The sequence below is a fragment of the Centroberyx gerrardi genome, chromosome 5 (genome assembly GCF_048128805.1).
Source record: "Centroberyx gerrardi isolate f3 chromosome 5, fCenGer3.hap1.cur.20231027, whole genome shotgun sequence".
In the NCBI taxonomy this organism is placed as follows: Eukaryota; Metazoa; Chordata; class Actinopteri; order Beryciformes; family Berycidae; genus Centroberyx; species Centroberyx gerrardi.
The window spans coordinates 30,136,260-30,280,438 of record NC_136001.1 but is presented as its reverse complement, the minus strand read 5'-3'; the positions used below and the strand labels follow the sequence as shown (position 1 = coordinate 30,280,438).

At 42.8% G+C, this 144,179-nt stretch overlaps 2 protein-coding genes across 6 annotated transcripts in view; one reads left to right on the top strand and one right to left on the bottom strand.

Moving 5' to 3' along the window:
* LOC139927715 (band 4.1-like protein 1) overlaps positions 1-18,243 on the top strand; it is a 61,351-nt gene extending 43,108 nt beyond the window's left edge. Inside the window, exons 7-21 of one of the 5 annotated variants that reach the window (XM_078283641.1) lie at positions 224-442; positions 825-912; positions 1,043-1,195; positions 2,048-2,145; positions 3,122-3,297; positions 3,957-4,210; positions 6,366-6,515; positions 11,641-11,691; positions 13,181-13,309; positions 14,343-14,420; positions 15,189-15,248; positions 15,740-15,835; positions 16,490-16,570; positions 16,717-16,833; positions 17,886-18,243. In XM_078283641.1, the coding sequence (XP_078139767.1) occupies positions 224-442; positions 825-912; positions 1,043-1,195; positions 2,048-2,145; positions 3,122-3,297; positions 3,957-4,210; positions 6,366-6,515; positions 11,641-11,691; positions 13,181-13,309; positions 14,343-14,420; positions 15,189-15,248; positions 15,740-15,835; positions 16,490-16,570; positions 16,717-16,833; positions 17,886-17,891 (1,756 nt within the window). In that variant the 3' untranslated portion in view covers positions 17,892-18,243. Of the gene's footprint in view, positions 1-223; positions 443-824; positions 913-1,042; positions 1,196-2,047; positions 2,146-3,121; positions 3,298-3,953; positions 4,211-6,365; positions 6,516-11,640; positions 11,692-13,180; positions 13,310-14,342; positions 14,421-15,188; positions 15,249-15,739; positions 15,836-16,489; positions 16,571-16,716; positions 16,834-17,885 lie in introns of all 5 variants that reach the window. The other 4 variants (XM_071919957.2, XM_078283642.1, XM_078283643.1 and 1 more) reach the window with 4 other exon arrangements.
* A 6,030-nt stretch (positions 18,244-24,273) lies between these two features.
* Positions 24,274-105,977, bottom strand: cntn4 (contactin 4). The gene is made up of 22 exons (XM_071919939.2): positions 105,818-105,977; positions 103,741-103,873; positions 98,564-98,739; positions 88,446-88,541; positions 72,851-73,054; positions 67,346-67,448; positions 66,837-67,021; positions 61,430-61,569; positions 56,804-56,933; positions 55,706-55,856; positions 39,571-39,698; positions 32,553-32,728; positions 31,207-31,327; positions 30,447-30,605; positions 29,360-29,509; positions 28,673-28,743; positions 27,022-27,256; positions 26,601-26,716; positions 25,510-25,696; positions 25,307-25,419; positions 25,050-25,218; positions 24,274-24,630 (listed from the first exon to the last, which is right to left on the bottom strand). The coding sequence occupies exons 1-22, from the start codon at positions 105,975-105,977 to the stop codon at positions 24,539-24,541; spliced, it is 3,195 nt and encodes a 1,064-aa protein (XP_071776040.1). The 3' UTR covers positions 24,274-24,538.
* Between the last annotated feature and the right edge of the window lie 38,202 nt (positions 105,978-144,179).

The window sequence follows — 144,179 nt, the reverse complement described above, 5'->3', positions numbered from 1 at the left end:
ACATAGAAGTATTGTAACAATTTATATGGCATATTTGCCCCCATGTCAAAGAAGTCCAAATCCCTCTCCTTTTTAGAGGATTAGAATTGGAATGCTACTAACTGCCATGGATTAACTACGCTGAATACTTGTTGGAGCTCGCCTTTGCTGAGGCCCGTTTGACTGCCAACACCCTCCTCTCCTCTCCTCTCCTCCCCTTCTCCCTCTCTCTCTCTCCTGACAGATACTACCTGTGTCTGCAGCTGAGGGACGACATGCTGTCGGGCCGGCTGCCGTGCTCGTTCGTCACCCACGCCCTCCTGGGCTCCTACGCCGTCCAGGCCGAGCTGGGGGACTACGACCACGACGACCACGGCTCCGACTACGTCAGCGACTTCCGCTTCGCCCCCAACCAGACGCGCGAGCTGGAGGAGAGGGTGATGGAGCTCCACCGGAACTACAAGTACACACACACGTGCGCGCCGTGCTATTGTCGGATTTTGACGCATCTGCATATTCCCAATGAGTTATTAGTCAGCGGCGATAGATGCCGTCACATACCCTGTCGTAGCGCCTGTCATTACCGTCACACAGTTGGAGCCTTGCCAATGCGTCAGCACTTACTCAGTTAGAGGGTCTTCGCCATGCTCTGATTTGGCATTGTTTGTTTGGCATGCGCCCAAGCGTTATGCTTAGGGGATGCAAGGGGAGATTTTAGAATGGAATATATCAAGCTTATTACCGAGATAATTCAGCTCCCGCTGTGTAAGATCATGGGTTTATTATTTGTGATTTAAGAAGGCCTGTGGTTGTTGGTTACAGATATAATCTTTATTCTGCCACAGGGGTATGACTCCAGCAGAGGCTGAAATTAACTTCCTGGAGAATGCTAAGAAACTGTCCATGTATGGGGTGGACCTCCATCACGCTAAGGTGAGCTGTTGCCTTTTCTTATTTTAATCAACATGCAAGCGGGTTTCAAGGATGAATACGGTGTTTTCATCTTCTCTACATTCTGGTCACAAATCATTTCTGCCTCTTTGTTGTCCTTTGGCCGCCGCAGGATTCTGAAGGGATTGATATTATGCTGGGTGTCTGCGCCAATGGCCTGCTGATTTACCGTGATAGGCTTAGGATCAACCGCTTTGCCTGGCCAAAGATCCTCAAGATCTCCTATAAGAGGAGCAACTTCTACATCAAGATCCGGCCTGGAGAGGTAAGCGAACTGGCCGAGGATAATTAGGCCACGGCTTCAAATGTTTGAGAACTATTATGAGTGTTATTGTTGAGAACTGGCAGCACAGCCAGTGCAGAAATGGATGTGTGGTCAGTTGGGCTGAGCAGAAAGCTGGAAAATCCTCCTCCTTTCACCTCCAGTTTTGCTGCTCTGCAGGGTCAGGGTCTATAGTCCGGCCCTCCGCGTTGTGCGGTGCGGCGCTGCAGCTTATCCTCCATGCTGAGCCTCGGTGTGACAGGCTGTCTGGGCCAGACCCAGTCAAGTGACAGAGCCGCACAGTGAGCCTGTGATCGAGCCAAATAAAGAGCCCCTTTAACAGAGCTGGTGCAGCTGCAGCCACAGCCAGAATAGAGGGATAAAGAGTATAAATATAGAGCCATGAAATGCCTTCCTCCTGTTTGCTCCCAGTGTCTGAAAATTGGATGTTATCCTCCCTCTGCCTTGATCTGCTCCGTTCTGTCCAGTCGGCAGTGGGTGGCTTATTGGGAAGCAAAGTCTGTGTTGTAATGTAAATGCATTTTCTTATTCACGGACATTCATGGGTTTAACTACATTGTGGCAGTAGTGTTTATGCCAGCTCACAGAATGGTCTGGGGTGACAACCAGACTGATTGCTTTATAGACTCTGTGCATGTGGATAGGAACGGGACGCAATAGGTTTACTGTAATTTTTATGAATGTGTCAGGTTGTCCTAAGCTTTATTCTTTGTCTTGTACCAAGAAAGGATTGAGGACAACACAATAAATGCACCTCCTGCTAAATACCCCCCCTCCTCTTTCTTCACTCACACATTTCTTTCTGTGTCCCCCTGTTCTCCCTCTCCTCTCCAGTATGAACAGTTTGAAAGTACTATCGGTTTTAAGCTTCCCAACCACAGAGCTGCCAAGAGGCTGTGGAAGGTCTGCATCGAGCATCACACCTTCTTCAGGTAAGGATCGATCTGCTCTCATGGTTGAATGGTTTTCCGTTCAATGCCTATCAAGGCAAAGAAAACATTTCCATTTCCATGTGTATAGCTTCATTAGTTCACCGAACAGTGCGCTGCTAAATGTAGTTTCTGTGAAAATCCTAGTGCTGAAACTGCCACCCTCAGGATTACTAATAATCACCTGATGAATACTGATTCTGACAAGTTTAATTCAGCTACAGGTGTGCAGTAGGTGCAAGACTACAGTTCACCCACACAACAACAATATATTGCTAGCATGCCGTGGGTACATTCAGTAAATCGTCATACTATGTTAAAGGCCGATACAAATCCAGCTTGAACGGCCTCAAGATGTTGCTGCAATTCAATTGCACTTACTTGCATCCTGAACACAACCCGTTCAGAACCTTGGAGGAAATGTTGACCACATACCGTGTGGCAATAAATAGCTGGACAAAGATGGGATCAGATGACATTGCTTCTTCTGGGAGCATATACAAAACAGATAGATGTGAAAAATACACACTCAAAATTTTGGTTTTGTTTGTCCCCTAGCCAGTCACTAGTGACTGACGTATCCGGACGCCAGCGTATTTACCAACTTTACCAAGAATGTGGGTCAATTTGACAAAAATATTGTTTTTGCAAAGACAATATGTTGGTTAAGGGGGTGATTTCAACAAATCTATCCTGCTGAAACACCAATGAAAAACCGTTGCACGAATGGTTCAAAAAGGCGCTGATTGGCTCGATTGTTTCTCTGAGCGAGAACAAGCCGTTGACTAGAGCAACACCAGACTCTCTGAATCGCTTGAAAAATCTGAAAAGTGGGCGGGACGCCATTCAAGAGTCTGGAACCAGGATAACTTTGAGTGTCTCAGAAACAGAGTCCACCAGTCACTTCTTGCCGCACGGTATGTGGTCAAGAACCTTTGCTTATTACAGCACACCAGAATGTATCTTTTATTGTCTCCAGGTTGGTGTCTCCAGAGCCTCCTCCCAAGGGCTTCCTGGTGATGGGCTCAAAGTTTCGCTACAGTGGGAGGACACAGGCCCAAACCAGACAAGCCAGCGCTCTCATAGACCGGCCTGCTCCGCACTTTGAGCGCTCCACCAGCAAGAGATACCTGCTGTCTCGAAGCTTGGATGGAGGTAAGCACCACTATTGTTCCCCACCAGATCTGTTTAAACTTTAAATTCAAAAAACAGTCTGTATCTTGTTTAAGTGTAACATTTAAAATGCCTCGTGAGTGAATTTCTGCTTCAGGATCTTGTTTGGTTTTGTATATGAAAGCACAGGCTCCATTTTGAACGACGTTATACGTGGAACATAATGTCAGATGCTGTCTTATAGGGTTTGACTGATTTATCGGATCAGATATCAGCTTGTCAGTGTCCATCCATTGCCAAAATGTGAGTTTGAGTTTCTGCCCTGAACATCAACAACCTCGACCAAATAAATCGTTCCAGTGTGCTGTGGGAGGATTTTACTCAGCCCACTTCAGGGCTGCGTTCAGAAGCTGCCAACTCACCTAAAGGAATTTCATTTTTCTGGGTATTAATGGAGAGTTTTAGTGTTACATGATGGTGTAAATGCTATTTCAGAGGCTTCTCCACACTGACAAGAATAAACGTCTGGGGGGAAACACTGAATACTCGTAATTTTTCTTGATATTACATATTGGTACACAATAATAGCTATCAGCAGCTTCAATCCAAAAATATTGGCCTTTAAAAACCCATATCAGTCGAACCCCACTGTCTTTATCCTGACTTGTCTCTGAGAATAATTCAACTCGTGTCACCAGCAGAGTTCTCGCGGCCGGTGTCGGCCATGTGCGAGAACCACGACGGCCTGTCCCGCCGCAGCGTCAGCGAGCAGCCTCGCCTCCGCAGCCCCTCTGTGGACGAGCAAGAGACCGAGCTGGAGCCCAGTCTGGACCAGGACCAGGATCAGGACCAGGACCAGGACGAGGAGGACCAGGACCAAGAGCGGGCCCAGGAGACGGATCAAGACCAGGAGCAAGACGGCGATATCACCCCCAGCAAAAAGAAAGAAATCAAGGTACTCTAGATTTCTTGATGGAGGCGTTTAGGACTCTTCGTGGGGGTCTTTACAGTCAAACTAGTATGAGAAAGGGGTTTTAGTCAGCTGGTCGTTTAGCGTGCGCAGAGACGCGGCGGGGACTGCAGGGGTGCCGATGCAAATGGATGCAGCGCGAGCTCCTCGGGCCCGCTGAGGCTTATCCTGCAGGGCTACAGCGCTGTGGTGGCTTTGGTGGATTTAGCATTACTAACTCTTCTCCTTTCACTCCTATTCACTCAGGCTTATATGCTTACACTACACTGCTCATAAATCCCACTAACAGCTTTACAGTTTTTAACCCTTTACCTCATTATGCTGAGACATGCAAACTCGACTTTCCCAAGTCCTCTGTCGCTAACACGCTCTTTCTTTTCAACTCTTTGCTGGCCAAAAGGAGGAGGCTGGGTCACCGGCTGACAGTAAACAGGAGGTATTTGGTGTCTGGTGACCTCTGTCTGTCTGTCTGTCTCTGTTCATCCATCCCTTTGTCTTTCTCTCTGTCAGTCTGTTTGTATCTCAGTCTCTCTCTGACCGTCTTCCGCTGTAGTGGGCATTTGTCTCTCAGAATGTGGCAATTACAATCTGGCTTATTATCACTGTCATAGAAAAGCAAAAATGTGCTGCCATGCACCACATACATGACTGAAGCTGCAAAGGCCTCATTTGGACTTGTGTATATTATGTATATTATGACATGGCACAGTAAAAACTAATATTAAAACAGCTTTAGAAACTGCTCTGAACTGATATCAGAAAGATATTTAGGTCCTGATTTCACAACAGCAGCTATGGATGACTACCGACATCGTCTCAACTTTTATTTTGGTGCTATATTTACCCGGGTTTTCAACATCCATGCAGGCCATCGTGTCAACATCTATTCAGTGCCAAAGTGTTTGCTTTGATGGCTTTTTAAATTTCCAAATTGTCAAATTTGACTTGACACGGTCACCATTCGGCTAGCTGACGCTAGATGAGCATGCACTCTCTCTGTCTGGCAGTGACATCATTGGACCGCTTCAGTAGATCAGCTTGATGTTGGTTTGTGGCTGGCGCAGCGGCGTTTCTGGCTCCACTGCTGTATGATTAAAATTTTAAGCCAGCCATCCTGTCTGTCTGCCTGTCTCCCTCATTGACTTACCTGCTGCCTCTCTGTCTCTGCATTTTACCCCGTCCCTAAACCCACTGACCCCGCACCCTTCGCCTCTGCCCCCCCTCCCCTCGTCCTTGCCCCCTCTCCTGCCCCAACTCAGCTCTCTCAGTTGGACCGGGAGGCCACTCCTCGGCACAAACAGGAGGTACAGCTCCCTGTCTTCAGCCCTTGTGCTCCGTGATATGTGCCGCCGCTCCTTTGTCTCTCCAGTTCAGCCTTTTACCGACAGCACTTTGCCTGCGTTCCGCTGCTTTCCAAACGCCATAACGATTTGTAACAGCACCTGGCAGCCGTGAGCGCAGAATACTAGACGCGGTTTGACAGGTGTCCGGCGAAATACATGATTCTCTGTTGAAAAGGGAACACTGCAATTCGATGGGTGCTGTAAGAAAACAGAGTAAATTGAAATTCTCTTTTCTCTTAAAGAGCCTACAAAGCACCAGTACATGTTCCTCACTGTTGTGGAACATAATAACTGTTATCACTAAATAAATATATAATTAAGTCCCGAAATTTGATTAACAAGCGCAGTTAATAAATGTTGCATATTCATTAGCTCATCTACATTAGCAGTTGTGTTCATTTTGCGTTTGCGCCTCAGAAAATAATTCATATGGTTAATGTAATTATCCTTTGTTTGCAGAGGGATTCAGTAGCATCTTAAATGCCGTTTCCCTCCATAGACGGCTGCACAGAATAGCGATGCAGTGACAGCGGCCACAACAGTCCTCAGGAAACATAAGTGTAACCAATTCATCCCATGGCATCCCCTCCTGTGCACATCCAGTATTATCTCACAGCCCATTCAGTCATGCACATCAGGTGACAATGTGGTTTGACTGCGTCGAGTCGATGTGATTGCTGCAGTCGAAAATTATGTTGACGCCCCTGTTAATGCATATCCCCCCCCCCCCCCCCCCCCCCCCCCCCCCCCTCTCTCTCTCTCTCTGTTTCTTTGTTGTTCCACTCGTCCTCCCGTAGTTCCTGGATAAGTCGCAGGACGTCTTGCTGAAGCACCAGGCCAGCATCAATGAGCTGAAGAGAGCCTTGCGAGAGCCGAACAGCAAGCTGATGAACCGTGAGAAGCGTCTGTCAGGGACCTCCCCGAGTGGCACGCCCGAGAAGAAGGCAGTGAGTGGGGGATGAGTGTGTGTGTGTGTGTGTGTGTGTGTGTGTGTGTAGAGGGGAGGGGGGGGCTTGGGGTCCACTCTGGCTGATATCTCAAATCCAACAACCTCTGATGTTTGATATTCCATAAAAAGTGCATTGATATTCCAGTCTCGCCGCTGTCATGTTGAATCCCTCTCTCTGCTGCTCGGAGGTTAAAAGCAGGCATGTTTGGGTCATATTTTGGAAACGCTTTTGTCTCGTAAGTGTTTTGTGTGCTTTGTCATCGTCTTTGAATAATTCAAGCTTGAAGAGATGCCAGTGTGATCGTAGACAACAGAGCGAATGAGCGTGATTAGGGAAAGTAGTTTGGGTTAGAAGATGTTTCTCATGCAGGCGGTGCAAAGACTTTTATCTCCTGCGCCAAGGTGTTACAGTACGATAGGGCTCACAGGAGCAAATAGACAAATCTGTGATGTGTTTTAAAGATGTGTGTGTAATGAAATGCATTCTATCCATCCCTGGTGTACAAGAATAATTCTGGCAGCATCTCAGAGGTACTTGAAGATGACTGACAAGCGGCTCATGAGGAAACAACTTGAATAGATAAGATGCGAGATATTTTTTGAGATTTACACAATGCAAGGCACTTGAGAAACAATTATCTGTTATCTGTTTTTTTTTCCCCCTTGATTGCCTAACAGCAATGTGCTTTCTTTATGCCGGATCACAAAAGCTCCCAGAGCTTTGATCACTTTTTTGTAATTATGCTATTGAAGATAGAGTACTAAGATTGTAGTCTTCAGATAGTATAGTTCTGACATTGCTGGTGCCCAAGATGTCGACAGACAATCTCTCATCTGTTGTCTGGGACAATCAGATTATGCCCATAGAATGTCAAACATTCTCTGCGGCAGAAAATGTAATCTGCCATTTGTCTGATTCCAGGCATCGGTGGGTATTATTCTGTTTGACTGACAACAGTTAAAGGTCTGAAAAATCTCAGCGCTCTTGACTGTCTCCCAGGGAATCAGTGGAACTTAGCCCTTTGATGTAGTTACAGAAAGAAAAAAACATGTTTGCATTGCAAATATGTGCTGATTTGGTTATGTGGATTCGGTCGCTGTCAGGTACAAGCGGAAAGCGCCGGAGTTCTCATGTCTTTACCTTCGAGTCCTTTCATTAAAAAGTTCGTACTGAATAGCTCAGTCAGGTCCTGTCAGTACTGATTCTGTCTGCCTTTACCCTTTTTCTCTCTTTCTCTCTTCCTCTATCCCTGCTGCATGAAACGGTATCTTATGCATCTTCCTAAATGACTCTCTCATTTAGAGTCGGAGCGCTAATGGCTGTTCTTCCTTCTCTTCTAAACTCTCTCCTCTGCCCCTCGTCGGCCAGTCGGTGGGCCGAGCGGTGGGAAAAGACCCTGTCAACAGCCTGTCTGTTGAGGGTTTCATCCAGAAGACTGTGGTGGCTTCACCTGAGGTTGCACATCTCTCAATGCTTTTTTTTCATCATATAGTATACTTAGCATTTGTGGTTTGATGAAATGTCGTGTACTGCATTCTGTGCATTGTAACTTTCCCTCATATGCCATTGATGTAATATCCAAGAAAATACAACCACATATTCTACAATTAATCCCTAAATGCAAGCGCATGTTTACCAAAACCTGAATATGTACCTGTGGTACCTTTTGTACATTCTTCTGTAATTCAAGTTTCATTATTTGCAGTAGGTCTGCTTGGCATGTCTAACTATGTTTAATCTATACCAACATGTAGGGCTCTGAGGAGTGGGTATTGATTGAAAAACAAGACACTTATCAACAAGACCATGACTGGAAGGCAGAGGAAAAGAACAAATCTCTCACCTCGCCCCCATTCATGTCTGATTCCTCTTGGGAGAAAAAGAAGGAGCTGGAAAAAGAGATAGATGTTACCAAGATGATACATATTGAGGTAGGGGATGACAGAAAAAAAGAAATGAAAAGCCATATTGATGAGTTTCCATCACCAAAATCATCTAGGGAGGCAGATGAATCCTGTGAGCCTTGGCCGACGAACAGAAGTCGTTTTGTGGTTCAATTATCTGAGAATGCAGACTCGTTTCAAGACAAATCTCAAGGTAAACCATCTCAAGCCTTAGACCCTGAGGCAAACAATGATGTGGCCCCAGGCTCACGCCAGATAAAGGAACATACAACCTCTAAACAGAGGAAAAAGAGGAGACCCCAGAGTTTAAACCTGGGAATACCTGCAGAGCTCATCTACAAGGAAGAAAGCGACGGCTCTACCGGGGAAGAAGATGAAGGTTCGGACTGGGAGGACAGTCCAGAAAAGACGTCTGACGCAGGAAATCATTGCGAGTCATCTCCGGTGGTGATGATGAAAGATGGATCAGGGAAGGATCAGTCTGTCAGGGTGTGTAAAGACAGCAAGCAAGAGGATATATCAATAGGCGAGAGCAGCGAGGTCTCCATTCAAGGAGCAGACCAGGTGAAGAGAAAAGTGAGTCACGTTGAGCTGGCAGATATAGACTCAGGCTCAGTGAATGGACCGGGAAAGGTAGAAAATGATTCATTAGCGGAGGTTAAGGACGAGTGCATCATGAGCCCGCAGGTGCGAGGGAAGAGCCTTATTGACAACAAAGAGCTGGCAGAGGTAAAACTCAGACAGGTCAGGACACACGAGCGGAAAATCAGTAGTTCTGGGGGAGAGGATATTGAGGGGTTGTTGGGGGACAAAGTTCAGAGGAGGTCGTTTCACCGGCTATCAGGCAGCAGCTACCAGTCGGAAATCACCCGGATCGTTCCTCTCAAGCCGGAGAGGTCAAAGAGCATAGCGTGCAAAGATGAGAGGGACAGGCCGGGGCAGGAGGAGTCCGCGAGGGTCCTCAGAAGGGAGTACCGCTGGTCGGTGGGCTCTCCGGAGGGATCGTCCGACCTCAACTGGACCGACGTCTCCACGTTCCATCAGGCGTTCGCCACGGATCTGGAGGCCATGGCTAAGTTTGAGACTAAAACGGAGCAACACGATGATAGTTATCAGTCTGCTAGGGGAGCCGCAGAAAGTCAATTGTTCGGCTCAAAGGTTTCAGCGCTGCCCAAAATGGCTCCGCCAGCCCCGCCAGTGAAAACACAGAAGGCCAGGGAGTCTGGGCTAATACTGCGGAACAGCCGAAATGCCGGCAGGGAGCCTGGCCTGGACGCAGCCAAGAAGAGACACTCGGTAACTCTGCTTGGCATCTGCTATTCAGTCATTGGAAATAAAAGCATCGCATGAGCTTCAGACACCAGACTCGCACACCATTTTTCCTCTGTTTTTTTTTTCTCCGTTTTCAGTGACTTGAAATGCTCATACACCTTCCCTATACGTGCCTGTAGGAAGAGCAGGCAGCGTTACTTTTGGCTCTGTCTCGGAGTCAAAATCAGTAGAGCAGCCATCAGTGCATTTGCCCCTAAAAAGTTTGGACTTTTTGGCAACTCAATTTATTCCCTCCCCTCGCCTCCACCCTCAACATGTACCACAATATCTGGCAAATCTGTACAACTCACTACTGGCTGTGAAAGAACTTGTTAAAAAAGAAACAATGAATATCTCATGTTTTGGTTGTTGGCTTGTCTTCCCCTTCCCTACTTTTCTGAGCCTCACATTTCCTTCCAACTCACGTTCTCCTCTGTCAGAGGGTTGCAAGGAAAGAAAGGCTCGCATATTATCATCGCCGTGATGATTTTTGCACATCTCCATGCTGTTTCCAAACTGAAAACACAAAACAAATGATTTATTTCATACTAATGTTACAAATGAAACCACTTGTTTGCGGAAAAGGGAGAAAAATGTCATCATCATCCATTACTTTATGCTACAGATAGCTATCATCTCACACAAATGTAGATAGTTTATTTGCACACAAATCATTCTGAAACTAGATCAAAATGATTAACTGGAACTTAACAGAATTCCCAAAATGTTGCTTGATCCTTTTGTGCGGTGATGATAATTCATAAATCAGATGCGTTTCTATCCACAACCTGAACTGGATAGAAAGCTGACCGGTGTTATGAACACATTGGCTCCTCCAAATGTGAAAAAGCAAGCGGGCAACGACACAGCCAGACACCACATCCCAATGCCCTGGCTAGAGTCAGATTTGCCGCTTTCATTTCACTGTCGGCATCATTAGGAGCTTGCACGCATTTGGCACTGGAATGAAAGGAATTTGAAGTGAGCAGATACGACAGCTTTCATCATTGCCCACCTTTTCATCTGAGTCAAGGTCTTGCACCTATTGGATTAAACAGGCACGAGAAGAGGTGTTGTCACCTCAGTGACAATCATAACCTGCGTCAGATTGAACTCTGGGTGTGGAAAACATTACGTGGTCTTCCAAACATGTGGAATCACTTGTCTAGTCATTTTGACTGGCAGCGCTTTGAAAGGCACCTTGATAGCACTTGTATTGTGAATCGCACAATATCATTTGACCATTTGAATGTTCCCCTGTTGAAATTCAAGGTGCATAGTATTGCAACACTTTCTGATTCGCTTTTTTTCGGGGGGGCAACGAGTGGCTGTTGCTATGCTGAAAACCTGCTCATAATACAAACTGCATGACTCTCTCCTCTGGTCACTGCTCATTCTAACAAAGAAACCTGGCTGTAGATGATGTTTTTCTGTTGCGATAAGCTCACCTCTTTTCTGTCTTCTAAACTGTATTGCTATGATGCTATGCCGCTGTAGAGTAGAGCTTGAAATTCACGCCTGAGTCCATTAGGACCCGACTGGATCTGCATGGACCCAGTGGGCTCATGTCGGGTCAGGCTGAATTTCTCACCTAAACTTGGGTTTGGGTCGGGCTGCATTTTAAAAACATATTAAATTATTGATTTATTAGCTCTTCACTCTCAGCAAATTTGCAATTTTAGGCTGTTGCCAGATTTTGGCTCCCAAGCAGAAATACACCAGGATCCCAGTTTAGGTTTGGACTGAAATACTTTGGGTTCAGGTTAGGCTGGGCTCAAATTTTCAGGCCCCACTGAAGCTCTACTGTTAGGATATCTGCTCTTCTGGTAGTCTGTTTGTCCAGTGGCTATAGTTGAGCTTGTGCTAACCTCAGTGTGCTCTGCCCTTTCCTCTGCTTCCCCCTGCAGGAGCCTCTCTCCACTCCTGCCATTTACGAAGAGCCGTTCGCTGATGCCAAGGTTGTTCATTTGTATTTAAACTCTTCACACGCCCATCTCATCTCCTGTTTTCCTCTTCTCCATTGTTTACCCAATGTTAGATTGCTGCGGTCTTCCTCTTTGCATCCCTCACAGGTAAACCGCATGCCTCCTAAGTGACTGTGCTAGCCTCTCCTGATATATGAAAAGGTGTCACATATCAGGAGATACTAGAGCAATGCAGCGGGGGATTTGCAAAGATCAAAGCCAAGCCTCATCAAAGCCAAACCTCGTCATTGAAATGCTTTCGGTTATTTTTAAAAACAAACACAACTTCATTTTGTGCCAAAATGCAGAATGAACCGTGTCACTTCTCTGCTTCATTGGCAGCTCATCCATCACCATCCTACACAGTCATTAATCTCTTCTATTCATTTTGACATGATTGCATGCCAGGTGATTTTGTCACTGCGTAAACACGGTACAGTATGCCGCATGCTTTATGGCTTTCATTTCGGATCCTCCCCGAACCCCACCTTGAAACATCGGGACGATACCACCCATCCCATCCCATGTCTCGGCCGCCGTCAGTCCGCCCGCGGTTGTGTGACGTCAGAGCGGCGCTCCTCTTTGTCTGTGCCCGCCCCCCCCTCCCCTCCCCCCAGAAGGAGCCGGGGGACAGGAGGCCCCCGCCCGGCGCCGCCTCCGAGGAGGAGCAGGAGCGGGACACCGTGGCCTGCATGAGGGAGACCCACCTGGGCATCGAGCGCAAGTGCTCCAGCATGACGGTCAGCTCCACGTCCAGCCTGGAGGCCGAGGTCGACTTCACCGTCCTCATGGACCTGCACTCCGGCGCCGAGGACTTCTCCAAGGGCGCGTCGGAGCCGGGGGACAGGGAGCAGCAGCAGCCGGAGGTGGGCCGCGAGGACTTCGAGGAGATCTCCCGCTTCTACTCGGCCCGTCTAATGGGCTCCACTGACAAGTCTCCCGTAGAGGAGAGGCTTCCCGAGGAGCGGACGCACCATGAGGTAGACAGATACATGTGTCCGTCCCCGCTTCATCACCATCACCCGCTGGATGTTTCCCCTGCCTGGCTGAGTCGAGTTGGCCATAACTACCTGCAGCCTTTTTTTAAGTTGGACCATTTCTTGTCGTGATTGGATTTTTCTTTTTTATGTTTTATTCATGTTTAATTTTTGTTCTAAACCGTTTTAGCCGTTGATTTATTCATTTCTGTTTCATCCATTGTGATTTGTTAATCGTTCAAGTGTTTCTTGAAGCTCCCCTGCAGCTGCACCATCATTGCTATGCTTTACTGTAATCAAGCAGACCAATATAATAAAAAAGTTCACAAGTATTTCACTGTCAAGTTAACAGTATTCAGGTGCTTTGTTCTGAAATGTATGCTTCCCATAAGCGATGCACCATCTTTTCAGTGATGATCCTCAGTTCTCTCACCACAGAACATCCAGTAGAGAACAGTTTTGCTTGATGCTGTCTGACTGTACCGTACCGGTTGTGTTTCCCTCAGCCCCCGGTGGCAAAGAAAGACGCCAGTGCTGTGAGCATGGCCCATATGCTGAGGAAGGCCGATGCCAAGATGGAGACGCACACCAACGGATCAGAGGTCCACTCCAACATCATGAATGTCTCACCACAGGTAAAGCAAAGTGAACAGTAAATTCACATATCTGCTTCCTTCACTTTCCCATTTCCCTCTCATTGTCACATGCTGCATATACTGTATACTTATACCTATACTGATACCTTTCACAATGGTTGCGTTATTTCATTTAGTAATTCATATTTAATTAAGCAGTTGATACTGTAAGTAGGAAACTGTGAGAAAGCCATACATCTTAATAATCCATACTTTTGTGATATTTCCCAGTCGTACAGACTAGTTAACATGTTGAAAGTGTCAGCTGCATATGTTTACATAACCCCACGTTTGTTTCTTTTTTTAATTGTTTTTATTGTTTGTATACTATTTTTATATTTATATTCTATTTCTCCCCACTGCTGTATCTGATTGCAGCTTGCAGCAACGCAATTTCCCCACAGGGATCAATAAAGTTTTGTCTTATCTTATACATTAATGCTGTTACATTTTTACCGATTTTTAACCCACAATATATACAAAAGGGAAAGTGAGGAGAACAGGACAGTTGAAGGTCATTTCCCTCACTCTTCTCATTGTAGGAACGATCCCATCAATCACCCATTCTTTTCCCCGATATTATTGGAGACAGCAGGAAATAGACTTATCAATTTGCAATGGAGAACTTTGACGCCGTATTTTTCCGCAGCTCTGGAGTGGGTCTTGATTAGAGCAAGTGCCATATTCTTTGGCCGTCAATGACATAATGGCCACATTCACCAGACTTGAATGACATAATAGCATCATTATGGAGTGATTAAAGTATTGACAGGAAATTAATGAGGGTGATGAAAGCGAGTGGAAATCCCATTCATCTCCGGAGGCAAAGATTTGAGCGGAGGCTGTCCCACAGGTGCCTTATTAAAGTTTAATCATTGCCAGGCTATTTTGCCATTCGGCTAATGGCGCGGATGAACTCTGGCAATGATGTAGAGGGGGAGGGGGGGCTTTTGAAGCGCCGGCTCCGAGTTGAATCAAATTTCCAAAGATGTCAAGAGTAAGCCCCCGGTCGCCTCTATGTGTGTATCTGCAGCAAACGGAGGATGACGTCAACTGTGGGGAGACAAAGGTCTCCGGCACTGACGTAACTCCGCCAGCAGAGGGAGACATGGTACGTCTCTCCGGCTCCTCCTCAGCAGCACAAAGGCTTGGCTGTTGCTCTGTGCCAGCTGTCTGCATGTCAGTGATGGCGGATGAATTTGGACACTATTGCCACCAAATTACAGTAAAAGGAATTTGTTGGGCTTTAGGATTGCCTTTATAAAGGATTTAGTAAGTATACACAAGCTGTTAATGGTAAATCCTAACAGTGGCTAGATGCTTTATGTGTTGTTTTCATTGCAAAACCTTTTTGAAGCTCATGGAGGCAACCTTGCTGTGCAGTTTGCGCATGTGCTGCCCTGAAATGAAGCTAAAGGTCTCTCTACTGTATGATGCAAAGCTTACTGCATCAGGCATAAGGGTGGACATACACTACATGACTTCGACAAGAGTGAGTTTCAAGAAATGAGAATATTTCTGGTGAAGTGCCAGCGAAATTTGACTAGGATCGCAAGGTCGGAGCTAATTAGTCACATAAATATCAAAGAGATCTTGTCGTGTGCGTCCACTTTCACATACAGTAGATGTGTTCAGATTTTGCTGCGCTGTTGCATTAAGTGGATGGGATGTTATTCTGCTGGGCTGCCTTTTGACTAACAGCTGATGTATACCTCCCATGCGTCTTCCCAAAGCAGTGTTGTGTGATCATGAATTTCCCGCTTCCCTGATGCAGATATCCTTTTCATATTAGGGAGTTATCTTGATTTTTTAAAAATATGATATACATGAATCTCAAGCAAAACCAGAATTTTTCACTCTGTTTCACTCTGTCCTTCAGAACTATGGCGTTGTCAGCCAGAGGGAGGCACCTGCTACCCATAAAGAAAATGGCTCGCCTGTAAGTATCACACACGTTTGTTTGCTTTCTACTGTAGATATTCAAATTGGTCGCAGAATAAGAAAGTCCGGCCGATGTGTCGTTGCTGCCTTCTCTCTCATATCCTGCTGAATAACTGGAACAACCAATAATGTTACAGCACAACATGTCCACATTGTGATCCATGTGTGTGTGCATAATGCTCACAGAGTAATTGTGTTTAGTGCTATGATAATGGCTAATTGTCCTGAAACAAAGCCCTTTGTGTTGCGAATATGAACATTTGCGTGCATGTGTGCTCATCACTCCATGACCACCACTTCAAAGCCTTTCCACCCCTGCACCACTGCATAGACTGCTTCCTCTGTGCGAGTGTGTGTGTGTGTGTGTGTGTGTGTGTGTGTGTGTGTGTGTGCCTTTGCCTCGTGTCCCTGTGTCTTTGAACAGTGCAGCTGGTTGTAGCGGCGGTATTGATTACTCAGAGTATCTGCCCTCTAATGACTGCGCTCTAGGTAAAAGCAGGCACCCTGGGGAGAGAGTCTGTCGTGTCCCCGCTGACCGTCACCGCCGAGAGCGTCACCTCAGCAACTACGACTCAAGTTACCAAGGTAGCTTGTTATCTGTTCCCACGGTTACCGTTTAATAGCCGGAGTTTGGACTCGGCCCACCACTTCCACATCTACATTCCAGGTTTAATTACGGCGATGACAGTTTAGAGCAAGACTATTCCCCAGCAGAGGGGATCAGGTACCGCGGGGATCAAATAACATTCACTAGACTGACATCATTTGGCATTTTGTTTGAATCGAAATGACAAGGCAAAAATGTGTTAAGTAATTAATTGACATGCAATATAATGGAGCTGCTGGTATTGAAGTTTTTCATTAACAGCCACAACCTTCTGCCATGATTTTCCAGACATTTAAAGTAATGATCAGTAACATTTTCAAATTGCTCCTCACTGTTGAACACAATAGTGATCCAACCTATATCCAATTCATGAAAGCTTTTACATGTGCTGTTCTGAACACCTGGTGTCTGGTAGCTCTTTCCTGGGATAAATCCTCTGCTGATGATGCATTTTATGTTTCCGAGTTGTTGGAATAAACAAGAAGAAGGGTAGAAGACTGGGTAGTTAGCATGAGCAGTGATAGCCACCATGGCTGAACAGACAAAGAAAAGAGCATCAACTAAACTCAGCATTAGTCACTGGGTACACTGCCTACCATATAGGCTTGTCACTTACTGTATGTGTCTTCCAGACTGTGAAAGGAGGCTACTCTGAGACCAGAATCGAGAAAAGGATCATCATTACGGGAGACGACGATGTGGACCAACATCAGGTAGGGAACAATACAGCAAAAATATTGAAATACCTGTGTTTTTAAGCCAGCTGGTCATGAAAACTACTGTGGATAGATAACTCAGTAGCAGGAAACTACCAGCTAATGTAAAAAGTGAACGATCCTGTGGTGATATGCTTCCCCAGGCCCTCGCCATGGCCATCCAGGAGGCCAAGCAGCAGCACCCCGACATGCTGGTGACGAAAGCAGTGGTTATCAGGGAAACAGAGTCTCCCACCGAGGAGCAGCAGCGCAAAGCAGAGGTATGACGAGCTCAGCGTTGAAGATTCATATCACCGGCATGAGATGGTCATCTGGCAAGACCGCAGGCTGCAAGATAACTCTGTTCAGTGCTTACAAAAAGTAGTAAACTTGAAGTGTATTTTTTAAAGTATACTTAAGTATAAGAAGTGTACTACCTTTGTACATAAGTATAAGAAGTGTAGTAACTTAGGCAAACTATTAGTGTACTTTTCAGTGTACTATTTTGTTACTTGTTGGGATTAAATTGGCCCATATTTTAGTTTATAAAATGTATACTAAGTTTATATCTGTATACATTTAGTGTACTTGAGGTAGACTCGCATAAATACTAGAGTGTACTAAGGTATATTTGAACTTCTGACTTAATTGAACCACTTTCAAGTTTATTTAAGTATACTAGTATCATTTAAAGCAGTGATTCTCAACCTTTTTCATATCAAGGACCCCTAATTTAGTCCACATTAGAGCCACAGACCCCCATTTGATGAGATTTTGTCTCTTGGATCAAAATCTGAGAATATTTGTATTGTTAGATATGATTTTGTCCAGAATCCCATGACTATCTGTATTGCAGGTAGAGAGATAACAGTGAAACTATGATCAAAACAGTCATTATTCTACATTCTCTAATTGTGTTAACTTCTTGTAAATTAAATAATGCTGAAGTTTATCAATTCATCAATTTGCTGGGGACCCCCTGGAACCCCCTCAAGGACCCCTGGTGGTCCCCGGACCCCACTTTGAGAACCACTGATTTAAAGCACAAGTAAGCCTAAGTATAGACTGCTATTCTCAGTACCTTCTGCAGAAGTGTAAAAAGGTATTCAACAAGTCTAAGTAGCATTAAAAGAACAAGTATAAGCCTAAGTACACTGTTCTCAAGTGCAAGTACAGCAAAAGTAAAATAAAAGTATACTCTCTTATTTGTAGTTTTAAAGAAGTATATCAACAGTGTAGTAAAATGAACTTTTTTAGTATTGATACTCTGAGGAATTCATGTCACGGGAGTTTAGCTTTCCTGTTTTGTGATTAGCGCTTTCTTGTGCTGCAGTCCTGATCGGCCATGGTGGCTCCTGAGACGGGGTCCGGGAGAAACGCCCCGTCCGTCCGGCCGTCTCGTCTCCTGCCCCGCCCCGCGGCACGCCACCGACCCAGAGGACGTCCTACCCCACTGTGTATACGCCGACACGAGAGCAGGCTGCGTTCGAGCGACGCGGCGGACCTCCACTCCTGTCCCTTTAGCCAAACCGACTGTGACTCCGACCGGCCTCCGACCCGGCCTGCCGCAACCCCCTCCCCCGCCCCCGCCTCCCACCCTCCCCCGGCACGTCCCGCCTGTGGAATAACAACATACCTTTTTGGTTTAAAGTTGACCCCCCCCCCCCCCCCCCCCCCCCATCACAGCTATTTACCCACGTTACAGTTCTGCTACAGACAGACACGGCGGCTGTTTTTCATTTGTCTCCAACTTTTAATTGCGTATTATTTAATTTAACAGGCGCCGGCTCCCTTGAACTCGGGGGGTTCACTTGAATGATGAGTTTCGATGATGTAATTCTGCCTGAGGTGAAGCCAATTGACTGACTGAGCCCCCCCCCCCACCCACCCACCACCACCCCCTCCCCCCACCACACACACACACTGATCAGTATTCCTAGAGGAAGTCAATACCCCAACCCCCACGAACGGCTTCCTATCTTACGGTCGCCTCCGCCTGCACCCGTTGCTGCCGCCATACATGAAATACTACCTGAGAGCAGAGGTGGGTGGAGTCCGAGGAGCGGGGTTGTGGGGGGTCGGGGTGGGGGGAGAGGGGGGGGTGCAAGTGGCAAAGAGGCAGCCTTTAACGCTCGCCGTCACCTCCCGGCGCGACACCTTCAGTATAACCGACGGCCGGTCCTACTCGCTTTTTACATTTTTAACAATTATAGAGGATCTAATTTATGTCCAGTGTTTGCTTGTTTATGAGATATGTATAATACTAGATGATTATAATCTGCATGATTCAGCTCAACGACAAAAAAAAATAGCCCGAGGGAATGAAAAATACTCCGTAGAAGGAGCGCCGAGACGACGGGGGGGCTGAGAAACTGTTCCTCTGAGAAACTGTGCGGGTCAGGAGGCGACTGAAGGAGACTTGAGGAGACTCGAGGACGGCGGTTTTGCTACTTCAGCGGACGGGATCGGCTTGGACTCTCGCTCTGGTCCCAGTCTCCATCACTGTCCTCGTCCCATTTTACCCCCTCCCCCTCCCCCCCCCATCCACAGTTACCGTTTCATTTTGGTGTCATCCTCCTCCTCCTTCAAAAAAAAAAAAAAGCTGGTCACACGTTTTGGGCACAGTTTTACGATTTTTAGAGCAAATTTAATATAAATAATATTTTATCTAATAAGTTTCCAAAATGTGATGATATGTTTTTACTTTTTCTTACTTGATTTGTTTGTTTTTTTTCCCATCATAAAACAGAATTCATGTGCGATTCCTATGATCTTGGGCAATTTGGTCTACATGCGACTACCATCTCTTGTCATGTTCATTTATCTAGTGCTGTGTTTTGACTGGGGATCTTCAAAAATAGACCGAGATCTCGCCTAAAACTAGAAACTGGAGTGCCAAGTTGCGAATACGTGATGTAATGAATAGAAATCATCTGGAGCTGCTGCACTGACGGTGAATTGGAGGCTGACTTTTGGACTTTTTTCGGCATGCCCAGAGTTTTCTGGCTATATGGATGCAGTTCATTTGGGTTTTAAAATCTTAAACAGTGTTCCTATAAATCCTTAAAATCAGCCTTCCATTCATTGTTAATGGACGGCTCCAGAAAGCGTCTCTCCAGATTCTGGCTTCTCTCTCTTTTCAAGCTTCGGGAAGATAGCCGTGTGTGTGTGTGACTGAATTGCCCAAAAATCATAAGGATAACGTGGGTACATTTTGTTTTCTGTTGGATTCACTCTTTTAAGTTATGGTGTATGAGTTTGTATTTGTATTTATAGGAGTGGTGAACGTGAGGCCTGTGCTTTCCCCCCTCCCCGTTTCCGTTTCTACTTCCCTCACAGACAAAGCCGGGATTCATAGTGTGACGCGTTAAAGCCCCGTCTCTATCCACGACAACCCCCCCCCCCCCCCCGCCGGCTCTCAAATATATTCTGGATAACCTTTAATACTATACTATGCATCGCTTATCATACATACGAAGCCCTCTGAGGGAGCCTGGCTCACGTTCGCAGTGTTGCTGTCATTGTCGACTTTGTGCTACTGTTAATCAGAGCAGTGAAACCGCACTGCTTGTGAGATTTGCAATAAGCAGCCATTCTCATTATCTGTCCTCTAAAGGGAGAAAACTGTGAACTCTCATGCGTATAAAAAGCATAACCAAATCTTACCAACACAAGAGTTAGTGATATTTAAAGGAGCTCTCCAACACTTGTGACCATGGCTTTGTCCCCCTTGTTGTCTAAACCCCCCCCCCTCACCCCACCCCCCAACCCCCCAACCCCCCCATCCCAAGGTGGAATACTTTGAAAACTGTCTACCTGCTGTCGATGTGTCCGTAGAAACAACAGATCCCCCTAACAAATGATTTGTACATTTTATTCTGCTCTATTTTATTTTACCTGGTCATATGACACTGGATTGTTGTAAAGGCACTTGCTTGCAATGATAGCAGCACAAATACTGTATTACTGCTGGGGAAGAAATCCAACGGCCTGATCGTTGTTGTAGGATTGGAAAATGCGACTATCTGCTGTGGGCATCAGGAAAGACGCCGTGTGCTGTAGGCAGTGTGGCGAGTTGAAGGGTGGAAGGCCTGTACTGTATATAAATATCCGTACTTCTGTGTATTATCCTGTAAATTATGTAGAAATCGACAGTACAAATATAACAGGAGCGGGGGATGTGGTTGAGTTAAGTCCATTTCAAGTGATAGGCAGGGCGAGGCAGTAAGTAAAACCCCGAAGGACGGCGGTGCAATAGAAACGTCACATGAACGGGTGCCTTATGTTTGGAGTCATTGCTATGGGAGCAGAAGCCACAGTTATCTGTGCTCAACTGAAAGTGCTGTTAATCTCCATGAGGTGGATGTAGAAATGACCTGTCCCGTAAGTCCAAGGTGAGACGAGGCCGTCCTGGAAGTGAATTACAGTCTTGTAAAGGCCGTGACATTGGAGCGGAGTGAGAAGGAGTCCCGGGTTTGAACCGCAGTCCTCTACTAGTAACGGGACGAAAACATTTTATTGGCCCCATTAACGTAGAACCCGAGCGTAGTGCAGATGATGGATCTGAGCGTCTTGTGAAGAGCGTGAAGAACTGCTCCAGTTTAGCCTCCACCTTCAATTCTCCACAGCCTTTTGCTCTACATTCCCCCTAGTGCTTGGTGGTGTGTATTTGCTGTATTTGCATTCAGTCTAAATGGAAAACATACATGCATAAATAAATGTCTCAGTATGATTAAAAAGCCGTCTCTGATTTTGAAAAGATGGGGAAGAGGGATTATGTTTTGAAATCATGGCCAATACTGAACGGGGTGAGTTCATGCATCAGATCATTCAGTATATGAAATAAAGGTCTTTTTTTGTAATATCAAAGGAATGGAGGCATTATTGCTGTAATGAAAAAGAAAAGGGAAATCATTTTGTTTTGTATTGCCATCTTGCAGTCACATAGAACCAGTGGGTATGAGCATGAACACTGACTCAGACTATCTGTGTGCTCTTAGTGCCACCTAGTGCATTTTCTGTGAGCAACAAAATCTGGAGAATATCAGGAGCTTCAACCTAAAATGATAGGAAACGCTGTGGATTTTCAGCATTTATGTTAATGTAGCTCTGTTCTCTCAAAAGATTCACTACTTTTACCTCTAAACATTCATAAAAGAGAGAAGCATTTATCCAGACCCCTTTATCTGGGATAGGGGTGTCAACAGTTTGATGGGAAAAACTGATCGGGGGGCGAATGGCCGCACATTTTCTGGTTCAAAAGAAAATATCAGAGCTTATTTGTTTGAATGTCAGACATCTGAACCCACTAAGTGATATTATTGGGGACAAAAAAAATCGACCTTTCTAAAAATATATATTGTTTGCTGTTGTGATTTTCCTATTGATACATGCATATAATAGCAGTTCTATGTTCAATAAGACTGAAGCGCTCTGTGGGTTGGTGGGATAAGGTGCACCCGATAGACTTGAGTCCAGGTCTCGACATGACGTCATCCCTTCTCTCTTGCCTATGTTTCCCATCAGTCTCTCTCTACTGTGCACTAAACAGTGGAGCAGAAATCAGGCCAAATAAAAAAAAAAGAGATGAATAAACTAGAGGCACATTTTGAACAAACCCCCCAACCTTGCCAGAACACATCTTTGCCGGAGCCAGAGGAGAAACATCACTGTGTGGTCAATTCTCAAATCGGTCGGTATGCGTCGAGGGATGGGTCAATAGAGTTTGACATTGTTCTATAAATCAATAAACTTTATTAACACAGTATAAACAACAAACAGCAACAGAGGAAACCCTCATGTAGAGCGTATATGGACAGTAGACCCAGTATATCTCAGAGGGTGCGTAGGAGAACACCTGACTGAGACAGAAGCACAGACATGGGCTGATCATGATTCCAATTTCATGGTACACATATACACAAACCTATTAAATCTTGCATGTTTCCTAAAGCCATTCAGTCAGTTTGCAGATGGACAGAAGAGAGGGGACAAATTACAGTCATGCTGAGCAACAATTGGCTACAGTATGAAACAGAGTTATTACATAAAAACCAAGTAAACCAGCTCTTTAGAAAGGTTCTTTTATATAAATGATTTGAAGTGTACAAAACAGTATATTACACATTTCTTGATGCATGATTCTGAGCAAGACCCAGTAGCCGACAGTACACTTCCCTTCAAAGTACTACAAACTACCTGCACTTAACTGGATTACAAGCTACATACGGACTGCACTGTACCACTGTACCATAGCAGTCTCACATGGCATCAGAGGACTATGGGAAAAGGAAAAGATCAGCAGCATCGTCTTTAATTAAGAATGCACACCCATAAAAATGTACCAGGCTTCGCATATTGCCAATAACCCATGCGATACAGCAAAATGCCGTTCAAACTAACCTCAGTAACCTCAGCATCGTACAAAGGACGCCGGCCCCCGCTCCCGACGACGTATAGTATCTATCAACACAGCAGCATGTAAACATCACCGCGGCTGCTTCATAGTTCTATGTTTCTAATGTTTTTATATGATAAGTTAAGGCTCTTTAAGGACCTGAGGATTTTGAACATATGATGAGGCACACAGAAGGCAAAGAATAGCTCTAGACACAGGGCTAACTGAAAGAATGAGGAGCATGAGACAGCCACAAGGGTCCGGTCACCAGTGCAATTCAATGGCCAAGGTAGAGGAACCCAGGGGAGATACTCTCCTAAATGGCGTGGTCCTATTTCTGATGACAAGTCCAGTATTTGTCATATGGATGGCTTAAAGAACTACTCTGACTTTTTGGGAGTTTGGCCCGTTGGTCACCCAATATCTGAAGAGAGGATTGGCACCAAAATCATCTCTGCGTCTCCGGTAGATAGCTCTGCGGTTAGCATTACCCAAAGTATGAAGATACATCTTTTAGTCAACCAAAGTTGGTATTGGTCTTTATTCTATGGACTGTAGATTCATAACTTCTGAAAACAAAATCTCAATCTTCGTCGTTAGTGAAGTCCGTCACGATCACGAATCAACAGCGCAAAAAAACTTTAGCTTTCTAGCTAACTTCACTCACAACAAAACACTGAAGTCTTGTGGGAAAAGAGATCTTCTGCCATTGAAAGTGAGTTCTTTTCATCAAATTTCATGTCTATTTTACCAATCCCAGCCTCAGAGCTGCTACAAGTTCTAATGTTCTCACTTTTCGGATGATGCTAGTCGCCTGCGATTACATAACATACTGTATGCTAAAGTGTTAGCTTGCGCACCTGACAGAGCTATAGACAATTTTGTTGCCAATCTTCTCTTCACATACTGGATAAGGTGAGCAATGGGCCAAACTCCCAAAAAGTCAGCACAGTCCTTTAAGTGCAATGTTTTTGAAATATTGAAAAACAAAATATGCATAAATGTACGATTAAATTAACAGATAACAGTTAACAGTTCATTCACTTGAAAGAAAACTCTAACTCTGGTCGTTGACATAGAACCACAGTTACAAGTCTTATCTTGCTTCAGAAGACAGAAGGTGCGCTGTCAAATAACATTCTTAACCTCCAGACTTTAAAATTTGATCGTGTTATTCGCCATGCACTTAATTCCTCTCACACCGTTGCCTTTTACAAAAAGCCCAGACCAATTTCGAATTGATTCAAAAAAATCTATAAAAGCTCAACATGTCATACAAAAAGATGCATATAAGATGTTTTTTCTATTTCTTTTTTTTTTTTATGAAAGCTGCTTTGGTAACAACAGAGTCAAGACATCGGTCAATCTCCTTTACTTAGCCTGGGTGCTGAAGTGGGCTCTTTCCCTGTCATCTCAATGGCATGTTTTTTTTTTTTTGCTTTTTTGTTTTTTTTTCTTTTTTCGCCAGCGTCTTCCTCCTGCCTCTAAAATCTAAATGAATGGATCTAGTTACACCAGACTGGGCTGTGTTTGCGTTCCGCGGTAGAGCTGTCTCCACATCAGATGCAATGTCTGCTGGGAGCTGTTTGTCATAAAGATGTCCGCGCTGTGAAAGACAGTGCTATTGTACTGAGGGCTGATAGAGTGGAGACCTTGGATGCTGAGCCGATTGCGTTGGGACCTGAAAAGGTATTGAAAAGAATGAGGCTGTTAGTGTGTTCACAGTGAAAAAAAAACAAAAAAACAGACTTTTTGGCATTTCATTTCTCTAATCTGCCGCCTCTCCGGCGTGCTTTAAGTAATCAAGGCCTGAGCGCATTTGTTTCCAAAATCCTTGAGAGTTATTACTCGAGCTGTGGAATGAGGCATCGTAAGTATTCTAAATAAATTGCCCAACTTTTCATGCAACACTCGCATTACGGCCTCACGTAGAGGCCATAATTACACAATGTCTCATGTACCAAATTATTTCCCCCCCTCTCTCTGTGTTCCTCTGGAGATGATGATAGTTAATCTGTTCTGGCAAGCCGAGACAGCAGCATGGGAGTGGATTATTCAGTTCGCCCATGGGGGAGGTGCAGTAGCTCGCTCTCCACTGACCTGGTATTCTTGGGATGGTGATCTGCCTGCTACTGCTGCCTTCCCCCCCCTCTCCGAATGGTTTGATCTGGATGATGTACTCCTCATCAGTGGGCAAGGAGAGCTCCACTGAGGTGGTGTTGGTCTCCATGACGTTGGGGCGGCTGTGTCGGTTCTTCTTGTACAGCACCTGAGGACGGAGCGCACAAGCCAAATCAAAAGTCAGAAAGACGGCAGAAACTATTTTCTGACCAAAAACCACATGAGCGGCTCCTTACTTTGTACCCGGTGACCTCTGACTCATTCTCCAGGGCTTTGACCTGCTCCCAGTTCAATATAATCTTGGAGTTTGATGTGTTCCACATCACTTTGACCGGTGGCTGGCTGGGTGCTGAGGGGAGAGAAACGCATTATTCACATCAAACAAAAGTCGACCGCTGGCGGAGAGCGAGCGGTAGTCATAATTAGATCCAACACTTACGTGGCTTTTTGGTCGTGACATTGACAGTGGAGCTGGGAGGCCCCGTTCCAGCGGTGTTGTACGCCCTCACTGAGATGTAATACGTGGTGCTGCCTTTCACCCCACGGATAATGGTGGACGTTTGATTTCCTACAGTCCTCTGCACGCTGGCTGTGTCCTCCCTTTCACTTCTACTCCAGTACCTCAGCTGGAAAACCGACAGGGCAGAACCGCAGACATGAATGCAGAAACACGACGGACACTTTAAAAGCCTTCTGTTATGCCCCGTCAATGAACTGAAAACTGAAAACCGGACGCTAGCGCACTGTAAATTGGTCCAAAAACAACCTTTGGCAGTGTGTCACCTCATGTACCCTTTGCTCACCATGTCCTCTGTACTGCAGTTCTGCCTACCAGAAGCGTGGCGCGGTTTACGTTATGTGGTACAAGCCGAAGTCAAATATGCAAAAAACAGGGGAGGAAAAAGAATCCTCAAAAATCCCCAGCCATCATCTTCCACTGATAACAGATTTTCTTTGTCACCCGGGTGTCAGGGCTGAAATAGCTGGCACGCTTGACAGCACAAATATAATTTGTCTTTCCTCACAGGAACGGTTTGCTCAGGCCCTGCTCCTCTGTTGACATTGAGTGGTCAACAATTTATAATTCTGGCACTTTATGCAATCCGTGGATGAAAACAGGGCCTTTGTTCATATATTGAATTTCAATAATGAACAGAATTAAAATGACAAGAACTAACTGAGCACAAAGCCAGTGTCTGAAACTACTTTGTTGTGTGGATTAGAGGCTAAACGTTGTATCCCTCGGTGTATTGCATCAGCACGCTAATCAGGGTGGTTACAGTACTTAGGTAAGCAACAAGAGAAACACAACTAAACCCACAGGCATGGGACTAGGCTGGACCATTACGCATGCAGCAAGCTATTATCTCCTATGCCCAAGGTGCATGAGCCTGAAACGCTCATCAATAATAGAACAGAACAAGATTCAACAGCATTAGTTGCTATGTGCACACGCACACGCACACACACGCACACACTCGCAGCCCGCGTGGAAGCAAACACAAACAAGGGTATTTAGTTGTAGCTCACCTCGTAGCCCAGGACTCTTCTCTTGCTAGCGTTCCAGGGCAGAGCTTTCCATGAAACTTCAATCTCGGACGCAGAGAGGCTCTTGGCACGGATCCTGGTGGGCGCTCGGCCAGGCTCTGGAGTTAATGTATAAAGACTTTAAATGATTTTAAAAGTAATACTGAGCTTTGATGACCCCCTCAAAGTGGGACCGTCAGAGCTGCTTCAAAACAATTTGTTTCATCGAACCAACAGAGGGAGGGCAGTACGGGTGGCCGGGGGGGGGCATCTGCAAATACCGATAGAAGTACATGGGCAGCAAGATCACAGTTATGGCTGCAATGGCTCAGAGCCCGTTTGGATCTAGTTTGCGGTACACACACGGTGCAGGAGGTAGAGCTTCTCCATGACGTGTTGTGCGTGACATGACATTGTTACGCACCTTCTTCTGCCGAGTAGATGGTGGTGACGGCTCCGAACGGGCCCTCCCCCTCGTTGTTGTAAACCCCGACCTTCACGTGGAACGGCGAGAAGGGCTGGATGCTCTCGTTTTTGAAGACGTATCTGGAGGCCTCGGGAGAAGGTACGGCAGCCTGCATCCAGCCCGTGGCACCGTGGGGCCGAAAAGCCACCACATAGCCGAACCCCGGCCCGTTCTGCAGCTCCTCCGGAACAGGCTGCAGAAGAACAGATAAACACAGTGTCCCACATTAACTTTCTGGCTCGCCCGCCAAGGGCTGGTGAGCTACAAAAATGTACCTGCTAAGAATATGTTTTACCGGCCAAAATAATTAATCTACATTTCTTTTTAAAGAGTAGCTAACCCCCAAACCTAAATCTGTGTGAAGCCTGACATCGAATGGTGAAAAGTAGGGTACTGAACTGGCCATCTGCTATTGGCTGATCTTTGGTGCCAGGAGATGTCACCTTCTATAGAGTACAACAGGTGGTGACATCACCTGGTACCAAAGACCAGCCAATAGCAGATGGCCAGTTCAGCACTCTACTTTTCACCATTAGATGTCAGGATTTAGATTTAGGTTTGGGATACTCTTTAAACAGATATGTTTTCAATGCCATTTTGTGTATAGAATCACTTACTATGTGTTAATTTAAAACTTGCTCACTCACTTATACAGTGGCTGAAGTTTATAATTCATCTTGAAGGGCAACCCAGTTTGAGAAGACAACCAAGGCTTTCAAATGTTATTGTCTCAATGTACCAGTACTAGTAATGGGCACATCCACTAATAGCACAGTGCCCTCAGTGCGGTACCTTAACTCAGCTATTGTTAAGAGCCATAGCACACCATATATCATGCATTTATAGCTGCTGACTTCATTCTATAAACCAACCCTCTACACTCCCAGCCACTAAAAGATACATAGTCATATAAAAAGCATTTGATTTTCTTTTCACCTTGGGCTTTGAACTTTGTTCTGGGTTACAGCAACTACCCGAGTAGAAATGCCCGACATACATTTCTCCTTTTTGTGTAAGCACCATTTTAAAGCCATTAAAATACTCCATCTCTGCTGCTACGTCAAATGGAAAAGTGCCCGAGGTATCTTCAGAGCTGAGGCAAAATGAGCGCTTTGTTAAGCAGAAGTTAGACTTTAATTGAACTTGCATATTGAAACATCAACATTCATTCAGTGAAAACTTTCACAGCAGGGGCTGATGATTTCAAGCAGCCAGAGTAAATAAGCTTTTGGAGCCGGCTTGATAAACGGGCGCTTTGTAGAGGGAAAGAAAGAAAGAAAGAAAAAAAAGAAAGAAGGAAGGAAGGAAAGAATGGAGAGAGGGAAGGGAGGAAGAAAAAAAAAAGAGAGATTGGAAAACAATCTTTGAAAAAAGTTGCTCGGGACTTCGAAGGAACCATTCTGTTTAATTATCTTATTGAAACCTCAAAGGCATTTTTCTCTCCCCCAGGGTGACAGCAGCAGTTATTGCCTCTCTGTTCTTAAAAATGAAATGCCATACATTAAGCCGTTCAGCTGTTATTAATGAAACAAGGGCCCACATCTGCAGAGAATAATGACGTCTGGTTCCCTCCTCCATGGGTGAGGGGGTCCTGCGCCAGCTTGCTTACCTCCCATGTGATGACTAATTCGGAGCGACTGCCGCCGCCTCCGCTCACATTGGCTGGTGTGACCTTCGGAGCTGGGGGAGGAAGACGGATCGGCTTAGCCCTCTTCACACAACGCCTCAATCACTATTGATAACACAACTACTGAAAAGGCGCCTGCATATTTTTACACCATGACATCATGACAGACGTAAAGGAATAGTTCACCCCAAAAATGAAGATTTTGTCATTATTTCAGTGCAGTTCAGTTGTTTCACTTCACTTCAGTTGTTTTGGGCGAGGCCGACATGGAGCTGCTAGCTGACTCGCTGTGTGTTGTGTGGACACACAAACTTCACCGGTGTTTGGACTGACATGAGGGTGAGTAGATAATGATAACGTTTTCATTTTTGGGTGAACTATTCCTTTAAAGCTGCACTAGGCAACAGCTTTATACCAAAGGATACTAATAGGATATTAATAGGGTAGGCTTATAAAATCGCTGAACATTCCCTTTAAGATCGATTCATAATTTCTTGTGGGTGGGTCAAATAGGGTGAATCTATGGGGTCTCAATTAGAAATGTTGTCTGGTGCAGCTGTAAAACCCATTAAATGATGAAAATGATGTAATTCTCAGTGGAAAAAAACAGACATACTTGTTTGAAAGGGACACTGGGAAAGTTTTTTTTTCTGTTCATGCGGTACGTACAGGTCTCCTTTGTCCTTGCTTGTTTGGACGGCTTGCTGGGCTCGCCCGTCCCGATGGCGTTGCTTGCCAGGACGCGAAACTCGTACTCCACCCAAGGGCTCAGGTCTATTACTGTAGCTGTCAGCCGGCGGCCCCCCACCACCTCAGGAACTGGCATAAAACACACCGCGCCCTCTTCAGTATCACCCCACTTTGTGTGTCTGTGTGTGTGTATGTGTGTGTGTCAACTTAGCATCAACAGTCGACTGTCCTCCAGGCTGACAGGCCTGGTGAGACTCCACCACAGGTGCACAGGACAGGTGTAATCCCTCACAAGGACACACGATGCACATATGAACTCCAAAGACAAAACAATCACACCTTAAAGGGATACGCTGACAGTTTTGCACGGGAACTCTTCGATCAATGTAACATTGTGCAACAGCATTTATTTAGCTCTCTACAAAGCACGCTAACACACACGGTGTCTGTTTACTGAATGGTAGCTTGGCATCATCTTAAAAGCATCGTAATGCACAAAATATTGAACCAATCGAGGTGAAACTGCTACCATTCTACTCGTCACATAACAGTTAATAGGACTGACTTATTTGGCCAAAAGTCGATCTATGGAGGAGCTCCATTTACCTACAAGGTCATGAGGTAAATGCGTATCAAGGATATGATCCTGACGTGGTAAATCAATGACGCCGCTAAAACATAAAAGTATCCCTAATTCACAAAAATATCAATGGAACAAGGTATACAGTGCGGGATAATGCACATTACACCAACCATGCGTGAACGTTCAGGGCCCCATTAAAGAGGATGTAGGGAAAAATTACGCTCACTCTCCACCGGTACTATCACTTAACTACGCTATCAAATTACAGCCTTGGCAACAAGGTTCATCATCGGGATGAGATCCATGTTTCAGGATCTTTCCCCGGAGTCCGATAAAACGGCGGTCAATGGTCACGGTACAATTGCGTGCCATTTGGCGCCGGGGTAAAAATTACATCTCCAATATTCTCACAGGCGAGGGAGAATGAAGAGCGGCCTCCTCCATGTGATTGGAGGAGGCCACGGCTGGTTGGAGAGAGCTTACCTGTGGTGACAGCCTGCCACCCGAGGGAAAACGGTGTCCTGGCCTGGATGGTGTATGCCGTAATTGGACTGTGATTATCAGGACCAGGCCTCCAGGACAGAGAGGCTGTGGTATCGGTGATTTCTTCTACATGGATGCTGGTGGGGGGCCCCGGGGGACCTGATAGATGGCATAGCCAGGCAGGCGAGGGGAGAGAGAGAGAGATAGAGAGACAGATGGAGAGAAGGGAAAAGGGGGGGGGGGGAGTAAGGAAATGTAAATCGGGGAGATGTGGAAAGATGGTGGAGAGGGAGTCGTGTTCTTAGCAACTGCAGCGACTGTAGTGAAGTCGGTTCGATGGGAAACCTTGGGGAACTATTCGGTCTAATTAGACAGTGGGGTTTTTTTTGTTTTTTTTTTATCTCAAAGAGGGAAACATCTTTATCTGCCCATCTTTTCATGTGATCCCTTCATATCTTCATCAGCAAGGCACAACCACTCACACTCAAACTAAACATGGATCCCCAACAAATCCTCCTACCTCCTTCAGCAGTAGATGACTGAGAAATGAATCAACTGTTTTGTAATCTTAAATATAGGTAGCTGAAATACTGCGTCCCTTATAGCATGAATATTGTATATAAATCACTTTTCCAATTACCACATCACCCGGAGGCCTTTAAATTACAGTTTTAAAGATGAGCGTGTTCATTTGAACCATGCAGCATATCCATTAGTAGTCAAAGCAACGGTACAATAGGTACGGACTGTCATGGCTTACCTCTGACAACCAAGTCAGCAGCAATGGAAATGCTGTCCACCTTGGTTTGCACAGCACACGTGTATTTCCCTGCATGCCTCAGCTGGATGTTTCGAATCATAATGTCTCCAGCCGAATGCTGCTGTCATTCAACACATGCACAACCACACACACATATACACACACACACACACACACACACACACACACACAGTTTCTATGAGCAACATGGTATGGTAAGCTATTGTAATTCAAGAACAATACTGACTTGCCAACCGCATGGGAACAAAAACAGCCGAACAGAAAGCCCATTCTCATCTACGTGTATCTGGAACAATAAATCCATCACTCCTCACACAGCCATTCTTTCCACATTCTAAAATGGATACAGTATATTGGGCAGCCAGCCAGCGCACTTACACTTAATCACTATAATTATAAATTTTTTGGGGGGAAAAGTACCTTGATTTTGGTTGTGGTATAGCCCTTTTCACTATTTCAGCTATGAAGAGTAGCCTAATGGCTAGTTCAATAGCTAGTTATTTCAAGGACCCTTTTATTCCATCGCTAATTGCAATTCCCACTCCTACAGTATCATTTAATCAGAGTAAAGCAGGTTTTGTAATAAAGTGGCCATGGCAAAAAGCTGTGGCACAATGGCACTGAGATTTCTATTTAGTGGCTGGTAGATGTGCAGCAATTTATTAGGCCGACGAGAGTGTAAATTACAGTAAGAGAAAAACACCAAAAGCAGACAGGAAAGACACATCTAATAAATTCTGATTAAACACATTTTTTCTTCTTTCTTTTAATTCAGAAAAAAAAAAAAAAAAAAAAAAAAAAAAAGCTAAGCCAGAGTATCACATGCTGAGATGTAAGCTTTGAGCCTTTTAAAGTATACAGTGGCTGAGTGAGACTGGTTGCAGGCTGTATATGTAAATTTAATTTTAAAATAAACCACAGGCAGCAATTTTCTGGCCATAAATAATACACTTGATACAAACATTCCCTCTGCACTGCGGCTGAATTTATTATGACCCCGCTAAAAGAAGAGAAGTATAATATTGATGTACCAATGAATCTTCAGTGTCACCCCCTGACCTTTATTCAATGGAATCTCTGAAGGGGTTGAAAAATCAATGTATTTTGATGGTGGATTTTTATGAGGGCACCGTGGCACAAATAAAATATGCAGTAAGCACTCCTCCACACACACTACAGTTAGGATTTGTCTTAATTATTCATTATGTATTCCAGGGCCTCTGACAAGCACGGTGTAAAAACTGTAGCAATACGGCGCCGCTGTCACGCCACGCCGGCTTGTTTATAAATGAGCGTGAAGAACCTTGCAACCGTCATGGACTTACCCCGCCCACTTTTTCAAAGTATCCGCCGTGGCTGCCGAAGTGGATGAGCTGCTCGTTGAAGAACCAGGTGAACTTGAGCTCCAGGGACGGGTCGTGGCTCACTTGGCAGGGCAGGACCACGCTCTCGCCCACGGTGACGTCCAGCGTGGAGGCCGGGGTGGTGATGGCGGTCGGCTCTGAAACACAGCACACGTTCGCACCCGTTGAAACGCGCCGTTCGGTTCCCCTTTTTCTCGGGCATTAAAATTCTGTACACAAAATGGCTTCGTAAAAGCCGAGCCCTTCCATCATCCTTATGGATATGTCAGGCTCAGTTAATAGAAGGATATACGGGACAAAGCACACAGCAAACTAGGGCGCAAAGCTACAGTAACTGGTATTAGTTTCGGGCCTGAGCTCGTCTCTGCGGGGACTGAGAGACTTGTCTCTCCCGCATCCGGAGGAGCCTCCATGTGTCACTGTCAGCTCAGCCTTGAGCCCGGAACTCCCCGATCAACCCCGAATTCCCAAAACGCACCACTAGGAACTAGAAACGCACCAATAGTAAACACCAGTGAGCACTTCTTCAAGTTGTCACTACTCCGCCTCTCGAGCCTCCGCATGCGGGGCATTACCATGGCATCGCATGGGAACGAGGCGACATCCCTTATCGCCACTCGTGTGTGAGCGGCGGGGGAGGAACGTAGGTAAAAGGGACGTGAGAGAGGCGAGATGAGAGGAAAACGAGGAGGCTTTGTTCTGGTGGTGCACGACGCCGGTCTCCCTCTTGGGGGTGCTGTGATTACTTGGTTGAAATTGCCACTCTGAGCACACAGACTAAATTAACCATGGCAAATGATCCCTGGACAGGCATAGATTCATGTAGAAAGTGCCGGCAGTGCAGTCTTCATCCAGAGTGAATTCGATACCTTCATTGTATTGGCCCCCTCCACCCCGCCTCCCTCTCCACACACACACACACACACACACACACACACACCGCCATGCACTCCCAATGTGATTTATCTAGTCGTTTTCTGATATCACGCCAGAGTGCTATCAGCTGGTAGGTTTTGTTATATACACAATGAAAGGGTGTCTGAAAGCCCCAATCCCCTATTGTTGAGGCTAAATGCTGAGCTACAGCGGCACAGTAAAAATGTCGTAATAGCACACAGTAGGCATTCAGGCGTCTGTGTCTGCTCTGTTTCTGGAGCCATTCAAGGCTTGCAGATAGGACACCAAGAGGCGCGTAGAAAGCAACAGCTGCACCTTGTAGCATCAGTACAGCATGGACGTAGAAAATCATCCCTCCGACAGTAAGAATCCATTTCCTTAGCGTAAAGAAACGCACTTCTTTTAAAAGTGCCAGGTCTATTTTGCATTTGTCTCTATCGTGAGACAGGTGATGAGAAGAGGAGAAGGTAGAAGAAACAAAAGAAAGACGGTTCAGGAAGGATCTAGAGGGAAATACGTAGGAACAGTCATTATCTCTGGATGCAACATACTGTAAACATGTATTGGCTTTATTATTACTCCAGTGGGGTCGGGTGCATTTGCCTCCTTTGTGCTGTGAGCTCCGCTCCATGCTGCATGCGATGCCTGGTCTCTCGCCGCCCCAAGGGATTCATTGTGACAATGACGATGGGAATATGCTCCCTTATTACCCTCCTCTATCATCATTTGTGACAGATTATATGGACAACCAAGGTTGGTTACACAACCCCACACTGGGCTCTTGAGCATAATTTGATTGATATCTATCTTGTATAATGCCTTGTTACCTACTGCCACTGTAAACGGGAGGATAGTAGCCCGCTCACTTAGCAGGGTCAATCAGAGGCAAGACAGAGAGCATGTTAGCGGGCTGACAGACTCTCCGGCACTTTGGGGATCGCTTCCAGGTTGGGTCAGCCGGTGTCGCTACATTACTGTTCTGTTCAGCTACCTAATGTGTTTGGGTCCTTTGATTTCTCCGCCTGAGAATGGCGTTTTAGAAGGCCAACTGCCTGATCTAAGTACACCGATACAATATATATATATATATATCTGTATAAGAAACCAGACATTTTTCAATTCGGGAAAAAAACAACGCTGAAACAAACAATAGTACGCTCAGGAATTTAATTGAGTGATGCTCTAGCTTTTATGATTGATACGTTTGCTTTTATGAACCCATTTACTTTAGCTTGTTCATTTCATAATCGCAGATTAATATAGCAAATTAATAAGAAATGGATAAATCTTTTTTTTTTGCAAAATGCAGCAAATGGTTGGACTTCTAGCCTTGAAACATGTCGATCAAAGTTTTACAAGAATCATAAGGCGATACCTCTATATTAGGGATGGGACGATATATCGAAATTATATATTATTGTATTGCAATACAAAAATGTGACAATACGTATCGTGGGGCAGAAAAATGAATGGTGATATTATCTCCATTTTATTCTGCTGTAGTAATCAAGAATGAGACGGCTTGCCCATCACAATTTCACAAACTCTCCATCCAAATTATATTATTTGCACTTTGTAATGACTTTTTTAAATTGTTTACATTCTATCAAGCCAATGCCATCGCTAGAAAGATCTGTGGCTCAGAAATAAACAGAATTCTGCACCGTCATAGTTTGTTGATGTTGAACTTGTATTTATTACATCGTATCGTGGTTTTATCGGATCGTGAACCGCATATCGCGCATAGGAATCGTATTGTGAGATAAGCCGATCATCCCATCCCTACTCTACTCTATATTCTAAGGAGAAGAAATAGAAGAAATCATGGAACCACCACACACAGCCGAACAGATAAGGTACTGACACCGGCTCAGAGTGGGGAGACATGGAAATTGGGTAACAATAAGATTGTCTTGGGCGACCAGAAAACGGAGCGGGCCAACGGTTACTAAATCACCCCTCTCCAAGGCGCGCTGACACGCCTCCCTCAGCCAGCCTCACCGCTCTCCCCACAAACTGCAGCCATCATGAATAATGCTCACACACCCCTACGGAGGACAAAGACAGGGGGGCTGACCCCCTGTAGAGAATCTCTCCCAGCTTTAATGGTCTAAGGTGGGGTGTGTAAGCGCGTGCTCTCCCCTGGTGTATATATTCTATAGTTTTTTTTTCACACAAGGCGAGTGATGTGAGCTTGAATAATGCATAGGGCAGCGCACTGAAGAGCCACGTGCCGTGTGGAACTGGGATTTTGAAGACGGTTTACCTGAGCAAAGCCCTCGCCCTCCAAACCCTTCAAGCCGAGACTCACGCGGCTGAACCGTAGGCATGCAGGTTCAAGAGAACACGAATTTCTCTGTGAAATGGTTTTTTCGCCGGTGGGTCGACGCCTTTGCCCATGGAGAAAATCTGCTGGCACGGGGTCAGGCCAAGTTTCAGTCCATCTAACTGAAGGTAAATTGCTGTAACGTCTTATGCAGTGCATTCCACGGTGCTGAAATGGCCCTTCAACCCTCAGTGTAATCCCTCAGACGATTTTGTAACTAACATGAGTGAGCATTTTGAGAAATCATTCTAATTTCTGTTTCCTTGTCTTTTAAATCAACCAACCAAAGAAGGACAGTTCAGGAGTCTCTCAAGGACAAACTTGAACAGATACAGGCAAGCTGCTCTCGACGCTGCATTCATATGCTCCGCAGTGGCACATCTGTAACAACCTGCTGTTGATCACTGACAGACGGTTGCTCATTATTTTTCTATACGGCTCTCAGAAATCACACAGTCATAGTCGCTCTCACATAGCTGCTCCCGCCGAACGCAGACGGGAGGCTTTTGTTAGAGAAATACCTCCCAGAAGTTGGTATGAAATTGGAATGCTTTTTCGAGGTCGGTTTCTTCCACCCAGCCTGGTGAAAGAGCAGCACGTAAATTGATGCCACAATTTATCTTCTGTCCTACAACTGCAAAAAAAAGGAAAAAAAAGGAAAAAATCACACCAGGGAAAGTGACAAAAGCAATGGCCGGTGCCACCTTGCTGGATTGAGTGTTAGGCTCATTGCGATAACCTGCTGAGCCCGGCGAATCTTTTTGTTAAAGCATTTTCATCACAACAAAGAACAGCAAATGGCCTTAAATACAATTGGAAACATGGTACCATTCATTCCTTTGGCTCTGCTGTTGCCGTCTGTGTAGCTCCATAACAAGGGCATGCAAATCCTTTGTCAGACAGCTAGAAGATGAACCGCCTCGACGCTCTGCAGAAGTGAACTCAGTCTGTTCTCAGAAGTTTTGAGTTCACTGACCATCTGTAATGATCAGAGGCGAGCCTAATTGCAACAGCTCATCTCCGGTGTAATCAAAATTCAGAGAGCACATCTATAATCAAGTGCAATTAATCTGCTAATATCCCCCCAGTGTTGGAATAATGGGGACATTAACAGAGCTCATCTGTTGTGACTGCTCCTCCGCTGTTTGCTAGGTGGCTCATTCACAGCAGGAGACAATGAATGCTTTTTGACAGGTATTTTTCAGTATTCATATCACCAAAGTCAATTTGAATAAACTACTGTCATCTCCCATAAGGGCTGCTCCCGCAACAGAAATCCCCCCCCCCCCCCCCCCCCCCAAGCTAAACAGGTTTCCAATCCGCCACGAAACAGCGCATGTAAATTACCCCATCCCATCTTCCAAACAATATCGATTGTGACAGAGAGGCACGAGATCATATACAGGAACATTTGTACATCAGCTGGAGAAAACAGCTTTCTGCGTGTGATGAGGGGGAAGGAAACCGGTGAGAGAGAATGTCAAATAAGACCCGTATTCCCTTTCGCAGGAATAATAACTGGATAACAGCGGCGTCTATTTATACCGAGAAGACATATGTGAGTGTGTTTCCTTGCAGCTTGATTGGAAAATCACATATAGGCCATCAGGCTGAACCTACAGTGAGAGCAGCAGGTTTCAGCCCCCCCACCGAATACACACACACACACACACACACACACACACACACACACACCTACTCACACACAGTGGCTGGGGGTTCTGAACCGTTTTCATTTCACAGTGTGTGATAAATGGGTAAAGGAGGCTGGCAGATTGTGGCAATACAGCGCTTTTCATTATGTCAAGAAGCGGAGCTCCATGTTTAAAATTTCACAGCAATTAACATACATGTGCAAAAACACATATACAGTCACATTTTACGCTGTTAATGTCTTCACTTCAGGTACGCAAAGGTATTTTTATGTTTTATTTTCACATGGTTTTTAGGGAATGACAGGGGCATGAATGGGAGTCGGAGTGAGGCATCAGCATAAATCAGTGGCAAGGTGCACTCTAAGCTCTCTCTCCACATCCTTGACTGCTGCTGACTTTCAAGCATTTATAATATATGAAATCTGTCCTTTATAATTCAACAGAAAAAGGAAACACGCCTTGATGGTGATTTACAGGAGACAGAGAGCCGGTACAGAGTTTTTCTTTTTTTTTTTTACATTTTCCTACTTTTCGTGACGTGTTTTTCTGGTGAAAAGAGAAGATAGATATATCACGTCCTTCTCGTTGCTATGCTCAGAATAAAGATTAACATTAAATCGATGCTTTTCAAAGTGTCCAGAAGAAAGTCAATTAGTCCAGGTTTCTATAGCAACTACATGACAAAATGGACAAAAAAATAATAGCCAAATGCTATTTTAGCAGATCACTGTTCTGTTGACACGGCATTTCAAAGGCTTTTACAGATTGCTAACTTGTAGAGGGAAGAAAATTAAATGGATTGAACCTTTGAACAAACATGACAGACTACTACAGAGCAGAAGCTTTGTCTTCCAGGCTCGATGAGAAAGCGCATTAAACTTTAGAGGCTGGGGAAAAACATATAGCATTTCTCATCACACTGCAGGGGAATCTAAAGGATCTTGGCACTGCTTTATCAGTTGCAACGTTTGACTCGGGTAGTTCAGCAAGGACTGCTCCACATCAGCATAGACAAACTATTAATGTGTGCGCCGTGTTCGTGGGGTTATGTGGTGGTATTGAACCTCGCTACTCGACTGAGGTAGGTGGATAAGGATAGATTCCGTGTGAATTTGTCTTGCGCGAACCTGCCCAGGGGGGTTTGTCACAATGTCTAAGAATATATACTCACTCGCTTGTGCTGAAACGAAAAGGAACGGCAGCTGTCTGACTTCGTCCGACGGATTGGACGCGAAGCTTTCCAATAATCTATTGAAATATACATGTAAATCGATACCAAACCTTTTGAAATATGAGGCATGAACTCCCCCCCCCCCCTTTCCTTTCTCCCGAAGGCAAATACAGTGAAGATCAATAACTATAAATCTGCAAAAGCCAGCCAACAAAGAAGGTCAAAGCGGAGAACAAGAAACAATAACACAAATGAACCGTGCAACCTCTGCGAAAAGGGGGGTCACAGTGAGGGTACAGTTCACCGAATATGTCAGCAAATCCCCCAGGAGCGAGAGAAGGTGAGAATACTATCCCCAGTGGAAATAGGACAGAAAAAACAGCAGTGTGCACAGAATAAAGCCGCCCGATGCACAGCACCTTATACCCAGCTCCCATTCATTTTTAATGAAGTATAATAAGTCACAGCAACAGAGCAGAAATGCAATCCCCAGCCCCCTCCTCCAGATGATCTAACAACACTGGGCCCTTTTTTTTTCCACACGGCATATCCTCTGACAGGACTGGCGGTACCGAACAGAGTTGAATGTTCTCCACACCTCTGTAAATAGACGGGCCAACGGGGGTGTCTCTGTCTCTCCAGTAATGACAGCACAGTGAAAAATCTCTGCTGTTCGTGACTTATCAAAAGACAGAGAGGTGGAGGTGGTTGGATGCAACAAAAACGCGCGTCCTTCTTCCCCGTGTTGTTCATTTTTTATTTACCAAGGCGAACACTCAAGGACTGGAATGAAATATCAAGCAACTCTGCGTACCGCCGGAGTGAAAAAAAACATGCGTCAGACGAAGATGTCCGACACCAATATATCGGTCAAGGCTCCTACTGATCAAGCAGCAGAGGAGACGGAGATGAAATGTAAAGAGGGAATACCTTTAACTGTGACGCTTCCGGAGCTGCTCGCCACACCAAACTGGTTCCTCGCCACGCAGGTGTAGAGGCCTGCGTCTGATTTGGTTGCGTTCCATATCCGAAGGTTACCGCTGTCCAGAATGGAAACCCTGTGGTTAGAAGAACACAAACACTGTATTATAAGAATCATATAAATTAGTGCCATGACATTAGCCGACAAACACTGCCATGCATACATTGTGAAAATGTAGCTACTGTATGTGGCTTCGGGACATGACAGCAATGATAAGTGAATAATATAGAGCTGAGAACATTTCTCAGTATTCCTAATTAAGTTCTGCTTCTTTGCAGATGACAAAGATGAGAAATAGTATATTTTTTTAGGGGTGATTAATTCCCCACATGACTTCAAGATATCTAGGACAACAGTGGCTCCGTGCCCTTTACACAATGGCCACTAGTGCTTCAAAAAGGTCAAAAGGCCTTAACAAAACTTGACATTTTCTAAATAACAAGCAAAAATGGAAATTGTGCCCTTGAAAGCAAGGTACTGTGGGAAATCAAGGGTGGACCAACTCATCAAAGCATGCTGAATTTTAATTATCTGAAATGCTCTGCTGAATCTGCAAACTGTAAATATGAAAAGGCCTCGGCCTGATTGCGAGGGGGAAAATGATGTGTGGCCAATAAATTGCTCTGTTCACCTAAGAGCCGCGCGCCATCAAAGTCAGAGCAAAGCAAACGGATTCATCCACTGCACTGTTTGGACTTGAGGCAGCTAGGAAATTAACAAAAGGGGACAGTTATTTTTCTTTAATGATGGTTCTTCGGTAATGTGGACAAAGGTGCACGTCACACACACTCACACACACACACAGTCACACAAATTTTGGCCTTATACTCTACTCTCTCTGTGCACATAACTTCATTTGTTTCTTTGTTGTTTTTAACTGTTTAACACTAGACAGCCAAGCACTAATCAGTTGACGGCTGTTTTGTTTCAGAATTGAAATATCTCTGCTTTTAAGGTTTATAAAGTGTCTCTATGACTTTTCCTCAACCCCCTTTTTGTACAACCCAGTGTTGTCAGATTTTCAAAATCACACAAGAAGGTAGTAATTATATTTACTTCCCTTCAGTTGACGGCTTGTTAGACCCTAAAAATCCACTCCTCTTTCTAGTGTTAATTATTCTTCCTCTGCAAAAGCACTCTGTTACAAACCTGTTTTGTTAAAAGTAACACTGACTTAACTTGATCTGGTTATCTTGACTTGGTACAATGACTTCATGTGGTGAAACCTGCTTTTAACTGATAGTACTTGTAATTGATACACACGGCTTTTGCATTTAGATATCAACTTTTAAACCACACTGGAGCCTGCAACACAAACATAGTCACCACTAACGCTCCTGTAACTGTGTCTACTGTACTTCTAACAGCATGTAGGGACTCACCACTGGGCTGAGACATGGAGCGGTGAAATTCACTGTTTTCAGTGTAGCAGCTGACCAGTGCTAACTAGCTGTCATTGCTGCGCTGGAATAAATAATTGTATTAATTCACGTAGGATCCAAATTGGAAGCAGCGGACCATGTGCATAAACATGTCAGCTTTCTGGATTGATGCCGCTCAACCCTCCAATCGGTTACTATCCTCTGACTCATTCAAGACTGCTGTTGGACGGGTAAAGCCAGTGGATCATGCTGGCAGGCGTGAGCTCAAGGGTTTGAGACAGGGAAGAGTTTATTAGCCTTTGTAGTTAGCAGTCTGAATGACACTTGTTTGTTGGACACATGGTGGGAACCAGCTCATCAGCTTTCACTGTTGTCAGGTGCGCAGCGAGTTTTCTTGTTTGCATGAATGGCACATTTAACACGTCGTTGCGGATGTGCGGGTGTAATTTGGTCGACGTGGTGCGATTATAAGTTAAAGCATCCCCGCTTCGCCATGTATAATAGATTCGACTTCCATAGCCGCATGGTGCTGGTGAGTGGGGTTCATGGTTTGAGTCAGGCCGGGGGCAAGTGCTGAATGCAAAGTACCACCAGTGACCATCGGTTACACAAGGTGCACACTGCACTGTGGGATGCAGCCAGAGGATTTAATGAAACCACACCTGGAGGCTGATATATGTCAAGCACATGGCCCATTTAATGGGACAACAAATACCACTGACCACATCTCAGAGCAGTGTCAGCAAAATTACATCAACTACTACACAGTAAATGGTATTGCTATGGTGCTATGTGAATATTTCTAATACTACTAATATTTGTCTGATGACTCAAATTATCTTAAGGGAAACGTGAACTAAACCTAATAGTTCTGCATAATAGTGAGTGTCTACCACAGACACATCTATTATCAATTAACTAGCAGCACTTCTGCTAGCACAGTCATGGGTGAGAACAAATGGGCCGGGGTATTGTCTTAACTAGAACAAGCTCTGACCTAATTCAAGACAACCAGCGCAAGGCTCACAGCAATACCTCAATATAACTAAATACCTGCATTTGTGCACTGTGCTTTGTATATCCACAATCCCCTTATCCTCAGGGACAAAAGCCCTATCATGTGACTTGTGCACCATGCATCTTGTAAGAAGAGGCTCTGTGGAGTGTACAAGTGGTGCGGTGTAAGAACACAATGGTGCTTACAGGGAGTTAAATCCTCTCTAGCCCTCCTGGTGGAGCCAAGACCATTCCTGGTCATTCACCGCTTATTCTACCTTCTGTAGCTTTATATGAAGACCGGGGAGGTATTTCCCCCTCGCTGACATTCCAGAAAGAGAAATGGACTGGCTGCCTGCATAAAGTATTTGTCATTTGAGTCTGAAGCTAATGGAAGAGCGGCCGAGGTCAAATGGAAGTCAACGAAGGCGCAGCGGGGCTGAATAAGAGAGCGAGGCCTACTATTAACACGTTTCAGTTTTGCTCCTGCCTTCTCTCGTCTCTGCCGCGGCACCAGACAACATGTCTGCACATTCTGCCCATTATCTCAGGAGACATTTCCCACCTCTATCCCGAGAGAAGGCAGCGGAGGAGTAGGTATCAATAATTCACAGGTGAGATGAACACAAGTGCCACTCTTTTCATCCCAGCCTCACACAAGTTTAATGGCCACAGCAATAATTCTCCAAAGAGGAGGCGATTATTTTGAACATGGCGAGATGGCCGAATGCACTCGTGTAATCCTAAAAACACAGGTGTATTTTGGGCGAGATCAAGCCTCCCAGAGAAGGGGCCGCGCGGTGTTGATCTCCCCTGGTCTGTGACAAGATGAAAGAGACAAATAACATCAGTCACTGAGCAGCTATCACGGGCACTGTGAAGTGGAAATCGCAGGAAAGAGCCTGGTCCAAAATAAAAGCCTGTTTTTTTGTTATTTCCTTACATTCTCTTTGAGACACTGTTAACAGACGTAGGCATTGCTTTTTGTTAGCTTCCTCGCAATCAAAAGCCACTTGAAAGGTTTGTTTTGATCTTCGATTCAGACATATTTCGTCTTTGATCTGCTTGATAAATTCTACATTGTAAGAGGAAACTGTCACATCCCCAATAATGAGTCACCAAAAAGGAAAGAAAATTGCGTGTTGTGAGCAGCTTTGAACTAACGTGCGGGTCTGGAGCGTGGAGCGAGTTTATACCAATTGATGGCAGTGGTGGCGGCGGCGGCGGTGGCGGCAGCGGCCTCACGCTCAAACGTTGAAACCGCGTTAGTTCACATTCTACACAAACACACTAACTGGCTAATGCCATCTCAGAATAAGTGTGTGCTCCTAAAAATTCAAAATGCAAACAATATGCGTAATCACAGATCATACCGTGATTTGAGAGTGCCATTAGTAAACACATCCATTCACGAGTACAGTACCGACTCCGAGGCGCTCCGAGGCTGATTGGTAGCGTGACTGCGGGGTGTGGGCCTGTATGCATCTCTACTTAATTAACAGGGTAAATAAAACAGGATTGTGAAAATAGGGGTTAAGATTCTATCAGTGGGATTACTCAGCCATGAGGCCACAGGAAGAGAGACAGCCACAAGCTTACGGTGATTTCACCCAATAATTAGCCTCAGCTAAGGCCTTCTGTACACAAAGAGTATTGCCTCACTGCACACACCTTGTTCAGCCCACCGCTGCAGCCATTCACTTCCAAATGCAGGTTAACTAAATACTCCAAGCGAATGAAAAAGGCACTTCAGGGGTTGCGTTTGATATCGTGCGCTTGGCGGTGTGCGCGGCCACCACTGTAAGCTTACAGATAAGGCAAGGTGTGCATGTGTTACTATTTCTGATCCGCGCCGACCATCATCGACCTACCTGCAGGTGGTGTTTCTAATCATAATTGTATCAAAACGTCAGTGTTGCTAACAGCGCTGGAGGGAAGAGGCTATAATGTGGCGTCTATGGGGGGGGGGGGAGGCGAGGTCACCATATCCTCTGAGCCGGGACAAGAGGCGGGACCTAACTTCAGGTGTTGATCTATGCTCTTGACTGCTTTAAAAACCCTGAAGTGCGTAGGGGGGGAGGGGGGGGACGTCGGAGATAAATTGAAAGGCTGTCTCTCCAAAGGTTCCCCACAGTGCGCCGCGTCGCAGAGAAACGGCCTTGTCAGCGGCATAAATCAAGCCCAGCTGTGCGGCGTGGACCCCGGACGCTAAAACCTGGGCGAGCGCGATGCAAATGCGGTACGACTTCTCAGACGTCTAGTTAATGCAGCATCATGACAAAACTAATGTGCGCTCCACTTTCTTGTGAAGTCGTCAACATCAAGGTTAACAGTCAATTAGAGACCACAATAACAGGTGTGCGCTCGGTTTTTTTGTTCGCTCCGTCAACAAAGGGATTGGCTGACGCTGGTGGAACAGGGACACCTGGGCATTTACTTTTGACAATTCTCCGATATAGCTGTAATTGATATTGATTTTCGCCGTGCCCAGACCGGTGCCAATGACTCTCACCTTGTCACACGGATCATTAGCCGCAGCAAATGATCGCAGCATTATGCCCCTATGATAGGAGATGATTAACTTTGAGGTGATTTTACATGTAAAGTGGTGTGCGACCAGATTTAAACGCCATGATGGTGTCAGCCAAATCCCTTACTGTATGAAGCTTACTGTATGAAGGTAACTCTGCTGCATATTAATGACTTTAAGCATAATTTCCCCATCATTTTCCATCATACCGACCGATTCTGACCAAATCTATAACTGCTTTGTTATAGAGCTGCTTGTGTCTTGCTTAGCTGTGGGCGCAGCTCTCCAATACAGTCCTATAGGGTCATTGGCTACTCCAAAACCCCAAAACTACCCAAAGCATGTTATGACACTCACTCTGTAATGAGACATGCATATATTTAATTTTCAATTCATCCAACCAACTTTCACTATTTATTTTGCATTACTTTGTAGACAAGAAGCTGGCCACCAAAGAGTAAATAAGAACGTGTTAAAGCAATGGCTGAGGTAGTATTAAAAACTGTATGAGACAGGCTTGACTTTAGATCATGTTTGCTTACATCTCACATGCTTACATGTCTCACTACAGAGTGAGCAATCAATGTATTGAAAAAGACATGCTCTGGGGTTGATTTTGGGAGTGTCCATCGGCCTTATAGGACTGTACTGGAGAGCTGCACGCTCTGGCAAGCAAGATGTAGGTAGCTCTACAGTGAGGCAATGGACCAGGTTTTGGTCCGAATCGATCGGTATGATGGAATAAGATGGGGGAAAAAGGGTACAGGTTGAAAAAGGGACAGGAGTTATGCTTTAAATGTGCCAGTGACTCGAGGCTCAGCCTGATCCAGTTAAATGAATATTGCCTAGTAACAGAAAAAGAGCACAAATTAACCCCTCTATGTTAAAAGTCCCAACCAATCTTTATGCAGTAAGAAAGCACTGTACCTTGCCAACAATTACCACCAGTCGTCTTTAAAATGCCCGCTTGATGGGGATCTTTTGGAGGCGTCAATCAAAGCTCAACAATATAACAAGTGCCTTTGTGGCCACCGGTGCAGGGAGCTCTTGCTTTAAGACTGAGCAATGATAAAGAATGATTGACACTAAATAAGCACTCATTCTCCCAGTCTCAACAGAAGCATGCTCTGCAACTGGAAAGCGCGGCATGCCTTTTTTTCTATTCGGTTACATTAACAGTGGAGTGAGTTGCAGGCAATACTTGAAATGACATTTCCTTTTGCTTCACTGTGTGTTGACACTTGTCTCCAGGGCACTGGGTAGCATTAAAGCTTCTATGGCAATACTGTGCTTTATAAAAACATGGCCAGGGGACAGGGGTGCGAGGCTGTAACGCCAAGTATTAATCTCTTACTCTATGAAATGAATGCACACTACTGCTACCACTTCAGTATGTATTACCATAATGTAAGCAGAGAAATGACAAGTGTTTCCCCATAGCCTTAATAGGTAGGACGAATTTTGTTTTTTTCTTTCTTTTCTTGTATTTTCTTTTCTGATAAATGCAGCATACGCACTGAACACTTCTTGTTATATAACAGTAATAATACTAGCAGCGGTAGGTTATGCCATTTGAATATTGGATGCTCCAGTTGTGCAATTGGCCACTAGATTTATTTTCTAAATAACAGGAAAGCCGTCATATTCGTAATATTGAGATAAATGAAATTAAATATAAATCCCATTTTAGTATCTAGGCTCACTAAAACAATAACAGGAAAAAACTGCTCAGTCTCACCTAATGTCTGCAGGCATGAAGACTGTTAGCTTGTTATCAGGGCATATAACGACGCAACACAATGTGGAAACACACACACACACACACCCACAATCACACAATCACACATTCTACTGTCTAAGGACTTCTGTACAAATGAACCTCCTTGAAATAAATGTTGTGTGGAGTGTGCATTTTTTACAGGAAGCTGTCTTAATGAAGCAGGCTGATTGAGAATGTCTTAATTCCCGCCTGTGGAACATGATGTGATTGTGTTGGTAATTGCATTGCGAGGAGAGGGAGTTTATCGGCCCGGGCCGCAGAGGGGCTCGTGTATGTACTTCTAGAGGATTCCTTTAATCACAAATTGCTCTCCTGGTTTATTCCCTTCCAGAGATATTCATCTCTTCCTCGTGTGCTGAGGTATCCCTTCAGGAATAAAGAGCACACACATGTTCCAGAGGAAATTGTCAGAGGAACCAAGATGGATTACTCATGCTGCGCTGGCGGATTCTCGCTTTGAAAAATGATATCAGCCACAGTCTTCCAGATAAAAATAATCCCGGCGAGCAGTACATGGGATGCAGACGGGTAAAGAGGGTTCTGACCTAATCTCAGCAAACATCTTGGAATTCACTTTTGCTCTGGTCTGAGATTTATTTAGGTTTAGTCTGTCAACCCTATGTTCTTCACAGAAACATTCCCAAAAAAAAAAGAAAAAATGTATCATTTAGGAAATGGTGCAGTCATTGGAAATTCATGCTACTGCATGATTCTTAAAAACTTCAAACTCTTAATGGTTCAAAGCATATACTTGCGTAGGAGGCATGATCATAATGTCTGGAAGGTAAATTTTGCTTTGACACATCAGAATCAATTAATGCCCATAATCATGACTGAACAGCAAATGCCAATACTCCAATACTTTGCCTGCTAATGATGTATTGTTCAACATAGATTGTGGCCAGTAGCCAAAATGATTTCATTCATTTCATTTCATTCAAGGATTTCAGGCATGTAAGCAGTTCTGAAAGACAAGTTTCCATTTAGGAATAATTATCATCAAGGCTACTCTGTCTCTCTTTCCCTGTCTCTCTCTCTCTCTCTCTCTCTTACATCCTCTGCATGCTTACGTAGATTGGAGATTTACTTACACAAACATTTCTTGGATGAGGAGCTGCTCTGGAGGCAGAAAAAAATCTCATTGTTTGAATTAAACCTTAGTGGGCGGAGCCAAAGAACCACAGTATTTCTGGCTATGCAATGTTAGACTGAAGCCCAGTGAAAACGACAAGAGGTAAGAGAGGAGGAAGCTCATATTATTAAGCCCAGTGTTCTGGTACTTACTCAAATACAATATAGTCATACTAAGTTCTCTAAGCTAGCTAGTTAGCCTAGCTGATGTTCCAGGTTGAAAGTACTCTGCAGCTGTAGCTATCTAGGTAAGCTAGCCTGCTGACCTTCCAAGATGACATCGTCATGACTGAATGTAAAAAGAAGTCTTTGCCATTCATGCTTACATATATTCATACTTTGATAAGAGTTCTGTCTTTACCATTCAAGTCTGCCAGGTAGCTAGCTTGAAGTGTGAAAACTGCAGTTCTTTGGCTCCGCCCATTGAGGCTTAACTCAACCAATACGATTATTTTTGCCTCCAGAGCAGCTCTGGCTCAGAGAAATGTTTGGATAAATAAAACTCTAATCTGCCATGTGGATGTGTGTGTGCTAGCAGGCACCTCTGAACATAGTGTGGGGTGTTGTCTGGCGCTGCCAGGATCCCTCAGCAAAGCACTAATCCTCGGCTTGCTCCCATTCTCAGGCGAGGGGACCGTTCTCCTTCATGTGGCTTTTTAGCTACTGCCAGGGTGGAGAGGTGTAGGCTAAGACAAAATGAAAAGTACCAGTCAGCTGGTCACAGCAGCCTTGTCAGTAAACCTCTCCTCAAGGCAAGGTAATGAAAAAAGTCCTTATGGGCACATAAGCTCTCAGTATTCAGGCCTGGCGCCGCACACCGCCGCCGACCTCCACGGAGAGTCAGAACTCCACTTCACAAGCAGATGTTCAATTACAGGCAAATGAGGAAATTAGAGATTTGATGAGAAAAAATGTGAAGTGACATTTAAACATGATAAACAATGTTTTTTAATAAGCATAACAGCGTGCGGCCTGAGAACGAGGGAACCGAAATGGCTGTACTGGGCCGTCCATTCACACAGATCATTTAATCACCTCCTTTATTAATACACCTGTTTCCATACAGCGCTGATTAATTCCAGGACTTCATAAAATTAAGCCCAGAGGCATTTGACGAGACTCTTATTAAAATCTCCATGAAACAGAACGGTGTGACACAAAGGCGTCATGGAAAGATAGCAAGATTTGCGATAAGTAAATTAATACAAAGTTAGCTGCTCTGCCTCTTCCGCGGTTTTGGCTTTCTCCTGACACTGATTCTTTCTGGAGTGCGTCTGGCGGAGCAGATGGGCCTATAAATGGAGATCACTCTGCGAGACATCTCTTCATTTACGTGACGGCCATGCTTATTTGCTCTGCCAATGCGGGAGGGATATATAATATGCAGGAGGGATACTGTACCGATGGGTCATAACCAGGGAATCTGGCCAATCCAGCCACAGCAAATGTTGCTCTCTCTTCAGACTAATAGACTAATAAACATCCAGGCCACACACAGATTCTCCCTCTGTGCCTTCTCCACTTTTGCCGGCTGATCCACTCAAAAGCTTGTCACGGTGAGCCCGGACCTGCTGCTTAGACGTTAACAGACACCACTTAAAGCTAAAAACACACCTAGCGGATCATTCAAAACTGCTCAAGGCAAGAAATGAGTCAGAGAACATCTTAGACTGCGATGGTAATTTTTTATGCTCACTGATTCATGCGGCAGACGTTCTCGGAGAGTGTGTCAATAGTTTGGCAAAACTAAAAAGGATGCTTAAAGACGCCTTGAAGTGTAAATCTGAGCTCAATTCGTGACAAGTGGCTCGTAGAAAAGAAATGTGGGCAGGAGTTTTGTGGATTGATCGGTGGATACAGCATGTGCATGTTTTCAGTGATGATACTTAAAGATGGTAACTAATTACCTATGACTGAAACAATAAAGATATATCACTTCTCGATACCTGTGGGCTGTCAAGCTTCAAGAATTCTACAAGTCTACAAATGTCTGTTCTTTATTGAGCATTGTCTACCTGATAAAAGGAAGTAAACATTGTATTATTATGAAAATGCAATGAAAACTATGAATTTTCACACCTTAGCTGTGAATTTTCACCTCCTACAATCCTCCCACATTAAGAACTAGAGAGTTCCCAAAAGGTCTACTCTCACACTTTCAGAAATTACCCAAAAACAAATTATATTATTACTATTATTTTTTGTTCAAACTAATGGATTAGTCTCCTTTTGATTACCCTATTAACTGCAAAGAAAACTTGATATATGCTCACACAGATTCTTATTCCTTAATGTCAAAAAAATTAGATTAATGTAAATGAGTTGTATGCTATTCAAAGATTAACAGGACTGTTACCATCTAAGGAATCATTCAAAATTAAATTTGGCTCAATCTAGTGGTCATGAATTGAATTACGGAGGGAGGGAGGGAGGAGGGGGGGCTTCTTGCCTTGGGCTACCCTACATCATTGCCACACAGAAATAGAGTTTAGCTCCAACCCAGAAGCAAGAAGAAGGAAAGAAAGGCATTTTAGTGGTTCAAGATATGTGGATTTCACCGGTCTGGTGAAATCAGCATGTGTTATGGAGGACAAAGCAAAGATTTTGAATTTACCGACAGAATATGGGAAAAGTTATGACAAGAATATACGACTTTTAACATTGGCGTTAAAGGGGGAGACTTCTGACGCGGCGTCTCGCTTCCCCTTCTTTCCAGCAGCATCCTTCCTCTCTGTGTCTTTCTCTGCGCCGTGGGACTGCACAGAATCTGTACTTTGAAAGCGCTAATCTGGGGTAAAAAGGAACTGATAAAACTTTGAACAGATGTTACCTTGGAAACAAGCCTCCTGTACTCACCTTGTTCAAAGATGTCACTCAAACGGTTACACGCCCAAGTGCAGCGTAACTAGTGCAGCAGACACAAGTGCAGCTAACACTATTTCAGTAGGCGCTTAACGGTTCCAAATAGTAGTTTTTGGGTCGCAATCATGGGGGAAACACTTATGGTGCTATATAGAAACCATTTATGAGATGCTATGTTGAACATTTTACAGCTTTTTAAATGCTAAAAGACTTGCCAAGTTCAAGGGTTGGAAACTAGGTTGTGAGAAGTTAACCTTTGACACATTGCAATGTTACGTCTTTGGGTGCATTAAAGTTAAGAACCATCAAAAAACACTGAAGAACCATAGGAGATGCCGGTAGAACAAATTATTATTTTACCTTAAAGAACCATCATCACTATTTGGGGTTTTATATAGAGGTGTCACAGAACCACTTGGTTCTCAATGTAATGATTTGCTCTACATGGAAACACTTCATGGTGGTTGGTCAAACAGCAGTAAAAAAAAAAGCGGTAATCCTTTAAATTACAGGCCATTAATTACATAGTAATGCCTGGAAATAACTAAGTAATATCCAATTAAAATAGATCTAATAAGTAGTTATAGCATTAGAATGACTAGAATGACTGGTTTCTGTTGTTTTCTGTTATTTGAGTATGTTTTTTCTAAATTATAGAATGTATTATTGTATGTATTCTACGTAATAAGCAAATGAAAACCTAATGAAAAAACATTGATTGTCTCTGCACAGGTGTCGTCACTTTCTGTAATGACTGTCGACTTGATTATCCTTCACCAAGTGTGTGGTAGTGCCACTGATCTAATACCATTACTGGTGAAGGACCTGTTTTTTTACTTGTATTTTACTCATTCTAATGCTATAACTAGTTATTAAATCTATTTTACTGTAATTTAAAGGGTTAACTTCTAAAAAGTACCATTTAGGTCACAGAGATCCTCAGAAGAACCATCTATATACCACAGAGAGGCAGCAGAGACAGCTCAGTGTGTAATTGTTCCATGATTATTTCAGGGAAATGTGTGGATTCTAGGGGAATTTTTTTTAAACATAGAGGGGAATATAAAGGGAAATATTGGTGGAATCCTGCACGCTGTCTTCTGCAATTTTTCTATGACAGAGCAGATTTGGTTTTTGCAAGCCCTTCATTTCTGAATGTCACAACTGCTCTGATCATTGGTTGGCTCTGCCCAGAGCTCAGAGAGTACTGATGGCGATCCGCGTTGAATCTGATCCCATTTCTAAGACGAGACTTCTGAGCCTCCGAGGACAGCCATTTTATATTTTAGAAGCAAAAACATATTTAGCTGTTCATTTTGATTCGTTTGGTTGAAGGAGTATTTGTGATTTGGACAAGAAAAATACAAAATAAAATAGATGTTGATGTATTTTATGTCATCTCTGTTGGGCACATACTGACATTTTGACTGGGCAGCAGTCTGGAAAGTGTATTTTGCACTGTAACTGATATCTCCCTTCTGCAGAACATTTTCATTTTTTAATACACATAAAAGACAATATTAGCTTCCCTTGGAATCCACAGCTGCCAACAGAGTTCAGATTTTTTTCCCCCCACTGGAGGAAATAGTAATCACAAAATAGTCAAAAGAACTTTTTGAGAAGTATGATGCTGAACTCTGAGAAAAACATCACACAGTACAATACAATCAAAGGGAAAAAATGATACCATAAAATATCTGCCTCACATTGCCATAGCTCAAACCTGGTACATGCTGAACTTCTGACTGTCCATCTCCAAGGCGTACTAAAAAGTGAAAATACTGAAAATAGTGAAGCGAAATGTTGCTATGATTAGGAGAGAGTGGGCCCAGCACATGTTAAAGCAATATTGCACTTAGTCTTAACATGGGGGTTATTCAGCACTGGACCGCCATGAAAACCAGAATATAAACTAATCAGCAAGATCGGATGCAGCTGGACGAGCTTGTAGCGTTTGAATGAGGCCACGAAAATAACCTGAAAACTGACATTTAACAAGCTTCTGAACAGATTCAACAACAGATCCCGCTTTTAAGACAATAAAGAAGTCATTGGTATTTAAAAATAAAAGTAGATCCGGTCTCCCAAACAGGAACTATCTCTCCCAAATGGTATCCCTCCGCTCTGTTCTCTTCTATTAATAAAAATGCTATTTGGCGAAATGATGTTCTAAAACGTTGGACCAACAGTCAACTGAAAATCACAGCAGCAGGATCTGTTGTTGAGTCTGTTCACCAACGTGTTAAATGTCAGTTTTCAGTCTATTTTCGTGGCCTCATTCAAATGAATGGGAAGTAAAAATCTGAACACTACAAACCAGCTGCATCTGATCTTGGTGATTAGTTTATATTCTGGTTTTCATGGCGGTCAAGTGCTAAATAACCCCCATGTTAAAACTAAGTGGAATATATCTTTAAGCAGCAACTTCTGTCTTGACACCCATCATGATGTGTACCATCATACCACCCAGCTAATAACTTGCGTTACAAACATAATAGCCACTGCATCATGCATCATTCCCTGTATATCGGAGCGAGATGTGACCTCTGCGCAGTTCAGAAAACACACCGCTGCGTCAGAGCCTCATGAAAACAAACTAGCGGGGAGATTTGCCGTAGCCACACCCAAAGCAGTTTAAAGCCTCCCTCCAAGGGTAAACACCTTCTTCAAAGGATTTTAAAGATCCAGCCCAAATATTTGCATGAGTGTCACAACTGATAGAGATAAATACTCAAGGTCTTTAAAAGATCGGTGTTTAATCCAGGAGGGAGCGAAACGGGGCGTCAGCACATCCCGCTGCCGCCCGCGAGGGGGACGGCTGATGGAGTGTGTCTGGTGTGAGGGGCCTAACAAACTTGATTTCTTCCCGGTAGTGACATATTGAAATGGCATGTTTTTTAGGGCCGCTCTCACGCGGCTGACACGGCCCACTTACACACTCATCAGCAAGACCTGCTCTGCTCTGCGCTCTCAGCTGCTTTGTTCCAGCTGATGTCATCTAAACCTCGTCCCTGCAGGGTTGTCTGGGGTAGATAAGACATCCCCTCCCTCCACTGGTCTCCTGCAGGAGAAAAAAAAAAAAAAAAAAAGGGGGCTGCTGCTGCTATGAAGATGGATTACCCAGCTGGTGACACTAGTTCCCCTCACGCTGAAGCCACAGTGGAGCGCTAACGCAATTAAGGCAATTAATCTTCAACAAAAGGGGTTCACAGCTACCCTTTTTTTTTAATTTGCACCTTTCTGTACAGGTGCACAACCGAACGGACTTGCTCAGACATACACGCACATACTGTACACACGTACACACACACTTAGGTGATCGGAGCCAAATATGAACGTAACATTTACTGTACATCAAAACACCAATATGATTATTGGTTGTTACACGATGAAGGATAGCGTGTGTGCCATTCACACAGCCGATCTGTGGGATGCTGTTTGTTCCCTCATTTGCAGTTCGCTCATTTGCATCGGTGGCCTGGTTTCACATCAGTATATGTTATGATTTCCCAAACAAGCAGCGGCACAAGACTGAATATTAACCGACAGGCAGGACAGCCATTATGAGGGCAGCCATTTTAAAGACAATTGTGTTCTAACGATTACCGCAACAGATGCTAATCATTTTCATTGCATGGCATACTGCACAGGCGCGTGTGTGTGTGTATGAGATGGATGAGAGGAAAGGGAGATATTGGGAGGCTAAAAAAAGGCTCCGCCATGTGTTTCCAGGTTCTGTCAAAAGTTGCTTGACAATGATCCACCTACTTGCTGGAAATACAATTTGGCGAAGATTTCCTCTAATGCAATACAGCTGGGACAGAAGCGTCTTAAATACAAATCTGTGCGTTTTTCTTTTTAATTGCCTACCTGTTTGAGCGGCAGGACAGGTGGTTGGAGCCAAATATCATCTATTAAGTATAGGAATTACAGTCTACTTCAAAGAGACCCTCGACTCCTGCAGAATACAGATACTGTAAAAGTAATACATCTACAAACGGTCCATTATCATGATAGATTGTGTTTGTGACACCAAGGGAACTGGTCCAGGTATGATAATCTGCTTTTAGCCGTTCTCAGCCATGTAGTCCCCACAATCACAGAATGAAGATTTAACCTGATAGTATAAAGGACTGCAGTCAACAACAAAATGAATTTCAAGGTTTGAATTAGTAATTAGAATATATCATAAATTCATTCAAATCACTAATTATACTTGAATGAGTTTGCTCTTGAATAATTCATTGTTTGTCACAGCAACTGGTCAATATATGATTTAAGAGTTAGGAATCAGTGAGAATATTGAAAGACAACGCCGTGATAGCATTTCAGCATTCATTCAATACTGGCACAGACGCTGCAATTTCATTTATCACTTCACGACGATGTCAACTAGCGTCGCACCAAAGAAAAATGCGAAATCAATCACAACTATGAATTCAAAACAACAGAATCAGAACGATCCAGGTACTGCGGGGCGGGAGCCTGTGATGGAAGTGGCACAGGGCAAGTGAAGGGCACCGGCAGCGAAACCACTATGCAAATTCCCCGCCACTTTGTTTGACAAGCAACAACACCGCTTTGTATATATGCAAAGCCCGGCAAGACACTGTGCACACAGTCCTGCTGTCAGAGCGGAGTCATGCTAGAGTGGTGACACCCAATGGGTGACCCCTGTCTGCGTTGAGGCCGTCAGGGGCCAGGCTTCACACTTCATACGGACGGACGCACGCGCGCGCACAAGCGAGGCACGTAGCGCACGTCGCGTCTCCGGGGTCGAGTCGTCACGCGGAGCGGGAGGCAGAGATCGCCCTCTGTCCCCGGGAAAACTTGGACGCGCGGCGGCAGTTGAATAGTCGGAGGTCTGCGGCCCCGATCGTCCCCGCTGAGGTGAAAAGTACTTGATTAGCACTTTGAATTCTCCCAACAGCCAGTCTGTTAGGTCACCACTAAAGAGCTGGAGGAACACAGGGCCAACGCCACTACCCATTACTCAGCTAGGCTTCACGCTGCTTTTCCTTTTAGCTGTTTTGCAAGTGTCCTCAGTACATCAGCGGGTCGGCATATAAATACAAAAAATCAGAAACAAAAAAACAGAAATAAAACATGGCACCCTCATCCGAACCTTTCCTGCATGTTCAGACAGCAAGGCGTTACTCCAGCTGCTGTTTTTGCATATATTCCTGAGGTCGAGGCAAAGGAACTCCTTCGCCGTCAAGGGGCAAATTCTCTAACTGCGAGGAATAGATGGTCACGATGTCAAGCCTTACATCTGGAGAAGTGTGTATCAATACTACATTAGCGCCGCCTTAAGAGACGATGAGCAACGAGCGCAATGAGAAAACATTAAACCCCTCACAGCGGGGCTAAAAGAGAAGAAAGATGCTCGAATGCAGCGTTACCTGTTACTCTCTCGGAGTGGTTCGCTGCCCTTCCGCCAGGAGATCACACCCCAAGGAGACATCTTGGGCTTGCACTCGATGAGCACATCTCCTCCTACCTTCACCAGCGTCTGGCTCCTCAGTTGGTTGAGAGAGAAATCTGGGGCAACAGCTGAGACAAGAGCAGCATATTAAAGCCGGTGTTTGTAAAACCCGCACATCACTCACCCCTCACATCTTTTCCCCCCTCAAAATTCTCTCTTTAACCGCTATTTCTTCAATGTATTGACAAGTCCTCACATTAATAAATACATGGCGTTATTGCTACGAATGACTCAAAAACACTAGGTTACATTGTTAATATTCAGACTAACTAACATGCAGCACACATAATAGAATAATAGCGTTCAAAAATTACGCATACAGGTCTAATTCCAGAGCTAGGTGTCCGTGCTTGATTATTACCCTCAGTTAGGGCAGATGTGATTCATAGCTGAATTTCTCTGCCCTCCTGTAATTAAAAGGAAAGTCTTTTCTCGGCTATAAACAGCAGGAAATATCATGTTCTTCAGCTTTCTGCCACGCGGTTATGTCAACATAATCCTTTTCCCTCGCTATAAACCACTTAAAAAATGTGTGCCCTTTTCAAATAGTGTTCAACTGTCCAGTACTGTCCCTGACACTTTTATTTATCTATTTATTTTTTTAATCTCCACCTTGAATTTGACCGGTACAGTTGGATGTGTTTTAGCCCGATTCCAATCGGCGACATGATAAGGGTGAGGACATGTTGGGGGGATGAATAGTGAATGAGAGCTGCTGCCAGCCCCGAGTGCAGAGTGACAGGCTTGACAGGGCAGATGGGCGAGGCTGGTGAGCAGAGCCGCTCTGGCATACATCACTGTCACCCGGACGCATTCATCTTATAATTAATGCTTTTCAATTAGTGGCCAATAAGAGAGAGGGCCGGAGGTCATCGGCTGGTATCGAGCCGAGGAAGAGCGCGGTGCCAAATTTTGCGAAAACAAATATGGACGAATGCACTCTTGCGCGCGTGTTGCCATGCCTACACACACACACACACACACACACACACACACCATCTCATCTATGTCTTACCTATAACTCGGAGCTCTGCATTGGAGTAGACCTCGCCATGCTTATTCCCGGCCACACACTGGTACATTGCTATGTCGGACAGGGTCAGCCGGCTGATTGACAGTGCCCCATTGGCAACCTGTATGCGCTCCTGTGAACATAGAGACACATGCCTTTAATATGCCTTATTCCCAGCGCTCATCTACATAAAAACAGCCAGCCAGTGGGCCAGTGAATTATGGTCTGGAAGTGACAGACGTGGCAATAAATCTAGGTTTTCATCACTAATGGAGGGAAAGGCTTGGGTGGATGGAGGCAGGCTAGCAGAAAATGACCCTAATCAATCTGCATGTTTATGAGAGTGAAATAAAACCATGCCCTATTTATATCTCCGCCTGCACCACGGGGCCTGTTTCCCCTTCAGCGGGAGGAGGGGATGAGAGGGGAAGGAATATCGTAACATCTGAGGTACACTGCATTGTGAAAATTGCTTTTCTGATAGGTATGCCCTGCACATACTAAGTGCTATGTACACGGTCATACTGTACCTCTTTCTCATCTGTCTGGACCATCGTTTTGCCCGTCTGAAGGAGAAGTCTCGGTCGTCGCCGAGCCATCAAAGTAAGACCTATTTATGGACGGTTGGGCCTAATGAGCTAAAAAACTTACTTGGACACAATCCTCACTATATGTTTATCTCTCTGAACTTGCATCCTTGCTCAACTCCGTCACAACGGCATTAAAGCCGTGAGCCGTGTTTTTTCCTATACGTCTCTGTGCAACTTTGTCAGGTTCTGCCTCCTCGTGCCCTTCATCTCCTGTGTTTTCCGCAGGCTCACCCATAATGTCATTAGAGCCCGTTTCCATGGGGGTGTCTGAGCGGCCCCAACTCCAGTCGCAGGGGATTAAGGTACTGTCACATGAAAAGAGAGACTGTCCTCATTGAAAGATCACAAACTAATCCTGTGTTTGAGCAGGTTGTGCCTGAATTTCCATAACGCTTAGTGGCTCTGGAAGTGCAGGGGCGAATATCCCTGCTGGCAAGGGAGGAAAATGGTGGCGTATATCAGTCTGTGCATGGAAAGCACTCCCGTTTACGGCTGCTATTAATTAAGCATGACGTTCCTCTCAAATCAGCAGTTTTTCATGCGGGGACCTGGGGGGACCATCTGTACGCCTTATGCTGAATGAAAATGATTGGCAATGTCATTTGCCAACAACACTGGGTCGCTTCATTTGATATAGTGCAGCACAAACAAGTGAAAGAATAGATGTCATGAATGAATGCCTGTCATGGTTTAAAAACAAAGTTTCATGAGTTTGATTGCTATGTACAGCTACGCCCTCCAGAATTATTGGAAGCCTTTGGGAATGACCCGAAATGCCTGTACAAGATTAACAACAAAATTAATGAGGTATATTCCATGGTAAATTATCATATGGTTATATTTTAGGAACATTTCCAAAATTATGTGTTTATTCATATTCAATTGTTTAGAGGGAAAAAAACAAAGGCAATAAAAGATTAATGTGTAATTGATTTTATTCTCAAAGTCTGATCTCATAAGCATTTAAAGGGAAATTCCACTTCAGGGCTTAATAACATGAGATTATGACTGCTCACCAGAGTAGAACAGTGAGGAAATGGGCTAATTCCATCCACAGATATTCGATTAATCTATTGTACCTGCCTGAAAAAGGAAGAACTACAAGTAGGTGCGAACCAAGCTTGACAGTGGCTTTACAATAGCAACAACAAAAGCTCACAGCTCAGCTCAGTTTGCTTCACTTGATGCCTCCTTGAGACTGAACAGGGGCTCACACCTATAGTCGACTCGGAGCGGGACTATAGGCCTTCCCCCTCTTCCCCTCTCCTAATCAGAATGTGGCGGATTGCATTATAATTTCATCATCCATTCCTAAAATTTAAAGGCTGTGAAACGGGGGTTCTGATGGGAATAAACTCCACTCAGCTGTACTAAGCCATCTGTATGACAGTCCCATGCTCCACTAAACGGACTAAATCCTGTTTCACGGTGGAGTTTCCCTTTAATTGCATAGCTACTTAATCCTGCAGTCATTGTCAATAAAGATACGTGCACTTAAGAGTGAGGTTCTCACATTTTACCTAGAGATCAAGATAAAAATAGCCAGGAGAAACTTCAGCGCTCAAATAAACCATTGCTATTTTGAAGCATGGTGGTAGTACAGTTATAGTTTTCAAACTGCAGAGGCTACATGAGGCCTGAAAAAGCATCACCAAGGAAAATACCATATGCGTCTCATCATCAATAAGGGTTGTAGCCAAAGCAGTCATATTGGAAGTAAGTGGAACATGGCATGTTAACTGGCTGTCCAACAACGAGTCCCAATAACTATAAAATCTGTTTGAGAGCAGGGGTGGACTTAATGATTTGGGGGTCCTAGGAAAAGGCAAGAATGGGGCCCCCCTGAATCCCAACTCTTTCTCTTTTTAATCCATCCTTTCTATATATAAACTTAGGTAGTTTTGCTTATTTTATTTTTTTAACTTCTCTCTCAGATACTGATGCAGTGAGCTTAAAGTCAAGTGGTAAAATCTCACTAGAAGTTGTATAGCCCACTATAGTCTGAGAGAGTAGGAGGGGGTGGCCATGACTCAAGATTGAAATAATTTATTGTAACAAAAAGATTATTAGTTTTTTTTTTTTAAATAAATTGATTAAAAATAAGTTTGCATTAGTTCTATTCTTGTCTTTTGTGGGGGCCTCTGGCTGCTGGAGTCCAAGACAGTCGCCCATAGTTCCACACTGAAAATAGCTTATTTTTTTTATTGAAATTGAATAATGGAATGCACATATATTCAGCTATGCACAGTATATCATTAGCTTTGAGAAATACACTGTATTTATAAAATTGTCAATTTTCACTGCAAAGAATATGGCCCTTAGCTCATGTTCATCAAGGGTGCCAGTTACACCACAGTTTATCACCGAATACACATTGATCCCTCCATTACCGCAGCTCAGACTTAGCAAATCATCAGCAGAAATACGTCAGCTGAGATGTTTCAATGAATGGTACAATCAGAAAGGTCTCCATTGATTTACTGTAATGAATAACAACAAATGGGGCTTCCTCTTCCCCCTGCTCCCAACATCATTGACCTTTCCATCTTCCCCTGATTAAGCTACTGTGGTTAATGGTGGCATTTCAAACAATGTAGCACCTTTGCTGATTAATCCATTCACCCACGCATTTGAAATGTATCCATTTATGCTGTTCATATTAAGAGAAGTCTGGTGCACAAAAATAAACACTCATTGTAAACTTTAATCGTACATTCAGTGTTATGCATCCCCTGCAGGTGGCCAAGGATCTGACTGGGTGAATCAGTCTAGTCTATTTTTGAGGATATTTTTAAAGCAGTTGTGCTTTCAATTGAGTATGCAGTGGAGAGTGGAAGGACTGCTGCGGGACGGGGAGGTGACATGCAACAAAGGTCATTTAAATCCAATTCATGATATGTGCCTCAACTGACCCACCAGAATACCCCCAGTATAGACTATTTTAAGAAACAACAAAAGGCGGATTTTTTCATCCCGCACAGAAACAGATGGGTCGACTTGTTCTTTAACCAACAAACACAACAGTATGGTCTAATAAAGGTTTTGATAAAAATGTTAGCCATTGACTAGACAGATTGTTGATTATTCTTTCCTGAAAGCAAGCCAAATCTGCCTTTATGAGAAAAGGAGTTTGCTGTGTGGAGCGTTGCCTCTGGTAACAAAAACACCGGCTTTGTTCATTCCAACTACATGTGTAACATCTAAGGATTGATCTATATCCTCCAGTGTGTTTGTGCCCATTTTTGCATAGTGGAGAAAATTAACATAAAGTCTGTTTATTTATCAGGTGCAAGCTGTGCCTGAGTGCCCAATCAATCTCCTCCAAATAACCTGGCTATAGGGCCCGATGGATATGACGGAGGAATATGAAATCATGTTTTTGTAAATTTCATAATGGATACTTCACTTCATCAACTGAGTTCTATTGCAATTGAAGTCAGATGTAGTACGAAGTACGCTGGCTGCAGCCTGTGTTCTCCACAACAGGCCCATCTCTCAGCATAGCACTCATAATGGGAATTCAGAGAGGGCAGGGTGCTAAAATGAATCTAGGATACACAGTGTTTATATAGAGAATCTTACTTTTTTCTCCTTCGGTGGCACAGGATTAATAACTGCACTCCAGGAGGAGAGATTTAACAAAAGATTAGGGCAGCTCTTACATCATTGTGCTTCCCAGACTAGCGTGAAATACTTGGCTTGTTTGCAGTTCGGTCTTTTAACACAACAAAGCATAGTAGACACAGTGTAATTCCTTTCAAATAAATGCTGTTTTGCAGAAGTGAATAACATAATGCATTGCTGCACAGGAGGAGCTGCGTGGTAATGTAGATGATAATGCATGGTAATTAGGCAGAAAAGCCTGAACAAGCAGCATAACAATGCTGTGAAAATACAGGGTTCCTCATAACGGTGTAGGGACTCGGCAACATTGAGCATGCAGGAAACATGCGTGTCAAAGCCGCTGTCGTGAGTCTAACCTTGGAAGCAGAACTCTATCTTACATTATAAAGAGATGCTAGCGCTTGGCAGACCTCACCTCTGCAGGCTCCAGGTTCTCTCCATTTTTCATCCACCTGTAAGAGGGCTTGGGCTTCCCCGTGGCTTTACACTCCCACACCAGTGAGTCATCAATGGGCTTCTGGACATCTTGGGGCTTCTCAATTAGATGAGGAGGGGCTGCAAAGTTCAAAGCACCAGACTGATTAATTGAAAATGTCGATTGGGGATTTTTCGCATAGATAAAATAATGAATTCATAGTGAAACGATCAGTTCTCATTCAGATTCACCATCAGCGGATTGTGCAGAAAACCCTTTCACACATTCTGTTTCTTTTAGTTTCTTAGTGTGCTTATACAAGAACAAACGTGATGTATACCGCATCCATATACATTAAGGTGGCTATTGGTGGTGCCATAAAATACCGCCACTCAATACTATTTGAGTAAATTATGGTGTAATTATACAGGAACAGCATTGATTCTTACTGTGTCATGCAAGTAACTCAAGGCTAGTTAATGATTTAGCAAAAAAAAAAAAGAAAAAAGAGGTACATAAAGCTAGATGGATTTACTCTCTCCAAAGCTTATATACGTTCTGGATGATGTGTAGGTCAAACTACTATCATCTTATATCACACAAGGCCACTGGCGGGACAAGAGTAATGGCTGACCACGCTTTTCCATTCCGCAGACCTTACCTATAATGCCACACTCAAGGACTGACCTTTGAGGCGACTTTTCAGTAACAGTACGTACAAATCCTGCTCTAACTGGCTTCTGCTGCACCTTGCCTCCCAGTAATGCAAGATAACACAGTGAGAAATTCAATATTAATTACAAATGCATCCCTACAGTACCTCTGTTCAGCGTGCAGTCTGTGTACAGTATGTGTGTGAGAGGAGTGTGTGTGTGTGTGTGTGTTTGTGCGGGTGTTCACAAAGATGCAGAAAGACTGACAGAAAGAGGTGGATGTAAAGAAAGGCTTGCACTTGTGAGGTATTGTGTATTTATGCTGCAGTCGTGCACAGGTATGGAAGTTCAATGTCAAAATCAGTTGACATATCCGCCAGTACAGTATCAAAAATATTGGTGTTTGTAGAACAATACTATGGGCTGGTCAAAAAACCCTTTGGCAACCAAGGTTGCTGCACAAGGTTGGCTAAGGTCATTAACATTTAACTAGTTTGGAGGCTGTTCTCTCGCCATCCGTGAAAACAGTAAAAGGGCTGCAACTTCCTGACTGAAAACAGCTGAAAGGTGGATATTCTTTTTATTATTATTATTATTATTATTATTATTATTATTATTATTATTATTATTATTATTCTGTTATTTATTCTGGCTAAAGAGAGGACAAATTCAAGTTATTTTTATCTATGAGGTGTAACATCTACCCCAACCAAAATAGACATTTGGACTGAGAAAGCAAGCCATGTGTGGTTCACAGTGCTACAAAAGAGGCTTAATTGATATACTTAGGTATCCATTTTTGTACTAGTATCAGTCAACAGTGTCCACACTATGACTGTGTGTATATGTGTATGTGTGTGTGTGTGTGTTTTGGATAGAAGAACCCACTAGACGGGATGGCAGAAAGCTACTCTGAGACTCCATTATCACCAGTCATTTAGCATCACTTCCATCCATGCTACCGCAATCTTTCCACCGGAGCCTGGCCAGGCCGCCCCACCCCATTGCACCTTTCAGGACCGCATTGTTGTTGTTGTTGTTTTTTCCCCTCTCTGTCAGGGCCCTTCACTCTATCCCTCACCCGCTGTGAATGTATCGACTCTCAGTCAACGCTTACCAAATGAAAGCAGGCAGCCCAGCGCTGCTTGCACTGGGACAAGCGCGCACACAATCAGGCCAAACATCAACCGGCTAAAGCAGAGGAGAGATGGAAATTTCTCCTTATCAGAGATATCACTATAAGATAATGCAGCGGGAAGTCTACGGAAACCAAACGGTAAATACACCTGGGATACTAGCCTGTCACAATATATCAACAAGCAAGCAAATGTCCTTATTTTCTCTGTTTTTGTTTTTTGTTTTTTTGCTCTCAGTGGGTATGATTTGAATGAGGAAATGGAGGCTCAACAGCTCCACATGGGATAGAGGCCAAAATCCTCATGTTCCCTTTCTGTTCTCTTTTGCTTTAGTGATACAATTAATCTAATTTCACCACAGTCTCAAGTAAAAACCAGAGATGTGGCTTTAAAGCCCCAATCCAGTTGAATGTATTTTCTTATTTGAGTACATCAGGACAGGATGAAGCGATGTAAAATCCTTTCAATAGTCAGATGCCACCATAAGTCGGAATACAGGTCCATTTTGATCCAGTATGCAATACAAATGTATGCAAACAAATTGCAGCAATAAAAAAAAAAAACACTTTCAAATACATTTAATATACTTGCATTCCAGATTTGGGCTTTAAGACACACAAAAGCATTATTATTTTTTTGATAACATGCAAGATAATATTCAAATATTTAGCACAGAGCTTTTAGCTGGCCATCACTTAATTGCCACCATAAAGTAATGCCTTAATTTCTTGCTGGCTAACAAAAAGCCCGGCTTTCGTTCCACTGCGGATTGCAAGGATGTACAAGAGATCCCCTTATCGATTCCCCCATTGGCTTACACTGCTGACGAATGTCTCAAAGGCTTAATTCAAAGGGAGTTCAAAATAAGATTACAGATTTTTATCACCTGGCTGCAGACAGCAGGGGAGAGAGAGGGAGAGAGACTGACAAACCACATCAAAAAACAGAGTGGACCTGTAGCTCAAAAGGACAAATCAGCCTTGGTGGATCACAGCATGCTCCCAGGCTGTTATAGCGAATGAGGTAAAGAGCTTCCAGGGCTGTTGTAAATAATGGGAAATGGTTTAATGCCCCAAATGAGTTATTTCTGACAGCTGATACAGCATGAGTTAAAGGGGAGGAAAAGCAGCAGAGGGAAAGAGCCTAGTTTAGGTTGGAAGAAAATCAAGAGGTCGTAAATATGAAGCCAGATAAATAGACAAGGCATATAGAAATATGCCCTTTTCTGACTCATGCAGTCCAATCCACTGGTAATATATCAGCTCTTGTTTTAATATAGGCTACTCTACAATATACTGACCTTATCATATTATTCATATTAGTCCAAGCATCTTTGCAGGCTTTTGTATCTTAAAGTTACAACAACACAGACCGAAACATTCAAAGTAATAATGACATTTTGATTGATTCGGTAAATCCGATATGATGTGAACGCAGCATAAAAGTAAAAATCTGCCTCTATGCAATATGTTCACAAAAACTTCTGTTTGGCTCAAGTGATCAGGAGTGTCTCTTCTGCCTCTCAAAGGTATCCCCAAAGAAAAAAATAACTTCATAAGCACACAGAGTAGCCATTTCCCTGCTAGTCCTGTAGACAGAAATGGAGGGGAAGGACGAGACTGTAAAGAAGGGGAAGGCAGACACCATCAATGCACTGAAGCTGTCATAGCTTGTATTCCAGCAACAAATCCACCATTTTTGTGCCATATTTTCCTCTGTCACATATCTTGTTGTCATTTCTGAGAAACAAACGCACCACAAGCTAACCAAAAGCCGGTGGCATGTCGGGAGCGTGTTTTTTTGCCACGCCTATTTGTTGTATTTGTACCGCAGGAAGGTTCACAGCTGCTCATAGTCAAAGGACACGAACAGAATCCTACCAGTAAAGGTGGCATGAAGTTGTGAATTGAATCCTGCCATTGAATTGAAAGTTTTGCCACCCACACTTCTCACTAGGACTCCTTTCCTATATCTAGCATTTAATGCTGCAAACACAAGGTGACAGGTGGAAACTTTTACCTGCAGATTCAACGGCCCCATGTTCAATTCCAAACTCGAACAAAAGTTTTGCAAGCATCTAGAGAATAAACCAACTAGTTATTCTTGCCTAAAACTAACCTTTTCTACCCACGTCCCTGAAATGGTTTGAAACCTAGGTGTCAGAATGACGTTTTGAAGTCTTATTTGTCATAATCTTGAGACAGCGGCGGTTTTGGCGCTCGGTGTGGGTAAATGAAAGGATGAGGGCAGCAGTCAAAGGCGACCCGCAGCCCCGCTCACCAGTGAGCTCCCACTCCGTATCTGTGCTGCTGTACTGTGACTAATGTGCGGATGCCCTAACAAGGGAGGGCCAGGCTGCAGCGGTGAGGGAACACGGCGGGGGGGCGAGAGGGAAGACAGAGGGAAATGGGGTGGGGGAAATTCAATTGGACGTCTCGTTTGAGCAACTTAACAAATGTACGTTTTGTAGCTCGCAGTGAGTGATCCGCACTGTGTGGAAAATAAACAAGGGAACAACAAGTAGGCTTAAACATACAGAGAGCCCGATGCAGTATTTTTATAAATGGGTCATTAGGCATGCAGCAGAGAGAAATACCAGAAGGAAGACAGAAATCCCTAAGGTGTGGATATAGCCTACAGGTACATTCTTAATAGGACATCTTGTATGAACAATGCCATCACACAGCTACGACTTGAACATTAGTCACGACTATCCATTTGGGAGTCCATAATAATTGTTTAACTGCTAAAACATCAAACCCCCATAGTATAGGACTGTTCATTGAAATTCGCATCAGCTGCTATAATAAACAATAGAAATGCCATTTGCTATAGACAGAGGATAAAGCATGTTTACCACTGCTGGATTTAAGGAAAGCAAGTGCAATCCAAATGTCAAAGTTTTAGCTTTAGACTAGCATTTTTTCTTGATTCAATAAATCCTTATTCAGAGAACAGTGCACAAACAGTGCATGTACGAAAGACAAAGTAACAGACAGGAAGGTTTATAAAATATCCATCATCATCATTACTGTCAACTGAGGATTCAAGCTTCCTTTTTCAGATGGTGGATATCTCATTTTGGTGGACTGCACTTTCCAGGCAGTGGTTATCATGACTTCTAGCATCTGAACTTACTAGGTGTGACTCCGACCGCTGAACTATCAGTAACAATGAGTGACTCTACTAACCCTCTTCCCGTTCATCCAGATGCTGCGGTGCAGATTATGTCCCTGACATATGTGCCTCTGGTCTAAGTATAGTACATTTAACGGCTTTGATCTCCAGTCAAGTTGGATGTCAATCACGGTGCCATCTGGTGGAACCCAATACAAGGCTCACCAACAAGGTCACATCCAAGGGCTCAGCCTCATCCGCATCACTCCTTTAATCTGGATCAAAATATTAGAGGCATCATGGCTGACAGCCTTTAATCATTCTGATGCGGCGCTGCAACGAGCCTCCCTCTCCATGTACGCGGCGCGCGGCTCTGTCGATCGCCATCGACTGCGTTATGAGACCGGTCCGCGTCTGCCTTTGCCGTCTCCTCAGTCTGAGCGGATCTGACAGGTGCGGCGGCGCGCTGGTCAAATATTCATGCGCTACAGGATCACCTACCGTAGAAAGAGAGCTTTCCTTTTACTGTGTTCATTCCCCTGGAGTTCTCTGCCACACACTCGTATGTGCCGGCGTCCTCCTGCTGGAAATACGGGATTTCCAGGACACCGCTGGCTTTCCTCATGTCCACTTTCCTGGCGAACGGGACGCCGTCCACTCTCCTCCAGTTTATAGAGGGCACAGGGCTGGTGAAAAGACACATGAGGAAGCTTCAGTACAAATGTTTAATAATCTACCTTGGTCAAATTAGGATTATAAACCCTCTACTATACATACTCCTGCACTCTGGGATTCAGCAGACTGAGTTACACAACAGTGTTTTAACTAAAGACTCCTACACCACAACATATGCCCTCTAAGTAACTTCTTAGATGTGCAGCCTAGCTTGAAACACATGAGGATTGGCAGAGAGTGGTGAAACACATGAAAAATATCCCGCTGCTCATCTAGTAATATTTTTCTTTTCATGTGCTGGTGAGCATGCTAAGCCCGACATAGTGTGCGCTTACTTTCCTAGAGCGAAGCACTCCAGTTTCACAGTGGATCCTTTGGCAACGTGGACAACCTCTGGAAACTGAACTTCAATCTTTGGCTCGTATTCCCCCATCACACCTGAAAGAGGAATGCAAATGAGCACAACAGCGAGTGAAAAAAGCTGAAATACTTTCATACTACTCAGTGTTTATCAAGTTAAACAGCTCCTCCGAAAGCTTTAAAAGCATTAGTTGTGGCTTGTGCTGTTGCTATACAATTATTGAAAACCTGATTCAAGTACAGAACCTCTTTCGCTGAAAGCTGAAATATTTTTAACTTCCAACACTCGGCGATCTGAGCGCCGAAAACATGCCCTGCTCACAGTGCTGTCACGGAACGCTTTCCCATTGAAAATAATGAGAAAAACAGACCAAAATACAGCTCCCCAGTGGACATGCAACCTATTGATGATGAATGGAAAAACAACTTTGAGAATTCATAGAAGGTTTGAGCTGTTACATCCAGATGAGATTTATCTTGTTGTAGTGCTAACAGCTATGAACCAGAAAATGGGCCCATAAAATCCCCCTGGGTGCTGCCACTGTGTCTACAAAGCGTCCCATTCACTGTCGGCGGAGCAGCTCTGGTGGATTATAATACTGCCGCCATGCATGCTAAAAATCTCCGGGTAGACGGGAGAATGGGAATATCGGCTCTCTGGCATTCCAGCTTCGGGAGAGACGTATTCGTGTTCGCAAATCAAGACTGGAGTGTCTAAAAACAGAGCGATAGCACATGCGAATTTTGTTTTTCCCCTTAAATCACATTAAGGGGAATTATATCAACGCACTTGTAATTGGGTGCGCTTTTCATTTCCCCTACCGCCACCGATTCTCAGCCTGCGCTATTTTAAACCACTCTCGTCCAACAGCGCAACACAATGTGTTTTTCCCCGTCGCTGTAATTCAAGGCTGTGTTGCACAAATGGCTCTTGAGATGGAGGAAACAGGCCAATTTCATCTGGTTGATTTGGTGAGGCATGTGTTATCAGGACGGTTCCCTGACTGACTGTGAAAGCTAATTCAGATCCTTATCACAACTGTCTCACGGCGGAATGTAACCACAGCCCCTATCACCCATGTTAAACCAGACAGGTGGAAGCGGGCGGGTAATTGTCTCATACCATAACCTTTTGTAGGGGGCACCTGTTTAATGTGCCCCCCACCCAGCACCCCACCCCACCCCCCCAGCGACTGTAATGTAAGAGCTGATTATTGATGCTTTGTTGCTAGACCGCTAGTCCCGGTGCCTCGGTAAAATAAAGGTAGAATGAAAAAAAAAAGGAAGAGAGAAGGCGAGGAGGGGGAGCGCTCCGGAGTCGCTTGGAAAAACGATTTCTCAAATCACGCCGCATATTCCCAGCTGTGTCTCCCTCTGAAAAAAACAGTGGAGTAAGAAATTTGCAGAATTCATTCCCCAAGGAAGGAACTCTCTTGCCCTACATCCATTCATACATATAGTGACATATTTTAATCCATTCATACATATAGTGACATATATTAATCCATTCATACATATACTGACATATATTAACAGTATTAAATGATAGCAGAACAGTGACAGGCAAGTTGACTGTTTTTTAAACATTATAACGTATTGCTAGTGTGTTTAGTCAAATAAAGTAATAAATAAAATACAGTATTTGTCTTTTATTTCAGATGCTTAGGCTGTGATTTGAATGACTATAGCTAATTCTCCTCAAAATTGCCTGATCCTGTACAGCCTGTGGTCCCACAGGTTGCAGGCTGAGCCCTTTATTATTATAGCAGAACTAAACAATTGCATTTAAAAGTTAACCGGGGAAAAGTTGTGATTATGAGAGCAATGTTTTGTGATATTCTTCATTACTGCCTGTGGCAATATTTGATGAGACACCACACTGAAACTATTTCTCTTGGTAGAGTAAATATTGTCTTTCATAGTCTTGAGAGGTAATAAAAATAACAACAACAACAACAATAATAATCATAATAATAATCATAATAATCATTGTTCTTATCAAAGTTACAAGTGCTGTTTGATAAAAGAATAATTTATTCATGTATCCACTATGGAGTATGTTTTTATTGCACCAGATCAAATGCAATTAATTGGATGACAAAAGGCCATAAAAATAAAGCCATAAAAAACATTAACTTCATGTGTCTTCTGCTGCATTACATTAAATATGGGGAGGAACATCCTTCTGGGACAAAAGCCTACAATTAGATTACGTGCCGACAATGACCTTTCCTCCGGAGTGCCTTGATAAGGCCAGCCTAAAGCATCAGATCCACATGCTAAAGGACATGCTGAAATTAGCAAAGAAAGAGCTAATTAACCTTTACATTTCATTTGTATTCCTTAAAACCACTTGTCCTACTTTCAATTACCAACAAAACAAGTTTGGCTTTTTTTTTTCCATGGCCTTGAGCAGTCCAAGTTTTCAGCATCCACTGTATCAAGGAGCTATTCAAAGCATAAATAAAAACAGAGGGAAAACATCACCCAAAAAAAACATGACGAAATTGGCTACGAATTATGCATGCACAAATAAAACTATAGCAAATAACATGCACATTCAAGAGGCTTTGAAGTTGCGTCACAAATCTCCTAGCAGCCAATCTGGAGCCATCATGGAGGTCCAGTGGAGAATATTGACTGTACACATATAAAAGCCTGGCTAGAAAGAAGGAGATATTTGAAAAAGACTGTTGTGGTATGGGTGTAGGTCAAGTCAGTTATGTTTTAAGTAAAAATGAATATTCTGACAAGGTAGATTTGTTTCTAAATTTGGCTAACTGTCTTGTCTTTAGCCCTAGTCTACTCCAAAACACTGAGTTGCAGCAGGTATGTTACCTGAACAAACAGTTGTTTTTTTGGTAGCTAGCTAACTAGAATAAAGAATATAGAAATAGCTTCTTCATCAGTGTTTCATCAGGGAAACGCTGATGAAGGCTTAGTGCTGAAACACTTTTGTTTCTTAGGCAAGGCAAGGCAGTTTTATTTGTATAGCACATTTCATACACTGAGGCAATTCAAAGTGCTTTACAGAGTAATAAAAAATACAGTAAAAGATTTACAATGAAAAAGTACAAAAGTACAGACAAGAGATACAAAAGATAAAAGACTTAAAAAGTAAACTAGTGCAATTCAAATCAAGTGAAATAGAAAGATAAAAGAACACAACAAATATTCCCACTTTTAGATGCACATTGTGAGTGAACCCATATGTTTTTCTTTAATTTTCTTATCCCCTGTCCTTCCTGATTCTACTCTTGATCTGATATTTACGTCAGATCTCACTGCCTAAGGCAGACGAGAATCATAGATTCTCCTCTTGGTCCACATGGATGAGAATCATACAGGGTAAAGATAAAGCTCTGTCATCTAGCTCTTTTGAGTTTCTAGATACTCTGTCCCCTCCCCCCCCCCCCACATATAGTGTTCACTCATGTGCAAGTAAGCATTACCCGGACAAGACGAATGAAAATTCGTACTTGCCCGTGTCAGCTCTGTTGGGAACCTGAACAGAAGCAGTTAAAATGAAGGCTATTTAAAAGCTAAGCTGAAAAGATAAGTTTTTAGCCATTACAGGGTAGAGTAGGCAGTGTAAAATAGGAAAGTTTTAAGCTTTGACTTAAAAGTGGTCAGAGTCGGGGCTTGTCTAATATCATCTGGGAGGTTATTCCAGGTCTGTGTTGCATGATAACAAAACGCTGCTTCACCGTGTTTTGTTCTAACTCTTGGGACACCCAGATGTTCTAAGGGTGATCTAAGGGTCCTAGAAGGTTCATATGGCACAAGCATGTCAGAGATGTATTTGGGCCCAGAGCCACAGAGTGATTTGTAATTCTCTGAGTGACTGGTAGCCAGTGTAAGGATTTTAGAACTGGTGTAATGTGGTCGTATTTCCTAGTTTTCGGAGTTGCCGAAGAGCTTTTTTTGAAAGCCCTGTGAACAGACCATTGCAGTAATCCAATCTATGGGAAATAAAGGCGTGGGTAAGCCTTACTAGGTCTTGTTTGGACATTATTCCTCTGACTCTTGCAATATTTTTTAGATGGTAGTAAGCTGACGAAGTTACCGATGTGATGTGGCTATTGAAATTTAAATCTGAGTCCAGGATAACGCCAATATTTCTGGCTTGACTTTTAGTTATGAGAGACAGGGAGTCAAGGTGAGTGCAGACATTCTGTCTTTCTTTCTGTGCTCCAAAGACAATTATCTCGGTCTTATCTCTGTTTAGTTGGAGAAAATTTTGCCGCATCCAGTCATTGATTTGTTCGATGCAGTGACACAGAGATTCAACAGGTCCATAGTCACCTGGTGTAAGTGATATGTAGATTTGCGTGTCATCTGCATAATTATGGTAGGCTACTTTATTATTTTGTAGGATTTGGCCTAAAGGGAGCATATAGAGATTGAACAAGAGAGGTCCCAAAATGGACCCCTGTGGAACCCCGCAGGTCATGGCCATCTGCTTGGACACACAGTTTCCAATGGAGACAAAGTACTTTCTGTCATGAAGATCTGACTTGAACCACTTAAGGACAGTTCCAGAGAGTCCCACCCAGTTTTCAAATCTTGTGTCAAGGGCAGCACTAAGATCCAACAGTACTAGAACAGAGACTTTGCCTGAGTCATTGTTCAGGCGGATGTCATTTAGTACCTTTATGAGTGCAGTCTCAGTGCTGTAATGGGGCCGAAATCCTGATTGAAAGTTATCAAAGCAATTGTTCAGCGTTAAAAAGTTACTAAGTTGTTGGTGAACAACTTTTTCAATAACTTTGATATCAATTTGATATAGGTCGATAGTTATCCAGTACAGTAGCATCAAGACTGCTCTTCTTTAGGAGAGGCTTTTTGACTGCGGTTTTCAAAGCCTAAAAAAAAATGTCAGATTGGAGAGAACTGTTAACTACAAGTATTAGTTCTTTTACCAGGCTGCTCAAAACTGTTTTAAGGAAGCTAGTGGGTAAAACATCAAGGCAACAGGTGGATGATTTGAGATTGGAGACAATTTCTTCTTCGAGTGTTTTGTCGTTAATGGGATTAAATCTTAGCTTGCTGCTGTGTGTACAATAAACTTTTGTAATTCATTTGGTTGTGCAGACTTCCCTCCTTTTTTAGCTAGCTAACTAGCCAGCAGACTACTTAAGCAACGCAACGGATGTTAATGTTTACATGTTCGTTTTTTCTAGATACATTAGCTAGTGCGCAAATCATAAATGTTTACAACCGCAGTGGTTAACTGACCAGATACTACAAAATGGATCAGAGTGTTGAAATGATCAGTTCCCAATCAAAAACAGCAAAGAGATTAAACTATTTAATTCAGTTGGGACGGCCAAGCTGTACGTTTAGAAATAGAATCAGTTGTTCACAGGCACCGTTGCCCAAGAGCTGAGGACTTCCAATATGGCCGCCAGAGTCTGTGTTATGTCAGCTAAAAGCCTGATACAGCACTGAGTATTTTGTGGGTGCGACAAGCAGCTCACCGTCACTGCGCAGCACTAGTGGAGTGGGCGGGCCCTGGACCCGGGTCTTTGTGACTGTGTTGGTCACCACGCAGGTGTAGTTGCCCACATCAGAGGGCTCCACTTTGGCGATGTACAGATTCCCCGTCTCCTGGGAGATAAAGCGGCGAGTATCCTGCTTCACAAAGGTGGGGTACTCATTAAAAATCCAGGAAAACATCAGATCTGTGGAAAAAGAAGAGGGGAGAAGAAGTTTGAGTTCATGAGACGGGGGGGGAGGGGGGGGGGGGAGAGCTGGAAGATATTTTGGTTGTACGGTGTGAGGTGCAGGATATTTCCATAATTTGTAGACCTCCTGAGGGAAGTGAAAATGGCCACAAAGTTATATCACGCTAAGGTGAAAATTAATGACGGTCAGCGCCTGTGAGAGGTTACAGGCCTATGTAATTATCTGGACTCATTTCAAATTAACATTTTTCATGTGGATGAGGTCTGAATACACAACTATTGTGGATCTGGTCGACATTAGGGCCTGTCACTGAAATCTGATGTTGATTCATTGTCATTCTGCCCATTCATTTTACACTGAAATGCAACAAAACGGACACAGAATCCATGTACATTAAAGTTAATTTGTCAGTTTTTGGTATGATCTCACATTGAATCAATAAGAAACCAAACCCTGTGGTGTCTGCAGCAAGGCTTCTGTGGCGACATGCCAGTAAAACACCGTGCTAATTTCAGCTCCTCTTAGCCTGGAAAATGAAGGCTGAATGGGGTTGCAATTGGTTTTCAAGTCACCACCTTAACCAATTTCTAACAATGACAGCAAAACATTTAATATCCCTTAATATAACAAGTTTGCATGAATGGGTTTTTTAAATCAAGAGATACTGACATGATGGTCATGAACAGATGGCATATGAACAATAAAAGGGCTGTAACAGTTACTGAAACACACAATCAACATTATGTTGCTGTCCAGGGTTGATCCAGAATTGCTAATTAGAAAAAGTGACAATTTATACTTCATCCAAGCACTCAAAATTTGACAGAAGTTGTGAATATATGTCAAGATGTTGATTGGTCCCAAACAGAAGCATTAAACATCCTGCTGCAATCACAAAATGATTTGAATATCCGAAGTGTACCAGTATTTTCTAAAACGCTTGCTCAATAATGACATTTCAACCCTCTCGGAGAAAAGAGCAAAAGGTGTGACTTATGACTAACGGGATGTGGGGCATCATGTTGGCAAGTAGCTGTCAGGCTGCTAAAATCAATGAGCATTCTTGCAGTTGAAATGCCAGCATATCCCCGATGTCACATCATTGTGTCGGAGTATTTCAAAATGAGCAAAACATACATTTTGAAGTCTTGAGATCCATGTTTGAAGGATTTACTGACACTGACGAAAAATGATTCTCTTTTATACAGGACCCTCTGAATGGCTTCTGAGCATTCAAGGTACTTCTGACAAGGATGTCTGAATCATCATCATCATCATCAGTACCAACACCAGAACCTACATTTTCACGTGTCGAACAGGTGAAACTGCCGTGTCCAATTTGTACTATTGTCACATAATCCAATTTGTGGTGGAGAAACGTAATCTTCACATAATTCGTGAGGTCAGGCTCAATTTATATTAGATCTACTGCTGGTGACTTCTTCATGTTATCTGTGTCAGTTCATCAAATCTGAATGTTCTGATGTAATCAGCTCCCGCGGACTCCTGCAGCCAGTCTAATTGACAGGAATGCACTGTCGCCCTGCTGAGCCTAATCAAACCCTCCCACTTGTTAGCCCACTAGTAATTAAACAAAGCAGTCTTGGAGGATCCCTTCCCTTAGCCTCCCTGACTGCCTGGCCATTTATCACAGCGTGTTCCCAAACTCCAGCTGGCTGTTTGGAGCAGGTACCGTACGGGGGGAGCGTTAGAGGCGGCCGATCGACAGCGCTCTGAGCCCGGTCTTGGGTTTGGCTGCCGCGTGTGTGTCGAGCTGAACACAGTGCGACGGCGCAGGAGAGGTCCGAGGGGACGCGGGACACTTCAAGGCAGGATAAGGCATGTTGTTTGTGTTCGTTTCCTCTCCAGTGCTTTTGGGCTGAGGCTGCACCTGCTCTCGTTCCATGTTTAAAAGCCATATGACTATACGGCACGACATGAGCCGCACAATACCACAGAGAGCGGAAACATAATGAGATGCCTCACACAGCTGGCCGAACACTTGTCACAATATCATCAAAAGCATTGATTTTATGGTATCACGGGTTCTACAATATTCCTTAGTATGAATATAGGAATTCTCCGAGACAAGTCATAGTTAGAGAAGAAATCTAGCTGCCCTGGGAAATCAATTCTAATATATTAGGCCTATGTGTGCAGAGTAAACAGCATTACAATCATCGCCATGGTGACAGGTAATCAGCTTAATCAGTATTATGAGGACAGGAGCCTTTGCACATCAGCTCAAATTGACAGTTCATAAGTTGATTTATTAGTCTTTGTTTACTTAAATCTAAAACACTGATGTTGCCAAGGCATTTTCTAGGTGGAAGAGAAAAACTCTCTAAATAGTCTCAATATAACCTTCTTTCTAAAAGGTACATTTCCAGTGAATCTATTCGTCTGTTAGGTGTGTAAGATAACCTTGTGCATGTTCGTATCATTTGCAAAGTGTGGGCAGATCTTGATCCATTTGAGAGAGGTTTTGAGAAGTCCCTGAAGACTACGGTGTGGTTTTCCACTGGACTGCTGAGGTTACAGATCACTTTGCACAAGTCACAATGAATGAAGGGGCTTCAGTCATATGGACCTAGAGGCCTAGGAGTAGATTCACAGGACAAACCCGCTCACTGAATATGCAAAGTCTGAATAGGATGCGCAGGTCACATGTGCATGTCTCCTCCTAAGACCCCACCCAAATTGATTTGTGATAACGTAGACATGGTGCAGGAAGACAAAGACACTAAGCAGCTCGATCATACTTTATGATAGCCTGAAAAGTAAAAGACACACGGAAGCACACACTCCTCGACTGATGCGTCCAGTATGCACTCGATGCAAAGAAAAACAAGCAACGCTGAATCTGTTGACTGCAAATGTCAGTCAAAGGTGTGAGCAGCTTCATATAGAGACAAATTTAAATGAATAAATGAATAAATTGTTCAATTGTGAAATGTTAGCATAAATAAATAATTTATCATTAAATCAATGATAACCTTTAAGTACGTTTAACATCAGCATTTTTACTCACAATACTCTACAATTTTTTTTTTTTTTTTTTGGTACATTTATTAATTTAATTCATTGTTGCAAGATATGGTGTGTACAGTGAGATAAATAAATCTGTCAGCTTCACCCATCAAAGGCATCCATCAGAGGGAGGAATGATCGGCTAAGTTTCACAGAACTGCCTACAGGCCCTGCTACAGTCTTAATCAATTGGGTTTGTACATTTCGGTCTAATTTGCTGTAGAAGTTCCTCCAGGTTCACGAATGCGGCATCGTCGACGTCGACAATGAAACACGAATGCATGCAGTGCATCTTCAGCTGATAGCTAATTTGAAGTAGATAAACAATATAGATGATAACTGAACAGAGACGACTACAGTGCAGTGTCTATTACCATAATGGGTGCAATCATACAAATGGGCGATGAGAGCGAATGATTGGAAATGCTTATACTGGTAGCCCTCATGTATCTATTACTGTCAGTGACGTAGGCCAGCGGTTTGGAACCAGCCTTGGCTTTGCTCAGTGAAACTAATGTGATTAATATCTACACAATGCGGCCCTAGAACAAAGCCAGGCAGCGACAGCATCCCTGCAGGGTCTGCCCCAACTGCTAAAAACAATACATATTCATTTGAACACAGGCAATTATTATGACAAGGGTGAACAACAACAAAAAAATAGGTCTGTGCCAAAAAATCAGAGCAAGCCATCTATCAGTCCGAAAGGAGCAGCAGTGCAGCTTTATCGAATTGATATGTCAGCTTGTTCCTATTTACTGGCTAATTCAAATGAGGGGAAGGTTTGGCGTCATCATATGTTATCAGTATCAGCTTCCTCATCATTTGGTATAAATAATACATGTAAAGCACGCTGTGACAACAATATGCATATTTAATCAGCGAGTTAGTAGGACGTCGGCACGCTGCAAACAATAAACAAACTTAGAACAAAACGGTCCCCACTAGCCCCGTTCCAGGCTGAATAATTCTCTGATTACAGGCGGCGGTGCTGTGGCGTTACAGTCGTGAGTAGGAGGGGTTGCTGGGTAGTCAGGCAGGGGACAGCACACTGATCTGGTACAACATGAACTACTTTCTCGAAAATATTTCCCGATCCAGGGAAACGGAGCGCTCAGCGTGGCCACACACTCCACACGAGAACTCGATGGAGAGAACAAAACTCACAATTTGGTCCGATTAGAATCTACAGATTCGCCGAATTACGAGAGCCTCTCCGAAAGGCTGTCGCTTTGCGCAGGAAACAAGGTCCCGCACTGGCTTGTAAAAAAAAAACCCCCAAAAGAACACAAAAACCCTCCTCTGTTAAACTACTGTCACTCCACATTGTGTTACTGAGTGCAGTTACTCCAATATCTGCTGCAGGCTCCAAGAATCCTCCTTTCCAGTGTTTCCTTTACAGGACTGGACAGGATGCACATGCTCTGTGTTCTCAAAGCCCGGGGTGGGAGCGTAAACAGGGACAACAAATGCACGCACACACACACACGCACACACACGCGCGCGTACACTAAAGCATGTGTATTCTTAGTGGGGACGCACAAAAGTGATTTCAGTCTTGAGTGCGCCTTAAAGGTCTCTCCCCATTAGAAAATAGAGGTCAGCTGCGTTAGGTCCAAGACTAAACACCGTAATCATGTAATACAAAGACTAAGCCCGGGTCGCACAGGCAGCCCATTAATGTAGCGGGCTTTGAAAGAGAGAGAAACTGACAGCCTCTCAGCTCTCTCGCCCCTCTGATCCGTACTGACAGACGAGGGAGGAGAGAGCTGAACTCCGGCGCTGCACATTTGCGGAAACAGAAACATTTTCGAGACGCATTATACCGGTATCACCGATAAGCGTTTCAAAAATATTAACGATGCGTTCTTCCGCGGTAAGTGATTACCATATATCTCTGGCGTGCTCCCAAAGCCGGAACATCGGCCTGTCAGACGGGGGAGTGAGCGTGCGGCTGCTCAGCCGCTGGGCTCGTATCTGGCCTGGCAGGGTGTGTCAGCCCTGATCTGCTCTCAGCCTCTTCTCCCCGTCGCTCCGCCGCGGACTTTGAAGAGCAGGTAGGATCTCGCATGACACAGGTCGCATCAGAGGGAGAATCCCATGACTACTGCTGCTGTGTTGCTACTCGGGTTCGACCAATAAGGGTTTTTGAAGGCTGACGTCGATGCCGATTTTTAGACTGAAGTCGGAGATAGACGATATTTTGCGATGACATTGAATATCTTGTAATGTGATCATTTTCATGCAAAAAATGACAAGGATTCAGTGTTTCTTGTAGAGTTTTATTCAGGTGTCAGGGTGGAAAAGCCTCTGAATCGGCATTTAGAGCATCATGGGACACTAAAACTCTCCACTGAAACACAGACTAATGAAATTCTTTTAGGGTGAGCAGCACTTTAAAGCAGGGTGACCCACCACAACTATTCAATGATAGGGAAACTGTGGGATACATTACAGCCTTTAAAAGAAGAATTAATTTTTAAAAAAGCAGTATTTGAAGAGTTCAATTAATAATGCAAAGAAAATACATTTTTATTTAAGGTTTTACAGACTTTAAACAGACTATTTTACAGACTTTTTTATGTAGATGTGCTCAGCAAGCAAGGAACCTCCACCATGTAGGTGGATGACACGATAGCTGTGTTGTGTGTGTGTGTGTATATATATATATATATATAAGTGATTATGTGTGTGCGTGCATGTGTGTGCTGGGGCGTTATACACACATTTGTGCATGCATTTGATTTGTATGTGTGTGAGATAACTGACAGTGTCACTATCCTGGCTTGCTGCTTCTTTCCTTTCATTTCTCATTCATTTATCTGTGGGTCCATCACTGTCTATGATGTACTGTGTCACCCTGGTATAGATATTTCACTTTAAACAGTGACGTATGGTGATATGTGTTACGGTAAATGTGTTAGATGATAGTGCAAAACTATATTTTTAGAGATGCATTGTGATGTCTGTATTGTAACATATGATTTCAGTGGAAATAAAATAATAAAAATAAAATGTAATTTGTAATTTTAATAAAATGAACTCCCAAAGTTCATTCCTGACTCATCATGGCTCACGATGAATATGAAAGGATATTGAAATTCATGCGTTCGTATTTTGCAAAAAAGACCTATATATGCTTAATCAAGTTTTCAGGAGCAAAATTAAGTTTGCAGCTTTTGTCATCACATCAAATTAATTATCAGAACCTTTGAACCAAGAGAAATCAAACACTGCTGATAGAAACAGAAAAGCTGCCTTTATATTTGAAAAAATTGGATCAGTGATCAGCAAAATCTCACAATAAACAAGTTAAAGTTAATTAAAATCTGCCTGTCACTGTCACTGCACCGCGTGTGCAGGATCAGCTGTAGTTTGTTTTTAAATAGATAATAAACAGCACAGCAGAGACTCAGTCCTCTGAGGTATGTGGGATTGCAACATATACTACAGCATATCTATCTGATGCAGCTTTGGCTCCAGCTCAGGCTTGCATCATCCTTTCAACAGATAAAGCTGAGCGCTTTGAGACTTATGGGACAACATGAAACCTCAGTAGTGCTGCACACATGGGACAGGTGGTTATGGTACCTCACCCACTGCTGCAAGCCAAGTCAATAACCTCCGCAGCAGAAGGTAGGAAAATCTATACAATTAAAGTATAATATACATGACTAATACAAGAGCCACAATACACAGCTCCAATTTCATTAAAAGTGGTAATCTGCCAGATCCCCAGTTTTTTTTATTTTGGCGACATCTTTGTTGCTCAGCGCTCATCGCTGTGGTGTTTCTGCACTGCTCTTCCCAGAGATCACCTGTCAATCAAACAGTGTGTCCAGTACTGTGACGTCTTTTTCTTTGGTTTTTCTGTTGATGCAGTTTGAGTTTCTCTTTTCTTTGTCTGTTCAGCCATGGTGGCTATCACTGCTCACGCTAACTACCCTGTTCTTCTTCTATTTATGAATCGCTGAACGCATCACTTCCTGTGCACCAGAGGATTTTTCCCGGGAAAGACCAACCAGACACTGGGGCCCATATTCATAAAACTCACTGGTATTTTTTTATTTTATTTAACCTTTATTTAACCAGGAAACACAAAAGGAGACAAAATTAAAAAGAACTAACCAGGTAAATTAAAAACATTGACATCTTAAGAAAACTGCCTCTAATTCTTTCATTTTGGATTTAAAAGCATGTAATGAGTTTAATTCATTGAGTTTCAAGTCATTCTGCAACGTATTCCATGCCGAGGGTGCAGAATACACAAATGCCCTTTTTCCAATTTCCGTACGGGCATTTGGGACAGAAAGCAGAAAGAAGTCCTGAGAACGCAAAGAGTATTGTCCGGCACTTTTCTGCGTGATAAAGACACATAGGTAGTATGGGAGCAGACCAAGAATTGCCTTGTATATAAAAGTGTACCAATGACAGAGCCTACGGGTGGCCAGAGCAGGCCATCCTACCCGAGAGTATAACTCACAGTGGTGAATCAGAGCTTTACAGTTGGTAATGAACCTCAAGGAAGCATGGTAAGCTGTGTCAACCATATGAAGAGACTGAGCAGAGGTATGCATATATAAAAGATCACCATAGTCCAACACAGATAAAAAAGTGGCAGCAGCAAGTCGCTTTTTTACATTAAAAGAAAAACACAACATATTTCGAAAATAAAAACCCAGTTTTAGCCTCAGCTTTTTCGCCAGGTACTGCACATGTGACCACCGAAGGGATATTTTGTGGCCTATTTCTAGAGTTGGTAAACAACATAAGTTTGGTCTTATCTGCATGAAGAACGAGTTCCAGCTGAAGTAAAGTATGTTGGACCACAATAAAAGCATTTTACAAGTATTCAATGGCCTGTACAAGAGTTGACGCACAGCAGTATATAACAGTGTCATCAGCATAGAAATGAAAATTAGCATCTGACACGTTTTGACCGAGATTATTTATATAAATAGTGAATAAAAGTGGACCTAATACAGAGCCCTGTGGTACACCCTTGTAGACGGATACAATATCAGAACATAGACCATCATATCTAATGCACTGAGACCTATTACTAAGGTAGTAGCGGCCATATGTCAGAAAGACAAAGAAAGCCGTGTCACACAATGCAAAATTTATTAACCACTAACACCTGTTTCCAAGGACAGCACTGAAACACACCGACTAAACACAGCTTTTAGAGATATTAATGTTTTTTTTTTTAACATAGATAATGATAAGTTGGAACTATACCAAGCGGGCGGTGGTGCCAAAATAGTGCAAGCGCTAAAACTGAGGTGGTAAACCCTGTTTATGAAAAGGGAAAATGCCTATACTGCCACCATGTTGTTAACCCTGCCAGTGAGTTTTATGGCTGTTTAGAACAGCAAATGTAAAAGCTTTCATGAACTAGCTATAGGCTGAATCACTATTGTGTTACATCAAAAGAGATTTATTTACATGAAAATGTTGCGGATTATTACTTGACATAAACCAGGATATTACGCATCCCCAGTCCAAACCTAGTGTGAGTGCAGCCTAATTACACTATATAGAAAATAGCTTTCACAGCCAACAATAGGGATTTGCGAATCTGAATCCTTCTCTAATTGAACTGAATTCTTTGCAACAGCAGAAGCAAGAAATATAGCTGTACAGGCTGGCCGGCTATGAGGTGTTATGGATTCAAGTTAAAAATGCAGTCTAGTGCTCTGCTAAGCAAGCTAGGTGCCGGGGACGGAGCTGTCATGTTTTCGACAATTGTTATTTTCCCCTTGCACAGCAGGTGACAGCGCATTCCTCCTGGGATGAAATCCCCACTGGCATTGAGGGATTTGTGTTTATGTACCGGCGCCGGGGAGCCTAGGGACATGACGTGTGACTGTAGCCCAGCAGAGAGGAGCGAGGTGCTTACACACCGCCAGCCAGCAAGCAAGGACACAGGCCCCTGGAATTAAGTTCCCTGCACACACACACACACACACACACATAGACGGACACAGATGAACCCAGATGAACATATACACATGTACACCCAGGCTCTCTCTTTTCACGTCTTCTTTGGTTCTCCTTTTCTCGCTCTCTCTTGCTCGCACACACACACACACACACATACACACACACTTCAAACGCAACAATAACAACAGCTACCGTGCACTTTAAGGAGCTTAGAGGAGGCTTAGGAAGCGTGTCACTCACACACGTCTTCCGGGGAGCACGCACGCGTACGCGCTCTACACTCGTGACCTTTTCGTACGTGATTAGAAAGCAGAAGTCCAATCAACTTAGAGTGTCGTTCTCCGAAGACATACCCCGTTTCATACTGCCGTCGAGTCACTGAAGTTCCCCTTCGCTGAGGTAACGGTGCTGTATCATGTCATAACCGGATGGGTGTGGAGAAGAAGCTCTGCGCATTACATGGAGCTGTGACACTGACATGTGATATCATTTTAGAAAGATGAAGTCAGACAGATGAAGAGGGGGGGGAAATATGGCTGAATGCAGGATTTTGAAAGGAGATTATTCATGGAGATGGTGAAATGTGTCATCTGCTAATCAGATTAAGAGTAGAATAATCCCTGATGAAAAAGAAAAACTACTAAATATTGAGTCACATAATGTACATTATCACCCAGAAATACCACTGGATTAAATATGTGGCTCTTCATATAGACAGGTGAGAGCTCACACACCTACTACCACTCACCACCCATTTGCATCTATCACTAAACATGTAGATCTTTTTCAATCCAGAATTTTGAATGCATTTTCACATGAACAAACATTTTTGCAGCCTCAAAATATATGCTGCATACTATCAGGCATTGTCAAAGCCGCAGTGAATCATTCTGAGAGTGAAAAAAAAATAACTAAAAAAAATAATCCTCAATCCATCCATTGAATCAAAACATAAACAAAGGCAGTGTTCCAACACAGTGTTCCACAGCTTTGTGCTGCAATTACGGACCGGGCTTTCAAAACATGCTCTGCTTTTGTCTTTCTTCTCCTCGCACATACAGTACATACTGTACAGCGCAGCGACACGCACGGACGGAGACACACACACACGCGCGCGCATATTCACTCCCACTCACCCGCACGTGCACACACATTCATAAGGAGACATATTTACACACACACACATGCACGCACACAAATACACCCACGGCACTCCCCGCTTGCTGCAAACACACTCTCTCATACTTCCATATTCTCTTGTGTTTTCACTTTCCCCAGCCCTTTCCCATGCTCTTTCTTCTGTACGAACAACTCTTTCTGCATGGGCAAGCAGAGGGAAATTCTGGACAGCTGTCGGCTATAACATAATGTGTCCTCCGACGTCCCCCGCTCCCCTCCCCCTCCCCCCTCTGGCAGGTGGAAGCCCACCAGAGCCCCGGGCGTACACCGAGGGGTCCTCCGCTATTGTTAGGCCCGCCGACCATATGGCAATGAATAGGGATGTGCAGAGATTTTCCTTGAATGCGCCACCCACGTGCGGAATTTGATTAAAATGCAGTAAGGTCCATGCGAGGTGCAGTAGGTGGTTTAGGTGGCGTGACAGTCATTACGGTCTTGTCACAATCGTGATGACACACTGGGAGACATCTCCGCTACGCTGAGGAACTGACATGTTAATGCGACTCCTGATGGGTGAACATGGAAGATGTTCATCCCACCAAACCAATGCACACGATGTAGCACTCCGGTATGCATTCGTTGCATACATATATTTGTCAAATTGGTATATTTGTTATCCATTTCTTTCTGAAACTGCTACCTGTCTGTCTCTTCTAAATCCACACATAGGTATTGAAAGTTCAGCATGGTTGTTTCGCTTTATTATACTTCTTCAAAGCAACCTGATGCAGCATGAAGCTGCCATGTTTTCTCTCTTCACAACTGGCGAAATTGGCTAGTAGATGGGAACATGCAAAAGGCTGTCATGACTGACAGCAGGATGACGCTCCCTAAACAAACTTATTCAACAAAAACAACTTTAAAAATGGATTTTGATCAGTGGTGAACTGTCTGCTGGCCAAAATAATCCTCAGAATCAAGAAATGCCATTCATTTCATGAATAGGAAATTGTATTTTGTATCATTGCCAGTCTATTATCATCATCACTTCTCTCGCCCTTTCAGGATGGCTGAAGATTTTGAATTTTGGCCATCATCTTGCCTCTGTAAATTTCTGTGAAAACGTGCACCATCGCACATTTTTTTCCTTTTGACAGGTCAAACACATTAACAGCAACACAATAACACAATTCAACTTGACGACTGAGCTGCTCACTCAACTCTTCATGAAAAAAGCTTTTCATTGAGGCAGCCTAGGCTACACCTTCTGTCCAACATTATAAACTGTTTCTAATCATAATAGGCAGTGAAATTCATAACACCATGTCAGAAATGAATATACGTATGTGAGTGCTCAATGTTTATTAACAGCTGTAAATAATGACTGAATACAGTAATCAAATGGTCTGTATGTGCTGCGCTCCTGACACTTCTGAAATTAAAAACAGCAAGGCCACTTAACGAACGGATGGGCCCATTCTCTATAAAAAAATAATAACAATAATAATAATAAAAATCAATCACTGTCAAATGGCATATGAGCATGAATAACAAATGCAGGTTTATAACGTGATCAGGCCGCTGAAACGGCGCTCGGCCAATCACCGATGACATATTTAGAACATCTATCAGCTGATTATCATTGGTGGCCAATTGACTGGTGCGTCCCTTCCAACTAGCACCAGCAAACCAAGCACACAGTGATCACCGCGTTTTATTCAATTTAGGGAGACATACAGTATGCAGCATGGCCATCAATTCCCGTCTAGTCACCGCATCTTACAACCTAGAGAACACTATGACGCTATAGATGCAGCGTGACCAAGTACACACACAGCTGTCATGACCTAATTTAATTTCCTTTATTCGATATGTCTCATTCCATTCCTTTCCTTTCTAAAACACTGGCATATCAAAACCATGACACGGTTGCTCACTAGTCTATCAAGCAGGCTTGGGGTCAAATTGAATTCAGTTCATTCACAATATAAATTGAAACTTGTCAATTTGCTAATGACAGAGCCTTCTAGTCAATGGATAGCTTTGCCTAAATCTTCAAGGCAATTATATTGGTTTCCTAAAGCAAGTGGAAGAGCTGAATCCATGTTGCCAGATTAGCGGCAGTATTTCCTGCGACTAGTAGGGGCAAGTGACGTGTTAGACATAACAAAAGCAGCATATCAAGTCAACAAAGAAAACCAGTACCGGCAATACACTTAGCTCTTTGCTTGCTGATTGATTGCTTTTTCGTTGTTGCCAGTTTGAGTAGTCTGATGCTCAGACCAGCAGCCTGGCTGGATGTGATGCGTGGTTGTGTGTGTGTGTGTGTGTGTGTGTGTGTGTGTTTAGTGCCAACAGCCTGGCAAGGATGTGTGGGGAAGCCTGTTGAATCTTGATGTGTTGTTTGTTGTTTTCTATTTTACTCTTTTCTGGTGTTTGAATGGACAGATTTAAGTGGTACTGAATGCATTCTTTTTGTTGATATGGGGCAGGCATTGTGGAGTGGCTCTGTAGCCTAATACATACACACACACATATATATATATATATATATATGTGTATATATATATACATACATATATATATACACATATATATATAGATATATGTATATATATATATGGTGATCTGTGTGCATTTCCATGACGTTTCTTCATGCAAAATTCATCAAGCATGCAGCCAAACGAGTATCTTAACCATATTTCAAAACAAACTTTTAAGGCACGCTTGTGAGCAAAAGAAAACTCGGATTGACGACATATTCCAAGACTGTCTGTTTCAGTCTGTTTCACCGCATCTACTTTATGTAAGAGGGACAGTCACAGCCACCCACCGAGTGGTTAGTTTATCCAGAAGAATGACACGGTGACGGTACCTTTCATTACAGCTGAGACATGTAACTCACTAAAATGGACGTCTAATTGACAGGGTGTATTGGCTCTGTGTATCCGTGATGAGACGAGAGTCTTGAGGGGGCTTTTCATGTGCCTGCAGATGCCTGACATGTTACAATTATTTCCCCGTCGGTCTTAAAACCAAACCTAAATTGGATTACTACAGCGCAAATTGGCAGATATGAAAAGAGCCGCCTAAGCAACTGTTCACATTCGGCCCTACAGAGAACAATCAAATACAGGTGTCCCAGCCTAGTATTTGCAAATAAATCTGAAGTTCCAGATTGCCACCGAGCTTGCCAAGCTTTAACCAGGTAAAGTCCCGAAAGGATAAAAGTCCCAAACAATTAGAACCCGTTCCGGCCATGCAGCGTTTTTACCAAAGCAGACCAGTGCATGAATCAGTGATATCTGTTAGGCGGCTGTCAACTGGGAAATGTAATCAAAGCAGCTGCTGCATTTAACAGTTCCAGTAAGAGAAGAGAGGAAGCTACTAAAGGAAACATCTGTTGCAATTAGACAGAAAATATGAGGAAATATGAGGAAATATGAGGAAAACGTCTCCATCTATTACAGATAACACATTGCTGGAAAATGAATTTTTAACATACTTACAGCGTCTGAGTCATGCCGGCTACATGGCACGCATCCAATTCATGCCTTCATAGTAATGTTCGTGGAATATTTATGGCATTTTTTTTGCCAGCTGAATGGTGTATCAGTTTATTAGGTGAAAATTTCAAGTTCTCTCACTGGAAAACACCATGCCTCTGGGGTTAGCCGGGCAGCGGTGAGGGTGACACTAGTCTGGTGGTGGTGGCAGTGTGTGTGTGTCTGTGTGTGTGTCTGTGTGTGTGTGTGTGTGTGTGTGTGTGTGTGGGGGGGTAATTACTAAAGTGATTTGTAGTAATTTCTGAGATCACCAGTGATATTAATCCCGTGCGACTGCCATTTCAATAGTAAAAACTCCAGTGCAAATATACTGTATTTTGTTCCCCTAATAATACGAATTCCATGCAAATCGAGCTTTGGCTTTTAAATCAGAAAGTGACAAAGTGTAAAATCTTGACCTGATGCAATTGTACACAAGGCGCCACTGCTTTCAGCAATTTTCATTAACTCCTGCGAATGCGTTTCACGAAAGAGGTTGGGGGGTTTAATTCATTAATTACATGAGGTCCCCACGTAATATTAATCCTGTGCAAATAGGGCTGCAGTTTTATCCAGCTGCTGGTGAGATGAAGGAGAGTGATAGGGCTCTGATCCGGGGAGAATCACTCGTCGGCTCCTGACAGCGAGGGCATCGCACCTCCCGTGGCTAACAAAGAATGATCATACTTAGGCAAGGCAGCGGATTCTGCAATGAATCACATGGAAATCTCTCAGTACCCCACAGCGGCCGGTGCAAGGTGTTGGTCCCTAATCGCCAGGTGCCGCTCAAACAACTGGATCCCCATCTTAAAGTCCCAGTGAAAAGAACTCCCATTACTTCCAGGAGAACAGAATATCTTCAATGGTGACCTCATGCTGCACCGCTAGGCTTAAATCTAAATTCCAACCAATAAAACCATCACAGATTTTTGAACAGTCCCGCCCCTCCCATCAAATCAAATGGGGTCTTTAAATAAGCAACGGGCCGACCAAGATAACTGCTGATAAAGAACTGCAAATACTCAAACTACAAATACCCATCTGGAAACTATCTTACAATAAACCTCAACAAAGCGCAACAAAATTCTCTCAACCCCTTCCCATTCCCTTGAGCCTTCTCACAGCCCTTCATCCCCTGTCCTTTAAATGTTTGCTCTCAAAGCAAGCCTCACATTCAAACGTCAGAAAGATGTCCTTCTACAAAAATAAATCCCACATTTTCAGCACAGAACACAAATTCTTCAACATCACAAAAACACAATACAGACAATTAAGCCTCACCCAAACTTTTTTTTCCAACCTTTTCTTTCATATTTTCTAATCCACTTTTGTCCAAAACAAAGCCACCTTTGGGTGAAACCAAAAGAAATGCTTACATGTTTTCCATTACCTCATCATAGAATCCACATGTTGAACTTTGGTTAATACCCCAAATACATTGCATTGTTCTCGTGGGCAAAAAACTGAAAGTATTGCAAGGATCTGTCAACAGTGATTTTATAAATCATACTAAAAACTCTATACCATGGTGCAGGGACATCCAGCAATTCCACCCAACTATTAGTTATACTATTTGGACTAGCTTTGGACTTAGCTTTTGTGTTTTAAATTTCCTTATATATATATATATATATATATTTGTTTTTTTTTTTTTTTCTTTTTTAACCTCCTAACCATTTATGGTTTTTCATATGAGGTTGAACATACAAGATTACACAGATACACAAGAGAGCGTTTGCTGTCTTACCTCCAGAATGCGGTGGAGGGCCGCACAGCAGAACGACCCCTTGACCTTCGCGGACTGATACAGAGCTCCTCCTGTGCGTCTTGAAGCTTTCCAGATCTGAAAAATAAAAGAGCATTATTTAAAATACCCCCACGGGTCAGGGGCTAATAGATCTGATCCATTATCACCCGGAATCTCTTGTTCCGGCACGGCGATAAACAAATAAGAGCAAACAAATTACAGACAAATACGAACCGCCTCTACTACGCATGCATCCGTTTTGCTATTGTGAGGAACATCTTGAATAGTGAAAAAAAAGAATTGATCTCTCTTAAGAGTGACAGAGGCTTCTGCAGTAAGTATACAGTGAGGATTTCAGGGTGGTAAACAGCCTTGAGGTTTGCCTCAGGCTAAATCACCACCCCCTTTGTTTGTGTGTTTACTGTGGATATCCAAGACTCATTGTGAGGGTGACACAAATATTGGAAAGAAGTAGAAGTAGAATTTAAGAAACCCAAACTATCTGTTACAGCTAACTGGTTCTCACCGCTCGCTGCCTCCCAACACTTCTGGTGGAAGAAGACGGAGCAATAACTGGTGAACCAGTTTTCAAAGTTGAAATTGTATTGAAATAAGTGCTGCTAGGTGGATTGCATATATGCCGAAATGAGGAGCAGACCCTGACTTGATGTGACATTCTCTCCCGCGTGAAGAGCGGGAGAAATTGGCATGAATCGGGGCTACACTGTACCCAAATGTTGCACTAGTAATTGCATGTTTCCAAATATTGAATGGCGGTACTGCATGAGCTAAATGCATTATGAAAAGGGGGGGGAAAAAAAGAGGCAAAATCAATAGTGACACACACTAATAAGAGCAAACCAGCAATCTGCAGCCCCTCTGGTATGCAGAGAGCATTTCACTGTGCTGGGTCACACATGAAGGATTTTAATAGCTCCGGTGGTTATCGGGTTACCTTTCATTCATCACGCCCTCCACCACAAAACATCACAATGCTATTCCTGGTATGGTTTAGAGAGCAAAATTACCTTTTAACTGAAACTAATTTTCATTTGACAATTGATGGAAACAATAACAGGTCACAACCACTTCCAACCATCCGCCGCGCTAATACCGTCTGGTGGATCTCTGTAAAGGTAATTCGAAGATCACATAGAGGCTTCATGGCTGAGTGTGCACAAATACCTTGGGTGGGAGGCGGATAAATATGTTCCCATTTGGAACTACTCAAAACTGAGAGCTGCTGTTCAGTGATTAGATTTGATGCTGTATAATGTCGCACACGCGTTTGAAAGGAATAATGGGGAACATGAATGAAGTAGCATTATAATATCTAGCTACACGTCAACAGCTTGAATTCTGGTCAACTCCAGAAGTAGACTGTAATGAAATTGTTTCAAATGCTATCATTACTTAGGGTGCAATCACACCTACAGTTGGTTTTCTTTGGTCCGAACAGTAGCTGAAAAAATTACTTGGTTGCATTTTTGTGTTTGCTTCGTTCAGGTTCGCACTGCCTGGTTACAAGTGAATTGGGGCTCGTAAACAAAAGTCACATGGACTCACGAGTAGCTTCATTATTGGACAGGTTTGGTAACCTGTCACCCCGTCAGGTTAGAGATTTTGGCAGCGGGGGTCAAGACAAATCTGATGATTTCTTGTGTTTGGTACAATTCCGCTCTCACTCCTAACAACAGCCACAGTTCTCTTGGAAGAGGATAAGAGAGCTGTATTTTCAGGTGTCTCGGGGCGGTTATTTGGTGCCCAAGTTCAAACATTGTTCTCACCTTCTCAAACACTTCAGCGTTCGATTGCACTCCAAACATGCTTCTAAGTTTGCACTTGATGATGAATGTATTTTTGAGAATGTGTCCTTTGAGTTCAAAGCGCATCCTTGAATATGTTTCAAATAAAGGAGTACTATACAGCAAAATTATATCTGAAGACAGGTGATATAGGAACTATCAGTACATATTGTTCAAATTGGATTAATTAACCTTAATTAACCTTGCTCTATAATATGCTGCATATTGTCAAGTTACTGCACGCAGTGATGCGGGCATGAGTGCTCTCTTTCTAGACCTGCTCACTGCAAAACTGCAACCAATTCACTTTCAAATGAGATTGCTGATTAGTTCAGCTCCAAGAGATCTAAATGTAAAATTATTGGGCTCACTGATTTATGAAGAGGACTATAAGGCCAGTTAATATATGTCATATTGGCTGTGGGACAAGTCTATTAAGAAGCGGCCTTTAATTATTTCTTTAAACATAAATCTCCTCTTAACCCACGAGCACAGTTTAACTAATAGCTATTTGAGACTCTTAAGCCCTATTAAGAAAGCAATTCCTAATGTTTTCCCACAGATTAATATGAGATTTGGCTCTTTAGGGTCAATTGGATGCATCTACCTCAGCAATGTAAAAACTCTTGTTTAAAAGGGAAATATGTATGGAATAATGTCACAGGCTATTTCTACTGTACATTGGTGGAACAACAGATGAGAGTGACCCAGCATTAAGTTGGCTTTGCTTAGTGATATTAAAAACTTCACAACTCCTGCCACCAATATCCCAGCCATTACTGGGGATAGATAAAGAGCTGCCTAATGCAAAAGGCACATGGTAAATTCTGAAAACCTCCCTCTGTTTTGCATTCACTTCCATGTTGAATGATTTGAACCAGCACATCAAAATCATTATGAATAATCACTGGTAAATCCTTCAAAGTAATTTTGACTGCATTTTGAACCTCCATTATTTTCTTCTGAAAAGGCTGAAATCTGAAGGACAGACCAGTTCATGCTGCCATAATGCCTTCGCTACTTCAGCTACACTAGACAATTTCAGGTAGGTGTGTTTCTGGTGTCCAATATCTAAAATATGAATCATTTACACATCCTCAAAAGTGGGAAAAGAAGTACAGGACTAAACTGCTCATAACATGTAAATCCACTTATTTGATTTATGTACTTGTTTGTCCCTGCTCCTTACTGGGGAAAACAACACGGCGTCTCTGCACTAGAATAATTGAGCATCTAAGTGCGGTCCATAGATGGGATGACAAATTTCCCTGTCTAGTGTCATTTTTGGTCTGCAAATCACTGTCCCTCTAAATTATATTTTCTGGGCTGTGAAAGAGTCCCCTAACATTGCAGAGGTGGGGACCATGATATAAAAATGCTTCAAGGGGGTTGAGCTAAGATGTATGAAGATCTGAATTTAAGCAGGTGAAGACTTACAAACGGTATAGAATCCAATCTGGCCTTCTTGCTAGGTAATCTAACTATTATTTAGAGCTTGTTTTATTATGTTTAAATGTATTGCTATTTTTCAGTTGTTTTTGAGGGAAGCGGTGGCTGTCTGGTTATCTCTGTATTGTCACTCAAAGGAGATTAATGTTGCAACAAGCCTAATTGACTTACCTGTTGTCAGTGGGCTTTATCTCTGGCTGGTGTTGCTCATCAGAGAGCATTGATGAAAGCCTGTAGCTGAAACATTTCCTCTGATCTGTTGAGCCTTGTGTCTTTTTTGTTGTTGCTGTGTTTTCACCTGTGCATTTTTGGTTTTGACATTATGCTTTATCGTTTATCGTTTATCGTACGTTGGTCCAATCTGTTTGGCAGTGTGCGAACCATTTTCCTGTTCCCAGCCAAATTTATAATCTTGGAAATACAGTAACAATATCACCTGGCAGTTAGGAGACTCTGCATTCATCCGGGCTGAGATGGTTATTGTCTGCAAGTGAGGAACAGTCTGAACAGTTTTTCTTAAATCAATCACGGCTTGAAATTATGTTAAAAAAAAATGCTACGGATATACTTTTAAGTCTTGTTGGTACAATCTGGCAAGCACAAAAGCTTTTGAGTGGCCCCACCACTTACTTTCATCTGAAGGTACGATAGAAGGTTAGATAAAAGCAGCCAAGCCTCCCCAAAAATATGAGCCTACAGAACAAAGTGGACAACAGCAAGAGACATCTAAGGTACTGAATTCATTCCAAAAAGTCTTTTTGGCATTATTTTAGGTTGAGATCAAAGCTGTTGTGATAAGTGAAGTGGCGATGCCTACTAAAGCCATTGATTGTCCCTGTCCAGATCTGCAGACGTGGCCTCGCCTCGTGCTGAAAGCAGGCAGCCATAGTGGTAAAACTTGACCCCCCCTCCCTCCCTCCCTCCCCGATCCACCCACTCTCAGCAGCCAAAAAAGAGAGCAAAAGAAGCATTGTTGCAGAAAAGGGCTCGAGGACAGCAGTGAAAAGCATAATTTACAATATGGTACAGCCAATGCCTTCAGATGCTGGGGGACATCGCGGGGGGCTTGACCGAAGGCATGCTTTTCTGAGCACACACAGCTGTGCACATGTTCACTTTGACTTCAAAAGAAAGCATGAAAGCACACAGTTTTCCTGCAATCTCAAATTACATACCCATTGAATTCGTCACAAAAAGGAACAGCAGTTGACCATTAACGGCAAGAAGCCCTTTCAAATTTGCATTCAAAATTCCAAAATTGTGCTAATGTTTTCTGCACTGTGAGCGCTTGCACAATAGCTTCAGTGTAATGTTCAAAAGGGAAGCAGCTAACAATGATTAATAACCTCAGGATAAGTAAATGTGATGCCCCATCTAAATCCATTAGCATCAATTATTGTAAACCTGGGCTGACATTACAAACAATGATCCAGATTAGCCTGATGATCACATCCCAGACATATGAGCATTCCAAATGCCAGCACGACTTATCATACTTCAACAAGCCTGTCCAACCGTAACCATGAGATTCATTACAACCTGCAGCTCCTTAAGGATGCTCTTTGTCTTCCAGTAGATGTGTGCCTGTGTATGGTACATGTGTGTGTGTGTGTGTGTGTGTGTGTGCGAGAACATGCCGGCGTGGCATCACATGTACAAAATAATTCATGTTGCTGTTAGACTTTTCACATCCAACAGTGTCTCCATGGAAGGTAATTGCTTCAGATTATGTACGTGTTATGATTTGACCAGGTTGTGTAGCGAATATCACAGCATCAAATTCTAAAAAAAAAAAGAGATGAGCAGTAAACTATAAGTATGTTATGCTACGTTACTGCGGGTCGTCCTATGTGATATCTTGATAGTGTACCACAGATAAAAAAAAGTAAAAGCTAGAGTACACCCATTAGCTATTTACACCTCATTAACTAAGTCAATATACTCACTCCACATTATCACAACAGCTGAGAGGAGTCTAGAGGATTTATTTGCATTTAAATGAGGTATTCATGTTTCCCCTCAAGGCCTTAATGCCTACTCTAGTGACACCAGGAATCCCCCCACCCCCACCCCCCCATGCTTAGCAAAATATGAGCTTGTCAGACACTGAAGACACTGTAAAAGTAACGTCAACTGAATACGAACTCCCTCGCACAACAGTATATGCGTCGAGGAAAACTCTTATTTCCAAGAAACACAAAAGCAAAAAAGTCTTCTTTCTCCGACCTGGACCTTCTTGACACTCACTGCAATGCACGGGCATGGCTGCATCGGTGCGTTGTGAAAACATTTCCGCACTAAATAACCCCTTCATTACATTCCAAGCACAGCCTCCTCAGTGCCACCCATGTAAGAGGCCGACGCCGTGACTCCGGTATTGAATATACAGCCTGTTCATCAGTGTGAATTATGGGTGTACATCTTTTACATAATCACTGATATGGAATCAATAGACATACTAATCAAGGGCAGCGAGTATTGAGTGAGAGCGCCCACTGCCCATCAGTTATCCTTGCCTCAGGAGGTAAACAGCCACAACCCTCTCAAGGAGTAGCATCATCCATCAAAAGTTTGCGAGATGGCGAGGAATGCTGAATTTTTTGGAGCCCTGCCAGTCTCAAAGAATAACCTTGAAGGCCTCGTGGACCATGTAGACTAAACAAATGTTAACAGAGCAATTTCATTTCCATTGTATACGGTATTCACTCTTATCTATATATAATATGTACTGGTGCTGCACTTGAGGCTGGTTATATTGCCGTTACTGTACTCTGCTGCAAAAGGGGTCAAGTCTCTTACTCTGCCTGTCACAAAGTAAACTGGATACTTAAAATTATACAAGTCATAAAGTATACTGCATACAAGCTTTTTTAACAAGTGGATGGGGCATTGAGTATAGCAGATCCCACTCCACAGCATGTGCACACAGCTTCAAATTCAGCCAGTGTAGCTGCGGTTTGAGTTGTTTTTAGCAATAAATATTAAAGCCATGCATATTAAGCGTATTATTATATCAAAAAATTACCACGCACAATTTCATATTTACATTTAAATGGAAATGCGTGAATTTGAAAAAAAAAAAAAAAAAGAGAGCACGGCATGAAAAATAGTCTAAATGAAGCTACACCATTATCATGCTGTGACAATGCATAGTGACTTTAACAACACCAATAATGCGTTTTAGAAAGATTACTCACCAGGAACAAGATTAACACACCACTGATGCCTATTTAATTAAAAAGGCAGAAATCCCTCACACCCAGAGCTAAATGACTAAATTAGGAGGCAGAGCATGTTTATCAAACAACACTGCACTCGCAAACAACGGTAACTCCTGTTCCCAATAACTCTCATTCTCTATTACAGTAATAGGAATTTCACTATCAGTGCAACTCAAAATTACATTTCATTTGACCATCATGGTGAGTCTGCTAAACTATGAACTATTAGAGTGTACATTTTCAATCACTAAATTGGCAATTTATTATGATAAATTTCAATTTTAATCCACAGCACTCGACAGGCAGCTCTTTTAATACTTTATAGCTGCATGTGGGAAGTGTTGCTCTGCCTAGTGTTGTTACTATGCGACTATCGCTATCTTGAAGCACAGCGCTCTTTTGCTAAAAGTTGGAGTACCTTTTAACTTCTGCCACTTGGCGGTCTTTGCTTTAAAAATATGCAACAACTTTAAAAACATGCTAAGCTCTCAATGCTGTTGAGAACACTCATCTTTTGCATCGAAAGTAATACATTATTAAGGTAACGAATGAAAACGCAACCCAGCATATTCAAATGAATTCATTCATTAATGATTTAGCTAAATTTGCAAAACCCTTTAAAATTTCTCAAATTGTATTTGATTCAGTCCTTTCACATACTGTAAAATCATTGGTGACACTTAAGAAAAACAAATGTTTATAAGCCTTAACATACTATGACACACTATACTTATCATATTACAAATATTTGTAACTGACTAGTAGGCTACATTATTACTAGCCTAATGACATTGGTTACATTTTAAACATCATTTGTACATCATTACCTATTGTTGCATGAACAGTCCTATATACAGTACCCTTCTTTGGGAACTCACTTTGTTACCATTGTTTTATACTAATGATGTAGGCCTGTTCATGTTTTATATTACCCTAGATTTGTTAAACATCTGTTAAACAGTTATTGTTTTAGCTGCCCATCATCTAAAGTTAAAACTGTTCATGTACAAACACTTTTAAGCCATTTTAGTAGGAGTTGGAGTTTTAAGTAGCTTAAGTCACCAAATGCTAGAGTTAGCTAGCTAGCAGACTCAACTAACATATCAACATATATCTAACAATCAGTCAAAGAAGCTGGTTTGGAGATAAAGGTAATGTTAACAACATTAACTCACAGACTGCTAACATTAAGCGTTCCACATCGGAGGATAATATGAATTTAGATTTTTTTGTCCAAAGACCGGTTGAATTTGCCTGTTTCACCATCGTTCTGGTAAGTTTTACCACCCCAGGTATGACACAAATCCAATATGGCCTTCATGTGAATAAAGCCGGTTTAATACATGAGTGACCAAAATGTAAAGGAAGCTGGAACTTTCAGTTGCCTAAACCTAAACCTAAACCTAACCTTAACCAAAGTTCTTTACTTGCCTAAACTTAACCGTTAGCTGACCTTTTCACGTGACAAACAGGAGCAAACGACAAGTCCAATTTGTGGTATTTTCACACAATCCAGTTCATAATGAAGAACCCTACTGTTGTGTCCACTGGTTAGACTGAGCTCCCAGTGCTACGTTTTATGAGGTTCTAGTTTTCACGCTCTTCCATATGACTCATCATGCTACACCACCAGCTGTTCAGCGGGTATGATGCTACAAGCATTAGACCCACTAAAAAGAAATAAGCCTGTGGACTGCACCATCGAGAACTCTGTGATTCTGGTCAGTGCTGAAGAGGGAGTTGGTTACATGCCAGCTTCAGAAAAGTTGCTCCTGTCTATATTTGATTCCTGCCACAGCCTGCCAGTCATGTGGTTATGAACGTCAGGTTCACAGGGTCCATCTTGAAGGTAGCCAAGACTGACTCATACTGGAGCATGCAGGAAAAGACTAGCAGGCAGAGTCATTACTGACAGGAGAACATTTCTCTCCTCTGTAATTGCTGTGACATGAACGACATTGCATCCCAAGTTCTTGTGTTATTCACGTTTTTACCTGTGTGTGCCGAATAAGTTTCATGACCCCCAGAGCCCATGTGTCTCAAATCCATTGAAAACACATTGTGTAGTTTCATGAGAAAAATTAAGGATACCTGGAAAGTTGACTCTTTGGAGACGCAAGGATCCGTATATCAGCTGCAATATATTTTTGGGTCTCGCATAAAATCTCCACTAAACAGTTCGCAAAATGTGGTAGTTCTGCAGCATCGCCTGTTACAGTATGTCTGCACCACTGACTACCCATCATGACAGACGTTAGGCCTGCAGTCCTCATGAATTACTGAACTGCATTTAAAAAAAAAAAAAAATTTAAAGATTAAAATTTGACTTTTGACCTTTTAGGCCGCCGATAAAGTGTAACAAATTCATATTTTATATCTTCAAATGACTACTTTCCGTTTCCGTTCTGACAGCTATAATTACCATTGGGCAAAGGTGCGAGTAGGCTCAAAATCTGTCCCGCGTCAAAATCACAGTTAAATTAAGCAGAAAAATAATTACCACCAAAAGGTCACTTCCTTTGCTGTAGAGAAATAGGGCAGGTGCTGAAACACCGGGTCCTAATCTGTGCATGTATTTGGTTCGGCTGTCTGCGTGTGGAGCAGAACCTCTCTGGAAGTGCCAGCCATGTTGCCGCCGAGAAGAAAAAAATTCATGTGCTGCGGTTCACTTAGAATTCGGCAAAAAAAAAAACTGTGTGACACTCTCTAATAACACCAGTCGCCCTTTAAATTATTCTCTTGAACCCTCACCATTCAATCATGGCACGGAGTTAATTAAGCTATACCCAGAGTAATAAAGAAGATAGATGACACTCGGTCATACATGCGCGCCCTGACTGTGTGACAACAACTGAAGGCTGGTAAGGTCAGAGCCCGGCAATTGATGGAACTGTCATCGCGTCACAGCGGAAATCCAGCAGCGGAATCGGATTGTCCGCGCCGAGGACCGGCTTGCCACCGGTCCGGGGGACTAAACGAACGGCCTGAGACATATTGGCGGCCTTGTCCCCAAACGCGAGACCTCAGAATCCAATCTGAGCAGGCGATCACTCACCCGCTGTTTATTGTCATCATTTATGCTTGTCCGATAACTGGCACATAGGCGCTTATTGACTTCCTCTTGCTTAAGGAACATGAGGTCCAGAGGCTGTCAGTTAGACCTATCAAGATCCTCCAACCAATCTATCCTCATGCTATACAGAAAAAAAAAAAATCATTAAAAAGCATTAATCTGCAAAACTGATGGTGCAAATTTGTAATCTTGGGAATGTTTGTCAGTTTTGCTGTTTCTTTGTTGTTCTTTGGTAGCAGAAGCCATCACTAGTAGCTGCTTTGACTGCCATTCACCATAAGGAAACCTTCTTTTGAGTTTTACATCAGGTTTTTTGTAGCTTTATGTTTGATCCGCAGCGATGACTTAGACGCGCATCCTGCCAGAAAGTGAGCTGCAGTCGGCGCACAGGGAGCCGCAGCTCCCCAGAGAGACGTTTCCATGTTGATCACGTTATCAAGCGGGGCGCATGATGCTATCCTAGTGTGCCACTGGCATATCTTTTGTGCCGCATCCCTTTCACAGTGGAAGCTCTGAAGCCACTACAGTTTGCTCAGAGAGACAACAAATAGAAAAATAGCTGAGACTCACATGCAAAGGTTAGACTGGCCTCTCGGCTGACAATGGTCCCGAAAGAGTTGGAGGCGAGGCACTGATACGTTCCAGCATCTTGGTCTTTGTTCAGATGGCTGATTCGGAGGTTGCCTCCAGACAGGCTGTAGTGGGAGCCAGATTTGGGACTGATCACTGTGCCGTTCAGTTTCCACCTAAAATAAATGGAGAGAAATTAACATGTAAATTAAGAAATTAAATCTTCATTTTTTAGCTTTTGGCTTTAATGTCATCCAATGTCGACTGGCGCACTCCAAACTAGAATGAGGAGAATGTGACTTGTGCCTCCATTTGATTGTTTTTCAACAGCAAAGGAATAAAAGGTGGAGAGAGCCCTGAGATCATGCCCTCCAGCTTAGCGTTAATCTAAGCAGCAGCGAACCACTGTGGTGCCAAGGACTTTACTCCCCGCGAATAGATAGCATTGCAGGCCATCCATCTTGCCAGGCCCCAGTCAAACCGCATAAAAATGCAGCTTAATCATTATGGTGCCACAATTAAAACAAATGCCTGCAACCTTGCCTTCACACTTGTGCATTCTAGACTAGTCCACATGATTATCATCGGTGTTAGAGGTGATCAACGAAGGGTATAATTCACTTAAAATGGCAACAGATTCACCAATCTCTCCACACAGATTGCACCTTATTATAAGAAACACAGGTGGGTGGAAAATCAGTCATTTCAGAAAGATGGTTTAAAGCTTCAGCTGAGGCAAAAAGGGCTTGGATACATTTATTTGTTATCCGTGATGTATAGCCATCAAAGCAATAAAATGTACTTCACAGATAAACAGGCATGAAAGGAGCATTTTATCTCTTTAGATTTGATTAGGGTCCAAGGTGATTTAGCGGTTGATTATTTCTTTGGAGAGAAGTTTGAAATTTCCTTCTACTTTGTTTTTTTTTTTTAAATTTTCTCTGTGTGATTCAGGTTCAGCGGTGGAAAAAACACATTGCATTGTTTCATTTGGAAAAAGAAGGCAGCTTTGATGTGAAAAAAGGGGGCTTTGCTAAAGCCTTTTTGTACAGTATACAGAAGTTGAGGAAAGCTGTTTTGTGCACTGCTATCTTAACTCCTTGTTATGCCACTTTGGTGCCTCTGAGGCATAAAAACCTTTCTGAGGAAACACAGTGGTGATGTGTTGTTATTATTGTGGTTTTGTGTTTCTATATTATATTATAGCATAATTATAATATATTATAGAATAGAGCAATTTGCTGCATTTTGTTGCAGAGAATCATACTATTCTCAAATGCTCAGTGCTGCAGCCCTTGTGGTCAGTGGAGTAGCATCATAAAGTCATAAGCAGGAGCTGATTACACGAGAAAAACAATGTAAGACTGTGTATTGTTTACCCTTGGTGGACTGTAAATACACCCCATAATATTTGTGGGCTGGGGGTTGCACCATTCACAATGCGTCTCCACAGACTTTTTCTTTTAATAGACACAATGTGTAGACACAATGGTCCTTCATGGCCCTTCTCCAGTTCAGTCATAAGTAAGTGCGCGCTCTCAAGAGCCTTATTACTACACACAATGGAGCGGAGCCTGGGGTGGGGGCACAATCTCACAGGACTACAGCAGTGATTCATTTGCAGCTGAAGTGGAACAAACAAAAATCCACATAAATATTTTACAGCCAAGTAACACCTTCAGACTTGAGCTGAAAGACAGAACGGACATTGGTAGAAATGATGCTCCGAGCCCCGGCGTCAGGCTCCGATAGCGGCTGCCTCTGGCTGATGCATTTGTTTCTGAAAAGGCATCCCATCAAATATGAAAGCAGCCCCATTCATAGTTGTAATTGCTCAGAGAGACTGAGCGGTATATCCATATTGAAAGGGTTTAATCGGGTGACAGCTTGAATACCAAATGCTGCGAAAGATTTCACTGACAGCCGCTCATTCGATGCTTTATCTCTGACTTTCTAAAACATTACATGAGATAGCTAATTGAGCCTGGAAAATGTTTGATGTATCAGAGTGACTAATCATGTTCCATGTTCAAAGGGATAAAGAATTTACCCAGTTGGAGGAAGACATTGTGAATCTCTAAATATATTGTGCTATGTGTGTGTGTGTGTGTGGTAGTGATGGTGGTTAAAGATAGTGATAGTTAAAGATAATTGCCTACCCAAGAACTGCCGCTGTGCTTTTGTGACAAATTGAATGGCCCATGGCAACTTCTGTCGCTTTAAACCAACTGTACAACAACTTTAAAGATGCTAAGTGTCGAATATTCTAATTTAGGTGAAATTTGTGCACTAACACTGGAAAAATTAGACAGATGCTAGACAAATGTTAGAGGATTTCCGAATGTGTCGTCAAATCCATGATCATGTCACCGCATGTCCTCCTCCAATGGAAGTACGGAGCAATAGATTACATTAAATACGTACATGTAAACAAGATTATTTAATAATTCTATTTACAATGATTTATGCTAGCAAGCAGACCACAACAGCAGTTCCATTTGTTAGGCACATGCTTTATGCAATCATGTTACAACAGGCCGTGTACACAGTGGCATAATACCAGGCCATCTGGCTTATGAGGCTGTGAATGTTAGACGGTCTGTTCCTTTTCTTAACCCTGGCGCTTTAATTTGTAAAAAAAATATTTTTATCCTACCGACTGGGTACCCGCAGACCCCAGAGGTATACTTTTTGTCATATCTCACAGGTGCTTTATTCTATCATTCAAATTTTTTGTTCCTAATGACTTCATATCATTGTTTTCTGTTTCTGTTTTAAGTATTGCTTTTTAGAAATACCAATGTATTGGGGTCCTGGGGGACCCCAGTCAAAAGCACCCAATTCCGCCTATGCAGTTTTAATAGATGGAACAATTTATTGAGTTCATGTTTGCCATGGGTCCTAATTTAAAGTATCACACACTGTCGGGGGGGGGGGGGGGGGGGGGACTGTCAGTCATTTTGAAGGAGACAGACAGATGCAGCAGACAGATTTCCTCATGTGCTCTGTCGACGACCCTAAATACTGCTCTTCTCTTCTCTTCTCTTCTCTTCTCTTCTGTAACTTTCCTAAAATAATAATAATCTGGTTTTTTTTTCCAGATGACATTAATTATATAACTAATAATGTTTTGAGAAGAAATAAGTTTTTGCTATATTTTGCTATGATGGTTGTTTCTTACAGTTTATTCTTGGGGTCCCCAGTCGGTAGTCCTTGTATATTAAATATGTTGATAGGATGAGGGTTTTTAAAACCACGCCTCGGATAATAGCAGTTAAACTGTAATTCAGCAAAAACTTCACATATGGTATAGAATTCAAATATCACTTTTTTATATTTTATTTCAATTTTTTATGTCGCTTTTTTTCATCCGTTTCATTTCAAATGATATTTACAAGCATTTTAAAATACAAATTGTCCCTTTTTTTTCTCCTCAAGCCAGGTTTGCTGTAGACTAAACACATATCTTAGCGCTAGTGGCATTCAATCCAAACACTGCAGGTCAACCCGTCACAGTATACAGTCGTGTGCTGTGCAATTAATGAACTTTGAACATGATTTAGCTGTTGTCTGCTCTGCGCAAGACATCTTTAGAAGGCGGCGGCGGCGCTGACAGGGCCGCACAGCGACCTTGACAGGAAACAGCTGATTAGGTCATCCTCTAAGCTGGCTCAATCCCAAGTATTAAATGTACCAATCCTTCCAAATCTCACCCCGGCAATTTCAGTGAGCAAACATGATTGATTTGAACCTTTACTTGCCAGAGATACTGCAACACACCAACCTTTCAATAGACTAATGATCCATGCAAGGAAGAAATAGAGGGGGAAAAAACAGTCGTTCTTTGCACTCCACAGCAGAATAAGATATTTGAGCCGGGGTAACATGCAGAGCTTAACATGCAGGAGAGACTGCAACACATTTCAGGCGGGATTTGAAAGGGAGAATCCACCACAAAACAGAATTCATGTAATGTATTCCTATGATCCTGATCAGCGCAGCCTTGATTTGCGAGGATGAACGAGTCTTTTCCAAAGCTAGAAACAACAGAGCCGAGACTCTCTTGATGCCGCCATCGTGAGACAAATCCTGGAGCCGTTTCATTGACAGTGACTGGAAGACTGAATACGAGGACATGAAGACAATACCCAATACGATATTACAGGGATATGGACACTTTCTCCATATCTGGTCCATAACTGTTAGCACTACAAAGAAATAAAGCGCATTTGGATGTAAAAGCTCAAACAAACATTCTGAGTCCACAAAATCACTGTCAGTGGGACAGCTTCAGGTTTTGTCACAGATTAAAACAAAACTTGCTGGTTTCTAGCTTTGGAGCAGAAGTGTTCATGCTCAATGTAGAGTATATGGATTAAACTGTCTGAGATCAAAAGAATAATATGTTTAACTTTTAGGGTAAAACAGGTGAGTTTGAAACATGAAACATGAAACATGTTTGTAACAAGAAAGTTACAAATGCATGCTTCTGTTATTATTTAGTTTATCACGATACCACTATGTCATGAATTACACTGGTTAATCTTAACTTCTAAAGGCTTCTTATCTTTTTTGAGATCCCTAGACCACATTCTAATTTTGATGTCTATTTTTATGTCAGACGGATTGTTAAAGCTGCACTAGGCAAGACTTTTATGTAAAAATACACCTGCCTTATCGGCTTAAATCACAAAGTGGGGCTGCATCAGAGAAGAACGTCCCATCTCTCCTCATTGAGACGTCGAAGATTTGCCCTATTTGACCAAATTAAATTCTGTCTCCTAAACAGCAGTGAGCAGCGCTCCGTCCAGAGAAAGCTGGACTCACCAACGTTAGGCCTTTTGTCTCATTCATCCCTTTGGTATAAAGCAACACAGACCGGCCGGATTGGTAAACATGAGTGTGCTGTGTGCTGTTTACTGACGTCACCTTGCAGGATTTCTGGTTATTCAAATTTTTCAAACAGTTACCTCTCACTACTATTTGCCAATTTATTTTACCTTGAAGAATAGATGTTAATTCATAGAGGTATCGTTTAACACAAGAATGGAGACCTATATGCCGATGATGAGTCTAAGATGGAAGGATTGAGGTGTTGAGACAGGACTGGGAGAAAAGGATGCAGCACAGAGGGGGAGGAACGGCGTGCAGATGAAGCGCTTCAGCCGTATTCTCACCGGTAGACAGGAGGTGGGCTTCCCTGGGCTTCACAGCTGAACACCACCTCTCTGTTCTTCTCCAGAGAGTCCACAGGATACACAATGCTGCCGGGCTGCTTGGTGAAGACAGGACTCTGCAGGACGCTGCTCTCTGTAGGACGAGGGGGAAAGACAACACAGCCCACTTTAAACTTAGACACCGAACCGCTTGCAAAACAGGCAATTAGTCAGCGGCAGAAAACAGGTCGACGCTGGTAAAACATTAGAGGGGCAAAACCACAAGCAGACCAAACATGTCATTTAGCTCTGCCTGTCACAGCACTGTGACACAGGGAAGAATGATTTGAAGTGAGACGTGTCTTCAACTGCTATTTAGGTGGTAACAGCACCTGATTTATATTGAACAATTGTCAGGAAAGCATCTCCATTTGACTTTTGTCTTGCATCCTTTTTTTTTTGCACAGTGCTGTTGGAGTGTTTGTGTCCACGCAGATGTTTAAGCAATGGTTTTGTATGGTGAGCGCTCCTCAGCTGTGAATGACACACACCACACACACAACAGAAGCCTCCATTACTCCAATGTGCTTCCTGTGCATGACTCCGCAAAGTGTCATTAAACATGTGCATGACTTAAGTGGCAGTGAGGCTATGGAGTCAAGGATAGGTAACAGCCTTAATCGCCCTCTTATCCTTTCCCTGGGGCATGGTTAGATGTCATTTAAAAGCAATATTTGGTAGAATATGTTCACTTTTTTAGCGGATGCACCTTTCTATAGGAGTTCACTGGCAGGCAGCCACCAATATTGGATGTCTGGGGACTCAGTAACTACCTTTCACTTACTTCCATTTTGTAATCCTAGTATCAAAATCATGCTTCTAACACACAAACAAAGCAAACTACATGTGTCTAGGGTCCTACTTAAAGTAATAATACACATCTTTTTCATATAAATAAATGTCTGTTTTGCTACTGTATCGTTGATTGATAGTACCCAGTTCATGAAGGCTTTTACATTCACTGTTCTAAACACCTATGAGGAGGTCCCTGTTTCCCAATAAAAATCCTCTGCTGCACAGGAAGAGATGCGTTTTACATTTACAGAAGTGGCAATAGAAGAAGTTAGAAATATAAGAAGCCATAGTCTATACTGAGTATCTTTATTGTACAGTATATTGGGCCAATGCCTACATTTAGTGCAAAACAAAGGTGACGCCAAAATCAAGAAAAACAAGAATCTTGCGGATTATCACTTTAAAATAGTAAAAATAGTAACTTGTTTGCAATTATCAAAACAACGTGGTGCAAAAACCTGAATGGCAGTAGTGATAGTGGATCCCTAGGACAGCTAATGCCAGAGGTTTAACTGCCTCTGAACTGAGGTTCTTTGCATACACAATAAAATGTTCACCAAGTTCACTGTAGAATGCAGTATCAAGTTCAACCATCACTAAAATGCATGTCTGTGGACTAACACAGACATGATGCAGACCTAGATTTACATTTGCTGCTATATACAGTATCTGAACTGTAATAGTTTGGAAGTAAATACATGGACAGAGGACAGAGCTCTTCCAAATTGCTTCTGCAGCGCAACGGGTAGAGTATGTGACACTCAAGTCTTTTGTGATTTGCATAAAAAATAAATAAAAATGTATACAGTTATGTTGCTCTAAAACAGCCTGCTGCTTTTCATTCTAGCCATCTAATCAGGGACTGATTTACACCTGTGATGCAAGGTGATTGCAATTACCAGCAAATAACTACCTCAGCGTATAGAAAACCAGCAGTGCTCTGGGTCCTGAGTGATTCCTAGATCACCAAAATTACAAGCAATAGTAGTGCAAGATTCAGGGCCGTAGTTCCTTGAAAATGTCCCTGTGACCACAGAATGACCAGGTAAGAGACGTGCTAGAAAAGAAAAGGAGAGCAAAGAAGTGAGATAGAATGGACTTTGTCGGAGCAGTTAGAGTGAGTAGAGGACAAGGGATATGATTCAGTGACATGAGGTACTGGTTGAAGAGATTAGTTTTCTGCCTACAATGGAAGATGGGGAGTGACTCTGCTGCTCAGAGTGGAGTAGGAAGGTCATTCTACCACTGAGGAGCCAGGAGGGAGAAGGGCTGGTAAGGAGTGGCGGGCTGGGGCGTAGCACCGGGCCATGGCCTGGAGGTATGGGGGGTGTGGATCCCTTCACATTCTTGTAAGCCAGAACCAGGGTTGTGAATTGCAGGGGATGTAAGAAGCGGAGTTGCATGGTAGAATTTGGGGAGGTCGAGGACAAGGACGAGGCGAGCTGCAGCTGTCTGGATGAGTAGGAGGGGCTGGAGGAAGTGTTAGTTGTAATAGTCCAGACGGACGATGACTAGTGCTTGTACGAGGAAATGAGAAGCCTCCCTGGTGAGGAGGGGTTTGATTCGACGGATGCTGTAGAGTGCAAACCTGCCAGATCGGGCTCACATTGCAGCCAGTTGAGCATTCCAAAATGCTAAATATCCTTTCAGGAAAACACTGCAATGTTCAGTGCTCTATATTTCAAAAATCCAGATGATTCCACCTTCTAAAATGTCACAATTTTGCAAGAAAAGGTACTTTAAGATTGTTGATTGTGCCATAACCAGTTTCACTATCATTCCAGTAATCATTTGAAATGGGAGGAAATGGGAATGTTAAGTCATGCATGTTTTACTGATGCCCAGTAAGAGTACATATTGGCTCTACAATAGAGTTCCCAACCTTTTATTTTGTCCTCAAAGCAGAAAAACTTTCAAGCAACAGAAAGCATCAGCATTGCGTTGTGCAAGACGTGACAAAGCTGTGTGTAGCTGTATAGGACGACATGCACAGGGCGATGCATAATTCAAAGACCTGCTCAATAGGCAATCTAATTCACGAAAACACCTCCCTACATACCTCACCTTTTCACAGCATTAGAGTATGTTTCCAATCCCCCAGCAGCATTCAGACCTCATGCTAATTTCGGTCAGGGTAAGCTATTCTTTTTTCATGCAAAACTGTTACAAAAATGAACACAGCTTTTTAAGGTTTCGCCTCTGAGGCACACGTGCCACCTGCACAGCACTCTGAAGACTGATTTATACAGGTTGAAAAAAAAACCATACGATTTCAAGAGAAAGCACCAAACACGTTGTTGTGAAATCACAAATTATAAGTAGTTTCAGCTATAGATGCTGTTAGAACAATTGCTGTTGTTGCATGGTCAACTGAAACCACTTTTCAGACGCATTATGAGTAGATTTTCTGATTTGTTACACTTAAATTTTAGACTTAAAATTCCCACAACATTTCATCTCTGTAGGGTGACCAGAATCCGGCTTAGTGCTGCTCAGACAGGCCTTTTAATCATTTAACCCACGTCCCCCAAAAAGAGAATTTAAAAACAATATAATGCCATATTTTTTCATCCTTGTGGTTCTAATTATTTCTGGCATGAGCTAGTTGTTTTCTGATCATCCAGCGGTAATTACTCAGTTTGCTCCAACAACTCTTATCTCTCGAACAACTCTTCAACATTTTGGTTACAAATAGGCCCACTTTGCTGGCTGTAACCTCATAAATACTTGGGTGAAAATGAATTGACTGTCTGTTCATTGCCAACAGGCAAAACTGCACCATTTGTACCAAAAGATAATATTGTCCCACAATGACTGGCACAATATCATTCAATAGACAATTTTCGAAGGTGACCATGAGTCAAGGGCTTTCCGGTGGCACAGCACTTTAACCTTGGTTTGTATCCACTATCAGCTTACACACAAGACACTGCCGACTCCGATGAAAAGCAATCAGTGAATATTTTTGTGTACGCTTTTGTGTATGCTACATACACAAGGAAAAGGCAAAGAATGCACCATGTGTTTCAAATGTTGTTTTCTGCATAATTAAACTCGTGATTATCATTATTAACTCCCTTCCTTTCCCTAAAGCATGCACCAAATGAGTAGGAGGTAGGAAGCTGAGATGAAAGCCTTAAGTCGAGCTCACTAAACCTAGGCTTGCACCCGGACAAGCTATAAGCACTGGCTCACCTCATTATGCCTGCCTTAAGTGCAACTGTGGACAAAGCTAATGTGCCCTGGAATAATAGTCTATAATGGCTCCATTTGTCTACATGTCAGAATCAAAAAAACACATCAGTTTGATGTGATAGAAATTTTAAGACTGTGGATTTTATTTTCTTCATAATGCATAAATGGTCAGAATTCCTTGTTATAGGACTCTCTTGCAAATATCTGTGAAATCTCCTTGGATTTGGTCGCCCCATTTATCTGGGTTGTATGCAAAAACCAATATATCATAAACTAAGTATGTATTAGCACTGTAAATATAGTATATATCTTCTTGCAGACAAATGCAGCACTTCACTTACCAGGCATATAAATCTTAATCCAGGCTTGACAGGCATTACACTCACTTTTGCTCTTATTGTTGGCATGCCATTCTTCATAGCATAACCGCAGTATAAGGCTGTCGGCTGCATGTATGTGTATGCACCTAAACCCTAAAACTTTGTTTCAGTTCTAGGTGAAAGTAAGCTGCTGGGAAACTTTCTTTGAAAAAAGTTCCGCCGAGGCGACATAATCGCTCGACATGCACCTGTGCACCAAGCTGTTGTGTACTGGGGTCATGCCGAACGGGAAGAAGTAGGTCACCATTCAAATCCTAACCCCGTGTTTCTCTGATACTCAGATATCTTTACTGGGGCTCCCAATAGGCCCGGCGTACCTGCGACGGGGCTGCTTCTCTCCTCAGCGCCGCAGAATCCGATTCATCTGCATGAGACGCTGTGGGAGAAACATGTCAGCTCAAAGCGCAAGGTTACTGCCACAGGGAAAGACCCCCAGCGCTCCGAAAATTGGCTGTTGCCTACATTATTGTGACATCCAAAGATTTCTAAATCTTAAGTGGGATGCAAAATACGTGTAGACGTTAGGAAGCGCTTTGATCTTTACTGTCTTCACTTTTCTCCGTGACAGTCGGAGGGATTCTTTCCCTCGGTTGAATGCGCTATCGTTGAGTTCTTTATTTATTTTGGTGCTTTAAATATTTTTTTTATCTATTTGGGTCCCCATTATCTGTGGCGCAGGCAGGTGCTACTCTTCATACAAAATCATAATAGGCCTTATACTGTATTTTCAGACTATATACCCTTTCACTAGCACAAATTTCAGGATCAGACCCAGTCTTATTTAGTCTCCTCCTGGGACCCAGGCTCATGGCAACACTGTTCCCTATCAGTTAGTTCACTAGCACCATGTTAGCTATGGGATAATTGCTCTTCTTTGGGTTAAGTTTGAGAAATAGTTTGAGAAACCAGGCTCTCTACATCGGAGTATGGTATTTGAGTCTGTAGCTGACATGAATATAATTTAGAAATCTTTGTGTTTATGCCTGTGTGTGTGTGTGTAGGGGGAGGGGGGTTACCATTGAATAGCCATGAATATGAATGCCCAGTCCGTATCCAAACAAAATTAACAAGCATGATTTTTGTCAATTAACTGTTTAATTAAGAACAAAATGTTCTCTGATGTTTCAACGAATTAAATCGAGCCTGGTTCAGCTCCAACGTCCAATGTGCGGCACTTTGGCTAGCTGACTTTTCTGTGGTAGCATTGCAACGACGGCTGAATAGAGTAGTACTCAACAGTTGTGCACTTCATGCTCTAAAAGCCCCCAGTGAGATTGGCACTTTATTGTGAGCAGAACGAAGTGACCGCACCACTGCAACGGTTGGGATGAAATGGTACGATTGGGACCTGATGTGCATGTTTCAACGTTTATCTGTCAACTGTGAACATGTTATAAACAGAAATGATATGTATTGATCGGAAATGCATTTTGAAGAGTTCTGAAAAATCCCTTACAAATGAATAGATTTAGGCCCTGCTGTGAGAAGATTGTGCTGCATGGGTAAAATGTGCAATTCCTGGAGTTAAATTTATGCAAAACAAGTTGTGGCACAAATATTGCCCTGCAAAAGAGCACTATGTACCCAAAGAGCCCCACTCCATCACTAGCTGCTAGTGCCTTTTGTGCACTGGGTCTTTGAGACTAATCCACTATGGGCTGGCAGGTTTTAATGTCATCCAACAATGCCACAATCAAACAGCTATTCAGATGGTATCAACTTTGAGCTTCTGAGAGCTGGAGGGAAGATATTTTTGGATGGAATATGCTCTCCTTTAAGCTGGCCATAGAGCAGAAGATTATTGCCCTGAAAATTGTCCTGATTTGGCCATCCTGAGTAGTCTTCATGTTGTGAGTCTGACCTGGTTTGGGAAGGTTTTGGCGCTACTGGGACCAACTGGCGGCCCTCACAATAGCAAACTAAATCTGGACTACAGTGACAAGGTGCAGACTGTGCTGGGAATGTGGAGAAATTTCAGGAAATCCATGTTGCAGTGCAGACCAAATGCTAAATGATTATGTGCATTTTGGGTTATGTGTGATGCAAAATATCTGCAGATGTTGAAATAGAATAACTGTCCCAAAAACTACAGTCAGTGATGTTTGATTCTCAATGGCAATAAAGTTGAGTATAGACCTGATGTGTGTAGCACAATCACACCTGTGTGTCAACACATTCTTAAGTTTGACAACTGAGGTTTAACCTAGTTTTACATGAGAGATCCCATAATGGTTGCGTTTTCGCCGTTTAGTTTGATTATCAGCTTTTTTTTATTTTCAGAATTGATGATGATTTAGCTTTATATTAAAAAGATGTCTGCAATATTCCATTCCTGGGAGGAAGATGGGAAGAAACTGGGAGGAAATTCTCACTCCTGGTTCCCCGTATTACTCCCTCATAACTACTGTTTGGTGACATGGAACACACTATACTCCAAAATTACTATTTCAAAACTGACTTTTTGCCCACCACCATGGCTGCCAATGCTGTTAGGCATGCTGTAAGAAAATTGTGCATGGTTAGTGAACAGCATGGCACCCTAATTTGGTCATTTCGAAACCCTGGGTGAATCAGGGCCTTGGTGTTTTGCAACAAGGCATACGTTTTGAGAGTAGACAGTGTACACTCTGATGCATTATTCTCTTTACTGAGACAGCAGGAGGAAATCATACATTTTCTGTTCCTGTTGCCCTCCTAATTACAATGCGTTTGAACAGTGTAATTGGGCTGTTTTTTTCCACTCAGACAGACATGTAATCACAGTCCTCACTGGGGTGGCTGAATTCCCCAGTGAAATGACAGACAGGTATACAAGTCTTAGCATGAATGATGTAACGGCAGCATAACATAAAGGCCGGCAGCCAGTGTAATGGAAATTGAACAACAACAACAAAAAAAAAAGGGAGATTGGTCACATCCACCGCCAGCTCCTACACTTCTACCAGGCATTGATTATGTGAATAGAATTTATGTTTTCATTTCTGTAGTAGTATTACTATCTGTGTGTTCGATGTAACAGCAGCCACTGCTCTATCTGATAAGATGATCAGAATCAGGCACATTTTGAATTGGCTTGCGTCTTGTAATAGTCACACACACACACACAGATTCACAGATATGCCCTCTGCTCTGCCCTAATGGGATCCTGAGATTTAATAAACAACGACATGATTATAGTGAAGTGAAATTTTAATTAAACTTTACGACTTTAGTGTTATGATTAACAAGAAGCCACTGCTCCGGTGGAACAGGTGTGTGCACGCCCTTTGGGATGCAGGAGCCGTAAACCCCTGCCGCTCTGCCTATCTCCGTCTCTGCCAGGAACCGTCTGATCAATGTTCTTTTCCAGCCACTCAATTAGCATCGCTGTCTCGTTAAAAACCCTACAAGCTGTCGGAAAAACTGGAAGAATGGTGTGGGATGTACAGTCTCAGTTGCTCTGTATCCTCAGAGTGACAGTCGCATAAATCATTCATTTCTCCGGGTTGCGTGAGAAAGAGGCAGCGTCGCAAAATTAGCTTTGAAATGGCAACCCCGCACGCGGCGAACGCTGGTTGTGCATACAGACAACCACGAGGCGATCTTGAGTGATTTTATTCAAGTACGCATGAATAAAACATTTATTGATATGCATATCAAAAGACAAGAGTTGACAAAGCAAAACAAAGCCAAAGTGAAGATGCTCGGGCAGAGGAGAAGAGAGGAGAGGTCTTTCTTTCTTATCTGGTCTGAATCGCTAACATCGCCAATTAGCAAGGGCTAGGCTCCGAGGCCATCTGGGGATGCCCCCTCCTTCATCTTGACATAATTGCTTCTCCTGAGGAAGAGCAGGTGAGCGCACCTGGAGACGCCTGATCCAGGTTACACAGACATGGTCTTCAATTTCATAGACTAGAGCTGAGCTCTCACTAATGCTGCCATCAAGCAGGTCTCAGCCCTAATGAAAGCTTTAATAGGGTATAGAGCACTGTATAAAGTAATGAAAACATTAGTGGGTCAAATAGTTTACAGAGCAGAGCTTTGAGGTCCTCTGAGGAGGTCCAAATATACCAGTAAAACAGTGTCCAAGTGCCACACATTTATATGATGGTGTGGTTTAGCTTAAAGATATGACCAGAGAGGAATGCATGAAAAAGGAGAGAGCAGGCTGTTTTTGTAGCTGCAGATGCAGTTGCCTCCTTGAACAATGCTGCAGATTAGATGTTCAAGCCCACCTCACAGAGTAATCTAGTCCTAATCAACACATGATAATGAAGTGGGGACAGCTGGGCTGGTTAGGAGGTGTGTATGGACGGAGACCCAGGCGCAAAGGGCCACGGAGTCTGCCTAGCAGCATGGCTCAGCTGGCCTGGCACCGGCAGGCACACCGCAGGCTGCTCACCCAGTGGAATGACAAAGGTCACTGTTCATCCTGCCACTGTGAAATGGCCTGAAGAGAGAGGGGGAGCACTACCAGAAGAGACCTTGACATCACATAAGGCCATCTGACATGCATGACAACCTAAGAAATGCCCTTCATGGGCAATGGGCACAAGTAGAGAGACACATTAAGAGTGCATCATTTAGGACGGCAATTGCTGTAGCACCGGCGTTGAGACACATCATGGAGCTGCACTTCCTTTAGTCGACAATATAAAACTACATTACAGATAAGACATGGACTAATCAGTAAGTATCTTCAGTCTGGTGGACTGAAGCAGGAATCATTTACCTTTATTTAAACAGAGGTTGTAATCACTCCTATATGGAAAGAGATTACTGCCAGGAGAGATTGTATTTGAATTGCAGAAATTTGAAATTTGTTATGCTCATATTGAACCGTTGAATTAAAAAAGATGAATAATAAATTCATTAAAAATTTGAATTTGTAAGGTACTATTTGAAATTGAATGTGATTATTCTTGAACTTTAACATTTAGCTATAATTTCACATACAGTTTTCCCAATTCAAATTCAGTTTCTTGAGACACATCTCCAGGCATGAGGGACTTTTGTTCCCTGAGTGTCGACTGGAAGACAGCCGCCTCCTCCGAAGCTGCCAACAGCAAGCTAACGGTGAGTCATCTTCACTTGTGGCCGAGACAGACAGACAGTGGCGAGGCCGCCGGGCACCGCTGCTGCCTCCTAGAACCGGCCGCTTGTGGGCTGCTGCCTCGTACAATCGTCCGTGTTTGCAGTGATTAGCTTCTCCTCCATGATGAGAATGTGGAACTAGGAAGTAATATTTGGCAAGGGGGAGAATTTATATGGCAGATCGTTTGCCATGATTTTCTGCCGCCTCAGGGTTAAAGTTCACTGGCACCAGCTATCCCATAATGTTCCGTGCAACACTGAAAATGAATGGAGGCCGCCTAGTGAAATTACATGCAGTGCGGCTTCACGGTTAGCCAACCACAAACCATGTGGCACCGTGCCTTCTTCATCTTCTCAGCCAATGATTGCATTATACTCCCCACTTGGTGAAAGAGTTGCCTTGTCATTTGTTTTATGTTAGTGAACGCATTTCAACTTCACAAATCAATCTAAAAATGACCAAAAACATGTAAACATGTGGCCTAGTTAGCTACTAGCGTGGGCATCCTGGTGGACCATGGAACCGCAATGTCCTGGGTTTGAATCTGGACCAGGACCTTTGTCACATCATCCCCTCTCTCCCCGATCGTTCTTGTCTCTCTTCACTTTTGTCTGTCTAATAAAAAAAGTTAAAAAAAAAAAAAAAAACTTTTTAGACAAAAAACGTTAGCTAGTAGCTGCTGGCTAGGTAGTGGCTAATGCCTAGCTTGGGAACAAAAGTCCCTTACGCCTGGATGTGTCTCAGGAAGCTGAATCTGAATTAAGAAAACTGAATTTGAATTTGGCAAACCGAACTTGAAATTATACTAAAAAGTCAAATTCAGTAATAATCACATTTTCGGGTCATTGCATTCAATTGAAATTGTGCCTCATAAATTCAATTTTTGAATTAATTTATTCGACAACATCTTTTTTTTTCTTTTGGATTCAACGGGTTAATACGAGCTTGGCAAATTCCAATTTCTGCAATTCAAATACCATCTCTGCTGACATTTATCTCTTTCCTGCCGCCTACATGAGTCAGGGCTTGCCACTACTTCAAGAAGCAGAGACTCTCTGTGGCATTCTAAATTCAACAAGCATTATGCTATCGCTGAATTAAAAGCACACAGCTGCACTTACAGTACAAACAGATATGCTAAAGAGCTACGGCTGTGATCACAACAGTTGCTGCCATCAGTAACTTAATGTACTGGATATCTATTGCCGACTGAGTTCATTGCTTTCAAAGCATGTGTTAAAGTAAGGCTAAATTACCAGGTAAATAAAATTATCTTGTTCGTCTTCATAACTCCTAAGGACGCACAAACAGGAGCCTGTTGCCTGTTGTTCAGCCTGTGGTTTCACGTGTTTGATAGATATCACCCTCTTCGTGGGAGTATAACAAAGGAGGGTACCATGGTGCTAGTGGCTGGCAACAATTCAACCCTAGAGTTTATCTTTGCCTGATTTCTTTATAACATATCCACTGTGCAACCAGTTCATATTGTGCTTTCTGGGCAAAGGGAGCAGGATTATTGCTGCATGCTTGAGCAAAAATTGCCATATCACCTCCGTAGAGATCTCTTTTATGAAATGTCATAATTAGGCCTACAACTCAGATGTCTGTCTGGCGCAATAACTCACTCTATAAATTCTACCCAATAGCACCCATAGAGATCTGCTGGAGCAGGTTATTGCATAATGCATGGAGTCTAGCCCTGATCTAAGAGTCTCCCACCTATTTACAGTGTTGCTGCAAAAAAAAAAAAAAACTGTCCCCCATCAGTCTCTTAATCTTGCAAGTCGAGCTACTGTAAGTGCTGAGTGGACTTTCAAGCCTAGTGTTATTTTAATGTAAATTTGTATTGTTATGACAGTATTACTATTACATAGTCAAGTGGCATTTCTGCTCTGCTGAGCGAGCCTTATTGAAGCCAGCAGTGCAAGTCTTCCGGTTATTATAGCAGAGGGTTTGTGAATATGATTGCTTTATTCTTTTTATGTTACAGCCATTTGTACATTTTGTTAAGAAAACTGCCATCTAAATATAGTTACTGTTATTAATATATGGTTGCAAGCAAGATCACACTAGGCAGGATTCATGAATCTAAACAGCTAATTTTCCAAATAATTCACAAAAGCAAAGCTGAATTTGCTATTATTTCCTCAACTAGATTAAGTAATCCTGCAAAAGAGTGTCCCAAAGATAGTAGTCTACTTTCCTGTTGTGTTGTTGTTCGGCAGGCCATGATCATGTATTCATCTGACTTGAAAGGCGCTGTCACATGGAACACTAATTCTGCAGTAGTGCTGTTTTGGAATAAGGATACTGAACAGAATGCTGGTTCATTTAGTGCAAGTTGTATCTAAAAACACATGGATTTAACCTTGTGTTTTTCATGCTGCTTTCCATAGCCCATTGGCATGACTTTAGCAGTTTGTCCTATTTTCCTATTTGCAATGACAGTAAGCTTGCAGTGGTCAAGTGCGTGCTGTGTCCTGCTCGGGGCAGGCTGTGGCTCATTCGGCGAATCTAGTCTTGGGGTGACACATGGCTAAACGGCTACGCAGCTCCCCCCGGCTATGTGGCTGTCTCAGCATCAGAGCGCTCCCAGCCGGCGGCTCGCACTGCTAAGCTGCTCACCGAGTGTTTCGCACGCCTCCTTCTACTGGCTGCAGTTCCAACACAGTCTCACCACATTCCCTGTAATGCATGCTAACTCTGAAACACAGATTACGTGTTGTGGACATGAATACTGTGAAGATTACGTTCCTCCACCATGAAAGGATTAGGCGACAATAGCATGAATTGTCATATGTTCCTCACGTCAGAAGGTTAGCTAATGGTTAAGCTTAGCCAAGTAAAACACCTTTGGTTAAGGTTAGGCAACTAAAACATTTTGGTTGATGTTAGAGTAAGAATTTGATCATGGTTGAATAAGAAAAATTGAAAACTTCACTGACAGCAGAAAACTTGGGAAACTTGGGTTGAAGAGAGTTGAAGATGAATGTATCTGCCCATCCAGCACCGTGACCTACACACCCTTACTTTCAACAGCACTATTTCAAAGTACTGATTCTAGTTGTGTCTCCTTTACATATTCCTTTGGCCATAGGGAAACGTACTGCATTTCTCTCACTTTTCAAGCATTTTAAGACATCGTGCTCATTTGACAAAATTTCATGAGACTGGGATGACAGTGTAGCGCTGGAACGACTCTTGGTTTAGGTCAGTGGTTCTCAACATGGGGTCCGGGGACCACCAGGGGTCCTTGATGGGGTTCCAGGGGCTCCCCAGCAAATTGATGAATTGTTAAACCTCACCATTATTTCATTTACAAGAAGTTAACACAATTAGAGAATGTAGAAGAATGACTGTTTTGATCATAGTTTCTCTGTTATCTCTCTACCTACAATACAGATAGTCATGGAATTCTGGCCAAAATTGTATCTAACAATAAAAATATTCTCAGATTTTGGTTCGAGAGACAAAATCTCATCAAATGGGGGTCTGTGGCCCTAATGTGGACTAAATTAAGGGTCCCTGGATCACTGGTTTAGCTAGCCTTGATCATGTTTGTGATGATGATAACTGTGTTGAGAATGGTGATCGATGCTAACAATAAGAAGGCTGAAGAGGCAATGTGCTGTGATGACAATAATGATGATCATGAGGAATACGATAACTATGATCATGGCAAACAGTGATGCTGATTATATTGCCTTTTCTTGGTAACAGATTATGAGTCATTGAATTTGCTAGGGTTGCACTGATGTCACTGCTATGGGGAGGTTTTATGACAGTATAGGAGAGTTTCAGCTTGTTTTGCCATCTTGCACCATTTTCTCAAATGTTTTCATGTCACAAAACCCCCATATAGACACACATTAGGCCATGGACCCCCATTTGATTTTGTCGCAGGGCCCCCCGTATGGGAAGAATTTTGTCGTTGGTGTAACTGCCTACACTGCACATAGGGAAATAACAGTGGAGAGAGTGAAACCTGTGAATACAACAGTCATCCTTACACATTCTCCAACTGGGCTAATCTCTAGTGAATTTAATTATAGTCAAATAAAACCTGCCATCGTTTTGCTGGAGACTCCCTGGAGCTCCCTCAAGGATCCCTAGGGATCCCCAGAGCCCACTTTGAGAACTGCTGGTGTAAACCTCCAGCTTGGTGTCTTCAAATGGTTTTTTAACATTGTACTCTGTGTCCTGTGTTCTGTCTGTCTATCTATCTATCTATCTATCTATCTATCTATCTATCTATGTAATGATGCTACGATTGCCTAAATTGGCATCCTGGGATTGAAAATAAGAGGATTTCAGCATCCTCTTCACCTCTATGCTCCCACTCACCAGGCAATATCAACAGTAGCGCTGCTTTTGTCTGCCAAATACCGGTTGCAATGCTGACAAGCGATAGTTTGAAGGAGAAAAAAAAACACCTAATCTTTAGTCCAGTAGCAGGCGACAGCAAATGAATTTACAGAGCTTACCTCAGCATAAATAAAAACTGGGCTCAAGAGTCCGGCACCTAGGTGAATTCACTTCGTGGTGTAAGGTATTCATTGACTCCCATTCTAACCCTCACATAAGAGCCTGCGGTCCACAGAAACGTTCAGATAGCACATCTTCCGCAGGAGCCAAATCAAATGTCTTGTTCGGATGGTTTTCAGAGCCTCTACATAGAGTTCATTAGAGATAGTGTCCTCTATGCTCCTTCAAGATGATACAAGATACAATACAAGTGGAACAGATACACCGGCTACGCATGAACCTTGAAGAAAATGTATTTCTCCATGCTGCTGGAGGCCTGCCGGATGTCAGGGGAAGCGTTTGAGGAGGAAGGCGATGTAAAAGACTTCACAAATGGGTTGAAGGTCACGAGAAGAGAGAATATCTGCCCATATCTTTCATGCTTCCTCAGAGCTATTACAATAGATAGTTCTCTCACAGCACATAAGTAGTTCACTGGGCCGAGAATATTCATCTTCTGTAGATGAGACACAGATATATGGAATACATTTTTACAGCAAGGGTCCATTTCATACTCACTGATCTAGTAAGAACGCAGCAAAGGAAGCCAAATTAAACAGGGTGATAATGTGATGTATAACAAATAAATAATGATCATTGTGCCGTAACACCATTTTCTCTTTCGGCTCTTAATTGGATGAGAACAATATGAGACCGGAATTCCAAAATCATTCTTTGATCATCTCCAAATGTAACACACGTATTCTGTAAGCACTGTGTAATAATAACTAGTTGATAGTGAACAGTAGCCATGGCGACTTCTACAATGGCAGGACTGTTTATGAACATCAATTAAAATCATCAAAACAAGCCCTTATTTCTCAGAACCTTTTTTTTTTCAGTCTCCCTGACCTACTTTGGAGTGAAGCAATATAAACATAATTAACTAAAATACCTCTGATTACTTCTAAACAACATTTTATTCCAGCCGCTCTCCCTAACCTTTCATTTCTGATTAGACTTCTACATGTCAGCTAAACACACAAACACATTTTTGTCATTAGCAAAACAATTGCATTCAGGACTTTTTTTTTTTTTTTACATTCAGGACTTTTTAGCTGACACTTTTGTCCAGAGTGATTTGCAAAGAGTGAGCAGGTAGGGGCTCTGTGTCTTGCTCAAGGACACTTTGACAGGACGTGATTGTTGACGGACACACAATGGCTGCTGTGGAGGTCAAACCCGTGTCCATTCAGTTGTCTAACCACTAGGACATCTATTACATGATTCAACAAGGCATGAGTGGTATGAAAGCCTTTCAATAAGTATAGCCATGTGTGTTTTCAGAGGACTGTGGTAGACAAGAGAGGGTGTCGGTCGCCTTAAAGGAATACACCAAGTTTTTGGGAGATTGTCCCATTGGTGAACTTACCCATGAAGTGATAAGAAAATAGACATCAAAATCATCCATGTGTCCCCAGTAGATCATTCATTCCGGTGCTCCATGCGAACACTTTAGCATACACTATGCTGAGTGATACTAGGCCACTAACATTATCCAAAGTACAAACACTGACAGTTTCAGCAATAAAAAAAAATGTTAGAGTGTTAGATTCATCAATTTTAAAAAATGGAATATCATTAACTTGATATAGCTGATGTAGCCAGGTTTAGGTTTGGAACTATTTCAGGTGAGCAGCCATGTATTCATCTGCTGAGAAGTGATTTTTTTTAGCTGTACACAGTCTCCTATCACCCTCCACCTTCACTTCATATGGAAACACTGACAGTAGCCCCAGGTACTTCAAAACACTATGTTATTTTTATATCATAATTCATGTAAATTAAACCTGCAGACTTAGCCACATACCATTTAAAATCACTTACCATTTAGCTTTAGAGCTGCTGCAAGTTCTCATTTTCTCACTTCTGAGATAAAGCTATATATATGTTAGCATGGAGCACTGGGGACACATGGATGATTTTGGTGACTATGGCTACGTTCACACCGCAGACCCTCATGCTCAATTCTGACTTGCTGCTCATATCTGATTTTTTGGATGACTGTGGATATCTATTCTAGGATGTCACCCACATCTGACACCAACATGAACTGACAGCAATGTCAAAAAGACACGGGCGAGTAACAATAACAAAGGACATCAGATCCGTTTTGTACCTAGGCTTCTTTTGTACCACTTGTTTCCAACACATTTCAGTTTGTGCCTTCTAGTTTGGACTCAATTGAGGCGTCTCCCCAAATACCAATCGAGTCGCGTCACGCTGATATACTTCCAGCGCGGCTATGATGGAGTTTGATAGCAGAATATTTTCTCAGCTATCTAAAAACATGTCAGCTCCTCAGAAGCAAAGATATATTACAGCACTTCATCACAAAATAACTCCTGGATTGCGCCGAACATCGCAGATTGATGATATATAACTGGCGAGTGCGAGTATCCGAGGGTGGATTTTCCCTTTAACTTTACAGGAACGGGCTCATGAATTGATTTCGAATGCCGACCAGCTGGGAAGATCTGCATGGGGGAGGCGAGCTAGAAGTGCCCCCCCGCCACCTCCCTCAGCAACTACCCTTAAGCAAGGTAGCGGAGCTGCTCAATGGCCACAGCATGGAAGGCTTTGATCGTACTGGGCAGCTCCCGGGAGTGATTGTGTGTACGAGTGTAAAGGCGTGTGTTGCTGAAAAGAGCATGTGTGCTCAGCAAACATTCCTTGGGTGAGTAAAGCTTTAAAAAAAAACAAAACTGTATGCTCTCCCTTTAATGAATCTTACACGTTCAGATAAATATTTAATATTGTATAACGATAGCACAGAGGAAGCCTTTTCTATATTAGCATACTTATTCATATCAGCAGTAAGCTGGAGGCAGTCATCTTTACATATGAAACATTAAAGAGGCTGACACTTTAAATCATTTAGTATAACCAATTTAAATATAATCTATTTAATGTAATTGCTCTATTTGTCACTCACTTGTTAGGTGATGCACGCCTTGAGTAAACTGTCCGTTAGGTGATTGATGCTTTAAGTTTTACATCAAAGAATCCGCAAAACGTCAAGGTAAATAATTTTGTCTTGTATAAAAAAAACAAAAAAAATCCTCCTGAGAATATGTCTGTGCAGTGTTTATGTAGTAGTAGTGGCAGTAGTGTGTGTGTGTGTATGTGTGTGTGAGTGAGTGTGTGTTTCAGCAATTTGTGGTTTCAGCAAACTACATTATATATAATGTATACATGCATATATTATATCCCCCATAATATAATAAACACAACTGGTTTGTAATGTTTGATTCCCTGTTCACACTCTTCTTGACTGGACATATAGGCTTTTTCTTTAATGTTTTTCCATGAAGATGTTCCAATCTGCCACAAAATTAATTTACAAATATAATCTTTTGTTTAGGTTATTGTTTATATTTGGTTATTATGTCTTCTTGGTCAGCAAACTAAAAAAATAAAATATGAGAAATGCTATTTTAGAGATGTACAATGACATTTCTGAACATTAGTTTAAAGCTAAAAGTAAAGCTAAAAAGTTAAAAGTAAAAAGACATGAAAGCAAACCTAACACCTAAAAAGGGAGGTCAAGGATACTAAATAAAATATCATTACATAAAGGCGAGACTATAAAAGCGAGTTTTAAGAAGTGATTTAAAAGATGATACTGACTTATCCAGCCTAAGCTCCTCAGCCAAGTTGTTCCAAAGTCTAGGAGCCCTGATGGCAAAAGGCAAAAATTGGGGTGATATGATCTTGATCTTGTTTTTTAACCTTATGCATTTTGCACAAACTGGAGACGTGAGAGGGACTATTGACTGAGGCAGAAAAACAGAGTAAAACCATGGATGCCTTTTTCCAGAACACAAAAAGATGAAAACAGCTTAATTGTGTCAGCAATTTGTTTTGTTTTTCATAGGAACAGGTCATCGAAAGTTGAATATCACTTTTTTTCAGCATATGCATGAAGTTGCGCAAACAAGCATGTGTATGAGATAAACAATGCAGAACAATCATGAAAATGGAATTCGCAAAGGTTTAAAAGATTTTTTTTTTTTTTTTTTTTTTACAGTTTGCAGAATAGGCAACAGCAATGCACACAGTCTGTTTGGGTGAATTACAGTGAGCTATTGTTTGGGAACATTCAGTTAAATCTTTAATGTTTTTACTGTAAGCAGAATAGAACACCACACTTCCCTCCTGTGATGGTGTCTCAAAAATTTGTTTAGAAAATACAGCTTATGTATTGACTTTCATCTAGAAAAAAAAACAAACGACTGTAGTTGCTGAAAAGGGTAAACTGATGCACAAGGGAGCCGTATCAAGGCCAATACATAAGAGTTGTTTTGCTGATTAGAGATGTCATGCATGCTTTTACTTGAATAGAAAGCCTTGACGGTGCATTAGTGCCCTAACTATCTTAAAGAATTCATAACAGGTTGTCCTCTGAAGACCCTTTAGAAATGCCACCGCAGCCGTGGACAGCTACAGTAATGTCTCCTCAGCCATCAGAGTCACCACAGTCACATCATGTGTTCAAATGCTAAATGATTCTCTATACAGAGACCACAGACCAGTTTTGTGTATTTTTAGCGTCCTTGTTTATCCCAACACAGTCTCCTGAAATTTTGTGAAATGAGCACAAACTCTGAAAAGCACCGTTACGTGTTATGTGAAGATTATGTTCCTCCACCATGAATTGGACTATGTGACACCTGATACCTGTTCCTCAGGTAAAAAGGTTAGCTAATGGTTAGGTTTAGGGAAGTAAAACAACTTGAGGTTAGGGTTAGGCAACTAAAACTTTGGTTAATGTTAGGGTGAACTTCTTGGCATGAGTTGGGAATTGAATCCGGGTTGTTGGAGTTGAAGATGAATGTATCCGCCCATCCACCACCCTGACCTCTACTGTTTCTAGTCGTGTCTCCTTCACGTAATCCCTTCCTGGTGGGAAATCTCTTATTTGCATGTAGTTTTCATCAGGTTTCATTTTAAGGGCTCTTAAAAGATCAAGCGCAGGTGAAGAGATCATTTTGTTCGGCCCAAGCAAAGTTTTTCCCACCTGCGCCCGTTCGGTCATTTTGTTGCTCGCCATGAGAACGCTTATACCGAAAATAACATGAACCCCTTTTATGTATGTTATTGCCTAAATACTTCAACCAATTCTTCAACACGTTTACATGCGCATAAAAACCACGATTTTAACGTTCTAGCAGGGAGACTCACCTTGCACACCAGTTCTCAATCGCCGTCCAGCTGAAACCAATTAGTCCACACAGCTTAAAAGCACGCCTCTTGCTGTTCACGGTATCTTGTCGTTACAGGCCTTCGCCCCTCCACTTCTCCACCACCACCAGTGCAAGGCCCGCAGGGTGGCACCATTTCATCCTGGCCTTCCCTATCCTGAGAAGTCCATATGGGTATAGCCATAGGGGTCCTGCCAAATCTTACTCAATAAATTATTTTGTGTCTACTCATTTTGTGTCTCCCTGATTAAAATGCAATTAAGGCAATAATGCAAATAAGGTAGAGTCTGTACTGGGCTTGATTAAGGGCTCATTCCTACCAATATCATGTCATCCACAAGTGCTTGTAGGATGTATCAGGGCCTTCCCTTTAGGCTGATGAAATCCCTTTAGCCATCTGAAGGCAGCAGGACCATTATGTCCATTTGGAACGGGCCGATTGCTTGGCCTCCGGTATTGCTGTTTGCAGCTTTCTCGAGAACCGCTCATCCAAACAACTTCACACTTGACACTGCACATCCTTGGGTCCCCAGCAATACACCCGCCAAGTGTGAAGTAGATCGGACGAACGGTTCTCGAGATATGCGAAGGACACACAGACAGACAGACAGACAGAGATTCCTTGCTTTATAGTATGATGTCGTACGCATTTTCAAAGCGCTGCACAATTACGCACGACTCATCCAGTGAGGCTAGTTTGCCCAATGTTAAACGGCAGTCACTCACCTTGTGATGTTTATTACAGTATTCATATCACAATACGTGTTTGTAGCTGCAGTGGCTACTCTATGCTGATATAAAATATTTTTGCTGGGCGAATATTTTCAGTTAGACTGAGCTAGCAGAGCTGTTTTTTGCGTAATAGTTGTGGAATTTATTAAGTTTGGGCAATGCTAACAAAACATTTTGGCTAACAGGCTACTACAGTATGATACTGAAAGACAGCTAACTTACTGGAGCGTAGCAATATAGCAGAGTGGATCTCTTCTTGACAACACATTAGAGAATGATGTGGTTATCCTGATTATTCCAGGACTGTAGTAACTTCAAGTACAGCCACAGTTGATGCTGCACCTAGCTAGGCGCTGTGGGACTGGACAGCACCTGGACGTGTTTATTTGTTCGCCTACAAACAAGTAGAGTGAGTCCTCTTCATGTTTTGGTTGAGGCTCTTTGCCGTAAGTCAGTCCTGCACTTTTCATCGGGAATTGTACCCGAGGACAAACAGAATAAACACATAGAATGGAACACAAAGAATTAACCAGTTTTCAATGGTCTAATTTTTCTGCAGCCATTACGCTATCAAAATTATTTTTATATTCTACACTTAGGGGCTTTAATTAAAACAAACTACAGGCAACCGACAACATCATGGAAACACATTTTATTGTTCCACAAAGGTACTTGTAACTGCTTATTCCGTGAATTATTGTCTTCCAGCATAAAACTGTTGGTGCGCATCATTACACATGGTGACAGGGACCTCAGTATCTCCAGAAAAGCCTTACGACTCTGCACCTCCCTTACAAGAACATCAGTTTGTCATGACAGTATGTTACGGCGAGGAGTGCAGTGCTTTTAAAGGGAATGAGAGCTGATTTAATTGTCCATGATTGCCAGCCGCTACCACATCTACTGATAATGTATTCCACCTAATCCAACCCCTTTTACAGCTGTGCCGCAGGTGTGCCACAGCTGCACCAGCGCCACTCGTCATGAAATAGACCTTTTTCACGAACATGGCTGACGTACCTCCGTAGGGTATAGATCGGTCCTCACCATTGCCAGCAATGTTAAGAAGCCAACTTTCTGTCGCATTCAACATTCTGTTAGACAACTGCTCCACTATAAAAAAGTGGTTTGATTGAGGGTCACATAATGCTAACAGACCAGAATTTACCGTTAGCCTTGGTTAGCATTTTGTGACCCTCGATCAAATCACTTTTCTATAGTCAAGCATTCATCTGACAACAGAAACAGAAAGATATGTCAGTGACAACACCTGTATAGGGTTATACACTATATTGAAACACAAAATAAGTGAGCACAGACAGAGTTGAAGGCAACAGAAAGTTGGCTTCTTAACATGCTGGCAGTGGTGGAAACCGATATATACCCTTCAGCCATGTTTATGAAAAAGGTCTATTATCAAAAATCTTTTGTCATGCCCAAGTGAGCACTGTGAACTTGCGCCCGCACGTGCACTTGTGTCTTGATTCACGAAAATAGGTCTCTAAAACATTGTGCTCATTTCACGAAAGTTTGGGAAACCAGGTTTTTTTACCCACGAAGAACCAATCCGCTTGTGTGTGTGTGTGTGTGTGGCCCTGGATAAAAAACACCGGGCCTGCCTGAAAAGACAGCCCCTTTAATCTGCGCCACAACACCTCTCAGGGTGAAGAAATCAAATAGTTCTGAAAGAGGACCCAAAATCGGAGAAAAAAAAAAAGCCACTCGGTGTAAAATGTGTGAGAGAGCGTGAATAGAAGTAAAGGGCGCTGGCTGCGATCGTCATGGTAGAATAAGCTGGGGCAACGAGCTGGGAATTAAGATTCCGGCTGCATGGGAACCGGGAGTGTGGGAGGGAGAGCGGTGCTGGGGCAATCAGCCGCTAACAGGGAGGAGGGACTCGCAGAGGACACAGGATAACAAAATAACCTATCAACGTATACATATACTAAAACACCCCCTCATCAACACACTCCTCCACCCACCCAATTTGCTTTGCGGGAAGATTGTCTGGGGATGGGACAGTCTCCTGGCACACAATAATAAGAAGTAATGGCTGGGTAACAAAAAGCCACAGTCAATTGACAGCTATTTTGAATCTTAAGAACTGAAATATCTCAGGTTTCAAAATGTCCCACGACTTTTCCTACAGCTACTTTCTGTAGCAACCAGTGTTAGATTCTCTCAATCACACAAGGAAATAGCAGCGGTAATTGTATTTACTCCCTTTTGGTTGACAGCTCGTTGGCTTCCTCTTAGAAATCTTTCCGGTGTTAATATTATGAGAGTGAGAGGATAAGAGGAGTGACATGTCACTTGAAGTCAGGGCTGCGCACTGAGCGTGAGACACACAGAAATTGGCTTAAATCATACGCTCTAACTCCATCCCTCTTATTTCTCACACAGAAAATCCCCAAAAATGGGATTGCATCACTTTAGTTTACACGTAAGTCTGCTCAGCGGCTCCGTTGTTGGGCTATGCTCTCGGTAAAAATGAAACAACCTATAAAAAATGCCTCTATGCTTTATCACTCCGGTTCCTATTGCTCCGGACCGATTGCTGGTCAGCTCTCTAGTCAGCTAGTGAACAAGCAGGTGACTTTTTTTTTTTTAAAGATGTAGTCCACTTTTTTTTTGTCATTTTCAGACATTTTTGATTGCTTGTGTGTGGAAAAAAAACAACTTGCAAAACTCCAGGCTGAGGAGTACAACTATAGGCTCAGTAAAGATCTGTGCAATTCCTTTTCCCAAGCCTATGCGAGGATCACTATTTGCAAATGCAGTCTTGCACTCTGCGGCATATGAAAAAGCAAGCTTTGGTAGGCCTATTGTCTGCGTATTATACGTCATTCCTGTTTCCAGAAGTCCATTTTCAGCCGTCTCTCTAATCCATATCTAGGCCATATCATCCATTGTAAAGTGAGTTTCGTTCCAAACTGATAAGCGGGGGGAGTTAGGACAATAATCCTTTGCTCGCCCTTAAAGATCTAAAAAAAATGCTCTGAGATATTCATTTCCAGCTCGGCTGAAAACACATTAGTGGTATGCGGGTCTGAGTGTATGCACCCCTGAAAGATTTCTTAATGCAAATGTTCATTTCGAGTAAATCTTGCAAGAAGGATAGAGCAACTTTACAAGGCCCTTTGGCTGCTGCAGCACATGGATGTTCTCAGTAGGCCTGCCTGCCCACCCTGCTTTCACTCTGGACTTTAAAAATGTAGTGCTTCTGTCCTAATTAACCCTGCTATTCCCATGCTGTAAATCTGCACACCCTGCCCTCACTCTTATAGCCAAGCTGTCTGAATTTAATGAAGGGAAAAACAGCCACATCAGGACAATTGTGGAGTTCTGGATATGACACACTAATCTCACTCCAAGCTTTGGAAACAAGGTTCAAGAAGCTCAATGTTGTTTTGCTCCTCACGCTAATAATCAAGATGTTGTGAATTTGCAATTTGTTTAGCACACTTTAGACTTCTAACTTTGTTTAAAGATCTCTGATGAAAAGCTGAATGTGTTTTTTACGTATTCATAAATTGAAGCTAGGATTACTTTAAGAACAATATACAACTTAATAATCTTGTTGACACAGTGGCCCTGGTTAGGGTCTTTTGATCCTATTAAAACTTGACAATAATGATGAGACCATGCTCTCATATTGCAAGATGCTGGTGGACACATTGAAGAAATAAACCACCTGTTCGCTCAGAGCATGAACAGTTAAAATTTTGCCAGCTAGCTCATAGTGAGCACCAGTGATATATTGTTTGATGTTTCTGCTCCATACTCTAGATATGAAATGACACAATGACTGGTTAAAGTGCCGATTGTCAACATGTGAGTGTAATTTCCGCCATACTTTGAAAACACAAAATACAGCCCTGTTTGTGCATTGTTCATGCATTTCAGGGTGTCAAAGGTACTTGGACAGATGGGAAATCAGATACTATAAAGTAGCTTATATTGAATGTAATCCAAAAAAGGTCAGCAATCCATAATCCTCATCACCAGGCCCTTGAGATGTGGCAGGTTGTGTTTCCACCCTTTCTGCCTTTCTCCACAACAGAAGCGATCTCCGTGAGGCTTCAGCTCCACGCGGATTCAGCTGCTTGCACTCAAAACATGCTGGTCAATTATCACCAGCTGTCTGCTATGAGATCATGTGGGATTGATTGTTACGCCCACCACATGATAAGCAGCGGCGTGCATAACGGAGAACAGCTAGGCCCGTGCAAACCAGCTCAAGGTTCCCTTAAACGAGTCAAATCGGATAATTCAATGTGCAGGAGAGGGCGAGGGGTCCAGAATAGGTCTTATGTGTGTTGAGTAATGAGTAGGAGGGTTTTTCCAGAACAGGGACCTCATCAATAGAGCCTTTTCTCCATCTTGATTCGTATAATACCTCTTGATTAAACACTTTGAGTCATTCAACTGATGCTCTCTCTTGACCCCACCTATTTGTAAGGGAGACAAATTAAAGTCCTCCATCAAAATGTGATCAATGCCAGAGAGCCTCTGGGTGAAATGGGCACCACGGTATAATGAAGCTATAATTCAACTTTACCGCACAATAAATGAATGATGGACATTTGGAAAAAACCCAGGAAGGGTTTCCAGTTGACTCATGTCGCCCTTTATATATCAATTTGAGGAATGAATATATATAGCACCTTCTTTTGCTGCATTTCTTTCGCAAAGTAATTCATCTGTATATGTAACATTATATATGTATTTAAAACACATACACTAAGTTATACACATATGTTGCTTGATTGATTAATTGGCCGCTCAGCGTAATTAAAATCCTTGACTAATGTGCATGGACATTCTTAGGGTGAAACATGGTATAAATTAAGCCCGGGCTAAGTCTTAATCTATAATACTTGGTGTAAGAAGAATTTAAATCAGGCTGGAAGGAGCTTTATAAAACACACCTTCAATTTGGATTCAATTAGACCATAGATCCAAAAAGTTTTCAATTTTTGCAAGACCTTCTCTTGGCTAATTTTTCAGTTGAAGTCAATGGGGATTAGGGTAGTTTTGTCAGTATTTGGACTAAGTAGTGGGCCTATAAAATAACTTAATTTCACTAAGATCAGAATTCATGTGTGTGTGAGCAAACAACGGCCCTTTTTATATTCCTTTCATATCCTGTGACTCCGTGACAAGATTCGTTATGAGGCTGCAGCTACTATTCAGATTAGTTTCACAGCATAGGTGACATTACCAGTGTCTACATTCTGTTACTAATAAACAACATTATGCTGTGGCTGAGTATACCGCCAACTGCATCCTATACTGTACCTTTACAAAAGCTTTTTGAACTGTCTTCTACACTAGCTGGGTAAGAAGCCAGGAGTTTAGCAGAGAATCAAGTTCATGCCACTTTTCCGCTCCTGATAAAATCTCACACTTATTTGTGATCAGTGAAAGTAAATTAAATTCAAATATTTCATCTTTACTTTGATAGCTGCAATACACTCCCCTCATTCACATTCATGATGATATCGCTAACCTTTCCTGAGTGGCAGATCCAACACTAAGGCAATGCAGAAATGCAATATTGCCTGCTACTGGAAGTCTTTAGAAAACAATTGCTTACTTTAACAATACACTTCCTTGTTGAATAGACTCTACATTCTTAATATTTTGTGCCTCAATGGGAAAAAATAAAATTAAACGATTACGTTTGCTCGTGGCTAATCTTTCTGAGGTGGCTCCATTGTGAACTATGGCTTTCATACCGTCACCTGACCCAAATACATATGAATAAGGACTCCGACTTCACAAAGGCAGCTTTGGCATGCATCAAAAGTTGTAAATAAGATACTTTACCTGCAAGGCACCCCATAAGTGACTGCAGCGCCAGCAGTTTCCATAGCAACATCATCTTCAATTTCGTCGGGTCAAAGTAGTCTCACATCCAATCACAAATGTATGGATTCCGTTTTGTACCTTTCTGGGTTGTCAATCTGTATGAAAAGAAACAAGTGAGATGAGTATGGCAGTAAGGGGCAAGATCCTCATTAGCAGCACCTTGGAAAATCCTTTTTCTTGGTTTTTTCTTGCATAAAAGGCTTATATTGGACAGTATGGAACACAAAAAGACATTATGGACATAATAATATGAATTAAGTATGAACTATATTCTAACCGATGAATTAAACCTTAACCTATGACCTTGCGGTAAACTGTCAGAGCCGAGTATTGACAGTCTAACACAGTTAATTTCTTGACTATTCCTTTTCAATCATCCGATCTACTGTACGGCGCCACTCAAGTTTCCACTTTCCCAAAAGCGGCACAGAGAAAGAAAGGGTTTCAGCGGCGGGTAGGTGGTGGGCACGCGAACACAAAACTTTTGATATACATCCATTTCCATATCTCAGACAACTCTAGGGACACCTGCTTTCAAGTCCATATGAAAGCAAAGCCACGCATAAAAATTCCCACAGCCTTACTTGAAGCCTCGACGCCTCGTAGCTTTTATGCTCATAAAAGCGCAAAAGCCGCTAGATGAAATGCGCCGAAAAAAATTTAGAAGGGTTTCACAATATTTTGTGTGCTTCCCCCCCCCCCCCCCCCCCCCCCTCCTCGACACAGACGATCTCCACAGACGACTCTCCCTGGAATGAGAATTAAAACCCGAAAGTTTTGAGAGTGTCACGAAGGTAGTAATTCTCAGCGTCTCGAAGCTTGGATGAGGAAAACGAAGCAGGAGGACTGAATGAGGCTGAAGTGCAAAACATGTCAGTGAGAAAAGTGTCAGTACTAAAAATTGACAGCACTTTAAAACCTTTTACTCAACAGAGGAAAAAAAAAAACATTTACAAAGTGAAATTGCTCTCTTTGCCTTCTTGATGACTAACCACTCACTGATACATTACAATAAGGTTTTGATATTTTTTATTGTGTTGATACATGCTTCACTGAGGAACTAAGTAGGATTTACATCATTTTGGTGGTCTGCGCTAATGAAAACAGACCAAATTACATTGTTTAATTCCCCAATCCCAGACTGAACATTAATATGCTTTCTAACTAGTTTTGGAACTAATTTGAAAGGTATTTGGTTTAGAGGGGTTGTTGAGTAAAGGGGAATGTAAATGGGGCGCAGTGAAGGGAGGCAGTTAGATTTATCCAGTTTGCCAGAGACTCTGAGGGAAGAATACAGAATAAGTCGGCGGAAATGTCAGAGGCTGCCTCTGGAAAAGCTGTACTGATGTAGGAATTAAAGCAATACAACCGGCTGAGGAGTGAAATGTACCTTTTGCAGAGTTTCTCTAAGAAAGAAGAAGAAATAATCCAGGGTCTCTCGGGTAAAAATGGTTATTTATAGAGTGGCGGTATGTTCAACGGCAACCCATCCAAAATTACAACTCTTTGTATCATTTTTGCTTTCATACAGAAGCAAGTCTCTGTTATTTGCGCCTGCTGTGATTCAGCATCGACAGCGCAAAGTTTTAAAGCAGAGTAAGTTAGAAAGTGAGATGAAACCAGTGAAAGAAACACACAAAAAAGGAGACATCTGAACTTGTTTGAGTAGGCCACATTCTCATTAATCCCCGGTTCTCTAGCTTCCAACTCTGTTTCCTTTCTCTACTTACAGAGGAGAGGCCTTTTATCTCCATACATCATGTAGAAGGTTGCCAGAGTCTGACTTGGGTGCGTTAATGGTGCACTATACTGTGGCTTACTCTTCATGTGCAGTGCATTTTTCATGCATATTAAAATGTATCTTGTAGTGTGAAGCACTGCACCTATTAATGTATGTTTTGTCTGCTGTTTTTTTCATTTTCCTTTTCACTTGCTACACCAGCATTCATCTTGTCGATGAAAATGATCACAAAAAATGATTTTTTTGCATGACGAAAACAAGACAAAAACAAGATGCCATTATTTTTAAACAGCAACGACTAGACTGAAATGGCAAAATGAAATTAATAATGAAACTATGGCTTTCCATCTGTCAAAGGCATTGTTAAGGTGTGTTTTTGCCCTCATAGTATCAGACTCCTTTCTCTGGCTCCCTGCATCCCTCTCAACTCTACCTGATAAAACACACCAGCAGCTAGAGATAACACACTACTGAGCGGCTCGCAAACTTGCTCTTGCCTATTGCTGCTATAATCTATTTAGTTACTTGATCCCAGGAAAATGAAAGCTGATAAATGTTCTAGCTGCCTAGAGCATATCCAGCTGTGCCCCATGTTAACAAAGCTGCTGGCTAGCTAGGTTTACAAGCAGCACCAACACGTTTAATGCTACAACTATGACAAAACACATATAATGCGACCCCAGCACTGTCATTAGTATAATATTACTATTGTAATGCTACTACTGCTACTACTACTGCTGTTGCTACTACTACTACTGCAATTACTATTACTGCTACTACCACTATTACTACTGCTATTACTGCTACTACTACTTCAACTACTACTACCATTACTAATACCATTACTACTATTACTTTACCACTACTGCTGCTGCTTCTACTACTACTACCACTACTATTACTACTGTTACTGCTACTACTACAACTACCATTAGTACTAGTACTACTACTGCTATTACAACTACTACTATTACTGTCCTGCCCTCTGGCAGACGTTACAGAGCCCCTCACTGTAAACTCAACTGTTTTAAAGATTAATTTGTCCCTACCTCAATTAAGATTCTGAATAGTAGTGTAGTATGAGGCTATAGGGGTTGTGCAATGTAGTAACTGCACCCACATCATCATTGTCATCTCACATCTGGAAAGGCCCTGTGCATTTTGTGTGAGCCTCCTCCCTGATAACAGATCAGTACGGTGGGGGAAGACTGTGAGATCGAAAGGAAAGGGCACTGACCTCAATGTAAATGACCTCATTTCCACCCCTAAGAGCTGGTATCAAGGAACAGACCTGGTAAATAACCATAAAACGCCAACACTCAGTCCTGTCTTTGTTAATCCCCAAAGAGAGAGAGTCTGAGATGAGACACATTGGAATGTGTCCAAAATCAGGAGAAATCTTTGATACAGACTCATGAAACCTTGGGTATCACATTGTGGTGGCCTCTAATGTATATGTCTAATTTTATGTGTAACTGTGATGTTTTATATAATAGTTATTTGCATTATTCAATTTCTTTATCTTTACATGGGGCTTAGATAGCCATGTTTGATATTAAAATGTTCAGGAATTTGAGTTTAATAATGTCAGTGTTACGATGGTCAATCATATTGGATAGATCTGAGAGCCAAAATCAATGGTTTATGCATATGTAATGAACCGTAACACTAGACATGCCAGCCCACGCACACACCCCTCAACTGATCACAACAAAACCAAACACACACATTTCCAATGCGGATTTCATGCACTTTACGTGGTCGCGACACATGTGCTAACGGAGTCTGACAACAACTTTGTTCCAAAGTTTGTCTCCAAAGAAAGCCAGTTCCATCCGAAACAGTGAAGAGAGCCTTGCTGCCTTGCCTGTCTGCCTGACAAATACACACACACACGCCAGCTGAGTTTAACTCTGAAGAATCATCGGAACCTCCAGAGTGGGTCGGCGTTAGCCTTGAGAGACCCACAGCCCTGCCCAGCAGCCTGCGTGCTCCAGCCTGCGTGCTTCACCCTGTTGCGGCCTGCTGAGATCAACTGAACCGACGTCGGATCTTCAACCTCCAGCACTTCGTCGAGCCGAGACTCCCGGCCTCGCGTGCTTCATCTCCCTCCGGACCTCCGCTGGTGTCGTATGTACTGATCATTGTCCGCTGGGCATCATATCATACATCACACATAGCTATTCCATTACATTCACACTTCACACACATATCACACACTTTATTACGGCTCCCTATGGTTATAGTAACCATTCAGTTATTCAAGGATTAATTTAAGTCAGTTTTCCAGATAGTTATACTGTCGCCCCTTTATTGCTACCGTTGCTGACTCATGTCTTCCACTGCTCATGTTCCATGATTGTGGCTGTTAAATATTGGTTTAATTATCAGTATTGCATATTCACATGATCATCTATTCCTATTGCCATTGATTCATCACAATTCATAGGTATACCTCTTGTATATACTGTACTATATTCACTTGTATTTACCTGATTATTGAGTGTGCTTTAGTTTAGTAATAAATATATTATTTTGCATAAAGTCACCTCCTGTGCTCATTGCGTGGGTTTAAATTGAAATATGCCGAGAACTCACTCCTTCAGATGAGACCTGTTGATGCTGTCTGTTATCTGGTGCCCCGTTCTTAATTCTCATTGAAGCTGACTCTAAATTATATTGATATCAGACACCGTTAATACCTACCACCACTACAGCAATATTACATGAAATGTGGCTAGAGAGATTGTGCAATAATTTCTAGGCTATAGGGGTTGTGTGTTCAGTGCAGTAGCTGCACAGTATGGAGTTGTGGGATGGGATGGGTTGCTTTGCGTTCTTTTATTGGTATGCAGGAATATGTATGTTAAATTGTATTTATGTGTGTTTTTTATATGACAGCATGATTGTATGTATGATGTGAAGGATGCTGTGTATGGAACTGATGGGTTTTAGTAAGTGATAGATACATTTCCCCACAGGGACAATAAAAGTACATCTTATCTTAGCTTATCTTACTGCTACATTACTGTTTCTACTACTACTACTATTTTTGCTACTGCTACTACTAGTACTACTAGTTCCATTACTATTACTCTTCCTCCTCCTCCTCCTCCTCCTCCTACTACTGCTGCTGCTGTAGCTAGTACTGTAATACTACTACTACTACCACGACTACTTTCAGTAATAATAATACAAATAGTTATAATAATTATATTATTAGTATCACAGGGTTGTTTGGACATGTATACACAATAGTCCGACTAAGCCATCCAGTCCTGACAGTTTCCCAATATATCATCAGCTGTTGATATTTCTTGATTTACATCTAGCTTTCCTGTCACTCAAACATGAGATAGCATGGGAGCAACAGGAATGCCATAGGGGTAATATAGCTGTAATTGGTAACAGGGGAGATGACTGATGATGCTTCTAGGCTATGAGGGGAGGAGACAATCAATGCATTCAATCAGTAACTGCAAATTACATGAAAATGGGAATATTGATAGTTTTTTCTCCCCATTACACATGTACAGTAGCCAGCTTAATTGAATTATTCTTGTGCAAAATGAGGACAATAATTAATAATAAATAATGATTTCACATTGGATGAAGCGCACGTAAGGCCAAAACCTCTGCGAAACACACACTCTCAAATTGCTGCAGGAATTAACACTCCTCTACACACTACAGTAGCTGTAATTTGAGAGAGCCACGCAATTTGAGACAGCAGGAGATGACTGACATGTATAATTCACAGAAGCATTAACTGATATCCTTTGTCTTCTTTAGAGTAACACATCGGTTATTACTTTAGCTTTGATCACCAAGTGGGATTCTTTTGAAAGAGTCATTACAACCCCAACACATTGCAGACTATTTGCAGTGAGGTACGAGGCACCTAAGCAGAATTACTTGGGAGCCCTTATTGAGAGAGATTATGTCTCTAAGTGGGAACAAAAACATCAAAAAGTTGTGCAGGGACCTGCATGCGGTGGGTATAAAAAGAGAAGTCTTTTCATATGGCTTACAAGGTCAAAGCTCAGTGTTCTCCTTTCTATAGCCTCGCCCTTTGTATTCAGTATAACCTTGATAGATGAAACATACCCTTTCTTTGGAAATCCTATTACAATGTCTGGAGTCAGTGAAGCCACCTTACCTTGACACAAGACTTATATTCATACTAAGCACCTACTTGCATACTTTGTGAATGGAAGATCTGTTCTGATCCAACCAAAGAATTCTTGTACTGTAACACTTATTATTTTTTAGTATTATTAGCTGGCGACCAACAGCACAAATAGAATATTTTCATGTTATGTGAATGTTATTTATTTGATTCTGTCATATGCCAATGTTTGGTAAACAACTTCTTTGATGGCTCTACTGGACACATGGATTGTGCTGCATATTTATTGCTTACTAACCAGAGGAGTCCATAGTTTTCATACTCAAAAAAGCGGATATACTGTAGCAGACTAATGCGGATGCCTTCCACAGCATGAAAGCCCTTTCATTGTGTTTCCACTACAGCGGACAGCTTAAAACTAAACCATAGCAAACAAATCCATTTCGTCACCTCACACTAACTACTAATTATGCAAATTCTCATACTGAATATTTTGACAACTATGTTGGCTTTATGACAGAACAACTGCAGTTCAACATATCTCCAACAAAACATGCACTTTTGGGATCGCTACAGCTGCACCAACAAAAGAGGTGCATTTGGCATATGGGTTTTGTCACTAAATGAATGCGTATATGCGTCTGTAGCTATCCAGACTGTGCAGGATGAGTCAAAAATCTATTTATAACTAAGTTAAAGATAGTCTCATATTTAAGTCAGTGTGGTATGTTTGTATAGAAACAGTTGGCTTATAGCCTTGTTCCTACATCTGGCACAAAACTGCTCCAATAACCACAGTGTACCGCTCCCTATAATATATTACTTCTTAAATGTGGCAGTGTTACAAAGCCCCGTTGATGCTACATAATAATCTGAGCCATGCGTGGTAATTCAACTTCGTATAACAAGGTCAGGCTTTATCTGAGGTCAAGCTATAACATCAACATCAATATGAGGTTAAAGAAAGCACAGAATCAATTTTTTTTTTCAGACTACATCATTTGTTAATGTCTAGGAGGAACTGCCAGAGCCACTCCACTAGTCCTCTTTGCGGACAAAATTGACACGGATGCATCTGTTTCTTTTCAGAAAAGAAAATCTGAGGCCATGTAAGGACTCGGGTCTATCAAACATCACGAATATCCACTTTAGATACTGACATTTGACCTTTCCAACTCAAATGATATTGTATGCTGAAGTTGGAGGTGTGATTGATTGACATGATTTCAATGGAATATAGCAAGGCCATAGGAAAGTGGGCCTGACTGACCTTGCCTCTACACTGTGAGGAAGCGAGGTGCAGAGTTGAACCTGTTGTCACCGAGGCTGCATCAGGCCTGATTCACACTATATGATTGTCTGGCACAAATTAACAAAGTTTGCTGGTTGAATGCATCTGCATTTCTCATCTTGTCCAAAATGGATTGTGTTCTATTCCACAGGAAAGCCAAATAAGCATTATTATGTCTTTTTTTTTATATGCATTGTCCTTGGTTTAAATGGATGAGCCAGCTAATTGCACTTTGATACAATTACTACAGAATCCCATTTATCTGAACCACAGACATCTGAAATGGGCTGCTAAACAAACTGTGCTTTTCTGGAATGCTTAATTATTTCATTTGAGGAATAAATGAGATTTTGAATAGCCGCACCTTGCATCTACAGCTCTCTGAAAACTTATTTTACTACCTCGTATCAATGAGATGTGCGTCTTTGATGTCAAACTACTCATTAGAGCATTTTTCTTCTCTGGATGAAAAACAATCTTAAAGGGACTTTGAACAACAACAAATGGCAACTAATGATAATGACCAATGAAAACAAATCATAATTTGCTAATTGTACAATTGGGAAAATCACTTGTAGCAGCTGCATAATGTGTCATAACTAGGATGCAATTAACTAGTCGACATATTACCAAATTCATCTTCAAAATCTGTTTTGCAGCAAAAAGTAACTGATTTAATGCACTAAATTGTTTGTGATTTGCGATAAAAGAGCTGCATTATATAACTGACTGATTAGCTTTTCCCAGGAGTGGTAATCTAAAAGTTAAAATACACTGAAAAATAGTGCTTACTAGCACCTATAGGGATTGTTTGGGTTGCAGCAGAGCATAACAGAAGCCTTTTCCTGAGGCTGTTGGTACCGCTGAGGTGCCCTTGAGCAAGACACTTAACCTCCAGCTGCTCCAGCGGAGCTGCTCAGTGGCCGGCAGTGGAAGACTGCAGTTGTACTGGGCAGCTCCCAGGTGTGACTGTATATGTGTGAAGCAGGGCATTGCTGAAAAATACTGCAGCAAGCAAGCTCAGGATTTCTCTGCATCTCTGGATAAATAAAGGTAAAAAAAAATGTTTTTTATGTTTCTACCTAGAACCTCTGTAGATGAGAAAAATATGATAAATGTAAACATTCTTTGGTGTGTGTTGGTTAATATGTATAAAGTTCAGACCACTGAATTCTTGTATTACAACTATTGACAGAGAATAGCTTCCAAGTTTGTGGTTGCAATTTACAGGCTTCAACTGAGCCCAGGATCTTCAGATCATCACTATATCATGTAAAATAAGTTGTGCCAGTGAATTTCAGCTAATTAACCACCTGGTTTACATGAATTGATAAATCAGTATCTTTTCTACGCTTTAACAGCAAGCTATTTAGTGATAATACCACTGCCATTACAACATACCAACATGTTAAAAGCCATTTGAACTAAAACTATTGATTTTTATATTTTCATTGTCAATAGTGCCAAACAATTTATTTTAAATCTAAAAGTTCAATATCAGTTTTGATAAGTTGTCTTGCATAAACAACTGAAAAACTTTAATATTTAAAAAATATTGCTTATAAAAATGCTTATGCTTATGCTTATAAAAAAGTCCCTCCTCCTTTTAATACAGTCTAGGTGTGCAGTTTAGAGTGGTGCTCCTGATTTCACTTCATTAACCCGTCATATACCACACTGTAAAATTATTATGAGATAACTCATAAAAAAAGCTCCTGACAAGGAAGATGTACATGGATTTTGCGATTCTGGAAGTCCTCCAACAATGAATGCAGAGCAACAAGCTTTGCTATATGAAAGGTGCTATTTTCAAACTCTATGTAGAAACTGTATGTTATGTAAATGAAGGTGCCACATGCACACACACACACATTCACTAGGCATAATGTAGGAGCTACAATAACAACAAATCTCAAGCTATAGACGTTTTAGGAATCTCACATTGCCTTTCCATCCTCATTCTTCTCGAGCATGAATTTACATGTGGCCTATTATTTCATCCATTTAATAATTCCTATAGGTCACTCCTGTGGTGAGCTGACAGCCCATTCAATATTTGCCAGCGTGAAAAACTCTCCCACAAAGCTAGAAACCCTCAAACTTGTGACAGCATCAGGAATAAAGTCTGGGAGTGTTTGATAGAGTTTATTGACAACTATCAATAGACAGCAACATAGTGTTGAGGGTACATCTGTAACAATGCCATCTCAGGCGCTCTATTCAATTCTTTAATCTCGAGTCAGACAAAGAAAATAACAATGCCCTGTGGGGAATGCGGCTTTATTGAGTGTTTATATTGTAGTAAATGAAGGAGGAAAGATGGCTCTCTCATAACAGCCACACCCAATGGAGCACCGTCTACCTCTCCAAAACACGAAAAAAAAAAAAAAAAAATTTGAAAGTGTCCTTGTGGATCTTCAGTGAGAAAAAAAGAAATCTTCGACCGAGTGAAGAGCGTTTATCTGGAAGAATCACGAGCCTGACCTCATCCTGAGATTGCTTGGAATGAAGATGTTTGCAGCCCTTATATAAGTACATTTAATAATGCAGCAGTCCCAAAGCACAGATCTCCCCTGAAGTTGGTTGCTGTGTGGCGATGCTCTTATTAAGCACTCAATTAAAGCCATTCCCAAGGAGAGACAGTGCGCAACAATGTTTGAATTAGGAACCGTTGCAGGCACAGACAGTCTGCAAAAGCCTACCCCAAGGATTGTTGTGCCTTGAAACCAAAAGCCTAAAAGTGACAGCGCATTACAAAAGCATCATTAAAACAGAGAAATGGTGCTAATATGATTGGATTACAAATAGGGCATTTACAGAACCAGTGAGACTAGATAAATAGAGCCGGAGACGGAGCTGTCTTATTGAGCTGTCTTACATCTATTTCTTCTCATTTAAATAATAAAAATGAAAAGAGAGATGGGACTCGGTAGACATCGGCGAGAAGCTATGTTCTACTGTGATCCACTGCACTTATTCATGACAGTTGTGGGCCCCCGATGCGCAGCAGAGCGTACACCGTCCTTTTTTTACCGGTGAAGGTGAGACGTATTTTGGCGTGAATTCTACTTATTCATGACCTTAGTTTGACTGAATTAGATAACACTTCATCATCCCCCTAGGAGTGAAAGTGGTGGGCGGAGGATTTTGCATGCAATCCCATGCAGATAAAAGATTTGTGTCATTGAAATCCAGTCTGCAGTGCGCAGGCCAACATCAAACTCGTTCTGAGCTCGGCAACTGCCTTTTAAAGAGGCCTTTTTGTGCCAGTAATTGTCTTTTTTTTTTTTAGCCTAAGCGTTTTCAAAAAAAGGGACACAGTAATCTCCAAAATTGGTATCAAGTAGTGGCCGTCCATATTCTCTATGTTGTTTTTTTTTTAACTTTCTCTTTGAGCTTACTCTACGTGCTGCAAACCACAATCACTCACTTTGATACAGCGCAAACGAATTACACCTTTTATCCGGTCTAACTTCGCTGCGAAATAGTAGACGACTGAAAATCTTTGGAAGAATAGTTCTGATCCACAAACCTTCCATGTTATCTAGTGCGATGGTGTAGAATACAACCCAATCATATCAATTGTATCTATTTTAGAGTTAGGCTAAGGGAATTAACATGTAAAACAGTCAGTTTGTCTGCGCCATCCTAGTTGACAGACCAAAATTCTTCACCACTGGCAATTTAGGCTTGTCAAACAACTCTATTATGCCGGATTCACTCAAGTAATGCCTGGCACAGAAAGCATAAACCACACTGCACTCTGGTAAAGTAGTATCAGGGGCCTGCAGCTTCCTCATCCATAATGGTGTTCAGAAAAATCTCGCAGCGCTGTTTACTTTGAAAAAGCAGCGGCGTGAGGCAAAAAAGCAGCCATGCTAAACAACTGACACCGAGCATTTGTTTTTATTTGCTGCTCTTTGCCCCGTATGCCTGCACGGTGCTTTTAGCGAGGGCGACCCTAATCGGCAAGGCCCGCGCACTACTCGGATCTGAGTCGCACAAAAATACCCTTCTCCTGTTCAAAAGCTTCATCTGATCCATATCAGACTTGGAATGTCACATTGTCTATCAATGTGGACGCCAAAGGAATCTTTGAAGATTGCATCCTTTTTTCTCTTGTCAGTACTGGAGGCCTGTAGCACAATGTCAAATACAAAGCAGGCTATGGGCGAGTACAGTGTGAGGGAACGTCTGCTGCCAACCATGGGGCGAAAATACCAAAAGCACTGACCCACACTTGGGCTTGGTTCCAAATGGAGCTGGGTCCACTGAACAAAGACAAAGTTCCCAAGGAATGGACGCATTTTCCTTCGTTAATTAAAATCAACCAATAAAGATTCCGGTTACTGTACACAAGTATGCCGCCCTGCCAAAAATTCTGTGAAGACGAGGTAGAAAATGGATGAAATGGAAGCACCAAATCTCATTGTACCCTCCCTCCCTCCCTCCTCGACTCCCAGCCCGCCTCTGTAGAGTTTCAACCGCTGAACGGTGACGGCGAGATTTCTTTGACAGGGCTAAACGATAACTGGCTGCGAGGCGCCCACGTGGCTTTTAATGCCACTGCGCATACTATATCCTGTGACAGAACGAGTCGAGGAGAAGAAGACTCCTAGAAGTGTAGCACGCGCTGCTTCTCCGTGAGGCGGCGAGGGAGCGGCGGAGCTGCGAGCAGAACGCCGCCGACGACTTCATTAAAACTTTTTTCTCCGACACATCTCGCCCAGACCCGAAAGCGCCACGCGGAAATGTAGAAGGATCCCCCCCCCCCCCCCCCCCCCTCTCTTCTTTGAGCGAGCTTTCCTGGAGAACCATGAAATAAAAATGACCTTGATGACACATTTCTTTCGATACTTCCAGCCGAAACCATGCGATGAAATTTTGATGGCGCGTCTCTAAATGCACCTACCCCCGGAATATTTTTAATGTCACTTCGGCGCTCCATCACTCCTGACAGGCTGCTGGGTCTCCAGCAAGGCAAACCATTAAAGGGCTGTTTTCCTCTGAGGTTGCATCTGGGCAGCCTCCGGTGCATCAGGCGAGCACCAGATATCACTCCTTACATGCCAGTCAAACAAAATGCAGCAATTAGCATTCACATTTGTATACCATGAGCTGAAGTCAAATCATAATAGATTAATGGTTACTTCAGTACATTCGCATGGGTTGTGGCAGTGGAGACGAGTTGCCCAATCTACCTTCCAAGCTCCACAGTAGCCAGTTCAAAGTCATTTTTAAAGATCTTAAAACTTAAATATGTATATTTAGATATCATCAGGAGAGGCTCGGCTCTCTTATCTCTGGCTTTTGGGGGGAGAGGTATGTTCATGTTCACAAATCAAGACCGAGCTGCAGAATAACCCCACTGAACTCGTCTTAGGGTGAATTTTTAGAACCTTTAGGATCGGCTCAGAAGCAGCTCTGAGGCGGGAAGACTGGAGCGACACAACAGATCGCATAGTGTAAAGTTACTGTAGCTGCTCCTAAATCAACCGTGGACCTAACAGTTTGAAGAAGGAACAAGGAAGATGGGAGATGTACTTGTGCAAATAGAGGCTCATGTGCAGCACCGAGAGCTGCTCCCGCTTTGATCGTGCCTGTGTACACACTGAGGCCCGCTCGGTCTTTTCAGAAGTCGAAAATTCTACATGAACCGTATTCAGTCATCGTTTGAATCTGCCATCCGTTTTGGCTGAAATGGACAAATCACATATGCCATAATAACTGTGCCTATCCCTTAAGAGTCCAAAAACTAAAACCAGACAGATGATTAAATATGTATTAAACATATTAATGTAGGTTTATGTCGTCTGTTAGCCACAAGAATCCAATACAGGCAACCAGAATAACCATCTGACAGCTTACTAGTGACTGACAGATGCACTGATTCATGCCATTAGGTTGGGTAACTATGATGTCCAGTCAGCGATCATCATAAGGCAAACAACCACCAATATAAACAAAACTCAATTATACTTTTTTTTTCTCCTTAAAAGATCCTATCCTCATATAACTTCCATCACTGGTATTTTTTTCTCTTACAGATGTGCCACCCTAAAAAAAGATGGGCAACCTGAAATGAAGGTGGGTTCACCCTCCACTACGTGAACACGCCAAAGCCTTGCTGTGTGCTAATCTTAGAAAAAAAAATATCAGTGAGGGAGATGAAGTTTTCTCCCGTTTATCTTGCTTAATCCAGCGGGATGCTGGACTAGACGGATTGCCCGTGGCCACGGTAGGTGGTCAGCACCATAATCAGCAAATCCACCAGGATTATTCTAGGGAGGGTCAGCGCCGGGGGGATTACTGAAACATCTGCACTGATCGGAGACACTCATAGCGCTCCGACTCGCAGATTACTTTACTTCCAACCATGATAGTCCCACAACAAAGTCGACACGCTTAGGCAAATCAGATCACCGGGGACTCCGAGTGAAATTCAGAGAAGGCAATCCCTTCTCCCTATCCCGGTTCCGACACCCCCCCCCCCCCCCCCCCTCTCTCTTTCTCTCTCTCTCTCTCTCTCTCTCTCCCCCCTCTCTCCGTTTATATCCTATACCACAGCCTATAGATTTTAATCTAATCTGAGAAAAGTTAGAAGGTAAGCTTTACCACATTTGTTCCTGAGCTCCCACCACCGCTGCTGGACTAGTAAGGATTAAATTGAAGAACATCTAGAATTTGGAGTCTCCATATGAAAACGCAAGCAGTCATAAGGCTAAATACATGACCCGTCAGTCATGAAGTCATGAAGTTATTATAGGCTACAGACAGGGGGAACTGGGCAGACATGCAGCTATAATACAGAAATAATAAAAAAATAAATAATTGAAATAATAACCTTACCGTCTCTAATTATGGCTCCGAGGAATTTACAGCCGTGGATTAATCCGTAATTTGACACTAAACAAAATTCGGCACACAGACATCACTGTTTGGGTCGCGGCGACGCGGCTGGCCAAATGTCCGTCTCCACTCCACAGCCACAACACTTTGTGCGCAAAAGACGCCGTGCGGTGTGCGCTACATTCACGAGCTGCTGTGCGGCACCGCGAGCCTACTGTATCTCCATCCCCGCCTCGGTGTCAGTAGCACGAGTCGCTGACGGCGTGGCGCCTCGCAGGTTGCATACTGGGAACTGAAGCTTGGTGTACTTACTGCGATGCGTCAGTCTCCCTCCCCCGTTCAACCGCCGCGCTGGAGCAGAGCGGGACGCGCGGCCAGCGGAGAAGAGAGAGAGAGAGAGAGAGAGAGAGAGAGAGGGAGAGAGAGGGAGGGAGGGTGGCAGGGAGAGAGAGAGAGAGAGAGAGAGAGAGAGAGAGAGCTGTCTTGTCTCCCCCCGACCAGCCACTCACCGCTCCGGTCATTCAAGCGGAACAGACCCCCCACCTCCTCTTCCTCCCTCTCCTCCTGCTGCTGTTGGGGCGTCCAACCAGTCTGGGATGGTGATGGACCAAA

What these genes read in the sequence shown, in the direction of transcription:
- cntn4 (XM_071919939.2), bottom strand. Translation starts at nt 105,977, where the DNA reads ATGCAACTCCGCTTCTTACATCCCCTGCAATTCACAACCCTGGTTCTG. An exon ending in CCCTCCACCGCATTCTGGAG is followed by an intron (nt 73,055 to 88,445) that starts GTAAGACAGCAA and finishes CTTTTTCCACAG; the next exon opens with ATCTGATGTTTTCCTGGATT. An exon ending in GAAGAGTCCTGGGCTACGAG is followed by an intron (nt 25,697 to 26,600) that starts GTGAGCTACAAC and finishes TCGGTTTTCCAG; the next exon opens with CTGAGGTACTGGAGTAGAAG.